Source organism: Nomascus leucogenys, unplaced genomic scaffold (genome assembly GCF_006542625.1).
Source record: "Nomascus leucogenys isolate Asia unplaced genomic scaffold, Asia_NLE_v1 Super-Scaffold_258, whole genome shotgun sequence".
NCBI classification, from domain to species: domain Eukaryota; kingdom Metazoa; phylum Chordata; class Mammalia; order Primates; family Hylobatidae; genus Nomascus; species Nomascus leucogenys.
Window position 1 is genome coordinate 1,336,523 of NW_022095769.1, and position 144,179 is coordinate 1,480,701.

General features: G+C 44.9%; 1 protein-coding gene across 1 annotated transcript; it reads right to left on the reverse strand.

Annotated features, from left to right (window-relative positions):
- Nucleotides 1-33,120: 33,120 nt before the first annotated feature.
- Nucleotides 33,121-93,925, reverse strand: LOC115833557 (protein unc-45 homolog B-like). Its single transcript, XM_030807953.1, has 5 exons — nucleotides 93,655-93,925; nucleotides 91,751-91,825; nucleotides 39,510-39,627; nucleotides 36,598-36,753; nucleotides 33,121-33,381 (listed from the first exon to the last, which is right to left on the reverse strand). The coding sequence occupies exons 3-5, from the start codon at nucleotides 39,579-39,581 to the stop codon at nucleotides 33,121-33,123; spliced, it is 489 nt and encodes a 162-aa protein (XP_030663813.1). The 5' UTR covers nucleotides 39,582-39,627; nucleotides 91,751-91,825; nucleotides 93,655-93,925.
- Between the last annotated feature and the right edge of the window lie 50,254 nt (nucleotides 93,926-144,179).

Here is a 144,179-nt window from a genome sequence, read left to right on the forward strand (position 1 = left end):
TCAGTAAAAGAAAAGTGTTCCATGATGGAAAGAATGTGGCCTTTGGCACTAGATGAATCGAGATTTGCATCCTGACTTCTGCATTCAGTAACTTCAGTAAGTCACCGAATGTCGCTGAGTCTCCATTTTCTCATCTGCAGAATGGGAGCCCCCCTCTCAGTGATGAGGACTGGAGTCCAGCACAGAGCCTGGTTAGAGTGGGAGTATTTTCATGTGGTTACCCATTGATTGTGGAGGAACCGCTAAGGTCCAGCTCTCCCCACTCCAGTGAAGCTGCTGTGAGACAATCATTGGTTGTTAGAAGTGCTCTCGAAATAGTGAAGGATGAGCAAGAAGTTCAGTGGCCCCTCAATGAAAAAAACTAATTACTCAGGATGTTCCTTCAGCTGCTACCTTTGCCATTTCCTTCCACTCCTTCCAACTGATGCCAACAGACTTTGCCCAATTCATCCACCAGTGGGATGTCTCTATCCTTTGATGAGACTATCCATTCCCCAATCTCCTAAGATGTTTATCTTCATCCTCATTGTGCCTAGTCATTGATTTTCTTGTTTTATCCCCCTTTCCAAGCTCACCAGATGCTCTGTGCCTCAACTGTTCCACACTGCTCTTTGCATCTCCTGTAGTTGGCACACAGAAAATTCTAGTAGGGTGCATGACACAAGGGCAGTGACCACATCCCCAGGCCCAAGCACCATGCCTACCATATAGGAGGTGTTCAATAAATGTGTGATATGTGGGTGAATGAAGGAAGGAATGAATCATTAACAAGTAGTATGTATGGCCTGAGTGGAGCGTGAGTTATCCAACAGTAGGTTCTTGCAGAGGGCCTGTTGCTGGCTGTGAGCAGAGACTCACAAGACAGGTCGGCCAGGCTCCCTGGGAGGCAGGGCGGATTACGTGCAGTCTTTCTGTTACATGTTTCATATATATCAAGCCTGTCCAACCCGTGGCCCATGGACCACATGTGGCCTGGGACAGCTTTGAATGTGGCCCAACACAAATTTGTAAATTTTCTTAAAACATTATGGGATTTGCAATTTTTTTTAGCTCATCAGCTATTGTTAGTGTTAGTGTATTTTATATGTGGCCCAAAACAATTTTTATTTCTATGTGGCCCAGGCAAGCCAAAAGATTGGACATCCCAATATATATCATCTCATTTAGTTCTCAAAAGAACCCTAGCCATGCAAGTGGAAACCCCATCTTACAAAGAAGACTCACTCACCTGGTTACCCAGCAAGGTGGGGAGTCTAACCCAGGTCTCTCTGACTCCAAAGCCAGTGTCGCTTCCTCACTCTGGGGGTTAAGTGCATGGGCTCTGATGCCAGACAATTTGGGTTCATATCCTGATTTGCCTCTTACTAGCAGAGGGAACTATGACAATTCAAAGAACTCCCAAGTCCTGATTATCTTTTTTTTTTTTTTTTTTTTTGAGATGGTGTCTCGCTCTGTCACCCAGGCTGGAGTGCAGTGGCATGATCTCGGCTCACTACAAGCTCCGCCTCCCAGGTTCACGCCATTCTCCTGCCTCAGCCTCCTGAGTTAGCTGGGACTACAGGCGCGCACCACCATGCCCAGCTAATTTTTTTGTATTTTTAGTAGAGATGGGGTTTCACTGTGCTAGCCAGGATGGTCTCGATCTCCTGACCTCGTGATCCACCCACCTCAGCCTCCCAAAGTGCTGGGATTACAGGCGTGAGCCACCGTGCCCAGCCCCCAAGTCCTGACTATCTTATCTGTAAAATGAGGATAATTATATTTCCTACTTCAAGAGTGCTGTGAGAATTACATGAGATAATATAAGAAAAAGATCACGAGCCAAGCGCGCAGCAAGTCTTCAGTAGCAGCGGTAACAGCAGCAACAATAGCAATAGTGGTAGTGGTGGTAGCGGTACTAGGAATGGTGTGAACGGTGGTAGCAGTGGCAGTGGTAGGGGTGGTATTCATAATGGTAGGAGTGTAATTAATAGTAATCATAGTGGCCAAGTGCTGTGGTTCACACCTGTAATCCCAGCACTTTGCAAGGCCAAGGCAGGAGGATTGCTTGAGGGCAGGAGATCAAGACCCCATTTCTGGAAAAAATTTTTAAAAATTGGTGAGGTATACTGGCATGCACCTGTAGTCCAAGCTATTTGGGGGCTGAGACAGGAGGATTACTTGAGCCCAGGAGTTCAAGGCTGCAGTGAGCTATGATTGCACCACTGCATTCCAGCCTGGGCGACAGAGTGAGACACCAACTAAAAAAAAAAAAAAAAAAAGGCCAGGCGCGGTGGTTCATGCCTGTAATCCCAGCACTTTGGGAGGCCAAGGCAGGCGGATCACGAGGTCAGGAGATCGAGACCATCCTGGCTAACACGGTGAAACTCCGTCTCTACTAAAAATACAAAAAAAAAATTAGCCGGGCGAGGTGGCAGGCGCCTGTAGTCCCAGCTACGCGGGAGGCTGAGGCAGGAGAATGGTGTGAACCCCACGAGGCGGGGCCTGCAGTGAGCCGAGATCGCGCCACTGCACTCCAGCCTGGGTGAAAGAGCGAGACTCCTTCTTAAAAAAAAAAAAAAAAGTGGTATATTGGTGGTGGTGGTAGTGGTAGTAGTAGTAGCAGTATTAATAGTGGTAAGAATGGTAATAGTAGTGGCATTAATGGTGGTTGTAGTGATAGTAACACTAGTGGTGGTGGTGGTAGTGGCAGTAGTAGTGGTATTAATGGTGGTAGTCGTGACCGTAGCACTGGTCATGTAGTGGTAGTAATTGTGGTATTAATAGAGGTTGTAATGGTCGTGGCAGTAGTGATATTAACAGTGATAGAAGTGGTGGTAGTAGTAGTAATGGTAGTGGTTGCAGAGTAGGGTATTAGTTGTGGTGGCAGGAATTGAGTGGTGGTAGTAAGTAGTGGTAGTACTGGGGTGATTTTAATGTGGACGTATCCTGAAGGCGTGGTGGCATTTGAGGATGTCAAGTGGGCTTGTTAACTTAAGGTGCTTCCACTCTGGGAGACGGGGTGAGTATAGCAGTGGGAGAGGGATGCAATGGAAACCTATATTCTGGGGGCCCAGTTGTCCTTAGGAGCAGGAGAGCTGTAATTCCCAGGCACAGCCACAAGGCGGGGGCAATGATTTGGCACTCATGACATCGGAACAGGCCTAGGAAAAAATAACTAGCTCAGGAGCTGGGAGCACCCAGAGGACCCCAGGAGACTCCCAGGGAATGAAGGAGAGTTGGCTGGCTGAGCTTCAGAAACAATTTGATCCTTGGGGTTTAAGAAAGACATCAGCAGAGCAGGGTCAGCCACAGGAAAGCAGGAAGGGAAAGTGCAAAATGGGATGAGAGCAACAGGGGTGACCCCAAAACTGTGGTTCTCAACTTGTTTCCACCTGAGCGACAGCATTGGGACAGGGTGTGTGTGTGGCCCTCACTTCCAGGGGTGGGTGGATGCAAATGGGCCACAGATGACAAGCGGTTCCCCTTTCTCTCTCACTCATCAGGACCCTCTATTATGCGGTGGGTGTCCGAGAGTTTGAGGACCACTGATCTGGACCAGGACATGGTGGCCAGAGGACGCAGAGAGAAAGTTTAAAAGGTACAGTCATCTTTCAAGGAGCCACCTACACACAGAGGACTAGAGTGGCTGAGGGTGGGCTGTGGGTGTCAGTGCTAAAAACATGGCTTTAGGGTTAGGGTTTATAAAAGGGGCCCAGATTCCAATTCTGGCTCTACACTTTTAGCTACGTGACCTTGGACAAAGAGATACTATTAGTACTGGTAGGTTTGTTGTCCAGAGTAAATGAGATGATATCTTTAAAGTGCTTAGCATGTGCCTGGTTGTAACTACAGTTCACTGCTCAAAAAAGGGCAGCTATGATTATTACTATCATTATTGTTACATGGGTGTGATGATGGAGAGCGATTGCTTTTAAATCCTGTCTCTACAATCCCACCAATGTTACAGGGTCTTATACAGGAACTGTCTTGTATTTTGCTCAAGGTGTGTTATGTGTGATAGAACTGGCTTCCCAATGAGATTTCAAGGCCCCCCAGGGTAAAGCTATATGTCTCTTGACTTTTGGACAATTCTGATTATAACTCTGGACATAGAGTAGTTGGGTGATCAATCCACTTGTCCACTGGTCTGTTGTAAAATTGGTAGCCTGTAAGTTTTCTGGCATGGCACCTAACAAAGCCATGCAATCATTATTTGCTAAGCACTTGCTGTATGCTGAGAACACTGGGATAGTCTAATTTGGGGAGATTATCCTATGCATCTCTGTCTTCTCATTGCTAAGCTATGACTCTGGGGAAGTCCACTGAATCTCTCCTCTTCCCTCCACTCTGACCAAACTGACCCCATTTCTGGGCAGAAACACTGGCATGAAACGGAAGAGACAGTACTAGAAACTAACTTGGTTCAGTGAATTTAGGCATTTGTTGTTCAAGTTCACAAGACCATTTCCTGGGGGACTAGACAAAATTGATATAAAGTTGCTGTGACACTGAAGGAAAGGAAGAGAGAAAGAACTGAAAGTCCTGCTTAAATAAACTCAAAGGAAGCCAACGGGGTAAAGGTCCACATGAAATATCTTCTCTGGCCTCCTTGGCCTCGTTGCTCTTCTGCCTTACGGGTCTGTTTCCTCATCTGGAACATAAGGGTACAAAAGCAGTGGGTTGCCAAAGTCATTTAAGGACCCTGGACATAGCTCTATGTGGAGACTCATGGTGACAGAATTATGGCTGCTTTTTAGTCACTACCTCCCTGTGTGGTCAGGGCCCCAGAGTCACTCATCCTCTCCGCACCTCAGCTTCCCCAAGTACAGGTGACCTCCAAGTTTGCCCTGGCTGACCTTTAAAGGCCATCCCAGCCAGGACACCAATGCTAACATTCTGCCCAGTTCTGCCTGCCCTGCTCTCACCCCTGACCCAACACTGTTTGGAGTTTGAGTAGTGGGTGAGTTTCACTTCTTTTTCTTTGTCTTGTTGGCAGGTAACTTTCGTGATGACATACTCCTGCAAAGACGGTGTGGGACACAATTCTCATGGATGGAGGTGAACATGACTGTCCCTTGATACAAGGGCTAGAATTGATTGGGTTGCTGTTGTCCTTTGAGAATCACCACCGGACTCTATATGGCTGTTTCTTCAATTGCAAAATGAGAGAACATGTTTCCTTTTTAATCAGCAATATTACCCTTAAGAAACCTTGAAGGGCAGTGCTATTATTAAATATCTCAAGCACAAACTTTGATAAATGGCTTCTTTTTTTTTTTTTTTTGCAAATTACAAATTGAATAGCCTTCTCTCCTCCAGTGCTCCTGCACTCTCTTCAACCCAGAACCGCAGGGGCTCTTTCAAGGGCAGTTACCCTTTGAGATGGGGAAAGAGGCGCCATTCATATGAACTTTCTCCCTCATCCTGATTCACCCTCCATTTCATTGCTGGCTGAAGGCCTCCTGTACAACCAGACACATTTGAATAATTAATACTCAGTAAGTTGAATGGTTGACCTTCAACAGCTGTATGGCTCCTGAAACTCAGAGTGTTGTCTGTGAAAGCAGGGTCATATGAAAAAGTCCAGGATGGCGCCTGAGGGAGGATTCCTCATTAAACTCAAAGAATGTGGGATGACAGCAGAAGCTGGCATGACTGCAGCCTCACCCAAGCCTCTGTGGAGAGCATCTTAGGTAGGAAGTGGGCTTGAGTGAGAATCAGTGATAAATGAGTGGCCATACCACATTTCAGAAGAGTGAACATGTGACTGAGATAAAAATGATCTGGTCTGCAGATCAGGAAGAGATGAGGCCCTAAGACCTGTCAGGGGACAAGGAATGAATGTCCTTCATTCATCCACCCAAAAAACATGTATTGGGGCCAGGCACGGTGGCTCACGCCTATAATCCCAGCACTTTGGGAGGCCGAGGTGGGTGAATCACCTGAGGTCAGGAGTTCAAGACCAGCCTGGCCAACATGGCGAAACTCTGTCTTTACTAAAATATCAAAAAATTAGCCAGGCATGGTGGCTCATGCCTGTAGCTACCTGGGAGGCTGAGGAAGGAGAATAACTTGAACCTAGGAGGCAGGGGTTCCAGTGAGGCGAGATGGCGCCACTGCACTTCAGCCTGGGTGACAGAGCGAGACTGTGTCTCAAAAACAAAAACAAAAAAACCAAAAACAAAACAAAAAACACCACGTATTGAGAGCTACAAAGCGCCAGGCATTGTTGTAGACACCAGGGTTATATTAGTGAACGAACCAGAACCTCCCCTCCCAAAAGAGAAACCCTGCCTTTGTGGGGCTTACATTCTAGTTGGGGAGATAGATGACAAATAAAATGAACTGGTTCAATGCATCGTTTGCCAGATGGTGATAAGTGCTTAGAAGGAGAGAGGAGGCAGAGCGTGGGGCTGGAGAACATTGGGTAGGAGATGAGCTGCAGTTTTAATAAAGGTGGGCAAGGGAAGCCTCCCCGAGGAGATGGCAAATTAGCACACATTTGTGGAAGCTGAGGAGTGGGCTCTGCAGCCATCTGGGGAAGAGGGTCCCAGGGCAGGAAAACTGCAAGTGCAAAGGCCCTGGGGCAGAAATGTGTCCTGATGTGTTCCAGGAAGAGCAAGAAGACCCCCATGGGGGGAGTCAAGTCCGTCTCATAGGGCTTTTGCTCCCAGTGAGACCGGAAGCCATTCCAGTGTTTATCAGCAGAGAAAGGCATGATGTGGCTTCTGACTTAACAGGATTCCTCTGGCTACTGTGTGGAGAAGAGATTGTAGGGAGCAAGGGAAGATGCAGAGGGACCAAATGAGATGACAGGAAAGATGCCTGGTGTGACTGAAAGGAGACTGAGGGAGGAGCCAAGAAGTGGTCAGATCCTCGGTTTATGTTGAAGGAAGATTGGCAGATTTGCTGAAGGAGTAGATACAGGTGTAAGAGAAAAGGACAAGTCATTGCTTCTTGTTTTGGGGCCTGAGCAGCTAGAAAGATGAAATTCCCATGTGTGGAACCAAGAGAGATTGCAAGAGAGTTGAGCAAGAAAATAGGAAGCAGCGTATGAACAATGCGGGGAGGGGACGTGGGGCATGCCTGCCCCACCTAGGGGAGTTCAAGGAATTTTACAAAACCGTTTCAGCTGGGGCACGCTGCACAAGCGGTGCTGCAGGGTAAGAGAACATTTTCTTGAGTCAGAGCACCTGGCTTCATTCAGGTCCCTCGTCTGCCACTCTCTAGTGAAGGGATTTGGGACACATCATTTAAGCAACCTGTGTGTGCTTCAGTCTACTCATCTTCAAAATCCCGGAGTGTGTGTGTGCGTGCGTGCGTGTGTGTGTGTGTGTGTGTGTGACTATATATATAGCTTCGTAAAATGCAAAACATGGCCGAGTGCGGTGGCTCATGCCTGTAATCCCAGCACTTTGGGAGGCCGAGGAGGGTGGATCATGAGGTCAGGAGATCGAGACCATCCTGGCTAACACGGTGAAACCCCGTCTCTACTAAAAATACAAAAAACTAGCCAGGCGTGGTGGCAGGTGCCTGTAGTCCCAGCTACTCGGGAGGCTGAGGCAGGAGAATGGCTTGAACCTGGGAGGCGGAGCTTGCAGTGAGCCGAGATTGCGCCACTGCACTCCAGCCTAGGGGACAGAGTGAGACTCCATCTCAAAATAAAAAACAAAACAAAAAAAATGCAAAACATTAAACCCAGAGGCAGAAGTACAGTGAAGGGAGATTTGACTTTGGAATCGAAAGAGCTGCAGCCCCTTTCTAGCTACATGATGTTGGGCAAGTTTCTTGTTTTTGGAGACGAAGTCTCACTCTGTCACCCCGGCTAGAGTGCAGTGGCGTGATCTCAGAGCACTGCAACCTCCACCTCCTGGGTTCAAGCGATTCTCCTGCCTCAGCTTCTTGAGTAGCTGGGATTACAGGCGTATGCCATCGTGCCCATCTAATTTTTGTTGTTGGTTCTTTTTTTTAGTAGAGATGGGGTTTTGCCATGTTGCCCAGGCTGGTCTCGAACTTCTGACCTAGGGTGATCCTCCTGCTTTGGCCTCCCAAAGTGCTGGGATTACAAGCATGAACCACCATGCCTGGCCAATGTTGGGCAAGTTTTTTAATCCTTTAAAGTCTTGGTTTCCTCATGTGTAAAACAGAAATAGCACTGCCTACCTTATAAGATTGTCATGAGGGTTTCAGAGATAAGGCTCTTAAAGCATCTAGCAGAGAGCTAGGTACATAGTAGGATCCCGATATAGCTGTTATTACACATAAAATAACAGTTATTATAGGTGTATTTATTTGTGTGTTGGCCACCTGGGTGGCCCCAAAGCCCGGCAACATAGATGATATTATTTTATCTTGTGATGTAACATTGATAAATGATTTATTATGTATTTACCTGTGGCCACATATACTCTATGAGATTACAAGCTTCCAAGAAACTCCTAGGAGCTGAGAAATAATAAAAGAGGCTTAAATATCCAATCAAACTTTTTTGAGACAAGGGATCTCATTTTATATTTTTTTCTTTGTATCTTTTACTGCAGACCTGGTTCAATGACTACACTTGAAAGTTATTTAATAGATAGATAGGATCAAAGAAAGGGAGCTTAGACATTCTTTTACTTAACCACTTTCATTTAAACCTAAGAAAACCAGAGCCCCGAGAGGGCCAGTGACTTGCCAGATTGAACCAGCAAGTGAGCAGCTGATCTAGGGCTGGTATGAAGCTCGCCTGCCTCTTAGATCGATGGCTTTCCACTCTACTTCTCATCGCTGTGGAATGAATGAAACCAGGCATGGTGAAATCAAGATCCTTTATTGACTTGGATCCTCTTTGATGGGCTCATCCAGTCTGACAAAGATTCAGAAGATTTCCTTGTAATTCCTTGTAATGACAATAGGATAAAGCAAGGGTTCTTGAATGGTTCCTTGAGCTTCTTGGATTTCTCTGGGGCCGGCAGTGTTTGCACTGGTCTAGACATTTTCCACCGAACCTCCCAGCAAATATTTGAAGGTCTTGATACAATGCCATACAAATAAACATATCTAAAGCTCTCCCGCATAAACAGCCTGAGGTCCTCAGTCAGTCAGCCGTGATCGCAGAAAAAAAAAAAAAAAAAAAAAAAAAAAAAAAAAAAAAAAAAAAAAACTTGGCTCCTAGAAACAGTTCTTAAAAGGAAAACCTCAAAGACAACCTAAGAAGTAAAACATTTTTGTTGTGGTTAAAGTCACAATTGTTATTTATACCATTCATTGACAGCTGGGAGAGAGATGTGTGTGTGTGTGTGTGTGTGTTTATTTTAACAGCTTTTCAAAGATACAGAAGAAATTCCCTTAGCAAATGTTATTTTTTAAAAGTAACCTTTAAACTTTAAAAGATCCTGTGCCTCTTGTTCTGTTCCAAGTGTTGCATGTGTAACATTTAAATTTTAATAAGGGGTAGGGAAAAGACTTTGGAGTTAGATCAAATGGAGAAAAAAAAATTGCTGTGGAATTTTGACATGGTTCATATAATAAGTTTCTTGTCATTGTCAGAGGAAAAAAGCAAGCACCATCTCCTCACATATTAGCAATCTGGCAGTAGCACTAAAGATTTGTATAGGGAAATGCACATGAAATCTCAAGAACAGTAGTTAAGAGTTTATGACCAAACAAGCCACAGCCAGACACCACAGATCAGAAAGTCCCAGGCCATCATCTAGCCGGACGACCTACTTGTCCCCACCCACTGCTTCCAACCTCCACAGGCTTCATGATTACTTCTGCACTACCTCCCTACCTCCCAACCTTGTAAATTAACAACCTTATTTCCTAAAACCTTCTACTTTATTTATCCCCAGTAATCACAGGTTAATCAGATAAACTACCCTGTGGTCATCAATAAGCAAGTCCTTTAGCAAAAGCAAGTAACAAAATAACCTAAATGTACTATTATTGATAATCATAGCAACTAACATTTCTGATGCTTTATGAAAATACTGTGCATTATCTAATTTAATCTTCATTCAAACTATGAATTTGAACTTATATTATCTCCATTTTTACCAATGTAGAACCTAAATTCTAACTAGTACTCTATTCTAGTTTAAATACATAAAGGATCTTTAGCAATAATTGATAGAATTTGAGAATTATAAAAGTCTCTAAGAGATCATATAATCTTAATGTAGTATATTGCATGTTTATTCTTGTCACTAATATTTGATTGACAGTAATTCCTAAGCCATAAATAGGACCATAGTACAAAAATGTTTGAAACTTTTTTCAGTTAATATATTGAGATATCATTAAATAAATAAGAATTAGAAAGTGTCAGTAACAGTTGAGATTAAAGAAACTTGCACTTTCTCATTTTGCATTAATTTTTTACAATGATTGTATATTACCAAGAACTAAAAAAAAAAGTTATTTCCATTTTTAAAAGTTAAAAGGGATTACAGTACTTTATAGCAGAACATTGACGTGAACCCATTGATATAAAAGTTCAGTCATTCGCAGGGAGGGGAACATCACACACCAGGGCCTGTCGGTGGGTAGGGGGCAAGGGGAGGGAGAGAATTCGGACAAATACCTAATGCACGCAGAGCTTAAAACCTAGAGGGCAAGTTGATAGGTACAGCAAACCACCATGGCACATATATACCTATGTAACAAACCTGCACGTTCTGCACGTTGTATCCCAGAACTTAAAGTAAATTTTTTTAAAAAGTTCAGTTATTTACACCAACCTAGAGCTTTACGGTTTGCAAAGCACTTCTGCATGCACATTCCATTTTAATCTTCACAATAACCCTATAAGATATATAATTTTCTGGGGAAGGAAACTGAGGCTGGACATGGTGGCTGATGACTGTAATCCCAACACTTTTGGAGGCTGAAGCAAGTGGATTGCTTGACCTCAAGAGTTTGAGACCAGGGTGGGCAACATGGTGAAACCCTGCCTATACAAAAAATACAAAAATTAGCCGGGCATGGTGGCTCACGCCTGTAGTCCCAGCTACTTGGGGCTGAGGTGAGAGGATTGCTTGAGCCCAGGAGGTGGAGGTTGCAGTGAGCCGAGATTGTACTACTGCACTCCAGCCTGGGTGAGAGAGTAAGACGCTGTCTCAAAAAAAAAAAAAAAAAAAAGAGGGTATAGTGTGTGTGACTCAAGGTTATATATATCCATAAGGTAGAATTTGAACTCAGACCTCTGGACCCCATGTGCTGCACATATTCCATGACCCCAAGACCTTCCCATAATCACTTATCCATGTGTCCCGGGTCCTAAATGCTTTCTGGATTCTGCTCTGTCACCTGTACCCAGAAGTTTATGAGTTTTCATTTCCAGGATCTACTAATTTGAAAAGGATATCCACCATGTACCAGCTGCTTCTCATCAGTGGAAAGAACAGAATAATGCTGCTGCTGCTGCTGCTGCTTTTTTCAAAGAGTCTCACTCTGTTGCCCAGGCTGGAGTGAAGTGGTACGATCTCAGCTCACTGCAGCCTCAACCTCCCAGGCTCAAGCGATCCCCCTGCTATAGCCTCCTGAGTAGCTGGGACTATAGGTGTGCACCACCACACCAGGCTAATTTTTTTTATTTTTTGTAGAGAAGGCGTTCTCACTTGTTGCCCAGGCTGGTCTTGAACTCCTTGGCTCAAGTGATCCACCTGCCTTGGCCTCCCAAAGTGCTGGGATTATAGGCGTGAGCCACCTCACGTGGCCAATAACTCTTCTTAACTAGACCCTTTGGGTAAGATGATACATGCATCCTAGGCACGAGCATAGCACCTGCTAAGAGGTTCTCCCTTTCCCTCTCCTCTTCTTGCTACAGACTTCCTTGAGCCCTGACTGCACACAGAGCCCATGTTATGGAAGAAACTTCCAGAAGCGCATAACCAGTCAGCCCTGACTACATGTTTCCTATGTGCCAACGTCTTCCACTGTTTTCTTCATTAAGTCTCAGCAATAATATTATCCCATCTTTCAGATGAGGAAACTGAGCTTTAGAGAAATTAAATCACTAGTGAATGGTCACAGTGAGTAAGGGGAGGAATGGAAATTCCAGTCAGCCTTCTGTTCCCACCACCCACATTCTTAAGTTCTCCTTTTGGCTCCCTTTGAGGAGTGTACAAGGGAGAAGAAGGAATCAATGATCTGTTTTGGCTTTTTTTTTTTTTTTTTTTTTGAGATGGAGTCTCCCTCTGTCGCCCAGGCTGGGGTGCAGTGGCGCAATCTCGGCTCACTGCAAGCTCTGCCTCCCGGGTTCACACCATTCTCCCGCCTCAGCCTCCCGAATAGCTGGGACTACAGGCGCTCACCACCAGCCCATCTAATTTTTTTGTATTTTTTTAGAAGAGACGGGGTTTCACCGTGTTAGCCAGGATGGTCTCGAACTCCTGACTTCACGATCCGCCCTCCTCGGCCTCCCAAAGTGCTGGGATCACAGGAGTGAGCCACCGTGCCTGGCCCTGTTTTGGCTTTTAATAGCATATATGCATGCGTGCATGCACGTGTGTGTGTATATCTGTGCAAGCAGGAAAAACAGTACAGAGGAAACAAATAAACTGAATAGCAATTGCCTAGATAAAAAGAGGAGATTGGGAATAAATCTCAAGGAGGAGAGGTGACAAACAGGTGAGAAAGCAGACTTTCTCTTTTTGCTTTAGTAAGTTTTGATTATTGGAATTTATCATAATGTCTATTTGATCTTTTTAAATTATGATAAATGCACATAGCGTAATATCTACTGTCTTGACCATTTTAAGTGTACAGTTCAATAGTATTTTAAGCACATTGTTATTATTGGGCAGCCATCAGCACCATCCAGCTCCATAACCCTCATCTTGCAAAACTGAAACTGTACCCGTTAAACAATAACTCCCCATCCCTCACCTCCCAGCCCCTGAAAACCACCATTCTACTTTCAGTCTCTATTAATTTGGCTACTCTAGATATCTCATATAAGTGGAATCATACAGTTTTCGTCTTGGCGTGTCTGGCTTATTTCAGTAGCATAAGGTTCTCAAGGTTCATCCCTGTTGAGATACGTGTCAGAATTTCCTTCCTTCTCTTTTTTTTTTCTGAGATGGAGGCGTGAGCCACCATGCCTGGCCAGAATTTCCTTCCTACTTAAGGCTTAATAATTTTCCATTGTATGTATACGCATATACATGTATATATAAAATGTATATATGTATGTATATATGTTGTATATATACTATACATGTATGTATATATGTTGTATATATACATACATCTATGTATATATGTTGTATATATACTATATATGTATACATACAAAGGAAAATTATTGTCTATTGAGAGATGAACAAATAAACAAATATATATATATATATATATATATATATATATATATAATCTCTTAATAGACACTTGAAGCTGGGTGCAGTGGCTCACGCTTGTAATCCTAGCACTTTGGGAGGCGGAGACAGGTGGATCACTTGAGGTCAGGAGCTCAAGACCAGCCTGCACAACATGGTGAAACCTTGTCTCTACTAAAAATACAAGAATTCGCCAGGTGTGGTGGTGGGCACCTGTAATCCCAGCTACTCAGGAGGCTGAGGCAGGAGAATCACTTGAACCTGGGAGGCGGAGGCTGCAGTGAGCCAAGATTGCGCCATTGCACCCCAGCCTGGGTGACAAGAGCGAAACTCCGTCTCAAAAAAAAAAAAAATAGACATTTGAGTTGCTTCCACCTTTTGGCTAGTGTGAATAATTCTGCCATGAACATAGGTGTATAAATATCTCTTCAAGACCCTGCTTTCAATTCTTTGGGGCATATACCCAGAAATAGAATTGCTAGATTATATGGTGATATTTATTAGTTTTGTAATGCAAAAACTAAAAGCCTTTTTAAAAAGTGAATGCTCACATAGATTACAATAATATTCAATAACAAGACAAGGAAGACAGTAGTGAAAATGACAGGCTTAAGGGTCACTGCAGTTGTCATGGGCTGTGAGCTTCCTGGGGGCAGGGGCCAGCTTTGCAGCTTTATACCCTACCCCACCACCCCATGCCCGACACATGCCTGTCTTCTTTAGGTGCTCAATATGTTTAAACTCAATCCCATTGCCCTAAAGCAATGACTTCACCAGAGTAGCTAGGCAAGTGACAAATCTTCCCAAAGGAAACAAAAGGCCTGCATGGAGGCAGTGCCCTGGTGACAATGGAGGACAGGTCTTGATCACCTGCTCACTCACTGTATGACCTTGAGCCCTTAAGTTCTGGGGCCTCAGTCTCCTTGGTTCCATGAAGATCCTGTCCACCTTGCATTGTCACAGAATTATCGTGAAAATTCACCATTTATTCCTTCGACAAATTGCATGCCTCCTGGTGCAGGGCTAGATCAAATTTGAAAGTAAAAAATTTCATTCAAAAAGCATTGCTTGTGTTTTTATGTTTGTATTATTTGCATAGCATTTTTTCATTATTTTATTTTGTATTCCTTGATTCATTCTACACTGAATTGCCTTGTCTCATTCCTTTGTTTTTAATGCAAGAGTCTAAAAAGAAAAAGTGCTCAGGGTTCTTGAAGAGCTTGGAATATGACTTTCTTCTGATGGCCCCATAAACCAGATTATCTCCCATGCCCTACAGGCGAGAACTCCCGGGTCAGGAACTTCTGGGAAACTATGCATTCCTCTGCTCTCTGAAAAACCTGTCAGCCCTTCTACTCCATAATGGTCATCTCCAGCTGCAAGGAGAAGTTAATGAGGTGTGTGGGACAGTGATGGGAAAAGGTCAGCCTCCACATCACCCCTGACACCCCTGCCAAGTGAGGGCCACGAAGGGGAACTGGCCATCGGGTAAGAGAGCTGGACCAGAAAGCAATCTCCATTGCATTAGCTGGTGGTTCTGAACGTGTGGAAAGAGGCCAAGGTCCAGCCTATGGACTGTGATGGAACATTCTTACAACACTGAGAGGTCTGAGCAAAGGCTGGGCAGATAGCACAGGCACTGCCTCTGTCCAGTGGCATCTTGGGGGTATTTTTTCCTTACTTTTTGCCTTTCTCTCTCCCTCTCTCCCTCTCTCCTTCTCTCTCTCTCTCCCTCCCTTTCTTCCTTTCCCTCTCCCTTTCTCTCCCTTTCCCTCTCCCTTTCTCTCCCTCTCCCTTTCTTACCTTCCTTCTTTTCTTTTCTTTCATTTCTTTCTTTTTCTTTCCTTCTCTCCTTCCCTTTTATCTTGCTTTCTTTTTTTAAAAAAAAAAAGCTTATTTCTTTTATTTCTTTTCTTCATTATCCTCCTTTTCTTTTCTTCCTCTCTGCCTTTCTCTCTCCTCCTATACCTCCAATCAATCTCCCTTATTATTTTCCAAATCGTAAAAAAGTCCTGAGAGGTGTCTGTCTGGTGACCTCTAGGCAAGTTTCTTCTTATCCAAAAATAAAATAGTATTTAGTACTTTTCTACCTTAGAACAGGGTTCCCCAAGTGGGGGAAGCACAAACTGATATATTGAGGGTACAGGATGAAAATCTTGGGTCTTTTTTTTATTTTTGAGTCAGAGTTTCATTCTTGTTGCCCAGGCTGGAGTGCAATGATGTGGTCTCGGCTTACTGCAACCTCTGCCTCCTGGGTTCAAGCGATTCTCCTGCCTCAGCCACCCAAGTAGCTGGGATTACAGGCGCCCGCCACCACACCCAGCTATTATTTATTTATTTTTTTGTATTGTTAGCAGAGATGTGGTTTCACCATTTTGGCCAGGCTGATCTCAAACTCCTGACCTCAGGTGATCTGCCCACCTCAGCCTCCCAAGTACTGGGATTACAGGCATGAACCACCACGCCCGGCCTTATTTTTATATTTATGTTAACTCCATACTTTGTATTCTTGTGTTAGTCTTATAATGAGCATAAAATATTAGTATGGTAGCACATGTAGCAAGTTAATTAATTAATTCATACAAATAGTGGAAATGAGGTGTTCAAACTTTTTTTTAATTGAGAGGAGTAACTTGGGAAAAATATTTTCACACAAATGCTTTAAAGAAAAGCCCTTTAAAAACTTAGCAATACTTCATTCAACTCATTCCTACTTATAGTCAGTGTCTTTGCAACTCAGAAGGGATTTCTGGGCATGCATAGGGCCTGTATGCTAGCAGGGTGGGTGGAGCATACCAACATCCCAAGAAGTCCAAGTTGATTTCCAGCCACACGTCACTTTTGAACCTCCTTCCCCAGGAAGATCCCTCACTTTCAACAGTGTCCCTCACACTTCCTTTTCACTGTCCCCTGCCCTTTCATTTTTCTCGATTATACATCCTCTTTTGTGATACACCATGGATTGACTTGCTGTCTGTCCCTGGCTCTTGCTGGCAGGTGAGCTCTGGGAGGACAGGGGCTTTGTCTGTTTCATTCACGGCTGCATCACCAGTACCCAGAATAGGGCCTGACACAGATACATACTTGTTGAACAAACAAACCAACTGCTGCAAAGGTCTGAGTTACAAACCCAAACGAAGCTTGAGAACTCTCTGTTACAAACAGAATTTTCTAATTCTGATGGAATTAAAATTCTACTGTATTTTCTCTCTTGTTGATCATTAGTTTTCTGAAGTCTAATTTCACAGCAATTATGATGCTTAATTACATGGAGTTACAACACTTTCTGGCCAGGCGCAGTGGCTCATGCCTGTAATCCCAACACTTTGGGAGGCCAAGGCGGGCGGATCATGAGATCAGGAGTTCGAGACCAGCCTGGCCAATATGATGAAACCCTGTCTCTACTAAAAATACAAATATTAGCTAGGCGTGGTGGTGCTCACATGTAGTCCCAGCTACTTGGGAGGCTGAGGCAGAAGAATCACTTAAACCCGGGAGGCAGAGGTTTCAGTGAGCCGAGATCGTGCCACTGCACTCCAGCCTGGGCAACAGAGGGAGACTCCATCTCAAAAAAACAAAACAAAACAAAACAAATCAACAAACATCTTTCTAACTCCCTGGCCAGACTGAACTCCTTGAGAATAGAAATTGTATCTTTAGGCCAGGCACAGTGGCTCATACCTGTAATACCAACACTTTGGGAGGCCAAGGCGGGTGGATCACCTGAGGTCAGGAGTTTGAGACCAGCCTGACTAACATGGAGAAACCCCATCTCTACTAAAAATACAAAATTAGCCAGGCATGATGGCACATGCCTGTAATCCCAGCTACTCGGGAGGCTGAGGCAGAAGAATCGCTTGAACCCAGGATGCAGAGGTTGCAGTGAGCCGAGACCATGCCATTGCACTCCAGTCTGGGCAACAAGAGCAAAACTCCGTTTCAAAAAAAAAAAAAAGAAAGAAACAAAAGAAAAGAAATTGTACCTTTAACATCTTTAAATCTCCAGTATTTTGCATATAGTAAGTTCTGACTGGCTGTTTGTTGAATGAATAATGAATGCAATCTGGGCCTTGGACATGCACAAAGGTAGACACAGAACACAGCAAAAGACGTTATTGCTTACAGAGCACCTGCTGCATACAGTGCACTGTTCTAAGCACAACTGAGCAACACAGACTACTTAGAAAGTTTATTTCCTGGCCAGGCATGGTGGCTGACGCCTGTAATTCCAGCACTTTGGGAGGCTGAGGCAGTTGGATCACTTGAGGTCAGGAGTGCAAGACCAGCCTGGCCAATATGGTGAAACCCTGTCTCTACTAAAAACACAAAAATTAGCCAGGTGTGGTGGCACGCGCCTGTAATTCCAGCTACTCAGGAGGCTGAAGCAGAAGAATCACTTGAACCTGGGAGGCGGAGGTTGCTGTGAGCCAAGATCGTGCCACTGCACTCCTGCCTGGGCAACAAGAGTGAGACCCCGTCTCAAAAAAAAAAAAAAAAAAAAAAAAAGAAAGAAAAAGAAAAAAAGTGTATTTCCCGTGCTTTAGGGATTTACAATCCACTTAGGAAAGATACAACAATCATGTAATATCTCTATAACAACTGTAAATGGTTTTAGACTTCCAACAAACACAAAACAATAGGTTAAAATATGACAGGCCGGGCGCGGTGGCTCACGCCTGTAATCCCAGCACTTTGGGAGGCCGAGGTGGGTGGATCACGAGGTCAGGAGATCGAGACCACGGTGAAACTCCGTCTCTACTAAAAATACAAAAAATTAGCCAGGCGCGGTGGCAGGCGCCTGTAGTCCCAGCTACTCCGGAGGCTGAGGCAGGAGAATGGCGTGAACCCGGGAGGCGGAGCTTGCAGTGAGCCGAGATTGCGCCACTGCACTCCAGCCTGGGCGACAGAGCGAGACTCCGTCTCAAAAAAAAAAAAAATATATATGATAAAGTAAGTTCATCAACTTGTCGTCCAGTACGGTCAGTGAATTACTATGCCCCATCACCACCTTAGGTCCTGGTGCTAAGGATCTGAGATTGATAAAAATTCAACCCTGTCTTTGAAGAAACTTCTGGTCTAGACACATGATGAGGTCATTTCCACAACCTGAGCAAAGAGCCAGGACAGAAATCAGGACAGAGGGCATGGGAACAGAAGGGAAGAATACAAAATCCCGTGTTTCTCAACCTCAGCCCCGTGGACATTTTTTTTTTTAATTTTTAAAAATAGAGATGGGGTCTCACTATGTTGCTCAGGTTGGTCTCGAACTCCTGGGCTCAAGAGATCCTCCTGCCTCAGCCTCCCAAGGTGCTAGGATTATAGGCATGAGCCACCTCGCCCAGCCCCATGGACATTTTAGACCAGATAATTCTTTGTTGTGGGAGGCTGCCCCGTGCACTGTGGTATGTTTAGTGACATCCCTGGCCTCTACCCACTAGATGCCAGTAGCACCACCCTCAGCCATGACAACTAAAAACATTTCTAGACATTAGGACCAACTACATAATTTGTGAGGCCCAGTGCAAAAAGAAAGTGTGGGACCCTTCGTTCATAAGGCAGAGGCAAAGTGCCATTGAAGATACTCAGATATAAAGTGTTTTCATTCCCTAGGGATAGGCACACTAGCAGGGTGAGTGCAAACCCTTGTAGGTGTCTGGTGACCCCACTCCATGACCCAGCACACACACACATGCAATCCACCAGCTGCCATGTCCCCGCTCTGACCAGCCACTGGGCCATGCATTTGCCCTTCCGAGGGCATGGAAGTCAAACCAGGTCTCCCTTCCCACAACTCGCTGCTCCAACCCATGGCAGATGGACAACCCCCAAGGGCATTACAACCATGGCACAAGGACACCCTTGGTCCAGAGGTGGGTAAAAAGCATGCCCCCATGTAGCCTATTGCCTAATGCTCCCTGGCACTGCCAGCCTGGGTCAGGGATGGCCACTGCCATGCTCCACCCTGAGATGCCATGCCACAGAAGCACCCTATCTCAACAACTCCATGCCCACATGAAGACCCCCTAAGGATAGAGAGGGCAGCGGTGGTTGCTGAGTGGGAGTAGGAAGAGAGAGGCCTGGCCAGGCCAGGGGCATCAGTGGATGGAGAGCTGGGACCTGAAACCCATGCCAGAAAGGCAAGGAGGCAGCAGGAGCGGGGACCACATGAACTGAGACTCTAAGCCCCTGGCATACGCTCTATTGTCCCATCAGCTTCACCTACAAAACAGAAGTCAAAGATAAAACTATTAAGAATTTCAAGATGGCAACTACAGTGCATTAAACCCCAAGCACACTCATGAAGCTGGCCGTACCAGACATTACCAAGGCCCCCTAGGAGTTAAAACCATGCCCGAGTGAGAACCACTGAGTAATAAGTCAACCTAGGGTCAGGTGGGGCTTCTCAAGGACTCGAGCTCTCAGCTGATCCCAGAAGGTTATGGGGTGGGGTAGGGGGGATGACTAGAAGGAACAGAGCTAGCAGGGAAAGCTTCCAGTTGCTCATGAATTTTAAACCACATTCTCAGGGAAGTTGCAAAGTCTGGTTTGGCTGGAAGGAGTTCTTCCAGGTGGAGGAAGTGGCAGGTGAACAGGTATAGGAATGGAAATTAGCAAGGAGCTATAGGGGCTAATAGGGAGAATGGTTTGGCAGGGGAAGTGTGGGGAGAGGGTGAATAAGAGAGGGGTCTTTTAACCTTACATAGATTATATCTGAACTTTCCTGTTGCCCCACTGTGGCTTCTGGTGAGTTGCTGAATTTCTAGGCCTCCTCCCGCATGTGGTGTGGGCTGTGACTCACTCTTCCTAAGGCCCTGGTGCGTGAAAGCTGAGGGACACCCATCAGCAACCTTGAAGAGGCTCCTTCCACGGAGACCCTCATCTCCGCCCTGCTTTCTTCCCCTCTGTGCTGCCCCACAACACCTTCACTCACCTCCTGTGGACAAAGGCTCACTGGAGGGTCTGCATCAGTGAACCCACTGGGACCGCTTCTCTCTAAGTGTGTCACCTTGGGCAATCATCATCTTTAAATAAGAGCTATTGAGAGCTTATTGACAGCCTCTCTTCTAATTGCTTTATATATGCATTGACCATTTACTCTTTACAACCTCCTTGTTAGGTAAATGCTATCTCCATCCCCATTTTAAAGGTGGGAATGGTGAGCCCCACAGAGGTTTAGTAAATTGCCCATATACAGTTAGTGAGCTGTGAGTCCAAAATCTGAATCCTGGCAATTTGGCTACACAGTCTTCATATTGAACCATTTCACTCAGTTTTGTAAAATTGTGATAATAAGAGTAACCTCAGGCCAGGCACAGTGGCTCACGTCTGTAATCCCAGGAGTTTGGGAGGTGGAGGCAGAAAGATCACTGAGGTCAGGAGTTCAAGACCAGCTTGGCCAACATGGTGAAACCTTGTCTCTACTAAAAATACAAAAATTAGCCAGGTATGGTGGCACATTCCTGTAATCCCAGCTACTCGGGAGGCTGAGCCACAAGAATCACTTGAACTCGGAAGGTGGAGTTTGCAGTGCACTGAGATAATGCCACTACACTCCAGCCTGGGTGACAGAATGAGATTCCATCTCAAAAACAAAACAAATCAAAACAAACAAACAAACAAAAAACCAGTAACCTCAGATAATTTTAAGGATCAGATGAGATTACAGTGCAAATCTTCGCACAGTGATGTAGGTACACAATAAGTAGTCACTACTATTGTTATTGTTGTTACAAGCATGCTTAAAAAAAAAACAAATTAAATAATGGCTCATATGCCATTGAAAACTTTGAGATGCCTCATTGCCTAAGGAGAGAGGATAAGACCCCCAGGCCTGGCATTCAGTGTTTGCTCATGACCAGCCCTGTCCTTACTTTCCAGTGTCATCGCTAGCAAGATTCCTCCGTGGTCCAGGCAGCCCAGCTTGCCCTCCTCCCCCGTCACCTCATTACCTGCTTTCATGCTTGGCTCGGCTCTTGTTTCTGCCTGAAATGTTCTCTGGCTTCTTCTTGATGTCAAAATTCTATGTAATCTTCAAGGGCCCTGAGCCCTGATAGAATTTTGTTGGTTCCCCTATTATTATTGACATTTGCTTCTATTTATTAATCGTGCCAGGGTGGTTTACATATACCATCTGGCCTGCCGATTTCTACACTGTCCTCCTTTTTACAGATAAAGAAACTGAAGTTCAGAGTGTCAGCTTACCCAAGGTCCCATCTGAAAAGCAGAAGAGACAGGTTTCAACCCAGATTGGGCTGACTCCAAGCCCCATGCTGATTCCCTGTGGCACCTGCCTCTTGGCTGGTACAGAAAACCAGGGAGAGCTGCATTTGAATCTCAAACCAATCTGAGCAAGAACAAGCTCTGTGCAACTCCAACAGTTTAAGCATCAGTTAGGAACACTAAAAATAATAATAATAATAATACTGTCTCATGGGCAGTTATGAGGAGCAAATAAGATGCTTTGTGTAAAGCAATCAGCACAGTGCTAAGATGAAGCCTGCTCCACTCTGACTAGCAATAGAGGTGTGTGTCCGTGTCTGTCCCTCCCTCTGGATAACCAACTCCTTTAGAGCAGGAAGTGAATCTGGTTGCTCCAGCAGTGCCAGATTGGTATTGGCCACCCATCCCTGCCCTGTGCTCCTAGGGAACCCAGGACCCTTTGACCAGGGCGCACTGGAAGAGGCCTCCCTCCAAGAAGCAGACCGAACTGTACTTTTCATATTTCCTGATGATGTCCTCTTGCTCCTGTGCCCGCCAACTATCCGCGTCCTCCACCACGTTCATCCTGTGAGACAAAATTGGCTAAAGGTTACACTGTACCCAACAGCTTCGGAGAACACTTGAACCACTCCCACCGGGCTCCCAGATGCTGGTTGGTTGTGTAACCTTCATTCCACCACTGCGCTCTGGTAAAAAGGGGCCAAACCCCGTGGCCCACACCTCCATGGGTCTCTGCAGTCTGAAGCCGCAAGCGGGGGTGAGCATCTTCCCAAGGACTCGAGAAGAGTGGGACCTGGACAGAGAATCCCGTTTTCCCCTTATGCCATGAAACGGGCACATACCTTCCCCAGCAGGTTGAATGGTGTCCACTTGCCAAGGGTGAAGGGCCTGTGATGGGCTATTCCGGGGTTGTGGATGCGAACTGGGGTCAGGCACCAGAGGTCTCTGTATGATCAGCCTCCTGGGATACTCAGGGCCACAGAGATGCCCAGTTTCCTATGGGGAACAAGATCTCTCCTGACGGCCCCGTTCTACCTCGCTCATCACTTGGGCTACCGTGGCCCTTCGGTCTAACCAGTGAAGCTGCTTTAGGAATAACGCCATTTGAGCAGGAGTGTGTTTGGTTTTGGGCATGAGGGATGAAAATGATTTACTGTCTCCAAAGCAGCCACTGCGCTCATGGAAACCACTTCTCTCGGGGCGGGACTGTGGACTCCACCATTCTGAGCTGTCCCTATAGGAGGGGGCTTCATTTTCCTGGGTCACTGATGAAGAACAGTGGGTCCTTGCTCCTGGAGAACATCTAGATGGACCGTCCCTCCTGAGAATACTCAGGGCATAAGGAAAGCGAGGCCAGACAGAATAAGAAATACTTGGGGAGAACCCCAGTGCCTGGACCCCTTCGAACACAAGGGAAGATAGTCTCCCCTCAGCCAGCCCTCCAGGGCTCCTTCATTTTCCACAACTGCCCAAGGGCAGAAGGCTCCCCATGCCACTCCCAGACAAGGGACTGCGTGTGTCCAGTGGGTCCCACAGTGACCATCAGGACCCAGCTTAGGCCCCAGGTGTGTTCTGAGGACCCTTCCCTCCTCCCCACCCACAGTGGATCCATCCCAGTGTCTCTGCCAGGGCCAGGCTCTGCCCCATTGGGATCGTAAATCTGGGCAGATTTGGGATCTCGAGCAGGGAGGTCACAGGGTGGAGGCCTGAAGTCTAGCACGGCACACAGCAGGGCTGAGAGCAAACCCCAGGGTCATGTCTGGATTTTCGGGCCTATTATCGCCTCTCTGACCCCAGACGTCTCACCTGTCGAATGGGTACATTCAGGAACAGCACCCACTCTACAAAGCCACCATGAGGACGAAAGAGAAAATCATCTACACAGGCAGTGTAGAACGGGCTCCCTGTGAGTGCTCAGGGATGATCCTCCTCCTCAGTAGCTTCCCAGAGGCCAACACCCCCCGTACCATAGCCACTGTCCCCAAGTCAGCCTGGAGGGAAGAGAGCAGGTCACACTTACCTGATTCTGATCAATCACCTGGCCTGGGTTATGTATGCCTCTCAGGGAGAAAACCTTCTCAGGGAGAAAACACAGCTGCTCACAAACACCACTGCCTGTGTGTAACTGCCGTAGAACACAGAGGCAGGCTGGAGAGGCTGAGGCGTCAACATGCCTGCCTGCAATGTGTTTGTGCACGTGCGTGCACATGTGTACGTGGGTAAACATGTCTGTGCACTTGTGTGTTGCTTCTCTGGCCAGGCCCGGCTGCCCCACTCATGTGTGCACCCAGTTCCTCATCACTGTCACCCCCGAGGCCCAGGGCCGGCATCAGAGCATCCATGGGTGCTCCCTAAGCTCAGCCCTCCCCGCCCAGGGTGGTCCTGGGATACACATAGGGGTGGAGGGAAGTGACTGCTGCTGTTGGATCTCAGAATACAAATGCTAATACTATTACGTAATGGTCTTTTGAGCGTCTCTAATGGTATCACTTTTTCATTTCTGACATCTTAACTAGGTATTTCTCTCCATGACCCTTGGCTATTCTAGCTAGAGGATCCTGTGGGGAAAGTGCCGGGCACACAGTAGGGGCTCACTCTTCTAGACATGTTATCTAAAACCTGGCTCATCTGTCCTTCCACCCAAGGCCTAGGGGATGCCAAATTCCAGGGGCCAGAAAGAGCTCGGGATAAAATGAAACCTCAAGGGGAGGGCTTTGACCTGGGCTGAGTCTGCCTGTGCCATCCAACTGGAGTCTCAAGTCCTGAGGCAGGACGTCCAGATGCCCCAGCGCAGGGCCCTCCTGATCAACACCTGCTCCCCTGTACTCATTAGCAACCTCACCCACCCTACTCTCAAAGCACACTTGGCTCTCATATCCAGGAGCTCTGCATCTGTAGATTCAGCAACAGCAGATGGAAAAGATTCAGAAAATAAATTGGATGGTTATGTTTCTATTGAACATGTGTAGACTTTGTTCTTGTCGTCATTCCCTAAAGAATACAGTATCACAACCATTTCTGTAGCATCTGCATTGTATTACATATCATAAATAATCCAGTAATGGTCTAATGTATACGAGAGGATGTGCATAGCTTATACGTAAGTACTACGCCATGTTATATCAGAGACTTGAGCATCCATGGATTTTGGCATTCCCGGGGACCCTAGAACTAATCCTCCATGGATACCAAGGGATGACTGTATATACTCACTCAGGAAGGCTTCTCATTGGAGGAAGGGCCCGGTTCAGGACAGACAGGGACATCATCCCTGGACTACTGTCCATCCATCCACTCATCCATTTGCACCACCCTCTAGGACTGTCCCAATGACAGCCCTAGCAAGTGGAGACAAGAAAAAAGACTGGCTCAAATGGTACAGCTTTTTGAGGTCTTGGAAGATGTTGCACCAGTATGAGAATAGTGGGTCAGTTTTCTCCAGGATCCAGAAAGCATATCAGGCAGGCTCGGGGAGAGGAAAGGGGCACGGCCTCTCCAGCAGCCACACAGGCCTGCGGTAGCATGGGGATGGGGCTGGGGCTGGGGCTGGGGCTGGCCCTGTTTATCACTTGGGCCTCATGAGGGGAAAAGAAAGAACAGGGGGCAGAAGAGGAGCATGGGGGCAGCTGGTTGCCTAAGGAGAAGGCGTCTCAGGGAAGGGGTATTTGTTCGTTTTCACACTGCTATAAAGAAATACTCGAGACTACGTAATTGATAAAGGAAAGAGGTTTAATTGACTCCCAGTTCAGGGAACTTACAATCATGGCAGAAGGTGAAGGGGAAGCAGGCACCTTCTCCACAAGGCGGCAGGAGGGAGTGAGTGGAGAACCAGGAAGTGCCCCACTTTCAAACCATCAGCTCTCCTGAGAACTCCCTCACTATCCGGGGAGCAGCAGGGGGGAAACTGTCCCCAGATCCCATCCCCTCCCACCAGGTTCCTCCCTTGACACAGGAGGATTACAATTCCAGATGAGATTTGGGTGGGGACACAGAGCCAAACCTGAGGGTCTCAGTGTATCTTGCAGTTCCCCTGGGGCTGAGGCTGAGTACAGATCTGCTGGCCCTGCTCTACAGCACTCGGGGACTCTGCCTGTGTGCCCCCATCTGCTCTTCCTGGGGGTGGTGGCTGCTTCCTCAAGAGGAGGGTGGATCTGCTCTCCTGCCCACCCCTCTCCAGGGCCTTTTGGAGCCCTGGCCACGTCCTCTCAGGGTGAGGCCAGGACACCGGACTCCTTGCCCTTCTTGCTGCTTGGGTGACAATCCTGGGGTCATCCATAGGCCCCATCACTGTTCCTGCTTCTAAATGGAGAGTATTTTGGCACATCTTCCTGGCGGAGTCCGGGGCCTCATCCCTGTTATTTATTCTATCTCGGTAAAGCCAGGTGAAGACATCTGGGAAAGGAGATAGTAGAGTGGCCCCCAGGAAGGGTGGGTGGAGGGTGCTGGCCTTCAGGCTTGCCTGGACCAGGGTGGGAAGGGGCAAGGTTACCAGGAAGCAGGGCTGTCAGGGCTAAAATCAGGAGGTGGTAATAATGCTGGTGGGGGGACAGGGCTGTGTGGTTGGCTTGGGGTGGGGCGTGAGAGCCAAGGTTTGTCAGCACGCAGAGGGGTGGCTGACTCACGGACTAGGGGCTGTGGAACCCAGTGGTTGCCCTTAGCTCCTGGATCCTGGGAGACTTCTGGAGCCTGGGTGTGGGGCAGCCTAGGGGTGGAGGTGGGGCAGACAGGGGTAGGGGAGGAAGAGGAGGCCCTGCATGGCAGGGTGCAGGGTAGGAAACCAGCCAGGGGCCAGTTTGCATCGGCGGCTCCCATCCCCATCCCCACCCCCAAGCCTACCCCTACCCCCACCCTGCTGCAGAGACGGGCCTGGGCTGCTGTCCTCTGCTTTGGCCTCAGCAGATCACACGATGGAAGCTGGCAGCCCACTTCCTGTGGGCGCACCACTCGAGCCAGCTGAGACCTGCAGTTTCTGCTTCCTGGAGTGTGGGGCGCCCACTCAGGAGAGCACGGCACACCCCACACCCCTCATTTCGAGGATGCTGGGAGGTGGGGACCAAGGTCCTGCAGCCCTGTGCTTGCGCTATGAAAGGTAGCCTAGGAGTCCTGTGTCTGCCCATCCACGTGGGGCCCCAGGAGCCTGAACAGTAGCAGGCAGAGAGATGAGGAGGGAGAGAGAAGAGGAAAAGAAGGAGAGAGAAAGAGAGATGGGGAGAAGGGAGTGAGACAGAGAGAGAGAGGAAGAGAGATAAGGAGAGAGACAGAGGAGGCTGAGAGGAAAAGGAGCGAGAGAGATAGGGAGAGAGACGCAAAAGGCAGAGAGACAGGGAGAGACGAGCATGAGTAGGAGGTCGGGTCACTCTCGATCCCAGTTCCCAGTGAAAACCGTAGGTCACCATCACCTAACTACACATGCAATAAAGTCTTCTGCCTCCTGCTTACAGCCCGAGAACCCCACCTCCGAGAGAATAAAATCTTTGACCATTGCCCTTTCTCACCGGAGTTTGCTTGTGTCTTCTGATGAACTGTGATGTCTCACCTATTGCCTTCCTGGGCTCAAGGATCCATGAAAAGCCGACGCCTCTTTTGGGGAAGCTCTGCAGTTCCTTCATCTTACTAGGCTCCCCAGGAAGCTTGCGAACTTGGCTTGGGCCCTAAGCAGCCGAGTATGTGCCGGGCCTCTGCTTCTCTCTTTCAGTAAGAGGGAGAACCAAGAAAGAGACTGAAGCATGGTCTGCAGAGAAGGCACTTGTGCAAACACCAGGAGAATGAGGGGCCTGAGTTGTCTTCATTTCTCCCAAAAACATGCATTTCCGCCCAGGCCACCCTAGTGAGGGCATGAAGCACAGCGTGTGTGTGTGTGTGTGTGTAGGTATATGCATGTGTATGTATGTATGTGCATTTGTGTGTGCAGGTATATACATGTGAATGTATTTATGTGCATCTGTGTGCATGTGTGCATGTGTGTTTGCAAGTATATGCATGTGTATGTATGTGCATGTGTGTGTGCATGTGTGTGTGTGTGTTGCAGGGCTTTACAGTGGACAGGATGTGGGAGGGCAGCTGCAGCTCCAAGCCACAAGTCTTTCTGATAGAATGGTTAAGAATCCCTGGACCACAGAAAGAGTGTTTTCATTTGCATCTATTTTTATTAGCATTTAAACCTGTATTCTTCATAACATGTAAAGCTTAAGTTGCTTAACTATTCTTAGAAACATTTACACCAGCAGTCCCCAAACTTTTTGGCACCAGAGAGCAGTTTTCTTGAAGACAACTCTTCCATGGACCTGGGAGAAGGGGAAGGGATGATGCAGAGATGATTCAAGCCCATTACATTTATTGTGTGCTTTATTTCTATTATTATTTCACTGTAATATATAATGAAATAATTATACAACTCACCATAATATAGAATCAGTGGGAGCCCTGAGCTTGTTTTCCTGCAACTACATGGTCCCATCAGGAAGTGATGGGAGACAGTCACAGATCATCAGGCATTAGGTTCTCATAAGGAGCACGCAATCTAGATCCCTGGCATGCGCAGTTCACAGTTGGGTTCTATGAGAATGTAACCGCACCACTCATTTGACAGGTGGCAGAGCTCATGCGGTAATGCAAGGGATGGGAAGCAGCTGTTTCTACAGATGAAGCTTTGCTCGCTGGCTGGCTGCTCACCTCCTGCTGTGCAGCCTGGTTCCTAACAGGTGGGGACCCCTGATTTACCCAGTAAGATAAACACATTTTTATGTCAATTGAAATTATTCACCCTGCACCACCCAAAATTATCTTGCATACCCACACCCATCCAAGGGTCCCATAGCACACTTTGGGAGCTGTAGACAGTAAGCCTGGAGCTCCACTGAGCATTCCATCCCTCCACCATCTGTGAGCTAACAGGCTGCGTTAGCTTCCTAGGGCTGTTTTACAGTACCACAGACTGGGCACCTTCAACAACAGAATGTTACTGTCTTGCAGTACTGGAGGCCATGAGTCCGAGATCAAGGTGTCAGCAGGGTGGGTATTTGTTTTCCACTGGACTGTTGATACATTCTTAGAAGGTTTTTGGTTGCTGTTTAGGTTAATTTCTCTTCCTTTCTGCAATTGTTCTCTTTCAGTACTCCCTGATATTTTTCTTCTTGAAGAAGTAGCTACTTAATTTTGTATTTTAAAATTCTTCCCCTCACCCCAAGAACTTCTGCCTTTATAATTGTTTCTCTCTTCATATTTATTTTATACAAGATATGTGGCTGATTATTTTGTTTCTGTCTGTAGAGATGGAGAGTTAAGGAATAAAGGGGACAGACAGACTAGGTTTCCCTGTGTTAGCCAGGATGATCTCGATCTCTTGACCTCGTGATCCACCCACCTCAGCCTCCCAAAGTGCTGGGATTACAGGCACGAGCCACCGTGCCTAGCCTGTTGTTTTTAAATATATGGTGCGGCCTGGTGCAGTGGCTCATGCTCAGCACTTTGGGAGGCTGATGTGGGAGGATCATGAGGTCAAGAGATAAGACCATCCTGGTCAACATGCTGAAACCCCACCTCTAGTAAAAATATAAAAAATTAGCTAGGTGTATTTGTGCACCCCCGTAGCAACCCAGCTACTCTGGAGGCTGAGGCAGGAGAATCGCTTCCACCCGGGAGGCAGAGGGTACAGTGAGCCGAGATCGCACCACTGCACTCCAGCCTGGCGACAGAGCGAGACTCCATCTCAAAAAACATTAATAAATGAATATACATATATATACACACATATATATGTATATACGTATATATACACATATATACGTATATACGTATATACACATATATACGTATATACAGATATATACACACATATACGTATATATGTATATACACACATATATACATATATACACACATATATATGTATATACATATATACACACATATATATGTATATACATATATATGCGGCATATATTGCATAATACAGATAAACCATAAATTATGTAACCACTTCCCTAATGTTGGCCTTTTATATTATTTTCTGTTTTTATTATTATACATAGTAAAGCCTTTGCGTATATCCATCATTATTATGATAAATTCCTAAATTTGAATTGCAGGATTAAAAAATACACTCATTTGCAGTTTTTCCTATAATATTGCCAAATTCCCAAGTTTGATGTTTTGCGGTAGGATCAGACTTTTTATGGCTAGAACTATGTTTAAGCTTATGCTTCGTCATAAATCTTCTTTCATGATAATGTAAATTTTTACTTGTTCCAAAAGTATATATTTTTGCCTGGAAAAAGAGTAAACCAATTTTTGTAAATGAATGCCAGACTTACACACACACACACACACACACACACACACACACACACACACACAGAGAGACAGACAATTAACTTTGTAATGAATTGTTTTTATCAGCTCTCCTTAATACTCTTTTTATCTAAAAATCGATGTTTTTAGGTTGTAGCAGTTTGCGTTATGGAAGACAGAAATTTCTTTTCCTATAGGGTGGATAAGGTAACTTTCATTTTTGGCCTGCTTTCCCTGAGTCAGTCAGAAGAAAATACTGACTTTGAATTAGTGTCAACCTTGTAGCTATTTGTTTTCCACTGGACTGTTGATACATTCTTAGAAGGTTTTTGGTTGCTGTTTAGGTTAATTTCTCTTCCTTTCTGCAATTGTTCCCTTTCAGTACTCCTTGATATTTTTCTTCTTGAAGAAGCAGCTAGTTTTGTATTTTAAAATTCTTCTCCTCACCCCAAGAACTTCTGCCTTTATAATTGTTTTTCTCTTCATATTTATTTTATACAAGATATGTGGCTGATTACATTGTTTCTGTCTGTACAGATGGAGAGTTAAGGAATAAAGAGGACAGACAGACTAGATTACCTCAAACACTGAAATGATGTGATTTGTCCGAAGTTATACATGCATTATCTGACCAGACAGATGTGCTTTTTCTCTAGAAGTATTTTGTCATTTTGAATAAAATAGGTCTTCTGAATCTACCTTAATGAAGTTGACAACTTTCAGAGGTTTTCAGTGGTGAAGAGAAACTTGGACAAGGAAATAGCTTACACAAACAGAAAAAGCCTTGTCTATTCTGGATCCCTTTAATGCCAGTGGTCATCACCAGAGGCAGATTAGCCTCCTTTTACCCGGGCTGGGACCTCCACCTTCTCCTCTACAGGTGTACCACCTTAGAAATCTTCTGCATCTCACTGTCACCCAACACATTTTCTCCTTCCAAGCCTCTGCAGCCTCACGAGTTTGTCTGTATTTTTCTTCTTATAACCTACCTTGCCACCCTAGCCAGCCTGGATCTCATAGATTAACAGAAATACTCCCAACATTGGGCCTTTCCTGTGCCCCTGTCTTCCTGCTGTACCCTGGCAAAATGCCAGCCCAATCCACAGTCTGTTGTTCTACTTCTGTATCTGAGGGCTAAAGAAAAAGCACCTAGTCATACAGATTAACCCTGTTTTAAAGTAACTATTATATTTTCAGCCTTATCTGAGTACTCAGCCTTGCCTGATGCCTTTTGCTTGCCCAGCCTTGTTTAGTTCTCTCATTCTCTTCAACATCTTTAGCAAATCTTCTCCTTCCCTGTCTTGACCTTCCTGTCTCTTCACCTGATACAGAGGTTCTTAGCTCCTACTTCACTGAGAATCTTAAGGTTTTGCTCTCTTCTATAAATTGACCTATAGGAGTATCCTTCTTTACCCCTTTGCTATGGTTTTCAGGGGATGGAATATTTGTCCTGAGAAAGCCAATACATCCATCGGACACGTTTCTCTATCCCCATTTGCTACATAAGTATTTGACTTCAGCCATCCGGTACTCTGGCTCTGTCTCTGGTTTACACCTGCTGTCTCTGTGTCAGCACTCATTTCCGCTTTAGCCTATTTATTTTATTTTGAGACAAGGTCTCACTCTGTCACCAAGGAAGGAGTGCAGTAGCACGATCACAGTCCAATGCAGCCTTGACCTCCCCAGGCTCAGGTGATTCTCCCACCTCAGCTTCCCGAATAGCTGTGACTACAGACACGTGTCACCATGCCTGGCTAATTTTTTTGTATTTTTTGTAGAAACAGGGTTTTGCCATGACGCCCAGGCTGGTCTCGAACTCCTGGGCTCAAGTGATCCACCCACCTCAGCCTCTCAAAGTGCCGGGATTACAGGTGTGAGCTTCTGCACCCAGCCAAGCATCTTTTATTTTTGTACTATATTTTAAAAAACTAAAGCCAGTGGCAATTGACTGTATTAGCTATTTTTAAGTCAGTTACCTAAGACAATTAAATATTTCAGGTAGTTGGGACTTTTCTTTTTTGGTTTGTTTTATTTTGCTTAATTTAACCATTTTAAATATGATTCTCTGGGAATTTTTTCTTCAAAATATAGAATATATGTGCATTAGTTTGCTAGGCTTGCTGCAACAAAGTACGACAAACCAGGTGGCTTAGACAACAGAAATTTATTATCTCATAGATCTGGAGGCTAGAAGTTCTAGATCACGTTGTTAGAGCTGCTTTCTTCGACAGCTGTGAGAAACTGTATGTTCCATGCCTCTCCTCTGGCTTCTGGTGGTTTCCTGGTAATCTTTGTCATTCTTTGGCTTGTAGGTGCATCACCTGGATCTCTGCATTCATGTTCACATGGTGTTCTACCTGAGTGCACATCTGTGGCCAAATTTCCCCTTTTTATAAGGATACCAGGCATATTGGATTAGGGTTCCTCTCTACTCCAGTAGGACCTCATCTTCACTAATTACATCTGCAATAACCCTTTCCAAATAAGGTCACGTTCTGAGGAACCAGAGGTTAGAGTTTCAACATACAAAATTTTCTGGGGGGTGGGTAAGGCACACGATTCAATCCATAACAATATGTTTACGAAACTCTGGATCTAACAATGTCAGACCTTCCCTGGATGGCCAAGATACATGAGCCAATGAATTATTTATTTTTTTGTTTGAAGTACTTTGAGTTGATCTTATTTGTATTCATCATGTCCATCTTGCTTGGAAGACTTTCCCAAGAAAATTGCAGAGGTCATGTCCCACTGTTGAACATAAACTCTATTTCCATCACAGTGAATTTGATGGGAATGGGCATGGGACTGGGACAGAGCACTGTAGGTGAAACACACAGTTCTGAACAGACTGATTCAAATAGTGTGGGAGAGAGGACATGAAAACAGCACAGATCAGCATCCAAATACAACAGCATTAACCTTTATATGCACACACCCGTTAGTTCCTACCTTACCACAAAATCCATTTTCCAAAATATAAAGAACTTCAACCTATTATCCTGGCCTTCAGAATGGGTACAGAAAGAATGATCCAACCTATTTCTAATCATGGGTGAAAATTATTCTGGGAATTTCTGAAACACGACGAATGTAAGGAGACAGGAAGCAAGAGAGAGAGTGAAACATCCAAACTCTGTCAGGACAAAGGAGAAGATTCACAACTCAGAGAACAGTCAAGTTTTTCCTTTATATTGAGACTTCATTGTCACTGCTATGATCCCTAGGTGACCTGACACTCCAGGAGAACCCAAGCCAGGACTCTGCACAGTGCAGGACCTCTCCCAGCAACCCTGAGGGTCCCCGTCTAAGACACTGGTTTAATGAAGCCGTAATCCATGCACTTGATGAGACATTCTCGGGCTGTCTGAACCACTTCTGCCTTCTTCTCATCTGGCTCCTGTTTGCCCACCACAGTCAGGATCTCCAGCAGCTCACTCTCCACCAGCTTCTTGGCCAGCTCAGCATCGGCTGCCAGTAGGTTGTAGGCGATGACCAGGCCCCGGTGTTGGACAGACAGCTGGTCATGCAGGCAAAGCCGCTGGAGGATCTCCAACCACTGGGTTGTCTGGAGGCAGGGAAAAAGGTAAGGAAGGTCCTAGGTTTGAGTGTGTCCCCAGAGTTCATGTGCTGGAAATGTGGTCCCTGGTGTGGCAATGTTGGGAAGTGGGGCCTTTAAGAGGTAATTAGGTCATTGGTCATTAAGAGGAATTAATGCTGCTGGCCAGGAATGTGTTAATTCTTGCAGCAGTGAGTTCTTGCTCTCAAGGGACTAGACTAGTAACCATGAGAGACACTCATGGCCCCAATTACCACCTCTTGTGTTTTATCCTTTTCACATACACACACTTTCCCTTCTGCATCTAAATCATGCTATGACACAGCACAAGACCTTCACCAAAAGCAAATCAGATGATGCTGTCTGATCTTGGACTTCCTAGCCTCCTGAGCTGTCAGCCAAAATGAACCTCTTTTCTTTTACCTAGTCTCAGGTATTCTGTTATAGCAACAGAAAATGAACTAAAACAAAAGGACTAAAGGAATCAGCATAACTTAGCTATGGTCACGCATCTGGAAATAGTAGAGGATTCATTTTCCCACATCCATTTATTTCTTAAGCAGCTTAAGAAGCAAAGGGCCAGACCCACTACAAGCCTAAGAAGAACAGAGATGCAGAGTGTTCAAAAGGAGGATTCTCACCCTGGGCACATGGGCAATGCCTGCTTCTGCCAAACCGGGTGCCCTTTGAGACATCAGCTCCAGGCATGCAGACATGCTCTCCCCCAGCCCTGACTTTAACTGGAATCAATACAAGAGTCTTAAATGTATCCTGACTTCCATTCTTCCTCCATTCCCAGCTGTGAAGCAACCCAACTTCTATTCTTGGGAAGGTAGGACTCTAGACTCCTCTGATCATCCCAGGAGACAGAGATAATGCTGATAATAGAACCAGGAGGCTTGACTCCTGTATCATTCAACAGACACACTTGGCGCAGCAGAGTAAAATGGTCATCAGCATGGGGATTTGGAGTCAGAGAGGCCAGTGTTCAGGTCCCAGCTCAGCCACTTACCAACTACATGGCCTCAGCTAAGTTATTTAACCTCTGTAAGCCTCAGGGTCATCTTCTACACCTACCTCTAACATTGTGGTGATTTAATGAGATGATACATGGAAAGAGCTTAGCATGGGGGCTGGAGCACAGAGTAAGTGCTCAACAAGTAGAAGTGGATGCAGGGCAAGTACGTGATGATTTAAGACACCAACCCAGGCCGGGTGCAGTGGCTCATGCCTGTAATCCCAGCACTTTGGGAGGCCAAGGCAGGCGGAGCATGAGGTCAGAAGTTTGAGACCAGCCTGGCCAACATGGGGAAACCCCCCTCTACTAAAAATACAAAAATTAGCCAGGCGTGGTGCACGCCTGTAATCCCAACTACTAGGAAGGCTGAGGCAGGAGAATCGCTTGAATCCAGGAGGTGGAAGTTGCAGTGAGCCAAGATTGTACCACTGCACTCCAGCCTGGGCAAAAGATCAAGACTCTGTCTCAAAAAATAAATAAATAAAAATAAATTTAAAAAAACACCAATGCAAAGGTTTTCCCTTGGGCTTCTTTGTACCTGTTACCCTCACCTGGCATTTGTCAGCAGGGCTCACTTTCCACAAGCACATGGGGAGACAGACACAGGGGGAAGAAAAGGCAAATTCTTGGCTTTTGAGCATCAAACCCAACTTTTGTAAACTCTGCACTGAATGTCCTATCCCAAGGAAAGAACATGAAAGCTCAGCTAGCTGTGGCATGGTTCTATGCTGGAAAGTTTCTATGCTGAAGTGTAACTGATAATGGGTCCAGGGCCCATCGCTCCCTGGGATGAGTCACCAAGGGTCAAAGGAAGCAGTGATAGAAACTCAACAAGGATGGGATTCCAGGGCAGGAAGCATAGCCCAGGGCATAACCCAGATAACATGAGACTGTAGAGATGTCCAGCATCCAACATGGCCATGCGGTGGCAAAAAAGATGAGTCTGAGCAGCTTCACAGAGTCCCCAGGAAGCCCCGTGTCAGAAAAAAAATGCAGCCAAGATGTCCGAGCCCCGCAAGGAAGAATGACGAAGTGGCCAGGAGTAGGTTGGCAATCCTGAAGGGTTCCAATCCCTTCCCAACTAACAGGCTGTGTGGCCTTGGGCTAGTTGCTTTTCTGCACCTCAGTTTCCTCATTTGTAAAATAGGGATGATGATAATAATAATATCCACCTCACAGGGTGTTTGGGAGAATTAAATGACTTAATAAATGTAAACACTTAGGGCAACACCTGGCAGTAAGTGCAAGGAGTCACAGAGGGTCCTGTGAGGACCTGCAACAAGAGTTATGTGACCAGTGACACCAGCAGAGGCTGCTCTGGGGCAGTGGTTTCAAAGTGTGGTCCCCAAGCTGTTAGCATCCCACCCCCAATCTACTAAATCAGAACATGTGGGGAAACTGTTTTAACAAGTCGCCCAGGTGATTCTTACACACATTACAGTTTTGAGAAACTTGCCTTAGGGAAAGAAGCTGAAGTCCAAAGACCATGCAGGATGAGCTACATTCAGCAGATACACCCTTGCCATATGCCAGGACAACACAACCCCTCTTGGAACTTAGAGAACACATCTGCTGACACACACACACCTTACACTGACTATCTAAAAGAGCCTGCCTTTAAACCAGACATGAACACCTTTGAATTGAGATGTCCACATTTTTCACCATGGGGAGAGATGAGTGCCCACAAACTCCTCAGTTTGGTGAAATAAGGAAAGTTTCATTGTGCACTCCCTCATTTGTGACTATACAGATATCATTTCCATTACACCTGCTGCAATGGCCACAGTCTCCTAGGAGCTGGTCATTGTGTCCACCTAAGAGAATCTGCAGCTTTTTTGCCAAACCGTAAGCTCCTTATGGCATCCCAGCCACATCCGTGCTTCTCTCGGGAAGCTCTGGAGCTTCATGGCAGTGGTTAGCATTGCTGTTGTTCTTAAGCAATGAGGTATATGCACCACTAAAGGCAATGGGTGAAACTCCAATGGGAGGGTTTGAGCTAGCACACTTGGGAAGACCAAATAATGAACGTAAGGCACTGAAGGGAATAGACCTTCCTCTCCTTAGGCAGTAGGAACAGATGCCTGGGGGCTGTGAGGGGTTTCTTTAGGAGCTGGCCTCCCCAGAGGATCATCCAGTGTGGTCTGTGGGTGGAGAGATTCCCTGGAGCCCACCCAGCCCTTCCTATCCCCAGGGCCAGCTCTTACCACTTGAGTCATCTTGAGGCACAGTTTCTCGTGTGCTGCTGTCAGCATGGCCAGAGCCCCTGCAGCCACATTCTGCACCTTATCATCATCCTCCCCAGAGAGCAGCACCGCCAGCTTCAGCCAGTCATTCCCATCAGCCAAGAACCTTTCCTGTACCTGTGGGAGGCAGGAACATGGCTCAGAGAAAACTGTCCCCAATCTGCCCAGCCTGAAGAGGGTAAGATACATCTGAAGTTCTCTGACCCAAGATCTCTTAGAGTTTCCCTTTGAGCAGCTCACTCATGCTACCTTCCCCAAGAAGCCTTCCCTGACTGGTTGAATGAAGGGGCTACAAATTCTTCCAAGTAAAGAAAATAAGGAATTCCCCACCTAGTGTGCTTCACCACCTCTGTTTGCATTCAGCCTCCACACGAGGGGAAGGAGGCATGCACAGACTCCTGCAGGGTAGATGGCGCCTGAGGAATTGTATTTCCCATCCCTTTGGGGAACTTTGGAAGGTTTCTCCCATAATGGATGGGCCTTCAGGGTCTTCCATAAAATGATTTTGCAGGGACGGGGGCAGAAGCAGGAAACAATTAGGTGGTTTGCTTGGTATTAGAAAGCTACAGTGTCGTCTACACCAGGTGAGATGAGGCTTCCCAAGGATCTGAAAACCAGGAGAAGAGCATCCAGGGGACCAGTGCCCTGACATGTCTCAGAGAGGTATTAACCCCTCACAGCATCTCATCCTCACCCCTCTGCACTACTGTAAAATCTAGGTGGTCAAGTCTCAGAGCATTCTAATGGGCCAGGTTTCCTAGAAGTGGAACTCCAAAAGGGGAACAAGATCACAGCTTCCCAGGTGTGACCCTCTACCTGCACCTCCCTGAAGCTGGAGCAGTGGTCATGGGAGGTGTGAGCATGGCAGAGATCACCATATATCAGAGGGGTCAGCATGGCCCCCTCTCATGGGACACAACTGCCCTTACATGGACTACATTCCCCCATTTCTCACATCCCAATGTGGTGATGGCCTAGTTCTCAAAGATGGAACATGAGCAGAAATGATGTGTGTCACTTTCAGGCACCTCTCCCTCAGTCTGTCTTCCCATTCACCATCAGAATGGAATCCACTTCCAGTGTGGCAGAGGAGAAGACAGTTCTTGATGATCAAAGAAGACTGGATCCCTGAATCAGCTTGAAAGTGAGCCACCCGGCCAGGCGCAGTGGCTCACACCTGTAATCCCAGCACTTTGGGAGGCCAAGGCGAGCAGACCACGAGGTCAGGAGATCAAGACCATCCTGGCTAACATGGTGAAACCCCATCTCTACTAAAAATACAAAAAATTAGCCGGGGATGGTGGCACGCACCTGTAGTCCCAGTTACTCTGGAGGCTGAGGCAGGACAATCGCTTGAACCCAGGAGGCGGAGGTTGCATGAGCTGAGATCACACCACCGCACTCCAGCCTGGGTGACAGAGCCAGACTCTGTCTCAGACAAAAAAAAAAAAAAAAAAAAAAAATAGTGAGCCACCGAATCCAAATAGGACTTTGACATGGTGAGCAAGAAATGAACTTCTATCCTATTGGGACCACTGAACATTTTGACTTGGGTTGTTGCAGCAGCCAGTGCTCCCATAGGAAAGGTTGCCTCCCTCCTTCCATTACCTCTCTCAACCACTCAACCTCCCCGCCCATCTCCTTGGACACACTCTCTGCCTCCCCCATGGCTGCCAGGCCCCCAGCCCAGCCTTAGGCCAGCTCCCTGGTAGACCCTGGTAGCTTCATTCCCCCTGACTTTAATATGTTTTTTTTTTTTTTTTTTTTTGAGATGCAGTCTTGCTTTGTCACCCAGGCTGGAGTGCAGTGGCACGATCTCGGCTCACTGTAACCTCTGCCTCCCAAGTTCAAGCGATTCTCATGTCTCAGGCTCCCAAGTGGCTGGGACTACAAGCACCCACCACCATGCCTGGCTAATGTTTGTACTTTTGGTAGAGACGGGGTTTCGCCATATTGGCCAGGCTGGTCTCGAATTCCTGACTTCAAGTGACCCACCCACCTCAGCCTCCCAAAGTGTTGGGATTGCAGGCATAAGCCACCACACCCGGCCTTTAATAGGCTTTAATGGGTTAGGTTTTCCCCTATAACAGTGAGAAGATCTAAGGTTCAGGCGTTGAGGGTAAACAGACTGGGTCTCACGCAGCCCCTATGTGGGGGCCCAGGAGGGCCATTCGGCTTGGCCCTCATGTTAATGAAGGGCCTGAAATTTAGACCCTGCTGTTATCTCTGATAAGATTATACCTACAGGCACAGCAGTACTCTGACAGGATGGGAAGAAGAAGACATTCACCAGATGGGTATCACTTGTCCCATGACTGGACCATGAGGCCTATAGCATGTTCTGAATTCATTTTATTTTTATAAACCCTATAATTATTCTGTGATGAGTACAGTTACATTGCATTACAATTTCTAAGGGAACAGTGGTAGTTCATTAAATGCTGACATGTAAGACATCCTAAAATGGTTGATATTTGGCGTTTCTTCATTTTTTTATACATGTGGAGCTTCAATAAATGCAAGTGGTCTAGCCTTCCTTGACCTCGGAGAGGCCCTGGTCTCATATCCTGCTTTGTTTTGAGGTTATTTAAGCCTAAGTAACTTAGGGAAATGGTGTCTTCCACCTCATCTAGCCCAGGCTTTGGATTCAAAGCCCCAGCTTTGTATTTTTTCCTTTATGCGTATCTTTCTCTCAGGGCCCCTACAGGGAGGGGGGCTGTAATCTAGGAAAGATTTAGGGATTCCTGGATTTTCTGTCCAAAATGCTACCTTAATGCCATCATAACAGCTCCCGATCTCACCCCAGGCCCTGACCCTGGCCTGCCTCTCGTGCCTTGATTAAGCCTGGGTCTCCATCCTGACCCCTGCCTCACCTCCTTGTGGAGCACCATGTTGCAAATGCACTCGGTGCCCGCCTGCTGCAGTTGATCATGAGTCTCAAACATGTAGTTCTCGATGTCTGGCAAGGCCCTCTCCTTAAAGATCTTCTGCCTAGGGTAGGAGGGTGGAGGAAGAAAGACCCTTGAGTCTTCTGCAGTGACCATGGAGGTTTTCTGGCCACCCAGGGACCATTCTTCCATTCTGGTGCTCTCCTTCCCACATCCTCAGTCAGCATGGTTTATGTGGCATCAAACTGCCCCCAGCTCTAGGAGCGGCACCATGGGCCTAAACTAAATGACATAGCATGGCATCCTGGCCACAGCAGTGGGTTCTGGATATCACCCAACTGGAGAGCCTCTGTATTATTGCAGTAAAGAAATTCTCTCTCTCTCTCTCTCATCCTGGATGTAGATCCAAGAAGATGTGAAGGCCAGAGCTGCCCTTATAACCATGAGAGAGCAGAAAAGCCCATTGAGAATTAAAGCAATACAGAAAGGAGAGGAGAAACAGAGAGAACAGGAACCTAAGGCAGCTTTGTAAGCCCTGCATCAAGCCACACCTGAATCTTGTTGCCCTAGACTTTTTACCTACATGAGCCAATAAATTTCCTTTATGCTTAGGCCTATTATAGTTAAGTTTTCTGCTACTGGCAACCAAAAGAAGCCCAACCCAGTACATGCTGACATATTCCTGCTTCCACAGAGGAATACATTTTATCCCACTATCCGCCTGGATATCTTTTTTTTTTTTTTTTAACACTTTAAGTTCTAGGGTACATGTGCACAACGTGCAGGTGTGTTACATAGGTATACATGTGCGTGCCATGTTGGCTTGCTGCACCCATCAACTCCTCATTTACATTAGGGTATTTCTCCTAATGTTATCCCTCCCCCAGCTCCCCACCACTGACATGCCCTGGTGTGTGATGTTCCCCGCCCTGTGTCCATGTGTTCTCATTGTTCAACTCCCACATATGAGTGAGAACATGCAGTGTTTGGTTTTCTGTCCTTGTGATAGTTTGCTCAGAATGATGGTTTCCAGCTTCATCTATGTCCCTGCAAAGGACATGAACTCATCCTTTTTTATGGCTGCATAGTATTCCACGGTGCATATGTGTCACATTTTTTTTTTTTTTTTTTTTTTTTTGAGATGGAGTCTCGCTGTGTCGCCCAGGCTGGAGTGCAGTGGCGCAATCTCGGCTCACTGCAAGCTCCGCCTCCCAGGTTCACGCCATTCTCCTGCCTCAGCCTCTCCTAGTAGCTAGGACTACAGGCGCCCGCCACCACGCTTGGCTAATTTTTTGTATTTTTAGTAGAGACGGGGTTTCACCGTGGTCTCGATCTCCTGACCTCGTGATCCACCCGCCTCGGCCTCCCAAAGTGCTGGGATTACAAGCGTGAGCCACCGCGCCCGGCCAATTTTTCTTATTTTTTGTACAGATGCAGGGTGGTGGTGGGCGGGGTGGGGGGGTCTTGCTATGTCGCCCAGGCTGATCTTGAACTTCTGGCCTCCAGTGATTCTCCTTCCTCAGAGTCCCAAAATGCTGGGAATATAGACATGAACCACCATGCCTAGCCCAGAAGAGAGATTTTTTAAAGGAGCACTGACTGCTCTGTTAATTATGAATTCTAGCAGACCAAGGACAGAAGCAGTGATGATGGTGGTAGTGGGGATGACAGGATATTATAAATTCTAGAATTTTTTTTTTTTTTTTTAGACAGAGTTTTAGACAGAGTCTCACTCAGCCACGCAGGCTGGAGTGCAGTGGTGAGATCTTGGTTCACTGCAACCTCCACCTCCTGGGTTCAAGCGATTCTCCTGCCTTAGCCTCTGGAGTAGCTGAGATTACAGGCACGTGCCACCACATCCAGCTAACTTTTGTATTTTTAGTAGAGATAGGGTTTCACCAGTTGGCCAGGCTGTCTCAAACTCCTGACCTCATCCACCTACCTCGGCCTCCCAAAGTGCTGGGATTATAGGTGTGAGCCACCGCAACCAGCCCTAGAAATCTTTTGAAGGTTGAGCCAACAAGCTTTGCTCAGGTGGAGTATGAGAAAGAGTGGAGTGGTGGGTTTTATAACGAATGTGGTAATAAATCAAATTGTACAGATGATCTTGCTATGAAAAACCAGTGTCCCACCCCTCCACTCTCCACACACAGTCCCACTCCCCACAACCAACTTCTTTTTTAAAGGTTTCTGGTATTGATTACCTCCACAGCTCAAGATAAAATGTTTGTGGTTAACTTAGCAGCCATTCTCAACTCTCTTCTCACTTGCCACATCTTACTGTAAAGTTAAGAAGACTAGACCTCATCCTCCCAGCCTCCCTTGCAACAATGGTGGTCATGTACTCTGTTCTGGACAGTGACATATAAAAATAAATCTGCAAACCTCATTCCTTTAAGAAAAAAAAAAATAGCAGAATACAAAACCCTAAGCAAAAAATTCTTGTAAAAAAACGAGGCCAGGCGTGGTGGCTCACACCTGTAATCCCAGCACTTTGGGAGGCCGAGGCGGGTGGATCACGAGGTTAGGAGATCGAGACCATCCTGGCTAACACAGTGAAACCCCATCTCTACTAAAAATACAAAAAATTAGCCAGGCATGGTGGCTGGTGCCTGGTGCCTGCAGTCCCAGCTACTCAGGAGGCTGAGGCAGGAGAATGGTGTGAACCTGGGAGGCGGAGCTTGCAGTGAGCCGAGATTGCACCACTGCACTCCAGCCTGGGCAACAGAGCCAGATTCTGTCTCAAAAAAAAAAAAAAATCGAGATGGCCCGGCACGATGGCTCACGCCTGTAATCACAGCACTTTGGGAGGCCGAGGCAGGTGGATCATGAGGTCAGGAGATCGAGACCATCCTGGCTAACAAGGTGAAACCCCATTTCTACTAAAAATACAAAAACAAAATAGCCAGGCGTGGTGGCGGGCACCTGTAGTCCCAGCTACTCGGGAGGCTGAGGCAGGAGAATGGCGTGAACCCGGGAGGCGGAGCTTGCAGTGAGCCGAGATTGTGCCACTGCACTCCAGCCTGGGGGACAAGCGAGACGCTGTCTCAAAAACAAACAAAAAAAACTATCGAGATGTTTTTGGTTTCTTCTTATTTTTTTTGAGGCAGATTTGACTCTGTTGTCCAAGCTGGAATGCAATGACACGATCTCGGCTCACTGCAAGCTCCGCCTCCTCGGTTCAAGCAATTCTCCTGCCTCAGCCTCCCAAGCAGCTGGGATTACAGGCATGTGCCACCATGCTTGGCTAATTTTTTGTATTTTTAGTAGAGACAGGGTTTCACTATGTTGGCCAGGCTGGTCTTGAACTCCTGACCTCGTGATCTGCCCGCTTTGGGCTCCTAAAGTGCTGAGATTACAGGCATGAGCCACCATTCCCGGGCCCCTCTCTTTCCAGAAACTGAAGAAATCCCTCTTCATGCTGAAAGAGCTTGCCAGCAAATTCAGGTAAAGCTTTTTCTCTCCTCCTACACCTCCTAGCCCTTCCCTGTGTACCCAAAGTCTGGGTTCAGGGGATGGAACTGGGTGTGCATATGGGGTCTTCTCAGAGATGGCCAGGCACAGAGGGACCCTGGGTCGGAGGTTTGCCCTCACAGTGTGTCACAGGTCAAGCCACTGAAAGCAAGTCTCTCTTACAGGTCTGCAGGCCAAGCGTGGGGTGGTCATGGGAGTTGGTGACAAGGCTGGGGGGTCAGAGGGGACCAGAAGGGGGTCCAGCTCCATGCTCCAGCTGGAGAGGGAGAGTCTGGGCCTGGCCTCCATGCTGTTGTTGCTGGGTGCTGGGTGCCAGGTGCTGCTTGCATGGGACATGTGTCTCTGTGTATGTCCTCGGGCACGTATGCCACGTCTGGCCTCGGCTCCAGTGAGTACCCTTAGTTTTGAGCCTTTGCTCATGACCTCACCCAGTTGTCCCACCTGGTGTCTTCTCAGCTCACCCTGACGTGGGAAGAGGATGAGCTCAGTGGGCAGGAGGACGCCTTCTGCAGCTGGGCCGTGCAAATTTTCAAGGTCGGTTCCCAGCCAGATCTGCCCCACAGCAGGGACATAACAGGGGATGGGCGGGCAAATGTTGTACAGGCCTGAGGGAATGGAAGGTGCCCCTGGGCCGTACGTGAGTCTGCACTTCTCTTCCTTCTTCTGCTCTGTCTAGATGCACTACAATTTGCAGACGAATTCCTTCGAGATACTCCCATAGACTGAGGCCATGTGTGTTGTCTGCACTCTCCAGCTCCATTACGTTCCTGGATCAAGTAGAATTTGACCAATTTAAGGAGTAGACAGTACAGGGGGAACAGAAAGGAGAGAAAGAAAGGGAAATTCTTTGCAATCTTCTCAGACACCATGGACACCAGGAACAATTTCATCATGCCACATCATTTGTAGGCAATCGCCAATTGATTGGGATATGGAACAACTGGAACTCTCATTCATAGCACACTGGAGTGTAAAATAACCCAATTTAGAAAAACAGGCAGGGTGTGGTGGCTCACACCTGTAATCCCAGCACTTTGGGAGGCTGAGGTGGGAGGATCAGTTGAGTCCAGGAGCCTTGAGACCAGCCTGGGCAAGATAGGAAGACCTTGTCTCTAAATATAATTTAAAAAACAAATGAGCTGGTTGTGATGGTGCACACCTGTGGTCCCACCTCCGTGGAAGGCTGAGGTGGGAGGCTCACTTGACCCCAGGAGGCCAAGGCTGGAGTGAAGTGTCATCATGTCACTGCACTCCAGCCTGGGCAATAGAGCAAGACTCTGTCTCAAAAAATTAAAAAATAAAAAGAAAGAAAAACTGCTTGGTGAGTTGTAATACAGTCAAATATCTATGTCTATGTTCTGGCTTCTCTACTAAAAAATTACCCACTAGAAAGGAAAATATATTTGTCTGTTTTTAACAGCTTTACTCATTGTAGCCCCAGGCTGGAAACAATGCAAATGGTCACCAACAGGAGAAAGGAGAAATGAATTGTGGTTTTCATACAAAAGAGAGGCCCTCAGCAATAATAAGGAGCTAGGCCACAGGAAACATCAATGGGCCTCGCAATTGAGCAGAAGCCAGATCCAAAGAGACACATGCTGTGAGAATTCCATTCAAGTTGAACAACAAGCCAGAATGGCATCGCCCTTGGGGATCACTGGCTGGCAGGGGCACAAAGGAGTCTTCAAGAGGCTGGAAATGTTCTGGATCTGTTTCTGGGTGGTGATCACCCAGGTGTTTACCTCCATTAAAAACAGGCTGAGGCTGGGCGCAGCGGCTGACACCTGTAATTCAGCACTTTGGTAGGCTGAGGCAGGATGACTGCTTGAGCCCAGGAGTTTGAGACCAGCCTGGGCAGCATAGCAAGACCTCATCTCTACTAAAAAATCAAAAAAATTAGTGGGGCATGGTAGTGCATGCCTGTAGTCCAAGCTACAGGGAGGCTGAGGCAGGAAGACTGCTTCAGCCTTGGAGGTTGAGGCCACAGTGAGCTATGATCGCACCACTGCACTCCAGGTTCGGTGACAGAGCAAGACCCCATCTCCAAACAAAACAAAACAAAACAAAACTCAAACGGAAAACCAGGATCTACATTTTACTCTACCTAGACAACATCTCCATAAAATACTGCTAAAAGAAAAAATCTCCCAGAGCCCAAGGAGACACAGGCACAGTTCAAGAGTTCCAGCAAATCAGCACCTTAGCATCACCTTGAGCCTTGGAGGTTAGTCAGGTAAGCAGCCGCACTAGTGAGTCCAGCCCATAAAGGAGGGCCCTCTGCTCCAAGCCTTGCCTGGAGGGGCCCCGGTCATTCCAACTATCCATCAAAAGTTCAATGGCTAAACAATGTGTGCCAAATACATAAAATATGCCGAGCACGGTGGCTCACACCTGTAATCCCAGCACTTTGGGAGGCCGAGATGGGCGGATCACAAGGTCAGATCAAGACCATCCTGGCTAACACCGTGAAACCCCGCCTCTACTAAAAATACAAAAAAAATTAGCCCGGCGTGGTGGCGGGCGCCCGTGGTCCCAGCTACTGGGGAGGCTGAGGCAGGAGAATGGTGTGAACCTGGGAGGCAGAGCTTGTAGTGAACCGAGGTCCTGCCACTGCACTCCAGCCTGGGCGACAGAGTGAAAAGGAAGCGAACTGGGTATGTGCCTTTAGAGGTGTTGTACGTTTTCAGCATTACAAATGAATACGGATGACTAGCAATAGTTACTTTGGTCGACAGATTTTTGGTATATTAACTAGTTTTGGATCTCTTCCACTAAAGGGATTGCTTGTTGAACGTTGTTAAAAATGTAAGTACTGAAGGCAAACTGCCTGGGTTTAATTTTGTTCTGTCCCTTGCACCCTGCCTGGCTTCAAATCCTAGCTCTGCTTATTAAGTTCTTTTAAGGGGATGATCTTTGAGCAAATGTCTTAGCTTCTGTTTTCCCAAGTAAATGGACACAATAGTTGCTACCTTATGAAAGATTCATGTAATTGACCAGCATTTACCAAGTAGCATCAGTGTTCAGTTTCAGTCATTGGTGATCTGCAGTTGGACTGTGAGGGAGTGTTGGGGTGGGGGGTGGTGTGTGTGTGTAGCACTTAATTGCATGCAAGAAGGAAAAGATACTTTTGATAACGGAGAGGCAGCTTTTCTCTGCTTTTGTGTCAAAAGGGAAGAAGGGAGTTTGGAGAGGGAAACGAATTCTGTTCAATATTAAGCTTTCTTCCTCAAAATCAGAGGTACATAGAATGTGTAATAATTTACAGAATTTCTAGACTGAAACGATCTGATTTTTTAAAATTATTTTTATTTTTTCAGGTTAAGACTGAGCTAAAGTTAATCTGTGATGACGTTCTGGATGTACTGGACAAACACCTCATTCCAGCAGCTACCACTGGCAAGTCCAAGGTTTTCTACTATGAAATGTAGGTTCTATACTAACAATTAACAAGTGTACTTCAATAATTTTAAACACTCTCAGGAATAAATGGCTTTGTTTCTTTTTTTTTTAGACATTTCATATTATTTTCCTTATTAAATATAACCAAAACTCCCACAGAAATTGAGGAGCCTCTAAATATCAACAAAATTGTCACTTGATAGACTAGAATTAAACACGCAAATGGTTCCAAGAAATGGCACAAGTGTATTAATCATAAAATAAAATTTCTACATGAAACATTCAGCCAGCACTGTAAAATGTGTGGCCGTTTGGGGGAGGGGAATGAGATAGGTCCCATGAAAGCAAAAGAATATAAATAAGTAAAGCAAAAGCTAATGCATTTTTATAATAGCCTGACCATCTTTTTATTCCAACATTAACTATCCTTCTAACATTAAACAATTATTTTTAAATAAAAGTTGGAAACCTACATAGAAGAAAGTCATGATTCTAAAAAGGCCAACTTTTAATCTTACATTTTCCTTTCTAGTATAGAACCTACATTTCATAATAGAAAACCTTGGACTTGCCAGTGGTAGCTGCTGGAATGAGATGTTTGTCCAATGCATCCAGAACGTCACCACAGATTAACTTTAGCTCAGTCTCAACCTGAAAAAATAAAAATACATTTTAAAAAATCAGATTGTTTCAGTCTAGAAATTCTGTAAGTTATTACACATTCTATCTACATCTGGTTTTGTGGAAGAGAGCTTAGTATTACAGGGAATTCGTTTCCCTCTCCAAACTCCCTTCTTCCCTTTTGACACAAAAGCAGAGAAAAGCTGCCTCTCAACTATCAAAAGTATCTTTTCCTTCCTGCATGCAATTAAGTGCTAGACACACACCATCCCCCACCCCAGCATCGCCTCACAATCCAACTGCAGAATCACCAATGACTAAAACTAAACACTGATGCTACTTGGTAAATGCTGGTCAATTACACGAATCTTTCACAAGGTAGCAACTATTGTGTCCATTTACTTGGGAAAACAGAAGCTAAGACATTTGCTCAAAGATCATCCCCTTAAAAGAACTTAATAAGCAGAGCTAGGATTTGAAGCCAGGCAGGGTGCAAGGGACAACAAAATTCAAACCCAGGCAGTTTGCCTTCGGTACTTAACATTCCTAACAACTTTCAACAGACAATCCGTTTAGTGGAAGAGATCAAAAACTAGTTAAGATACCAAAAATCTATGGACCAAAAAAACTATTGCCACTCATCTCTATTCATTTATAATGCTGAAAATGTACAGCACCTCTAAACGCACATACCCAGCTTGCTTCCTATTTTTTTTCTTTTTCTTTTTTTGAGACGGAGTTTTGCTTTGTCCCTCAGGCTGGAGTGCAATGGTGCAATCTCAGCTCACTGCAACCTCCGCCTCCTGGGTTGAAGCGATTCTCCTGCCTCAGCCTCCCGAGTAGCTGGGATTACAGGCACCTGCCACCATGCCTTTTTAATTTTTTATATTTTTAGTAGAGACAGGGTTTCACTATGTTGACCAAGCTGGTCTCGAACTCTTGACCTTGTGATCTGCCTCCTCAGCCTCCCAAACTGCTGGGATTACAGGTGTGAGTCACTGTGCCTCGCCTTTTTTTTTTTTTTTTTTTTTTGAGACATGATCTTGCTCTGTCACCCAGGCTGGATTGCAGTGGCACAATCATGGTTTACTGCAGCCTGGACCTCCAGGGCTCAAACAATTCCCCCACCTCAGCCTCCCAAGTAACTGGGACCACACATGTGCACAATCACACCTGGCTAATTTTTTAATTATTTGTAGGGACGAGGTCTTGTTATGTTGCCCAGCCTGGTCTTGAAATCCTGGGCTCAAGAGACCCTCCTATCATGGCCTCCCAAAGTGCTGGCATTACATTACAGGCGTGAGCCACCATGCTTGGCTGTAGCTTATGTTTTTAAAATCCAGTTTGTCAATCTTTGTCCTTTTTTTCTTTTTTTTTTTTTGAGATGGAGTATTGCTCTGTCACCCAGGGTGGAGTGCAGTGGTATGATCTCGGCTCACTGTAACCTCCGCCTAGTGGGTTCAAACGATTCTCCTGCCTCAGCTCCCAGAGTAGCTGTTACAGGCACCCACCACCGTGCCTGGCTAAATTTGTGTGTGTGTGTGTTTTTCGTAGACGGCTTTTCACCATGTAGGCCAGAGGGGTCTCGAACACTGAACCTCAAGTGATCTGCTGTCCTCTGGGATTACGGTCATGAACCACTGCACCTGACCAATTTCTGTATTTTATTTGCTGTTTTTAGGTATTTGGGTCATTTAATTAGTTACAGATGTTGTCAAGAGTCTCTTTTTTTTTTTTTTTTTGAGACGAAGTCTTATTCTTGCCCAGGCTGGAGTGCAGTGGCTCAATCTTGGCCTACTGCAACCTCTGCCTCCTGGGTTCAAGCAGTTCTTGTGCCTCAGTCTCCCAAGTAGCTGGGATTACAGGCATGTGCCACCATGCCCAGCTAATTTTTATATTTTTAGTAGAGATGGGGTTTCACCATGTTGGCCAGGCTGGTCTTGAACTCCCGGCCTTAGGTGATTCACCCACCTTGGCCTCCCAAAGTGCTAGAATTAAGGCCTGAGCCACCGTGCCTCGTCTTAGTTTTAGTTTTTTGATTGTTCTTTTTCCTGCTTTCTTTTGGGTTACTTGAACATTTTTGGAATTCTATTTTTCTTGTATTTTTTTTTCTACCCCAATTCACTATGCCAAAACCATTTTTCTTTATTGTATTTTATATGTGTTTATTTTAGTTCGTTGATATGGTTTGGATATTTGTTCTGCTGAATTTTGTTTTTTCTTCTTCTTTGAGACGAAGTTTTGCGCTTGTTGCCCAGGCTGAAGTGCAATGGCGTGATCTTGGCTCACCGCAACCTCCACCTCCCAGGTTCAAGCGATTCTCCTGCCTCAGCCTCCTAAGTAGCTGGGATTACAGGCAGGCGCCACCACGCCCGGCTAATTTTTTATTTTTAGTAGGGACAGAGTTTGTCCGTGTTGGTCGAGCTGTTCTTGAGCTCCAGACCTGAGGTGATCCACGCACCTCGGCCTCCCAAAGTGATGGGATTACAGGCGTGAGTCACCGTTCCCGGCCTAAAAATTTTTGGGTGGAGGCCAAGGTGGGTTAGTCACCTGGGGTCAGTGGTTCGAAACCAGCCTGGCCAACATGGCGAAACCCCCATCTCTACTAAAAATACAAAAAGCCAGGCGGCCGGGCACAGTGGCTCACGCCTGTAATCCTAGCACTTTGGGAGGCCGAAGCGGGTGGATCGCGAGGTCAGGAGATCGAGACCAGCCTGGCTAACACAGCGAAACCCCGTCTCTACTAAAAATAAAAAAAATTAAAAAAATAAAAAATTAGCCGGGCGTAGTGGCGGGCGCCTGTAGTTCCAGCTACTCGGGAGGCTGAGGCAGGAGAATGGCGTGAACTTGGGAGGCGGAGCTTGCAGTGAGCCGAGATTGCGCCACTGCACTCCAGCCTGGGCGACAGAGCGAGACTCCATCTCAAAAAAAAAAAAAAAAAAAAAAAAAATTAGCCAGGCATGATGGCGGCACCTGTAATCTCAGCTACTCAGGAGGCTGAGGCAAGAGAATCACTTGAACTTGGGAGGCGGAGCTTGCGGTGAGCTGAGATCATGCCAGTGCACTCCAGCTTGGGCAACAGAGCGAGACTCCCTCTCAAAAAACAAACAAAAAAATTTTTTTTCAGTTAATTCTGATGTATCTGTGAGATACTAGAATTAAGATATCTCGATGTTTGCATTTGTTTATTGCCTTTTTCCATTCAATTTGAAATTTTCCCAATTCTTGGTATCTTTTTGGTATCACAAATAACTTTTGATTGAAACCTGGGTATTTTTGTATTGTCATGAGACTATGCAGCTTACTTAAACAACTGTTTTTCTTTGTTTTTGGTTTTTTTTTTTTTTTTGAGACGGATTCTCCCTCTGTCGCCCAGGCTGGGGTGCAATGGCACTATCTCGGCTCACTGCAAGCTCCGCCTCCTGGGTTCATGCCATTCTCCTGCCTCAGCCTCCCGAGTAGCTGGGACTACAGGCGCCCGCCACCATGCCCAGCTAGTTTTTTCATTTTTAGTAGAGACGGGGTTTCACTGTGTTAGCCAGGATGGTCTCAGTCTCCTGACCTTGTGATCCGCCCATCTCAGTCTCACAAAGTGCTGGGATTACAGGTGTGAGCCACCGCACCCGGCCTGGTAAACAGCTCTTTTAACTAGTGTTCTCTTACACTTATCTAACAGGGGTAGAGTGTCGGTGCCACCTTATGAAGCCAGGTGTAGGGGATGAAGTTCAGGTTCTCTACCTTGTCTATGTTGACATTTGGGGCAAACTCCCTTTTAGTTCTTTGCAGAGTTGGGAGTTGTGGCTCCCCACCTGATCTCCGTGGTGGATGTGGCCTAATTTGTTACTGTGTGTAGGTGAAAATTCTCTCTACTGGGTCTTCTCTGCTACCACTCCAGTAGGGACAGGGAGGGATGCCTTATTACTGGCAGATGGTGGTGGAAGTCCAGGCTTCCCCACTTTTCTCCACTGACACAGTGGGGAGTGGACGCTCATTAACTAGCCAGTTGGAATGAAAGTTCCACTCCCCTGCTTAATTTGCTGTGACACGACCTGGTGGGAATCTTGGATTGTTTTCATTACAGTCTCATGAGGGTGGATATCTAGGTTCCCCATGTGATCATTGCGGGTATGGGTGGGACTAGTTTTTCTGCAGTGTTATGCTGGATTAGAGCAGTTCCTTTTGAAAAGTTTTCTTACTGGTTAACATACCACTTTACTGGTAATTTGGTCTGGAGAGAGAAGGCTTTTGTTGGGGCTTCTTTTGTTTTTTTTTGGAGACAGTCTTTATCACTCAGTCTGGAGTGCAGTGGCGCGATCTCTGCTCACTGCAATCTCCGCCTCCCGAGTTCAAGCGATTCTCGTGCCTCAGCCTCTGGAGTAGCTGGGATTATAGGCGCCGGCCAACATGCCCAGCTAATTTTTATTTTTAGTAGAGATGGGGTTTTGCCATGATGACCAGGCTGGTCTCCAACTCCTGACCTCTGGTGATCCACCTGCCTCGGCCTCCCAACGTGCTGGGATTATAGGCGTGAGCCACCGGGCCTGGCCCTGTTGGGGATTCTTTTTTTTGGTCTGTGCCCATCGGTGTTCTGATGTACTCACTTCTTCCATTCCAGGAGTAGGATACTTTAGCCAAAAAGAAGAATATCCAGGGAATTTGCTGCTATATTGTGCCTTGTGTCCTGTGATCCTGAGCTAATTTGCCTTCTCTCCACCTTTCAGAGAATATTCGTTTTATTCATAATGTTCACATTTTAAATTTGTACTTAGTGGTAGGAACACGGAAAAGTATGTCCATTCCACCCTCCTAGAAGTGTAAGTCTAACCTTTGATTTCATTGAGTGTGCCCTATTTTTCTGTTTTCTATTTCATTGACTTCTGCTCAATCTTGCTTTTGCTCTTCTAGTTTCTTAAGGAACAAGGTGAAGTCACTGATTTGTTTCTTTTCTAATATAGTCATGTAATTGTATAAATTTCTCTTTCAATTACTGCTTTAACTGTCTTAAAATATTTGATATATATGTCCTTTTTTTTACCCCTTGGTTATTATTTTATTTTTTATTTTATTATTTTATATTTTGAGACAGAGTCTCGCTCTGTCGCCCAGGCTGGAGTGCAGCGGCCTGATCTTGGCTCACTGCAACTTCCGCCTCCCAGGTTCAAGCAATTCTCTGCCTCAGCCTCCTGAGTAGCTGTGGTTACAGGCACCTGCTACCATGCACGGCCAATTTTTATATTTTTAGTAGAGACGGTGTTTCACCATCTTGGCCAGACTGGTCTTGAACTCCTGACCTTGTGATCCACCTGCCTCGACCTCCCAAAGTGCTGGAATTACAGGTGTGAGCCACCGCTCCTGGCCCCCATTGGTTATTTTAAAAGTATGTTTTGATTTCAAATATTGGGATTGCCTATTGATTTTTTCTGTCACTGATTTCTAATTAATATCACAGTGGTAAGAAAAAATTCATGGTAAGACTTGAAACCTTTTAAATTTACCAAGAGTTGTTTTTTTGGCCCAAATATGGTATATCTTGGTGAATGTTCCAAATGCACTTGAACAGAATGTGTATTCTGGTAGTTTGTGTAGAGCGTTCTATAGTTAGTTAGGTCAGTTTGGTTAATGGTGTTAAAGTTTCTGTATCCTTACTGATTTTCTGTTTGCTGGTCCTGTTATTATTATCATTCGTTTCTTTTGAACATGATGTCGCTCTGTCACCTAGGCTGGAGTGCAGTGGCATGCCCAATCATAGCTCATTGAACCTCCACCTCCTGGGCTCAAGTGATCCTCCCACCTCAGCCTCCCCAGTAGCTGGGTCTACAGGCATATGCTACCACACCCAGGTATTTTATTTATTTTTTTGAGATGGAATCTCTCTCTTGTCGCCCAGGCTGGAGTGCCGTGGGGTGATCTCGGCTCACTGCAACCTCCATCTCCTGGGTTCAAGCGATTCTCCTACCTAAGCCTCCCGAGTAGCTAGGATTACTGTTATGTGCCACCACGCCTGGCTAATTTTTGTATTTTTAGTAGAGACAGGGTTTCACCATGTTGGCTGGGCTGGACTTCAATTGCTGACCTCAGGTGATCTGCCTGCCTCTGGCTCCCAAAGTGCTGGGATTACAGGTGTGAGCCACCACGCCCGGCCCACCCAGTTAATTTTTAAAAATCTTTTTGTAGAGACAGGGTCTCCCTGTGTTGCTCAGGTTGGTCTTGAACTCCTGTGCTCAAGCAGTCCTGTCTCAGCCTCCCAAAGTACAGGGATAACAAGTGTCATTCACCACGCCTGGCCTGGTTCTATTACATAGAGAGGTTTACTGAAATTTTAAAATATAATTGTGGATTCTTTCATTTCTTCTTACAGTTCTCTCATTTTTGCTTTATTTATTTTGAAGCCCTGTTATTAATAGGTAAATAAATGTTTAGGATTTTTGTGTGTTCTTGATGAATTAAACCCTTAATGTATATAAAATGATGCTTTTTCCTGATAAAATTTTTATTTTCATCTACTTTACATGATAGTATTGTAACGATTTCAACTTTCTTTTGATTTTGTAGTGTGTAATAAGACCTTTTACTTTGGCTGCACTGGAATTTTAATTTCTGATTGTAATTATTTTGGTTATGGTTTACCCTGTATTTTGGAGATGGGCTTTTACTCTGTCGCCTGGGCTGGAGTGCAGTGGCACAATCATGGCTCACTATGGCCTCAACCTCCTCCTGCCTCAGCCTTCCCGAGTAGCTGGAAGGACCACACGTGTGTGCCACTACCCATGGCTAATTTGGGGTTTTTTTGTTTTTGTTTTTGTTTTTTGAGATGGAATTTTGCTCTTGTTGCCCAGGCTGGAGTCAATGGCACGATCTCGGCTCACCGCAATGTCTGCCTCCTGGGTTCAAGCAATTCTCCTGCCTCAGTCTCCCAAGTAGCTGTGATTACAGGCATGAGTCACCATGCCCGGCTAATTTTGTATTGTTAGTAGAGATGGGGTTTTTCCATGTTGGTCAGGCTGGTCTCGAACTCCCGACCTCAGGTGACCTGCCCACCTCGGCCTCCCAAAGTGCTGGGATTACAGGCGTGAGCCACCGTGCCAGGCCATTTTTCTTGTGTGTGTGTGTGTGTGTGTGTGTGTGTGTATTTAGAGATGGGTTCTGCAATGTTGCCCACACTGGTCTCGAACTCCTGGCCTCAAGTGATTTTCCCACTTTGGCCGCCCAATGTGCTGGGATTACAGGCATGAGCCACTGCACTCAGCCACTTTTCTTCATGTTTCTAACGACTTCATTAAAAGAGTGCCTTGTTATATTTCCATCAAATATGTGAAAGTTGTTGGCTATGATTTCTAAAGATTTTTTTCTATATTATCTCCTGTTTTGTGGCTCTGGTTACAAATATGTTTGGCCTCTTGAAGTTATTTCAATTATCACGTATTACATTTTTCAGTGTTTTTTTTTCTGTGTTTCATTTAGGTTAGTAATTTTGGTTTCATGTGTTGCAAATTTCAAAGTGTGTTTTTCATCTTAGACTTTGTAATTTTCATCTTTAGAAGTTCAAATTTTAAAAATAATTCATATTTTTATTTAATATGTTTGTTTCTTCTAGCCTTCTGATCATATGAAATATCATCATAATTGTTTTAAAGGACTTGTCAACTAATTCTATTTTGTTTCATTTCAAAATTGTTTTTTGTTTCATTATGGGGTATAATTTCCTGCTTCTATGTAAGTCTTATAAATTTGGATTGACTTTTGAGCCTGTGAATTTTATCTTGTTGTCTAGTTTCTCTAGTTTTGTTTGCCTTTTAAAAATATTTGTGGACTTTGTTCTGTGGCATTATTAAGTTGCTTGAAGACAGTTTCTTTCTGTTGCATCTTTTATGTTTTCTTTGACTGGACCAGGGCTGTGTTTAGGGTTAATTTTTTCCTACTTCTAAAGCCTTTTCTTAGTATTCCAGTGTCATATCTCCAATGTGAATATAAATTATATCACTTCATTTCCTTTTGGACTTTTGGGGATGGGTACTATACACATCCTTAAGTCAGTTCTGGATGCTATTACATCTAATTGTTTTGGTGATTTCTCACCTTGCCCTTGGATAGCTCCTTTACATTGCAAGTGCTGATTGGTCATTCAACCAAAAGTTCTACGGTGAGCCTTTGTAGATCTCTTCATTTCTCTCTCTCTCCAGCTCTCTACTCAGTGCTGGTCTCGCTTGTGAGCTCTAGGCACCTTGGCCTCCTTGGACTTCCAGCTCCATTTCCTTAACTTGGGGAGATGACAGGCTCTGCCTGGGTCCCTCCTCCCTGTTCCACGACGTGTGGCTCTTTTGTTTTCTGTCTTCCAGGGATCACTGTCTTTTGTTACTTATCCAATATCTTCAGTGCTGTTGTTTCATTCATTTTATTAGGTTTTTATTATTTCACGCAAGGAGGCTAAATCTGGTCCCCTTTATTCACTCCATCTTGACCAGAAGTGGTATCATTGTGGTTTGAATTTACATTTTCATGATAACTGGTGATATTGAGCACTTTTTAGCTTGTGTGTTGACCATTTGTGTGTTCTCTTTTATGATGATGAGTTTTTTCATTTCGCCTTTACTGTTGTTTTCTTTTTTCATCTATTTGAGTTGCAGAAGGTGTTTATATGTCCTAAATACTCATCCTTTGTTAGATAAATGTAAATACTTTCCCCAAGTCTATGTGGTTTACCTATTTATTTTAACTGTACCTTTTGATGAGCAGAAATATTTATGTTAGGTTTAATTTATCAGTGTTTTCTTTTGTAGTTATTGCTTACTGTAAGCTAAGACACTTTTGCCTAACCTCGAAGTCATGAAGATAATTTCCTTTATTTCATCTAAAAGGTTTTGCTTTTGCTAATTTATATTTAGGTCTGTGATGCGTCTGAAGTTATTTTTGTAGGTGTGAGTTTTTTGCAGGTGGCTATCTAGTTGTTTTTCACCATTTGTTGAAAAGAGTCTCCTTTTCTCACTGGGTTGCTTTGGGAACATCACGTGGCTGCCTAAGTGGGATCTCTCAGAAATCTTTATTCTGCTCCAAAAATCTGTTTGTCTAGCCCTGTTAGAGTATTCTGATTATTTTGGAATGTTACATTGTCTTGAAGTCAGAATTGCAAGTCCTAAAACCTTTTTCTTCTTTTTCAAAGTTCTGCATATTCTGCGTCCTTCACATTTCCATATAAATTTTAATAATCTCTTTTCTGTCTTCTCCAAAAAAGGCTGATGGGATCATGATTGTAATTGTCTTGAATCTATTGATCAGTTTGAGGAGAACTGACATCTTAACAACCACTGAGTCTTAATCATTAGTATAGTATATCTCTCCGTTTATTTAGGTCTTTTTTCTTTTGTCTGAGCAGTCGTTTGTTGCTTTTAGCCTTTGGTCTCGCATGTCTTCTGTTTTTAAAATTACTTACTTTTTTTTTCCTTTTTTTTGAGACAGAGTCTCTCTCTGTCGCCTAGCTGGAGTGCAGTGGCGCAATCTTGGCTCACTCCCTCTCCTGGATTCAAACAATTCTCCTGCCTCAGCCTCCCAAGCAGCTGGGATCACAGGCATGTACCCTAAGCCTAGCTAATTTTTATATTTTTAGTAGAGATCGGGTTTCACCGTGTTGGCCAGGCTGGTCAACTCCTGATCTCAAATGATCTGCCTGCTTCAGCCTCTCAAACTGCTGGGATTACAGGCATGAGCCACCATGCCTGGCCTAAAATTATTTTTATTTTTAAGTATTTTGTCTTTTTTTGATGCTATTTGTATTTTAAAATATTAAATACATTTTTCAGCAATTATAAAGTATTATAAAAATTTCTAATTTTTTTGTTGGAAATAGAATTTTTGTATATTGACCTGTTTCTTACAACCTTACTTAAGTCATATTAATTCTACTAGTTCTTTAGGTAGATTTCTTAGATTTTTCTAATAGATGATTGTCATAAAACACAGTTTTACCTCTTTTTTCCCCAGTTGTAATTTCTTTTATTCTCCTCCCTTATAGAACAGACAATCTTTTTTTCATTCTTTGAGGAGAGCATTCAGTGTTATAACATTAATTATAAGTTGGCTATAGGGGTTTTGTTGAACTTTTTCAGATTGTTTTCAAATATAGGTTTTATTGCTATTTCGATATGACAAGACCAACAGAACCCAGCATGACTGCCATTGAAAAGATAGTTATAGTCACAGATCCCAAGAGGAATAGTCATGCCATGCCATGGAGAATACACAGTTGAGTAAGGTCTAGCCCTAGTGTCCTGAGGGTTTATGTCATGAATGGATATTGAGTTTTCTCAGAAGCATTTTCTGTATCTATTGAGATAATGCTATATATTTAAAGGTATTAATGTAAATTTCATTGTTTTATTTTCAAATGTTATACTAAATGCCATTTGGTGTCATGGTGTATCATTCTTTTTTTTTTGGAGATGGGTGGAGTGGCGCGATCTCTGCTCACTATAACCTCTGCCTCCTGGATTCAAGTGATTCTCCTGCCTCAGCCTCCGGAGTAGCTGGGATTACAGGCATGTGTCACCATGCCCGGCTAATTTTTTTTGTGGAGAAAGGGTTTCACCATGTTGGCCAGGCAGGTCTCCTGACCTCAAGTGATCCTCCCACCTTGGTCTCCAAAAGTGCTGGGATTACTTTCGTAATCTGTGTGAGCCACCTCAACTGGCCTATTCTTCTTATATATTGTTGGATTTAAATTGCTAATAGTAAATATTTTTGCATATTTGATGTGAGGAATTTTGGTGTAACCTTGCTTTTTGTCAGGTGCTGGTATTTTTGGTATATTCATTGGTATTCTTCGTGCTAAACTTAGAAAATGATTTGGGAAGCATATGTCTTCTCTGTTTTCTGGAAATGTTTGTGTGAGATTGATGCTATTTTTTCTTTAGAGTTTGAAGGAAGTTATCACTGAAAAAATCTGAGTCTAGAGTTTTCTTTTTGGGAAGGATTTTGATAATGAATTCAACTTAAAATGCTTCTCAGATTTTCTGTTTTGTCAGTTTTGATAAGTTTTGTTTTCAAATAATTTTTTCTTTTCATCTCAGCTGTTGAATTGGTTAGCATAAAGTCTTTAATAATAATCTTTGGCCCTCAATATCTTTGGGATCATAGAGGTAATTCCCCTTTTATTCTTGATATTGGTAATTTGTATTCTTCCTATTTAAAAAAAATTAATTTAGCTTGCAGATTGTCAACTTTTTAGGTATTTCCAAAGTGTTACCATAAAGGGGGTCCCAATCCAGACCCCAAGAGAGGGGCTCTTGGATCTTGTGCAAGAAAGAATTTGAGGCGGATTCATCAAGTGAAAGCAAGTTTATGAAGAAAGTAAAGGAATAAAAGAATGGCTACTCCATAGGCAGAGCAGTGCCACCGGCCGGCCGCTGGTTTCCCATTTTTATGAGTATTTCTTGATTGTATGCTAAACAAGGGGTGGATTCTTTATGAGTTTTCTGGGAAAGGGGTGGGCAATTCCCAGAACTAGTGATTCCTCCCCTTTTTAGACTATAATAGGGTAACTTCCTGGCATTGCTATGGGATTTGTAAACTGTCATGGTGCTTGTGGGAGTGTCTCTTAGCATGTTAATATATTATAACTAGTGTATAATGAGCAGTGAGGATGGCCAGAGGTCAGTTTTGTCACCATCTTGGCTTTGGTGGGTTTTGGCCCCCTTCTTTATTACAACCTGTTTTATCAGCAAGGTTTTTATGTCTTGTATCTTGTGCCAGCCTCCTATTTCATTCTGTGACTTAGAATGCATGACTTACTGGGAATGCAGCCCAGCAGGACTCAGCCTTATTTTCCCCAGCCCCTGTTCAAGATAGAGGCACTCTGGTTCAGAGGTCTCTGACAAAAGGACCAACTTTGACTTCAAATTCTCTGTTACTTTTCTGTATCATTTCTTCTGCTCTTATTTTTAACTATTTTTTTCTACTTACTTTGGGTTTACTTTACCCTTTTATATATAGGTTCTTTAGGTAGAACCTTCCTATTTTATTTTATTTATTTTATTTTATTTTGAGACAGAATTTTGCGCTGCCACCCAGGCTAGAGTGCAATGGTGCGATCTTGGCTTACTGCAGCCTCCGCATCCCAGGTTCAAGCGATTCTCCTGCCTCAGCTCAGCCTCCTGAGTAGCTTGGATTACAGCCACCCGCTACCTCGCCCAGGTAATTTTTGTATTTTTAATAGAGATGGGGTTTTACCATGTTAGCCAGGCTGGTCTTGAACTTGCGACCTCTGGTGATCTGCCTGCCTTGGCCTTCCAAAGTGCTGGGATTACAGGCATAAGCCACTGCACCAGGCTGCTAGGTTATTAATTTTATATCTTTTTTTTCTAATGTAGTTAGGGAACATAATCTGTATGATTCCCATTATTTTCATTTTATTGTATCCTGCTTTGTGGCTCAGTATGTGGTCTTTCATGGGGAATGCACCAAGTTTACCTGAGAAGAATGTTTATAGTGGTTTTAATATTGCTCAGATTATTATTAACTATTTTTGGTCTGGTTTTGTCAATCGCAAAGAGGGATGCTAAAATATCTTACTATGTTTGGGGCAGAGTATTCTGTTTATGCCTTATGCTAATTTTTGCTTCATGTATTTTGAAGCTTTGTTTTTAGGTGCATACATTTATAATTATTATGACTTCTTCATTGTCTGACTTAACTGTGAAATGTCCCTCCCTCTCTTTACTATGTAGCCACTCACCATCTTTTTGTCGTTGTTGTTTGTTTGGAGATGGAGTTTTAATCTATCACCCAGGCTGGAGTGCAGTGGCGTGATCTCGGCTCACTGCAGCATTTGCCTCCCAGGTTCAAGCGGTTCGCCTGTTTCAGCCACCCTAGTAGCTGGACTATAGGTGTGTGCCACCATGCCTGGCTAATTTTTGTATTTTTAGTAGAGACAGGGCTTTGCCATGTTGGCCAGGCTGGTCTCAAACCCCTGGCCTCAAGTGATCAAGTGCCCACCTCGGCCTCCCAAAGTGCTGGGATTACAGGTGTGAGCCACCACGCACCCAGCCTATCCATTTACTTTTGACCTGTTTGTGTCTTTCCTTAAAGTGTGTTTCTTACAGACACCTTGGGATTGAGTTTTACTTTTCTATCTGTGCTAATACGCTATTTTTTTTTGAGACAGTCTCTACATCAATACAATCAGTTTTAGAACACTTGGATCCCCTCAAAAAGAAGCCCTTTGGCCCATTAACTGTCATTGTCCATTACCCTACTTCCCCAGTTCCTGGCAATCACTAATCTTCATTCTGTCTCTATCCCTATTTGGGACATGTCATATAAATAGAATCATATGATATATGGTGTATTGTGAGTGGCTTCTTTCTCCTAGCATCATGTACAAGCATTTGTTTTGTAGCATTTATTAGAATTTCCTTCCTTTTCGTTGTCAAATAATATTCTATTGCATGGCTATACTATATTTTCTTTACTCATTCATTAATTGATAAACATTTAGGTTGTATGTACTTTTGCAATATTATGAATAATGTTATTATTATGAACATTTGTCTGCAAGTCCAGACATTTGTTTTCAATTCTCTTGGACGTAGGATTTTTGTTTCATTATGTAACTGTTTGACCTTTTGAAAAACTGACAAAGAAGCTATAACATTTTAAATTACCAGCAACAATATATGAAGGTTTTAATTTCTCCATCTCTTTGCCAACATTTTTTATTGTTTGGCTTTTGATTTTAGCTATCCTACAGGGCATGAGGTAGTATCTCATTGTGGTGTTTTTATTTATTTATTTTCATTATATTATTTTTTCGACGGAGTCTCACTCTGTTGTTTAGGCTGGAGTGTAGTGGTGTGACATCTTGGCTCACTGCAACCTCTGCCTCCCAGGTTCAAGCAATGCTCCTGCCTCAGCCTCCTGAGTACTGGGATTACAGGTGCCTGCCACCATGCCCAGCTAATTTTTGTATTTTTAGTAGAGACGGAGTGCCACCATGATGGCCAGGCTAGTCTCAAACTCCTGACCTAAATGATACACCCGCCTAGGGCTCCCAAAGTGCTGGGATTACAGGCGTTAGCCACTGCACCCAGCCTGGTGTTGATTTTTCATTCTTAATGATTAATGACATTAAACATCTTTTCATGTGCTTATTGGTCATTTATATATTTTCTCTACAGAAGTGTCTATTTAGATCCTTTGTTCAATTTTTAAGTGGGCTGTATAGCTTTTTATTCTTCAATGGAAGAGCTCTGTATCTAGATACAAACTACTTATGAGACATGCGACTTGTAAATATTTCTTCCATCCTTTTACTTTCCTGATGGTTTTGTTTGAGCAAAAAAGTCTGTAGGTTTGCTAAATTCTAGTTATTTTTTCTTTTGTTGACTCTGCTTTTAGTGTTATGCCTAAAAACTGTTGTTCAACCAAGTCCTAATGACTTACCTCCTATGTTTTTTTCTAAAGTTTTATAGTTTTAGCCCTTACATTTAGATCTGCGATTCACTTTTGAATTAATTTTTTAATATAATATCAGGAAGGGTTTCAACTTAATTATTTGGCACATTTCTCTAGCAATTTTAATATATTCCTTCACTCTTTTCAGTCTGTTTTTATAGTATTATCACTTATGGCTAATATTGTACAAGTCGTAAAGTATACAGAGCTTGTAAGTTGTTCTTTTATATCACCTCTGCTTGTTGTCAGTTATGCTATTGTCATGTGTGTTGGAAATATCATAAGCCCCAGAAAACAACAATATAATTTTGGCTTTCAATAATCATGTAAATGTTAAGAACTTAAGAGCTAAAAGTCATCTAAGTTTACCCAGATATTTACCATTTATGGTAGTCTTCTTTGTCTTCTGAAGATTTGCATTTTCTAGCTCATTTCTCTCAATTCTGAAGAATTTCTTTAGCCTTTCTCACAGGGCGTATCTTTTGGTGAGAAATTGTGTTTGCTTTCTTTTATCTGAAAGTATCTATTTCACCTTTATTTTTGAAGGACATGTGATTGGATATAGAATTGTGTTGACAGTGCTTTATCTTTTAGCAATTTAAGTATTTTAGTTTATTTTCTTTTGGCTTCCATATTTTTTGATGAGAAATCTGCCATTTATCCGGTCACTATTCCGTCTGTGTAATGTGACATTTTCTTTTGGTGCTTCAAGAATTTTCCCTCTGTGTTTGCTTTTTAGCAAGGCATTTAACTGTTTGAGGTTTGCTGAGATTCTTGAATCTGTGAATTTGTCTTTTTTCAAATTGAAATTTTCAGCCATCATTTCTTCAAAATTTTCTTTCCTGTCTCATATTCTTTCTGTCTTCTTCTTTTTTAGGCCTTTGGTTATGCCTGTAAGATCTTATGGTACTGTCCTGTAGGTCCCTGAAGCCCTGTTTTTTGTTTGTTTGCTTGTTTAACCTCTATTTTCTCTTTCAGAGTAGATTCTTTTTTTTTTTTTTTTGAGAGAAAGTTTCACTCTTGTTGCCCAGGCCGGAGTGCAATGGTGTGATCTCGGCTCACCGCAAGCTCCACCTCCTGGGTTCAAGTGATTCTCCTGCCTCAGCCTCCTGAGTAGCTGGGACTACAGGTGTGTGCCACCACACCCGGCTAATTTTGTATTTTTTAGTAGAGATGGGGTTTCTCCATGTTGGTCAGGCTGGTCTCGAACTCCTGACCTCAGGTGATCCACCCATCTCGGCCTCCCAAAGTGCTGGGATTACAGGTGTGAGCCACTGGGCCTGGCCTCAGATTCATGTGGAACCATGAGTCAATTAAGCCTCTTGTCTTTATAAGTTGCCCAGTCTCGGGTAGTTTTATAGCAGTGAGAGAATGGACTGCTACAACTACCATAGACTTTATAAACATTGTGCACTTGATGTACACTAAATTTATTTTAGAAATTGCTCTGTCATGTTACTATGACTATTATATCATTACATCACTAAGCAATAGGAATTTTTCAGTTCCATTTAATCTTATGGGACCACCATTGTATATGTGGTTATTGTTATGCAGACTGTATTTTGAGAGAGACCACATTCACATAACTTTTTTATAGTAGATTGTTATAATTGTTTTTTTTTTTAATTTTTAAAATTTTTTTGAGTTGGAGTCTCTGTCACCCAGGCTGGAGTGCAGTGGCACGATCTTGGCTCACTGCAACCTCCCAGGTTCAATTGATTTTTGTGCCTTAGCCTCCTGCTTAGCTGGGACTGCAGGTGTGCACCACCACATTCAGCTAATTTTTTTTGTATTTTTAGTAGAGATGGGGTTTCACCATATTGGCCAGGCTGGTCTCAAACTCCTGACCTCAGGTGATCAGCCCACCTCGGCCTCCTAAAGTCCTGGGATTATAGGCGTGAGCCACTACATCTGGCCTGTTGTATTTTATTATTGTTGTTAATCTGTTACTGTGTCTAATTTATAAATTAAACTTTTTTATAGGTATGTATGTATAGCAAAAAACAGAATCAAGTGCTTAGTACCATTTGTCATTTCAGACCTTCAGTGGGGTTCTTAGAATGTTTCTCCCATGGATAACTGGGGTCTACTGCATTTAGGAGGTGACTGAAGTGGTCCTGATGAAAGGCGATGCTGGCTTTAAGTGGGGTGATGGTGGAGATGGAGAGAGGCAGCTCTCACTAGTATTTAGGAAGAGGAAGGGCACAATACAGTTATGGATTAAAAGTGAGGTTAGGGAGTAAGGTATGAAGTGGTCAAAGATTATGTATACTAGGTATCTTGGATGAGCAATGTGTCATTGAAAATATCATTACCAATATATGGAAAGAGCAGGTTTTGTCATAAATTGTGGAGCGTTTCAAGTGTCTATGTAGGCTGGATGCGGTGGCTCATGCCTGTAATCCTAACACTTTAGGAGGCTGAGGTGGGTGGATCACTTGAGGCCAAGAGTTTGAGACCAACCTGGGCAACATGACGAAACCTTATCTCTACTAAAAATAGAAAAAGTTAGATGGAAGTGGTGGCACACACGTGTAATCCCAGCTCCTTGAGAGGCTGAGGCAGGAGAATTGCTTGAATCCCAGGGTTGGAGGTTGCAGTGAGCCGAGATCAAGCCACTGCACTCCAGCCTGGGCAACAGAGCGAGATTCCATCTCAAAATAAAATAAAGTGTTTATGTAGCATATAGAGTTTTATACCTGAACCTGAGGACAAATACAAATAGATAAAATTTGGGAGTCACTGTTATATTTTTATAATTTAGTTGGTAATGGAAATTTGGACAATGAATAAGACTGCCTAGTGTTTCACGTGAAATAAGATGACATCTTGGCCAGGTGCGGTGGCTCACGCCTGTAATCCCAGCACTTTGGGAGCCCGAGGCGGGCGGATCACAAGGTCAGGAGATCGAGACCATCCTGGCTAACACATTGAAACCCGTCTCTACTAAAAACAACAAATTAGCCGGGCATGGTGGCGGGCGCCTGTAGTCCCAGCTACTCGGGAGGCTGAGGCAGGAGAATGGCCTGAACCCAGGAGGCGGAGCTTGCAGTGAGCCGAGATCGTGCCACTTCACTCCAGCCTGGGCGATAGAGTGAGACTCCATCTCAAAAAAAAAAAAGATGACATCTTAGGCCAGAGCCCTGAGGAACTTCACCATTTAAAGGTTTGATAGAGTGATCAGAAAGGTGCTGCCAAAGAGTTAATAGGAAAATCAGGAGAGTGAAATACTGAAAGGCAAGAAATATAGCAGTATTAGTCTGTTTTGTGTTGCTATAAAGGAATACCTGAAATTGGGTAGATTATTAATATAAAGAAAAGAGGTTTATTTGGTTCACAGTTCTGTAGGCAGTACAAGCATACCACCACCATCTTTGGGCTGAGGAAGCTTTTACTCATGGGGGAGTGGGCATGGGACCAGGAGTGTCACATGGTGAGAGAAGGGAGCTAGATGGCAGGCTCTTTTTACCAATCAGATCTCACGTGAATTAACAACAGCAAGAAACTCACTCATTACCACAAGGAAAACAGCAAGACATTCATGAGGGTTCTGCCCCCATTACCCAAACACCTTTTGCTAGGCTCCACCTTCAACATTGGGATTATATATACATATATTTTTTTTTTGAGACAGAGTCTTGCTTTTTCACCCAGGCTGGAGTGCAGTGGCTCAATCTCGGCTCACTGCAAGCTCCACCTCCCAGGTTCACGCCATTCTCCTGCCTCAGCCTCTCCGAGTAGCTGGGACTACAGGCACCTGCCACCACGCCCGGCTAATTTTTTGAATTTTTAGTAGAGACGGGATTTCACCGTGGTCTCGATCTCCTGATCTTGTGATCCGCCCGCCTCAGCCTCCCAAAGTGCTGGGATTACAAGTGTGAGCCACCGCGCCCGGCCGGGATTATATTTTTACACGAGATTTGGAGGCACAAATATCCAAACTTTATCAATAGGCTCTGTATTTTTTTTTTTTTTTTTGAGACAGAGTTTTGCTCTTGTTGCTCAGGCTGGAGTGCAGTGGCATGATCTTGAATCATTGCAACCTCTGCCTTCCAGTTTCAAGCGATTCTCCTGCCTCAGCCTCCCAAGTAGCTGGGACTACAGGCCCGCGCCACCACGCCCAGCTGATTTTTTGTATTTTTAATAGAGATGGGGTTTCACCATGTTGGCCAGGATGGTCTCGATCTCTTGACCTCATGATCTGCCTGCCTCAGCTTCCCAAAGTGCTAGGATTACAGGCGTGAGCCACTGTACCCGGCCAATAGGCTCTATTTTTTAAAAAAATTATTTTGCGTAGAGATGAGGTCTCACTTTGTTGGTTAGGCTGGTCTCAAACTCCTGACCTCAAGTGGTCCTTCCATTTTGGCATCCCAAAGTGCTGCGATTATATGTGTGAGGCACTGCACCCAGCCTCAGTAGGCTTTTATGGCTTATGCCTTGTGTACTTTTAAAACTATTTCAACTTAATTTTCTACTCTAATTTTTTGTTGTAATTTATATATGTATGTAGGTGTATATATATTTATATGTAGGGTGTGTATGTCACATACACAGATATACACACACACACACACACACTTTTTTGTTTGCTTGTTTTTGTTTTTTCGAGATAGGGTCCACTCTGTCACCCAGGCTGGAGTGCAGTGGTGCAATCATGGCTCACTGCAGCCTTGACCTTGTGGGCTCAATTGATCTGCCCGCCTCAGCCTGCTGAGTAGCTGGGACTACAGGTGTGCCACCACCACACCCAACTAATTTTTTTTTTTTTTTGGTAGAGGTGGGATTTTTGCCATGTTTCCAAGGCTGGTCTCGAACCCCTGGGCTCAAGCAATCTGCCTACCTCAGCCTCCCAAAGTGCTGGGATTACAGGTGTGATCCACTGTGCCTGGCCTATATTACTATATTGTATGCTGCAAAACCTCTTTTGGAAACAAAGTGGGATATAAATAATACTCAAGTGCGACTTTCAGGAACATATTCTTCATAGTAAGACAATGCCATTGAAACTTACTGTGTTTCATAAGAAATGGTGGTACTGGCTCTACATTTAATTTTGCTTTTAAATTCTGAGGATGGGAGGGAGAGGAATCCACAATAAATTTTGAGTACCATTGTGTTTGAATAATAATAGCTGATTAGCCTAATTCCTTTCAGAAGGGAAATCAGCATGCATGAGATCATTTCTTGCCACTTAAATTCAAATTCTAAATTCTTGAGTTTGGCTCTTTAAGAGAAACCAGACCTACTTGACTGCAGTCACCCTAGCTGACCGTAAGTCAGGAAGTAGGCCGGGCGCGGTGGCTCACGCTTGTAATCCCAGCACTTTGGGAGGCCGAGGCGGGCGGATCACGAGGTCAGGAGACCAAGACCACAGTGAAACCCCGTCACTACTAAAAATACAAAAAAAAAAATTAGCCGGGCGTGGTGGCAGGCGCCTGTAGTCCCAGCTACTCGGAGAGGCTGAGGCAGGAGAATGGCGTGAACCCGGGAGGCGGAGCTTGCAGTGAGCAGAGATTGCACCACTGCACTCCAGCCTGGGCGACAGAGCGAGATTCCGACTCAAAAAAAACAAAAAACAAAAAAAAAGACAGGAAGTAAACAGGTAACAAGCAGATGTTAAAAGCCTTGCCCCATTCCTGTGTTGAGAGGATTTTTTTGTTTTTTCTCCCCCTCCCCAGGTAAATAATCCCAGCATCTTTGTGTTTTTATTAATGTAAGATTTAAAAAATTGTGGCAGGATTTTTTTTGTTTTGTTTTGTGTCTTTTAGATGGAGTTTCGCTCTTGTTGCCCAGACTGGAGTGCAATGGCACGATCTTGGCTCACCGCAACCTCCGCCTCCCAGGTTCAAGCAATTCTCCTGCCTCAGCCTCCCCAATAGCTGGGATTATAGGCTATATATAGAATACTATATAGAACATGCCAAAATTTGGTCATGGTTTTCAGGATTCAATGACATTTGTTGTTGGAAACCAGCTTTTATGTTTTAAATAAGCTTTTGCATTGACATTCATTAATTTCATAGCATAAACTTTTTGCTTTTAAGCTTCTTGTTCCTTTAATGTTGTCCTGTTGTAGGAATTCAAGCCACATTTTAAAAATTCAAAAACGTTACATTGAGGAAACAGTCCATATGTCCGTTGCTGAGTGAATGAACAAAATGTAGTATATATGTATAATGGAATATTAGCCTTAAGAAAGAGGAAAATGCTGATGTATGCTACTCTGAAGACATTATGCAAAAAAGCTAGTCACAAAAAGACAAATACAGTACAATCCCATTTGTATGAGGTACCTAGAATAGTCAAGTTCGTAGAGACAGAAAACAGAACAGTGGTTATCAAGGGATGGAAGGAGGAGGGAAAGGATATTTATTTTTATTGGGCATGAAGTTTCAGTTTGGAATGATGAAAAAGTTCTGGAGATAGATGACGGTCATGGTTCTACAACAATACGAATGCACCTAATGCACCTGAACCGTATACTTAAGATGGTAAATTTTATATTATGAATATTTTACAATTTAAAAAATCCCCCAATCTACAGCATACATTGGGAAAAGTGCATTTTACCTGTATATTCAGTTTAACAAATAATTACCAAGCAAATGTATGTATAATCACCACCTAGCCCCCAAAATGAAATATTATCAGAGTAACCTGTGTCCCTCCCCATCACAACCCTCTTCCTTCCTAACCACTATCATGGCTCTAACATTTGCTTTTGAAAATCATACTGTGATGCGGTAATGCAGGATAAGTTAAATCTACACTACAAAACGCTACAGAATATTTCTTTTAATTTCAATTTTTCCGTAAGTGCCAAAAAAAACCCCACTTAATAACTTTTAAGTGCTCTTTCTCCCCTTCCTTTGCTCTTGAAACTTCTCATTCTAAAACCTATTTTGGTTCCACCGTTGACCTCACCTGCAGAGTTTAATTAAAAAAAAACAAAAAACAAAAAAAACCCTTCAGTGTAAATTTTCATTCCTCCCGCTCTCCCTTGCCTCCAACTACAAAGAAACAATGATTTAAACCCTTTGTGCCCTTTTAGAAAATTACACAGATACCCCATTGTGGAACCCTATAATCCCTTTGTGGAAAGGAAGAGATTAGCATATGAATACAAAGCAAAATGATTCCAGAATACAAAATGATCTACTGGATTGTGAAGCTCTTGTATGCTTAAAAATGTATTTATTTCCTCTTTTTGTATTGCCCCTTTAGTGGTCTCGGGGTAAAGGGAATTGAGCTTCCCTTTCTGGTTACCCGGAAAAGGATAAAAACAAAACAAAACAAAAAACAAAAAAACACCAGATTCTAAGAGGTGCAAAGCCAGCAGATGGCTCACAGCGCCAGTGGAATCGCCAGTGGAATCTGCTACCCTCGACACGAGCTTCCTTGCCAGCGAGGAGTGTAGAAAGTGCTGTTCACAAACTGTGTGGTGAAGGAGAGAAAGCGACAGGAAAGAGAGCCATAGTGCTGACGTTGAAGGCCCAGCCCTGTGAGATTGCACAGGGTAAGTGGCGTTGGCTAGGCGGCAGCGGCGAAGGGGAAGGAAAGACGGTTTGAGCTGGGGGCGGGGCTTGCGGCACAGCGTGGTTCCTGATTGTTGGATCGTGGCTGCCAATCTCGCAGAATCGCTCGGTTAACCAGTGCGCTGGCGAGACGCGCTCAGATATACTGAGTGAGCCCTGAAAAGCGGTCTCAGAGCGTGACGGTGCAACAGCCCGCAGCCTCAGCCAGGGAGTCCCAGCCGCTTTCAATGGAGGAGAAGCTCAGCCAGCCACAGCCTCAGCACCATCACAGCCACCACCATCTGCACCATCACCCTCAGCAGCAGCAGCAGCAGCAGCCGCACCACCACCACCATTAGTATTTCTACAACCACAGCCACAACCACCACCACCATCATCACCAGCAGCCTCACCAATACCTGCAGCATGGAGCCGAGGGCAGCCCCAAGGCCCAGCCAAAGCCGCTGAAACATGAGCAGAAACACACCCTCCAGCAGCACCAGGAAACGCCGAAGAAGAAAACAGGTCTGGGAGGGAGGACGGGTGGGGGAAGGGGGTTGGGGGTGGAGGACGAGGGAGATGGGGGTGGGGCTGGATCCGCAAAGCGCGGACTGCGTCGGGGTGTGTGTGTGTGTGTGTGTGTGTGTGTCCCCTCCAGCTCTGGGGATGCCCCTTTCATTCTAGAGCTAGGGCTGAACAATGGGGTTTGCAGCTCCCTCTCCTTCCCTCCAGCATGGGAGAGGCCCAGCCAGGCCAGCGTGACCTTCCTGGCCCCGGCTGAAGGGAGATCCGCTGGGTCGGCCTTGCAAGTCCAAACCTCATTATTCTTTTCCCATTCACCTCCCTGCGTCCCTGGAGTTATCTCAATTTGGGGGCCCTGAGATGGGGTATACCTAGCCCCCAAAAAAATCCCTTGAGGTGTAACTCAGGAAGGCCTAGCGAATCCCGATTCGGATGGTGTCGCGAGACCCTTTTGCAGGCAGCGAGGAGTGGGTAGGTAGGCCAAGTTGAGGAAGTGCCCCTCACCTGCCACCCCAAGCCCACCTGTGGCCTTGGGGCTCCCCGTCTCGGGGTGGGGGCTCTTGGGACCCCTCATCTCACGGGTCATTTCCACCACTAAACGCCGTTTTTGGGCACCGGACCCCGCAGTCTTGTGAAAGTATTTCACGAGAAGTGAGTTTAAAAGTTTATAATCCACGCAGATTTTAAAAAATAAGGGCTCTTTATAAGCCGAAGAGAAATGAAGCGTAAGAAAGCGTATCTTTTTTTTTTTTTTTTTTTTTGAGACAGAGTCTCGCTCTCGGCTCACTGCAAGCTCCACCTCCTGGGTTCACGCCATTCTCCTGCCTCAGCCTCTCCGAGTAGCTGGGACTACAGGCGCCCGCCACCATGCCCGGCGAATTTTTTTTTGTATTTTTAGTAGAGACGGGTTTTCACCATGGTCTCGATCTCCTGACCTTGTGATCTGCCCGCCTCGGCCTCCCAAAGTGCTGGGATTACAAGCGTGAGCCACCGCGCCCGGCCTAAGAAAGCGTATCTTAAACCCAGCGTATCAAATTTGATAGAAGGAATTGTTGAGAGCTGGAGAAAAACTAAGTGCTTTTTAATTGCAGATTGTAACTTGAAGACTGAAATTAGAATGTTAGATTTTCCATTTTGGGACTTCGTAGGGACCCGATAGTATGCAATAGAAGTGAACACATACACACGACTTAGGTGTTTAATCCTAAAGATTTGGAACAGTTTAAAAACTGTTAGGGACTATATAACTAGATTTTTTAGCATTACATCTTGTTCAAAAGATGAGAAAATACTACCATATTATGGCTGCATAAGGCAATATTAGTGTTGAGATTGAAAAATTGTATCGCATCGGTCAGGTTAATATACTCTTGCCGGACTTCTCTCTACATAAAGAAGCAACCCCTGAACCATTCAAGGTGGTATTCCTCCAAATATTTCTTATCTTGGAAGGGGTGGATAAAGAGGAGGAAACTGGAATTAGCAGTTTTGACAGAATGTAAACAATTTGGGGCGAGTGTATGGTTTGGTCACAGTACTGTTGCTTTGACATGCATAATGGTAATAACCAAGAAAACATTACAATATTTTTGAAATTTGTCTGTAACATGTTGAGGTAGGCTTTGGTAATACATTACTCACAAACCTAAAGAGGAACAGTTTTTATCCAGAAGAGGGCGCAAGAGAAGGCCAAATGTGTTGAGTAATTTGTTTGTCATTGAAAAGCTGGATTTATCAGGACTCAAGTTTTGCTGAGTCTTTTGGAAGTAGGGTTAGTATAAGCAACCCTAAATAATAAAAGCGCTAGGAGTCCTTTAATAAATTTCTTCTATAATGTTTACATTTTCTTAAATATCTACTATTAAAAAAAAAATTTCTTCCCGGCATACTTCATACATATCAACAAGGTTGACATGAGAAAAACTTTATGTAATTAAACGAGATTTTCTTTTCTTTTGTTATTAAAACTTGCAGGTGGGAGCACAGTGGCTTCTAAGCCGTTTTTTCATTGTTTGGTGATTTCCAATATCTGAGTCACTACATACTAGTAATCTTAGAAAGAATTATTCTAGTTAGCTTTGGTTCAGCTCAGTTTGGAGATTGGATTTTTTGCTATTTCAGATTGCTCATCTTTAACTGAAATCTGAAAAGTTGTGACTGATGGGCCCAAGGATATAAACCTTTGTTTAACCTGTTAGCATGTTAAATGATATAGGTAGGTCTTGTATTCCCTCCAGAGTCAGGTAAGCAGATAAAGTCATATCTGTTAAAAATGATGAGAGCCTTTATTTAGGAACTTCATGCTTTTTTTTTTTTTTTTTAATTTGAGACAGAGTCTCACTCTGTGGCCCAGGCTGGAGTGCAGTGGCATGATCTCGGTGGTGGGAGGTGTTTGAATCATGGGGATGGACTTCCCCCTTGCTGTTCTCCTGATAGTGAGTTCTCATGAGATCTGGTTGTTTAAAAGTGTGCAGCACTTCCCCGATTGTAAGTTTCCTGAGGCCTCCCCAGCCATGCTTCCTGTACAGCTGTGAGTCAATTAAATCTCTTTTCTTTAAAAATTACCCAGTCTCAGGTAGTTCTTTACAGCAATACAAGAATGGACTAAGCCAGGCACAGTGGCTCATTCCTGTAATCCCAGCACTTTGGGAGGCCAAGGCAGGCAGATCACTTGAGGTCAGGAATTTGAGACCAGCCTGGCCAACATGGCAAAACCCCATCTCTACAAAAATTAGCTGGGCATTGTGGCAGGAGCTTGTAATCCCAGCTATTTGGGAGGCTGAGGCATAAGAACGGCTTGAGCCTGGGAGACAGAAGTTGCAGTGAGCTGAGACTGAGCCACTGCTCTCCCGCCTGGGTGACAGAGTGAGACTCTACTCCAGGAAAAAAAAAAAAAAAAAAAAAGAATGGACTAATACAAGATGACAGTAAAATTGCATTTGAGAAGGAAAAACTGATGATCCAGTAAAGAAAGAGAAGATTACTGTAGCCATGTCCGTGAGTGGGAAAGAAGGAATGAGACCTAACATACAAGTGAAAGGACTGCCTTTGATAAAAGCACAGGTTCATCAACAGTAACCAACAGGAAGTCAAAATATGTGGGTACAGAGACTAGTAAATGGATAGATGTGGGTTACTCTATGGAATTTCTCTTCTGATTGCTCCAATTTTAGTAAGGTATGAACTGAGAGTAAGGATAGATGAAAAGGTGATGGAGGATTAAGGAGAAAGAAAAAAGACACGAAATGGTTGTCTAATTCAATAATCATTTCTTCAGCTGGATATGATCAGCTATTTAATCCATCCATTGAGTTTTAAATTTCAGTTCTAGAACTTCTAATTCATTATTATTAAAATCTTTTTGGCCACTCTTTAAAATTTTTCCCTTTTATACTTCAAGTTTCTTTTTATTTGAACACATTAAACATAGTGATATTAAATTATCTGATAATTTCAGAACCTAAGGTCATTATGTGTTTGTTTCTGTTGTCTCTGTCTAGTATCTGATTCGTGGTGCCCTGTTTCCTTGTGTGTTTTGTGATATTTTACTGCTAGCTGTTTATTCTCCTTGGCACTTTATCTTCAATAATTTTTCAAGGTTTGAATTGAAAATAAATTCTTCCAGAGGTGATGGATATTTGCTTTTATTGGTAACCCAGGGCATACAAATCTGGGACTGCTATGAATTTTCCCAGAATAAATATTTGGCTTGCAAACCTGTGTGAGGACTGCCTCATGGTTACAAATTCTCAAAGTTTCTTCCCTGCTTCTCCCAGCAAGTTTCTTTTATTCCCCTTACTTAGAATGGGTTTCATTTCTCATTTACCCTTATACTGAGGATGTAATTGTTTGAAGTCCAGGCTCCAAACAGCTACATCCTCAAAATAAGGGTAAATGAGAAATGAATTATGGTGGAGCCTCCTATTCGTTTCCTCTCACTGGGCAGACATGGGCTTATTTCTTGCCCACTCCACTCCATGCAACTGTTAAAGTAGCTCAAGATCTTTAGGGTTCAGGAGAAGCCCTCAGAGTAACGGACTGGTATAGCACTATTTGAGTTCTAAGTTTCTGGCTTTTCATATATTGAGGGGCTCTGTGCATTCCTCAATTTTATGCCACCTCAGAAATGCATTTAGAAAAACTTATATATATCTAATTGAAATTACTTTTTAAAGGAAGATTGTTATATCACTTGTACGCACTATGCCTTTAGTTTCCAGTGCTTTACCAAAGCATATTTACATTTCATTTATACGATAATGGGGCATGATATATACAAACGTGTATCATTTTGTGCGCTCGAAAATATTTTTCTGCTTTTATTTTGGAAGGAGATAACATTTAAAATATGTATCTCCTTAAATGACTTTGATTTCTTGTGAACAGAGATAGTTTTCAAAAATCCTAATTCTTCCCTTTATCAGTTTTCTACCAATTTATTATATGGATGAAGTCAAAGAACTGGCTGAATTCCACTTTTTGATTTTCCTATTTTCCTTCTCCTTTTCTATACTAGAGAGAACTGAAAATACCAACATACTGTATAGACCAGAAGGGGTTCCACATTAGGGCTCCACTGTAAAGTCACTCAATTAAGACATTTAAGTTCTTTGAACTTCAATTACCTCAATGGTCCCACTTCGGAGAGATGTATCAAATAAAATGAGATAATGTACGTGTAACCATGTTACAGATTAAAGTACTATCTAAAAGGTGATCAGGCCAGGCATGGTGGCTCACGCCTGTAATCCCAGCACTTTGGGAGGCCAAGATGGGTGGATTACCTGAGGTCAGGAGTTCGAGACCAGTCTGGCCATCATGGTAAAACCCCATCTCTACTAAAAAATACAAAATTCGCCAGGTGTGGTGGCACACACCTGTAGTCCCAGTTACTCGGGAGGCTGAGACAGAAGAATCACTTGAACCCAGGAGGTGGAGGCTGCAGTGAGCCAAGTGGCGCCACTGCACTCCAGTCTGGGCGACACAGAGCGAGACTCCGTCTCAAAAAAACAGCACAGTAGAAAGTACTGCTGGCGTCCTGGGCGCGGTGGCTCATGCCTGTAATCCCAGCACTTTGGGAGGCCGAGGCAGGCGGATCACCTTAGATCAGGAGTTCAAGACCAGCCCGGCCAACATGGCAAAACCCTGTCTCTACTAAAAAACAAAACACACACACACACACACAAAAATTAGCCAGGCACGGTGGCAAGCACCTGTTATCCCAGCTACTTGGGAAGCTGAGGCAGACAGAATTGCTTGAACCTGTGAGGCAGAGGTTGCAGTGAGCCAACACATGCCATTGCACTCCAGCCTGGCCAACTGAGTGAGACACTATCTCAAAAAAAGAAAAAAAGAAAAAGTACTGCTGGCAACAAAAACCAAATATATTCACTTGGAAGACTGTTTGGCACAATGCTACTTCAAATATTCACAAATCTTTAACTGTCGAACTATATTTATATTCATTTGGATATAATGAAATTAAAAGTACAGGGGCAGGCCAGGCACAGTGGCTCACACCTGTAATCCCAGCACCTGGGAAGCCAAAGAGGATCGCTGGAGGCCAGGAGTTGAAGATCAGCCTAACAACATAGTAAGTCCCCATCTCTACACAAGGATTTTAAAAATACAGGTGAAATTATAAAACATTAATTACACATAATTAGTGGTAAATGAAAAAATCTAAAATGAAGTTTCTAGACAGATAAGCATAAATTAATATGTGCTATATAAAAAGAGAAAATGGGAAATCTCACTTCAGAAAAATATCTCATTGTAAATGTCACTCAGAAACACTCAACTAGTGACTAGAAAATAATTTTGCCAAAGACAATTTGGAAAATTTACTTTCATAAGTCTGCCCAGATTACCACTATCTATTCTATCTCAGTGTTTTCCAGGTGAGGTCCAAGAAGTAATCAAAAGATAACTTTGCTACAGTTACTGTACTTGCAATGTTTGTTTAAAATGCTGATATCTGGGCCACATTCCAGATCCAATCAATACATCTGGAGGTAGGGCCAGAGAATCTGCATTTTAACTTGTTCCCCAATACCAAAAGTTTGCCCCTTTTATTTTTATGGTTCAAACACAGACACAAACGGACTATTCAGGCACTCTGGGATTTAGTGCAGGGCACCATAAAACCATGAAATAAAGTGACTCAATTCAGAAAAACATGTTTTCACGGTTACACTCACAGTCACCTTCAGTTTTTCTTAGATGAGCACTAATTGCTTCAAATGACATCTCCCCTAATTATCAGGCCACCTGAGACCTTCGTTTTATTTTTTTTGGCCCTTAGCAGTGCTGCCACCTTGCAGCACGTGCAGACAACAGGCAGCACCACCTGGCAATCAATTCAAATTCTACTGAATAGAAGCAAGCACCTCTCTGAAGGCGAAAGGATCTGGTCAGCTAAGCCTCAGATTTCTAGCACACTGAGAACACTTGTAATCATCGCTTCACATCAACAACCAGCCAGCACCTCACGACTGCCAGAGCCTCCATCCACGAGCCACAACACCAGACTCATACCCCCCCAGTCTCGTATTGGGACCTACCTGGAGATGCCACTTGGCAGACACAGCTCAGTTGAGTAAAAATAAAGCAATCTTGAGCAAGGGAAGGTGCTCGAGGAAGGGTAAAAGCCCAGAAAGCTCTAGTCCGATAGTTCGAGTTAAGTCTTGTCCCCTCCCAATCCCCTGCGCCTGGTGGGGCCTCGGGAGTGCCCCCTACTCTCAGCCTCCCTCCCTCGCTAACTCCTGAAGGAAAGGACGTCACCGTTTCTCTTGGCGCTCGCTCCCTTCTCAAGACAGTCGAGGTGGTTCATGCCCGTCCCATCTCCCGCCACACTCCCAGCCGCTTAAAACATCCGAGGGGAAAAAAACGAAAACAGCTCAGGGGGACCGTCACCATCCTCCTGACTGCCATTACCCGGAGTGTCGCCGTCCCCCCACCCTGAGGGCGGTTCGCAGATGTTTCCCGCACTGGACGGTCAGGTCTGTGCTCCCTGGGTTTTCTGCTCGCCAGAAATCACCTCTTTTCTGGCCCGGCCAGGCCCGGCCCTCCCCGCGTCACAGCCACGGCCCGTGTGTAGCGGCCGCGGGTGTTCGGCCGGGGGTTCCCGGCCCGCCATCACTCGGGCTTACCTGAGCCTCGACGACGCTCCGGAGGAAGCTCAGGGTGACCAGCAGCTCACCGCGGCCGCTGCCCCCTGCCCAGCGCCTGCCCGGCGGACCCCTTGACTCATGCTGACCTCTCCTCACGCCGCGGCCAGCCGGGCCCCTCGGGGCCGGGTAACGGCGGGAGGCCCAGGCAACGACCCAACGGGACGGTTCCCAGCGGCCAAGCGACTCCAGGGTCAGAGGTCTGCACTCCGGTCCGGAGGCAGACGACTCTTTCCCTGACACCCGGCAGCTGCGAGTGAGGCAGGAAAGGCGAGCGCCCCCACTTCATCCCCCAGGCGGCCCCGCCCCCGGCTCGCTTGGCTCCTCGGCCACGCCCCCCGAGCGCGGGGCCTTGTGGGAGTTGTGGTCCTGGGCGGTCGCCTAGGCGCCGCGGCAGGAAGACGGAGCCGCTGAACAGGAGGACTCGGAAACTACAACTGCGAAGGAGAAATGAGCCAGAGGTAGTTGCACAAACGACTGCTTTTTTTTTCTTTTCTTTTTTGAGACGGAGTCTCTCTGTCGCCCAGGCTGGAGTGCAGTGGCGCCATCTCACTGCAACTTCCACCTCCCAGATTCAAGCGATTCTCATGCCTCGGCCTCCAGGGTAGCTGGGATCACAGGAGTGTGTCACCACACCTGGCTAATTTTTGTATTTTTAGAAGAGATGGGGTTTCACCATGTTGGCCAGGCTGGCCTCAAACAACTTTCTATTTTTAATAGAGGGGAAAGGGATGCTGGTCAAAGGCAACAGATGCCTCCTTCAGGATGCTGAGTTTTTATTGAGTACTCCATTCGAATTCACTTCCTTTACCTCAGCTTGTGTTCACACATTCATTAAATTATCACAGATGTCTTTCCACGCCCCCCGCAACTGGATATATTTTTATTCAGCCATTTAGTTTACAACATGAGGTAAAAGGAAAAAGTTCTTCTTGACCAGTATTTTACACAGTTGTAGCGCAAAACATTTCGGACTTCAGGGATTTATAAGGGATTACATTTCTGAAAAGCTGGGATCAGGGTAAAGAAGTTTTGTTGTTTTTTTTTTCTCGAGACGGAGTCTTGCCCTGTCACCCAGGCTGGAGTGCAATGGCGCGATGTTGGCTAACTACAACCTCCGCCTCCTGGGTTCAAGCGATTCTCCTGACTCAGCCTCCCGAGTAGCTGGGATTATAAGCACGAGCCACCATGCCCAGCTAATTTGTTGTATTTTTAGTAGAGATGGGGTTTCACCATGCTGGCGAGGCTGGCGTCAAACTCCTGACCTCGGAGATGGAGTTTCGCTCTTGTTGCCCAGGCTGGAGTGCAGTGGCGCGATCTCGGCTCACCACAACCTCCACCTCCCGAGTGCAAGTGATTCTCCTGCCTCAGCCTCCCAAGTAGCTGGGATTACAGGCACGTGCTACCTTGCTCGGTAAATTTTGTATTTTTAGTAGCGACGGGGTTTCTCTATGTTGGTCAGGCTGGTCTTGAACTCCTGACCTCAGGTGATCCGCCTGCCTCAGCCTCCCAAAGAGCTGGGATTACAGGCATAAGCAAATGCACCCGGCCTTATCTCGGGTTTTTAGAACTGATTTTGCATATTTTGGTGGACCCTCAGCCAGAGTCTCTCCAGACTTTGGGTTTATTTGGGTGTATCTTCATTAAGCTTCACATTTTTCACTTGCAAACACAGTATTGATACCCTTGAAACACGCAGTTTCAAGAAGATGGTTACAGGCTGTAACCAAATGGTCCTTGTTAGCTCTCTGGCCCGCATTTTTAATGTTTCCTAATAATTTATGTTCTGCAAGAAATGAATCTGAATTGTGGTCCTGCAGAAACTTGATAAAGTCCCTCTTGGGCAGGTGCTTACTGCGCAGCTGCTCCAGGGTTCATGCCTGCAGTGGAACGGCCACTACCATCTTGCCCCGCTGCCTGTGCCTCACTGAGCCAGCCAGCCGCAGTTCCCACAGATGTCTTGATTGTGGTACACCAAAAAGCACACGTCAGGACACTGGCTGACCAGAAATGGCAACAGTATGCCTATTGTAGCTTATGTAATTTATGATTTACTATCACCACCGAGGTTAGATGAACCTAGTTACCTGGAAGTGACTTACACGAAAACTGACCACATTTTTTGAATGGAAGAATTTATGAGCCTCTTATATTTCCTAATCTGAGATGGATCAGGGCTAGCTATGTCAATCAGCGCAATTCCTTCATTGTAAGCAATGATAATATATAATTGACTTGGCCAAGATCAATTATGACAGTGGGTGGCAGGGGTGTCCGAGAGAGAGAATACAGTCATGGGTTCTTAGTTTTTGTTTCTGGTTAAGCCACTAAAGCCTATTAAGTTTAGCCTCAAGCGGCTTCCTTACATATTTAATTTCAGCCCAAAGGTATTTCTATACATCATGAACTATAACAACTGGAGGTATAAACCAACGGTGGCCCACACCTGTGCCAGTCACTAAGTTTTGGCCAAAGAAATGTAGCCAACTGTTTGAACCGTGTTAAAATAAGGCAAACGCCAAACTGTAACCAATCCAGTTGTTTCTGTACCTCACTTCCATTTCCTGTAGGTCACTTTCCTTTTGCTGTCTGTAAATCTTCCACCACGTGGCAGCACGGGAGTCTCTCTGAATCTGCTGTGATTCTGGGGGCTGCCCGATTCACAAATCGTTCATTGCTCAAACTCTTTTAAAGTTAGTTCAGCTGAAGTTTTTCTTTTAACGAGCGCCTTCCTCATCCCTTTTTTCTGCTTATCACTAGAGACAGAAACTAAAAACCGTGATTTCAAGCCGCCGAAAGCCTAAAACTAAACAAAACAACGACAGAAGGCGGCGGGTTGGACAAGCTTGACCAGCCATGACTGTATTTCCTGTGATTCTAAATGAAGCCAAACAGACTCAACCATGGATGACCTCAGTGTGCTTCACCTTTTCAAATGGATAGTGTCAAAATGACAGAGGAGTTAAGAAGAAACTACTTAGGCAGACAGTGAGGGTATGGGAGTCCTCAGTAAGGTTTTTCTTTTTAATGAAAAGCAGCCCCCAAATCATTTTCTAACAAAGAGCAGCCTGCAAAATCGAGCTGCAGACATAGATAATCAAGCCGGAAGCTTGCAGGGGTGGATACCAGTAGGAAAAAAGCCACCTGGGACTAGTCATCTTCAAATTAGCGGCCCCATCTTCCCTTTTCTTTGTCAGAAAAGGGATGTTATAATTAACTGTGGCAATTTGGTTAACCTTCATGAACTTCATCCTCTTTTGTAAAATGGAGATCTTTTACAGGTTGTTAAACCTACTTTGTGAGGTTGTTATGCAAATGAGAGAAAGGCAATATCTAGCATGTAGAAAACACTCAATAAGTGTAATACTACTGTATTTTGATTGGTGGAAAGAATGGGGAGTGGATTATGCAAAGGTGGGAAGGAAAGTCGGGTTGAAGTTGGTGAGCAGATAAAGGGCTGTATTGGGGAAGAACAGGACCTGAGGCTAAAGAAAATCAGGGAGCATGTGTTGAAGGCCCCAGAAAGCAGGACCTGGATGCAGGCAATTTCAGAGGGAGCTCTTGCGAAGTGACATGATTTAATGATAGAGGTGGGAAAAGGTTTTTTTTTTTTTTTTTTGAAATGGAGTCTCGCTCTGTCGCCCAGGCTGTAGTGCAGTGGCATGATCTTCTCAGCTCACTACAACCTCTACCTCCCGGGTTCAAGTGATTGTCCTGCCTCAGCCTCCCATGTAGTTGGGATTACAGGCACCTGCCATCATGCCTGGCTAATTTTTGTATTTTTAGTACAGACAGGGTTTCACCATGTTGGCCAGGCTGGTCTCGGATTCCTGACTTCAGGTGATCTACCTGCCTCAGCCTTCCAAAGTGCTGGGATTACAGGTGTGAGCCACCACACCCAGCCGAAAAGGTTATTCTGACCTCCATGGTTTATCTCAGTAACTATCTGTAGTATTTATTTTATAAAGCCCCTATAAGATGTGCCTAAAAATGTTAAACTTTTTTGGTATTACCTAAGAAATCCATGTTTATTGTGCAAAATACTAGAAAGCACATAGCATTAAATAAAGCAAATTAAAATGCTCCATAACCCCATCACCCAGAAATAACCACTCTTTGATATTTTTGCTGTACTATGTATTATTCCAGATTGTTTTCAAGGCATATTTTTTGAGGGCCTAATTTTGTTTTTAAAAATTTGCTGGGAATTAAATAGAAAATTATAGATGAATAGAAAAACTTGAATATAATAGTTGATAGACTGCATAGGGGACTTCCATTTATTCAGTTTTAAATGGTTCATCAATAGGCTTTTTCTTCTGGGATGGATCTTTCCATGGCTTCTCCAAAGCTGGTGACTTCTGACACAGCTGCAGGGAAAATCAGAGATATTCTCCATGACCTAGAAGAAATTCGGATAAATTCCAAGAAAACGTCACCCAGAAAGAGGCTTCTGAAGCACAAATGCAGGGTAAGCTGATCTTATTTATTGGAGGAGGATTAAATATGGAAGTTGGGGGGAGCAGCAAAGTGCTCCATGGCTTTGTTCTCTGGGGATAGGATCCCAGAGTCCAGCTATATTACCACTGTGGTGTTGTGAATCAGGTGGGGGTGGGGTGAAGTGATTTTGTGGCATGTTTTTGGCAATGACTGAAGGTGTGATGTATCACAAGTCCTTAATAGATAGAAACTCATTTTTGAAGATCCATGCACGCAGGTCCTTACTGATCAAGTGTGTTATCTTACTGCAGAGATTCTGAAATAGGCCACTTTTATTTTTTATTTTTATTTTTTGTGATGGAGTCTCGCTCTGTTGCCCAGGCTGGAGTGCAGTGGCACCATCTGGGCTCACTGCAATCTCTGCCTCCTAGGTTCACGCCATTCTCCTGCCTCAGCCTCCCCAGTAGCTGGGACTACAGGTGCCCGCCACCATGCTGGCTAATTTTTTGTGTTTTTGGTAGAGACGGGGTTCCACCATGTTAGCGAGGATGGTCTCCATCTCCTGACCTTGTGATCTGCCCGCCTTGGCCTCCCAAAGTGCTGGGATTACAGGTGTGAGCCACCGTGCCTGGCCTTACATTTTTGACTAGTAAATGTCTTCTTTAAAAAAAAAAAAAAAAAAAAAAATTTTGTTTTGTTTTTATTTTGAGACAGTCTCACTCTGTTACCCAGCCTGGAGTGCAGTGGTGCGATCTTGGCCAGAATTATAGGCGTGCACCACCACGCCTGGCTAATTTTTGCGTTTTTTTTTTTGTTTTTTTTTTTAAGTAGAGACAGAGTTTCACCATGTTGGACAGACTGTTCTCAAACTCCTGACTGCAAGGTTCGCCTCTGCCTCCCAAAGTGTTGGGATTACAGGCGTGAGCCACTGCACCTGGCTGTGAATGTCTTTCTTAACAAAGCATATAGGCCAAGTGCAGTGGCTCATGCCTGTAATCCCAGTGCTTTGGGAGGCTGAGGTGAGACGATCTCTTGAGGCCAGGAGTTCATGACCAGCCTGGGCTATGGAGAGAGATCCTGTCTCTACAAAAAATAAAAAGTAACCAGATGTGGTGGTGCACACCTGTAGTCCCAGCTACTCTGTAGGCTGAGGCTGGAAGATCACTTGAGCCACAGGTTCAAGGCTGAGTGATCATGCCACTGCATTCCATGCTGGGCAACAGAGGGAGGTCTTGTCTACAAACAAATGAAACCAGCATGCCACTTTGTAACTAGTTCCTGATACAGTCTATTAAAATATAATCTCTGGGGAGTGTGTTAATGTTAATATTAAACAGTACCATATACAAAAGAACCGTTCTGTCCTGATCCTGTAGTTTCTCTGTTGTTCTTCCAGAGTTATTGAAAAATAACACCTTCCTGTCAGACATTAGACGTTAGCTCTGTCTGGTCTCCCAGGGTTCTTCCTCCTGCTCTGGCCACTGCTATCTATCTTCACATGCTTTAGAGGCATTTCTTCTATAGCTTTTCCTCTTCTGATAGCTTTTATATCCTTTATATTTTCATATTTAAACAATCTTATGCTACTTAAAAAATCATTTCTGGCTGGTGCAGGGGCTTATGCCTGTAATCCCAGCACTTCAGGAGGCTGAGGCGTGTGGATCACCTGAGGTCAAGAGTTCAAGACCAGCCTGGTCAATCTGGTGAAACCCTGTCTCTATTAAAAACACAAAAATTAACTGAGCATGGTGGTGGGTGCCTATAATCCCAGCTACTCAGGAGGCAGAGGCACAAGAATCACTTCAACCTGGGAGGCAGAGGTTGTACCATTGCACTCCAGCCTGGGCAACAAGAGTGAAACTCTGTCTCAAAAAATAATCATTTCTTATGTAAGTGGAGAAGCATGATTCCTTGGAAAAAGTTTCTTAAGGAAAACAATTAGAGAGCAGTTTATTGTTCCAAAAACTATCTGAGAAAGAAGCACCTTCATATCCTGTGTGCTTCTAAACTTAGGTTGGGTTCCTTAGTGATTTCATTTATACAAATTTAAGATCAATTTTTAAATTTTGGGGGGTTAAATTTAAAATTTCTTATTCAAAAATCAAAACAGGGCTGGGCGCGGTGGCTCATCCCTGTAATCCCAGCACTTTGTGAGGCCAAGGAGGGTGGATCACCTGAGGTCAGGAGTTCGAGACCAGCCTGGCCAACATGGTGAAACCCCGTCTCTACTAAAAATACAAAAAATGAGCCGGGCGTGGTGGCACACTCCAGTAGTGCCAGCTACTCCAGAGGCTTAGGCAGGAAAATTGCCTGAACCCGGGAGGCAGAGGTTGCAGTGAGCCACTGCACTCTAGTGTGGGTGACAAGCGAAACACCATCTCAAAACGAACAAACAAAAACAGTATAAAAAGGGCATACTGCCCAATCTCTCTTCCATCCTTGCCAATTGCCCCATTCTCTCTTCTCAGTGCACCACTTTTATTACCGTTTTTTTGAGTGTCTGTTCAGAATTTATTTATGCAAATGTCAGTGAATATGAATTTATATTTTTATTTCTCCCAATCTTTTTTAATACACAAAAGATAGCACATTATATACATTGTCCTGCATTTTGCTTTTGTCTTTTACTTAAAATACATTGATGTGAGAGTATACTGCACGTTTTCTCTTTTTTTTTTTTTTGAGACTGAGTCTCGCTCTTGTCATCCAGGTTGGAATGCAGTGGCCTGATCTTGGCACACTGCAACCTCCATCTCTCAGGTTCAAGTGATTTTCCTGCCTCAGCCTCCTGAGTGGGAGGGATTACAGGTACTGCCACCAGGCCTCACTAATTTTTGTACTTTTAGAAGAGATGGGGTTTCACCATGTTGGTCAGGCTGGTCTCAAACTCCTGACCTCAGGTGATCTGCTTGCCTCAGTCTCCCAAAGCGCTGGGATTACAGGGGTGAGCCACTGTGCCCGGCCTATACTACACTTTTAATTTGTGTTTCTCCATGAACTGTCTTTCATATCTTGTATTATTGGTCTTTCAAAAATTGACATTTAGGAGCTCTTTGTAATTTAAAGAGATTAACCTTTTGTCTGTTATATGAATTGCAAATTTTGTTCTTTAATATGCCATTTGTCTTTTTCTTTATCTTTTATGGGTTTTAATAATGCCATATAGACATTTTTTAATTTACGTAATGTTTTTTTTTTTTTTTTGAGAAGGAGTTTCGTTCTTGTTGCCCAGGCTGGAGTACAAAGATGCGATCTGGCCCACTGTAATATCTGTCTCCTGGGTTCAAGTGATTCTCCTGCCTCAGCCTCCCAAGTAGCTGGGATTACAGGCCTGTGCCACCATACCTGGCTAATTTTTGTATTTTTAGTAGAGGCAGGGCTTCCCCATGTTGGTCAGGCTGGTCTCAAACTCCTGACCTCGTGATCTGCCTGCCTCTGTCTCCCAAAGTGCTGGGATTACAGGCGTGAGCCACCGCGCACCGCCAGCTTTTACGTTTCTTTCCGTCTGCTGAGGAAGCACCTTATGGATACTTGATTACTTAATTATAATTTCCATCATCACCTCAAAGGGCAACAAGATTATAGTTGAGGATATTAGCTAAAATTTTTTTAGCTATTTCCAATCCTTCAGTTTTCCTATTTAACAGCATTAAGAAACTTACCTTTCTTCCTACAATCAACTTTAAGATAAACTAGGCAAACATTTATATGCAAATATGTAACACACTGTAACCTCTTTACTGATTTAATACATTTTTGCTTCAATCTCTCATCATTCTGCTTATTCCACAATTTTCAAGAACTTGATTTTAATATTTCGTTCACTATTATAGAGTACTAAGAAACACCTAAGGCTAATTTTTGTTTTATTTTAGTAACAAGACAAAACATCAGCAATGTTTTCAATGGCCATTATCTCTCATAATTTTTTGTCAAATGAATGTGAAAAAACAGTATTTTAAAATAAAGCAAGAAAACTATCTTATGCTAAACAGATACTATCATTCATGGTATTTAATGGGTAAATTTACACTACTACTTTGACTGTACTGAGTGAGGTCTACTAGACTTCCGTAGTAATGCTAGTGTTAAGGAAAAGAAGTGTCACATGTCATACAAGGTAAGGATATTAAATAAGACCTTTACCATAGGTCATTAGGTTTCGGAATACAGCTAATGTGCCACTATTTTTAAATCCACAAAACAACAGGGTTCTACTGTTTTTTTCTACTAACTTACCTTACTGCCTAAATCTAACATGCATACTACTCTAAGAAACACAGAAGACGGCCCGGGCAACATAGCAAGACCTTGTCTCTAACAAAAAAAAAAAAGAGATGCAGAAGAGAAATGATCTTAAATTCTGTTTATATTATAGAATTAAACATATGGAATGGACTAAAACCATTACATTGTGTGAGATATCATAATATGGACTGTTTCTCAAATTTTTACTTATGTCCTTATTTGGGGCATATTTTAGCCTCTACCATTTAAAAAATATTTTTCAAGACCCAGTCCACAAGGCTAAATCCTACCAAAAGTAAACAGAAAGCAAAGAGTTGAAAACACACAATGCACTTGGATCCAAGTTTCATAAAATCAGACTTTATAAGATAATATCCTAAAATAATTTCCTGTGAAAGTTTAAGACTATCAAATATGGAGATGAGGTTATTAAATATTTAATAACATCTGATATTTTAAGATTACTAAACAATGAAAATCTACATTAAAACAATTAAAATAACTATCTTGAATGGTTAAGTTGTTCCTTTTTTTTTTTTTTTGAAACAGAGTCTTACTCTACTGTCCAGGCTGGAGACCAGTGGCACAATCACAGCCTAACTGTAGCAGACCTCTCAGGCTCAAGTCTCAGCCTCCTGAGTAGCTGGGACTACAGCTGCACACCACCATGCCCTGCTAATATTTTTAATCTTTGTAGAGACAAGGTCTCACTATGTTGTCCAGGCTGGTCTCAAACTCCTGGATCAAGAGATCCTCTCTCCTGGCCTCCCAAAGTGCTGGGATTACAGGCGTGAGTCACTGCACCTGGCCTGTTCCATTATTCTGACCAAATATTACACACTTCAGATTATCCACATGTATCTGAATTTTTAATAATTTATTTCCACAAGTAAAATTTAAACACATTATCAAAATCATTAGAAAAAATTTCTTACTGTTTGACTTTAAGAAATGAACTTGGCTTTCTATTTTGTTAAATTCAGATTTTAAAAACAAGTATTACATTATTAAATAACAAAAGGATGGGAAAGGGTCAAGTGATAGAACCATAAATGGAGCAACATTGGCCGTTGACAATGCCCGGGGACAGGAATTCATTATACTATTCCACATACTTTCTGTAACGTTCCAGATTGATTACATTTTTTAAAAAACCAAATAGTCATATTAACAAACAAGCAATTACTGTATTACCTTCAGGATGAAATAAACACTGCAGAGCACTACTGGTTCAGCAGAGAACGTGTGCATGGTCGTAACAACTTAAGCACTGACGTCCAATTTAATCATAGTGTGTGATGTAACATCGGGGCACAATGGGGAGAGAAATGGGGGTGATAATGTGAATAGCTTAGTTATCATCTACTAGAGGAGCAAGTCAGCTGGAAATACTAAAATTGACAAATATAGAAATACCATTTTATTCCCAAAAAGGAAATGATGCACCAAGGAATCCAGCGGAAGAGTTGACAACTGCTCTTAGGAGATGGACTAGGGATTAAGGAGTGGGGAGGTAGGGGATTGCCATTTTTCATCCTAAACCCTTTAGTACAGTATTAGATTTCTAAAAACTTCTTATTGTAAAATGTAACAGATAAAACCAAAAATTGAAACAAAAATGTCCAGGTTAGTCTTTACAAACATCTGTACAACCACCATCCAGTCAAGATAGCCCCCAAGGGCCTCCCCAGCCCTTCCCAATCACAACTCCCTTCCAACAGCTTAAAGGTAGCCACTATACTGACTTTTATAGTACTTTTTACGGTATGTCTTTTTCCTTTTACTTCATAGCTTTTCTTCATAGTTTTACCAGCTTCATATGTGTCTCTAAACCTATAGCTTAATTTTGAATGTATTTTGTAATTTATTAGTGGAATCAAAGAGTATGTATAAAACACAACATACATACCATTTCCTTCACCTTGAGAAATTTTTAGTAGGCTTTAAAGACAAATCCTCAATTTACTCATACTCCAAAGACTCTTCCTTCAAAGTAACAATAATATGAAGGTTCAAGTAATAATATCTAAATCCTAAGGCTCTTTTCTGCTGGGTACTGTTCTATGTGTATAAACTCATTTAATCATCAAAACAACACTAAGACAGGTTTTATTGTTATCCTCATTTTAGAGAGGGGAGCTAGGCACAAAGAGATGACCATACAACTGATAGATGACTGAGCAAGATTCAAACCATGCAGCCTAGCACCTGAGTCTGTGCTCTTACCTACTGTCTCATGACAGAAAGTTTTCAATAAAAGAAAAATTAAAAATGTAAAATATATTACTAGTAATAATTTATTTTTTATTTAAGGCCTCTAGAGAGTACGGTATCTCAAACAATTTAGCTTACCAGTAGTATTAATTACCAGTAGTAATAATTTTGTGGCCGGTGGCTCACATCTATAATCTCAGCACTTTGGGAGGCCAAGGCAGGTGGATCACTTGAGGTCAGGAGTTCAAAACAAGCCTGGCCAACATGGCAAAACCATCTCTAATAAAACTACAAAAATGAGCTGGACATGGCGGCGTGCACCTGTAGTCCCAGCTTCTCAAGAGGCTGAGGCAGGAGAATCACTTGAACCCGGGAGGCTGAGGATGCAGTGAGTCGAGATCGCGCCACTGCACTCCAGCCTAACAGACTGAGACTCCGTCTCACAAAAAAAAAAAAAAAAAAAAAAAAAAAAAAAAAAAGAATTTGGGCTGTTTTTAGATGCCTTTGGAAATTAACAAGATTAAAGTACAAGGAAGAGCAGAAATCACCTAATCCACTCTTGTTATTCCACTGCTAAACACACAGGAACGCAGGGGAGTACTTATCCCCAGTGACATACACTAGTTTGTGCTAGAACTAGGGTAAAAACCCAAGGTCTCCTGATTTCTTTGCATTATATGGTTGTATATCATCAATCTGGTTATAAAAAGCCTACAAAGATTCTGCAGAAAGCGTTTTAAGTTTTTATTTTAAAAAGCCTACCAAGTAAATAAATCCATGACTGCTAGAAGTACATCTCAATCATCCTGCCTTTTACCATTTCTCTTCCCCTTTCAAAACCTAAGAACAATAACATTTATGTTCCTTCATTCAAACAAATATTCAACTACTGTGTGCCAGGCACTGTTCTAGACAGAGCAGCTTCATGCCTGCATAAGATACAAAGATAAATCAGTCCTGCACTAAACTCTGTAGTATGTAACAGTAGAGATGTGGGGTACTATATGATATCTACGTAACAAAGTGCTATAAAGAAAAATTTAAAAATAGGTATTTCCAAAAAAGGAAATTAGCAAAAAGGTTAAAGGCATGACTTGAGGGATGAGCAGGATCCTGGTAAGAGAACTGTGAGACGACTGTCAGGCATTCCAGGGTGGAAGCAGCAAAAACAAAGACCCTAAAGTGAGAGAGCATAGAACGCCTTTTAAGAACAGTATCTGTTTAGCTGGGTCATTAGCCATAGCAGCAAATAAACTGAGAGAAGGAGAGGGTATATTGGGCAAAGGCCATACATTCTAGACTGAGATGTTTGAACTTAATTCCTAATCCAGTGGATACAGTGATCCACTGTAGACTTATGAGGAAAACGACAAAACTGGGACTGCATTTAAGATTAACTTTGAAGCAAAACATAGGACGAAGCAGCAGGGAATAATTTAGGAACTTACTGCAATCCGGATGACGGAGAGTGCAAACTTGAATAGAGGTGAAAGCAGGTATGCGAAGATGATTAAGGCATTACAGAGTAAAAATGGTATGCCCTGGCAGCTGACTGCATGTAGATGGGAGAAAGGCAGGCAATATGGAGACAATCAAAATGTATCATTAACAGAAAACAGGCAAGTAAAAGTTGAGCTACATGTAACCTGTTTAAGAGATCAGTCTAAAGGTAGGGGGGTGGGGGAATGTGTTAATAATCTTATTTTACTTCAGAAAAGCAAATCTCCCTTTAGTCAAATAAACAAGACTATAATATGCAAACTCTAGTATGCAGAAATACCCAAATTAAAGCAGTGTCATTTGAAAATTGGATTATTTTTATACTTAATACATCTGTATAGCAATACCTATTAGAACAAGTCATATTTTTACTAAGATATATGTTATTTTACTAAAATGTATATACCAAGTATCAGCATTTTAGGATGCTAAGAATATGCTTAAGTTAAAATATTTAACAACCTCTAAAGAAAATTATTTAATGAATCAGTAGAAAAATGCAGCTACTAAGTATCAGCAAAGGGGAACTATAACTGATTTATCTCCTAACTTCATGTCAATAGGTTCTTGAAAACTTTGACTTTTGTTTTCTGCTCAGCATCTTTTATTATGGTATTGATAAAAAATGGTTTTGTTGTAAGTTGCTTTCTTTGCTTAAAGTCACAGAACCTATTGACATTACATTACTGACAGAACCTATATATTAAGGGAGGACTTAATGTATATCACAAGTTATTTGGTTCAGGTAGGTAAATGATGTTCAGTTTGAACTAACAATTTCTTCTGATTAAATAAAAGCCATGTGATCTTTCTGCATAATGTTTAACAAGCAAACTATGAGCTCCTTGTGGGCAGAGTTTATGTTCCAGAAACCAAGTACCCTCAGTGCTCAGCATTTAGGGGAACTTTCCTAAGGGAATAAATGGAATTCAACCAAAGAATATTTTCCAAGTATACAGCACTTTCATAACTTGGTATTACACAATTGCAAAGAACTAATGATCCAATACTGGAGTGTCTACTATTCAACACGTAATGTAGTTACAACATGAGTAATACACAACTCCTTCCTTGAAGTTAACACTTACCTTTCTGAACAAGTCAAACACCACTGACTTCATCAGAAAACCTTGATTTACACTATGTGCATGACCATCAGTCAGTCTCTTTTGTTTCTGGTTTCTCATCTAAGAAACAGATGACGATCCAACAGAAAAGGAACGTGAGAGAGCTCTGCAAAATATGACAAGTATAACCTATGCCAGTTGGCTTCCCATAGGATTCACCGCACTCTAAAACAGACAATTAAGAATGACACTGACACAAGCAAATAAAAGCATTCGACTACCACCCACCACCTCAAAAAAAATCTCCAAAACAAACAGTACCCTACAGACAGGTCAGAAATATGAGGACAACACAATCTAGGGAAAAAAGGTTTATGAATTTTCACCAAATTTTTTAAACTCACAAGTACATGTTTAAATTTATCTGAGTTTTGTTTGGAAAATTCCTACTGTAATTCAAGACACACAATATCATTAAAACTCAAACTTTAACATTTCTGAGGAATGAAACAATGCAACAACTTTGTGGGAAATGCCTCCGCTGCCTAAGACCATCTCAAATGAATGCAAAACCTTGAAGTTTCGGCTGGGCGCAATGGCTCACGCCTGTAATCCCAGCACTTTGGGACGCCGAGGCGGGTGGATCACGAGGTCAGGCGATCAAGACCATCTTGGCTAACATGGTGAAACCTCGTCTCTACTAAAAAAGTACAAAAAATTAGCTGGGCGCGGTGGCAGGCGCCTGTAGTCCCAGCTACTTGGGAGGCTGAGGCAGGAGAATGGCGTCAACCCGGGAGGCGGAGCTTGTAGTGAGCTGAGATCGTGCCACTGCAGTCCAGCCTGGGTGAAAGAGCAGAGCGAGACTCCGTCTCAAAAAAAAGAAAAAAAGACCACCTTGAAGTTTCAAACCTTAAACTTCTGAAACGCGTTCGAAAACAAATTTGGGGAGAAAATTAGACCTAAGTACTTCAATTGATCAAACAGAGTTTCTACCTGCACAAGAATATACGATTCCTAAAAGACAAGCGACATATGCATAGCATTGTTACTGTCTTACCCACCTAAATGACCAGAAAGACAACAAAATGAATAATCTGAGCTATCATCTCTTCACAGAATATGCCAAGCAGCATCACACTCCCAAAGTGGACAAATTCAAAAGTAGTTAAAAAATCTTCCCATAAAAATCAAAGATGCTGTTAAGAATGTTTCTGAGCCAAATGTTGATGGCACCTATTTCAATTTACTTATCTAAAAACAATGTACAAATATAAAAATGCATCACCATTTATTTGTATGTGGAATTTACCAACAAAGAAACCCTTATACGGAGCTCAGAGCTTTCATGTGAGGATTTTGTATGTCTCATCATCTACCGCTCCTTCCATGTAAATTCAGAGGAAAAAATAATAAAAACAAAGCGTAAATAACAAATGAAATTTAAGGCTGTTTTTCAGAAAGGTATCTTTTAAAACTGTTCTTACATTTCTTGGACAATAAACACAAAATCATCTTCAATTTATAGCAGTGTCGGCTTCAAGGAAATCCCTCAGTAGGAAACATTTCTGAAAAAATTATATATCCAAATTTTGCATTATTAAATGCATTCTTACCTTCTGCTACATCATCATCTACTGCTCCTTTCACCTGAGAAAAACACCACTGAATATCATTCCCTCCTCCAGCTCCTGGAAAAAGAAAACATAATTAAAACAGAGTTCTGCTTATGTTGACTCTCGTAAACACAGAGATGGTACCCATGGTTGGCATGATACTAACAGCCTAGTTCTGCCCACACATACAACTACCACCAAGAGCACCAGTTTGGAAAGAGGTTAGTCCCCAATACTTGGTACTGTATTAAAAAGAAAAAAAACAAAGATTCCAGGTACGAAATATTTAAACGCACATGTTCTGTGGTCATTAAACATCTGTTCACAAACTTCCTCTCAAATACAGTAAAAAAGCCTTACATTCAGGCAAGACCTACCAGAAAAAAGTAAATACCAAGAGTTAAAGAGTTTTCTTTTTAAGTGTACAAAAAGCCTGCAGAAGAGTTAATAAGGTTAAACTACCATGAAACATACAACGAAGAGAAAACTTCGGGAACATTACTGCCTGGGTAAAGAGTAATGATTCATATGAACCCTATCACAGTAGTGTTTACTGTGCACACACAGTAAACACTACACCCATTTCTTTGCATTCATTACCAGCAAATCACTGGCTCCAGACAGGAAAAGAAACCGAAATGAATGCTGCTAAAGAGACTGTCAAAGGAAGCTTGTTCTGCCTCCCTTCACCTCATCCCTCGACTCCAAAGGACCTGGCAAAGAACTCATTTTGCTAATACGTCATCTCGTGCAAAACAATTTTAATCTCATTTCATTTTTCAACAAGGCCAACAAGCAACTTGTTTATAGCACACCGTAAGTCAATCCGACATGTTAACTTTTTCAAAAGGTTTAATTATCTAAATAATGAATACAACACGGAAAACTGGTCTCATCTCGGAATGTTTCTATTTCACGTTCAAGTACTGAGGTCGAAATGGTAAAAATGTCCTAGGGCTCTAGGGAGAAACTGAATCTAAATCTGGAACTGATTCTACTACATGAAGGAAAAGATTTAGCAATACCAACACGTACAGAAAGAATTCTCAAAGCAATTACATTACTTCTCTCTCCCCATCACCCCTATTCCTTGCTAAATTTATTTCCAAACTGGTTTTCTCTCTACATACTTTCCCCTCCCCTTCAAAGTTTCTACCTAAATCTCTCTCCTCTTTGCTATTTATATCTCTGAACTCCGCAACTATTTTAACTAACTCTACCAAACCCTTTTGAGAAAAGGACATCTGCAAAAAAGCTAACATGCTAAACGGAAAGTTTAAATTATTTTCATGCAACTTGCTGTACATGAAAGGCCTTGCACTCTTCGGCGGTAAGAGGGAAGAAACGGAAACGAAATGGTTCGAAACAAAAAATTTAGGCTTCCAGTCTCAAAAATATTGGCATCCACAGTGGGGAAAAAATACATATATGCCTCCACTGTATTTTAACTTGTAAAGCACTCTTCCTTCTCGGTGCAAAATAAATGTGTATATAAACCCAAGAAGGCTTGCAGCAGGGGGAAAAATAGAAATTAAATGAAAACCTGCAGGAAAAAAAAATAAAGGCGGGGGGCAAGATGGGGAGGTGGGAGAGGATCCACCGGGCTCCCGAGCCGGAGGGACAAATCTGCACGCGCCCCCACCCCGCCCCACCCAAGCTCGCCAGCACACCCCACCCCCACCCCCGCAACGGCGCCAGCCCCGTTCTCCAAGCCCAGCGACTCTCACCGTGACCGCTTGCCTCCCGGGAGCCCTCCCCGCCCCCAGCCCACCCCTCCGGACCCTACTCCCTCAAACCCCAGGGGCGCCCTGTGGCTCCCCGCGAGGCGCGGGCGGTCGCTAGGGTCTGATGGAGGAAGAAGGAAGCGGTGCCTTGTCAGGGGGCGAGGGGGATTTCTTCTTTACCTGCCATGTTGCGCTGCAAATGGTGACCCTGCTGGGTTCCTCGGGGTCTCCGCTTCCTGAACTCACCCCCCTCACCTGGGGATGGGGGGGTAGAAAGGGCGGATGGCGGCGGATGGCACCTACTGGGGGAGGCGACGGGGGCCGGGGGAAAAGGAAGGCGGGGGCAGGCAGACCAGCCGGCAGGATGCTAGATTTCACTCGGGCTCTCCCGCTCGTGCTCTTCCTGCGGCTTCGGCTGCGGCAGCAGGAGCAAGCGACTCCTCTTTCAAAATGGCGCCGGCTGGCCTAGCCAGTGACGTCACCAACGGGGCGGAGATCGGAGGGGGAGGGGCGGGGGGCGGGCGGCCGGGCTCCTGGCCACGCCCCCTTCCTGCTGCGCCTGTGACCCGCCCTCGCGTCCCGGCCGACAGGGCCTGCGCCGCGCCAGCGTCCCGCCATGGCATCCACTCTGCCCGCACCGCCTGCGCCAGGCCGCGGCTGTGTGCACCTAGCAGTGTCCCAGCCTTGCGCACTAGCGCCGGGGCTCTGGGGCGGGTTCAGCAGTCCAGTTTACGTGCTTGCCTGCAGGGATTCGTGGGGTCCTATGTATTTTAGGAATACCCGGGCGGGGCACCGTGGCTCACGCCCGTAATCCCAGCACTTTGGGAGGCTGAGGTGGGCGGATCACAAGGTCAGGAGTTCGAGACCAGCCTGGCCAACATGGTGAAACCCCGTCTCTGCTTAAAAAAATAAAAAAATTAGCCAGGCGTGGTGGTGTGCGCCTGTAATCCCAGCTACTTGGGAGGCTGAGGTGTGAGAATTGCTTGAACCCGGGAGGCGGAGGTTGCAGTGAGCCGAGATCGCGCCACTGCACTCCAGCCTGGGTGACAGAGCAAGACTGCGTCTCAAAAAAAAAAAAAAAAAAATACCCGTACTGCTCTCAGGAAATTGTCACTTTGGGTTAGCCCTGAGACCACAAAGAAAGGGACAGCGGTGCAGACTTACTGCTCAGCCGGGGTGAAAGTTCACGGGGTTCAGAGGGACACGATTGGGCTGGTTCTATCTGGGCGAATTAAATTACCTTCTCGTGGGCCCCAGGATCCAAGGCGGGAGTCTTGGGCACTGCGGACACTAAGAGTGGTTTCTAAGAGAAACCTGACTTTGTGATGAGAAGGGTATGGCCCAAGAAGTGGCCTGGCGTCTCTCCAGCTAAACGTGTTGGACTGCGTGCTTAAGAGCTGGGCTCAGGGCCAGGCGCGGTGGCTCACGCCTATAGTCCCAGCACTTTGGGAAGCCGAGGTGGGAGGATCGCTTGAGGCCAAGAGTTCCGAGTTCAGCCTGGAGAACATAAGGAGACCCATCTCTACAAAAAAAAAAAAATTTTTTTAATTAGCCAGGTATGATGGCGTACCTATAGTCCGAGCTACTAGAAGGCTGCAGTAGGAGGACTGCTTGAGCCCAGTAGGTCAAGGCTGCAGTGAGCTGTGTGGTCGCATCACTGCACTCCAGCCTGGGAGACAGAATGTGATCCTGTCAAAACAAAAACAAAAACACAAAAAGTGCTGGGCTCTGAAGCCAGGCTGCCTAATGTGATTCCAAGGCTCAGGAGATGAAGATGACAGTCCTACCTGATAGGATTGTTGGGGAGATGAAATGACTTAATTTGAGCACATGATAAATGTTAGCTGCCATTATTATTAGATTTGTATTGAAAGCATCATCAGTAAGGTTAAGAGGTAGAAGGAAAAAAATGAACAGGAAATGCCAGTTACCAGCTATGAGGGGATGTGCACTTCTGTTGAAAGATGCTCTAATGATGCAGTTGCTATATAATGATGCAGTTGTATATAGCACATATCTCATTCCATCTCCACGACACTCCTAGGAGATAGATATGCACGTTTTACATATGAAAAACACCTGTAAAAGCATCCAGAATTTGGCGTAAGGCTGAATGGAGTGATAAAGGCGTTTGGAGACCAAGAAGGGGGAGTTAAAGATATTTACACGTCCTCCCCACCATCTCCACTTCCTACAATATTTTTTATTTCCAGGACAGTTGAACTGTAATGCAACGTTCAAAATTCCTCCAAAGGAACAACTGCACCACTGCATGATCATTCCTCCATTTCTGCATGAATATTTCCCACGTTACCAATGAATTAATCAAAACTAAAAATCCACCCTCTGTCTGTCATCTTTTGGCTACCTGTACAACAGGTACAAAACTTCAATGCACTGCATGCTGTATTTTCTTCAATGTTGGTGTTTTTCATAAATGTATTTCTCTGGATATACCTTCATTTATTTTCTTTTCGCTTGCTCTGCCCTTCTTTGGTGGTTCAATCCCAGACTCTCCAGGGAGAGCTCTCCATCTTAACCAGAACCCAGAAGGAAGGAGAGAGAGAGAGAAAGGAAGACAGAAAAAGAGAATATAGACTTTACATACCCTGCAAATGATTTGGTTTACATAAATGATTTGTTCTTAGAAGCCAATAAAGCTTGCCTAGAAACTGGGATAATTATAACAAAAATTTATATAGCACTGACTATGTGCCAGGTGCTATTTTAAGAGCATTATTTGGAGCCTCCAGGGTACTGCATGCCTGTGGAATGGGCTGACATGGGTCTGATAATCAAGGGCCAGTGCACCCTGGCACCCTGGTGTAAGCGACCTGGCTCTTTTTGGGCCCTGGTGAGCCCTTTCAGAGGACCATAAGCCGCCTCCCTTTCATCAGAATGGTCCTTAGGAGGAGAGGCCAGAACACCCGCTAGCCCAAGTCAAGGGTTGCTCTTGTCTATCTCACTTCCTTATCCATCTTCCACTTAAAAAAACATTTTTGCCAGGCGTGGTGGCTCACGCCTGTAATCCCAATACTTTGGGGGGCCAAGGCAGGTGGATCACCTGAGGTTGGGAGTTCAAGACCAGCCTGACCAACATGGAGAAACCCTGTCTCTACTAAAAATACAAAAAAATTAGCCTTGTATGGTGGTGCATGCCTGTAATCCCAGCTACTCGGGAGGCTGAGGCAGGAGAATCACTTGAACCAGGGAGGCAGAGATTGTGGTGAGCCAATATCAAGCCATTGCACTCCAGCCTGGGCAACAAAAAGCAAAACTCTCTCTCAAAAATAAAAAAATAAAAAAACTTTTTTTTCTTTTAAAGACAGAGTCTAGCTCTGTCACCCAGGCTGGAGTGCAGTGGCATGATCATATCTCACTGCAGCCTCAAACTCCTGGGCTCAAGTGATCCTCCTGCCTCTGTCTCCCTAGTAGCTGGAACTATAGGCATGTGCCACCACACATGGCTCTACCTTCCACTCTGCCCTCTGCCCTTACCACTGCACTTAAATAGCCTCTGTCAAGGTCATTAATAATCTCTATGTTACTACAATAGTCATTTCTCTGTTTTAATTTTTCTCTATTTCCCAGCAGCATTTGAAACCATCCATCAATCCCTTCTTGAGACTCTCTTTTTCCCCTTGACACTTTGTCACCCCGCTAACCTATCCACCTGTCTAGCCATTCCTTGTGTTTCTTTTGCTGGCTCCTATTCCTAGACTACCCTCTAAATATTAGAGTGGTGGCCGGGAGTAGTAGCTCACACCTGTAATCCCAACACTTTGGGAATCTGAGTTGGGAGGATCACTTGAGCCTAGGATTTTGAGACTAGCCAGGGCAACAAAAGGAGACTTTGTATCTACAAAAAAATGCAAAAAACTTAGTCAGGTGTGGTGGCACGTGACTGTAGTCCCAGCTACCTGGATTACCTGAGACCAGGAGGTCAGGGCTGCAGCGAGTCATCATTGCACCACTGCACTCCAGCCTGGACGGCAGAACAGGCATTAACTAACCCAGTTCTCATAATGGATACTTAAATTCCTTATATAACATGTCCTTCAGTGCTCATTCAGCCTTGGCTTAAAATTTGGAAGTAGCTGAGAACTAAGATGCATTCTGTTTTTAGAGAGCTATGATCACGAAGTAATTCGGCCTTACATTGTACATTGTACAGAAATGAATACCTTGAATATCATGGTATGAATGTTCATTGCAACTTTAAACAGCAGACCCTGGCTGTCCAATCTGAGCCCTCTTCAACGTAAACATGAAGGTCATTTAGATCTTGGAATATAACTACATCTCCCAAGTTTTCTCTTCTCTACAATAATCAACGAGCTTCTTCCAAGCTTCTTTATCTGCCCATCTTTAATCTCTGCATCTCACCTTGGGCGTACCCTCTACATATAGTGTACTTGTTCCAAATGCCTCAAATAGTGATGCCCAGAACTAAATATAATAATTCAGGCCTGATGATTATACACCTGAGTGAAACTGTTACCTGTTCTTTTCTACAAACCAGACTTCCTTGGATTTGACAATCACACAGACTGCACCTCCTTACATTGTGATCGAGCCTTTTCCCATGCACAGCTGTTAACACACATCTCTCTAATCTTTTTCCCAATAGGTCATTTTCTTTATTGATACGTAGTCCCTAGAACATAGTAGGAACTTGGTAAATATTTGAACAAACACATATAAAGTTTTATGTTATTCTGTATTATTTCCTTCATCGAGATTTTATTATTATTCAATATAAACAATTTGTACAGAATATCTAAAAAGCCATGTAGTTGTAATTCTTTCTAGCGAATTAATGACTGCAGTTTAAAATTTAGTGCCAAAATGTTTTTTGAGACAGGATTTCTGGCTGGACATGGTGGCTCATGCCTGCAGTTGTAGCACTTTGGGAGACCAAGGCAGGAGGACCACTTGAGCCCAGGAGTTCAAGACCAGTTTGGACAATATAGTAAGACCCCTGTCTTTATGATAAAATTTTAAAAATTATTATTTAAGGCTGGGTGCGGTGGCTCACGGCTGTAATCCCAGCACTTTGGGAGGCCAAGGAGGGTGGATCACGAGGTGAGGAGATCGAGACCGTCCTGGCCAACATGGTGAAACCTCATCTCTACTAAAAATACAAAAAAATTAGCCAGGCATGGTGGCGGGTGCCTGTAGTCCCAGCTACTGGAGAGGCTGAGGCAGGAGAATGACATGAACTCGGGAGGTGGAGTTCGCAGTGAGCCAAGATCGCCCCACTGCACTCCAGCCTGGGCGACAGAGCAAGACTCCATCTCAAAAAAAAAAAAAGTTATTATTATTTTTAAAAAGAGGATTTCAAATATATAATCTTAAAATATTGATAAGTTGTTATATTTAAAGTCTCCTGAATTCACAATTTGATATCAGTCACACTACATGCTCAAAACTTTACACTCAGTCAGGTGCAGTGGCATATGCCTGTAATCTCAGCAACCTGGGAAGCAGATGCAGGAGGATCTCTTGAGCCCAGGAATTCAAGACCAACCAGGACAATATAAGGAGACCTCATCTCTACAAAAATTTTTAAAAATGAGAATGGTGGCATGTGCCTGTAGTCCCAGCTACTTGGGAGGCTGGGATGGAAGGATAGTTCGAGCCAGGGAGGTAAGGCTGTAGTAAGCTATGATTGCATTACTGCACTCCAGCCTGGACTACAGAGTAAAACTCTATCTCAATCGATCAATCAATCAATTTGCACTATTTCAGAGCACACTGACAAATTACTGAAGTATTGCCAAAAATGTTATGGGTAGTAGTATCCTTGTCTGATGGGAAGAATTTTTAAAAAATATTTTATTTTACATTCACAGCTGAATAATGGGAAGAACTTTTTAAAGAGAGATCTTCTTGGGCCCCAACTCCGAAGATTCTGATTCATTAGGTCTTTTAAGAAGCCTCCAGAGGAATCTGATGTGTGGTCAAATTTGAGAATCACTGACTTAGCCTATTTCCTATGGTACGAAAGATTTGATCAACACAATATAACTTGTCTGAAGTCATTGATCACGAAGGTTGAAGGACAGGATACTTACAACCAACCTACTGAGCAGTTTCTTGACTGATCTGCCATGAGATATTAAGTATTCCGTGGGGAATAAAAGGTTTTACAATCAAAGTTGGGCAACACTAGGCATAAAAGATTCTTCATTATATGATTTTTTAATGTATATGGTAAATCTGCAGCAGATAAGCTATAATATGAAGCATTTCCCATGCCTGTGGGACAAAAGACGTTGATCATTCATGAGCATTATTTAAGTAAAATAATTCTACAGTTATGCGTTAACTTATATGAAGAATAATCTAAACCCACCTTTCTCTATTTTTTACTCGTAAGTAACAAAATAGTTCACGGCTATTCCTTTCTCGCTCTTTTTTTTTCTTTTTGAGACAGAATCTCACTCTGTCGCCCAGGCTGGAGTGCAGTGCTGTGATATCAGCTCACTGCCACCTCTGCCTCCCAGGCTCAACCTCTCCTCCCACCTCAGCCTCCCGAGTAGCTGGGACCACAGGCCAGCACTACCATGCCTGGCTAATTTTTTTTTTGTATTTTTGGTAGAGCTAGGTTTTCACCATGTTGCCCAGGATGGTCTTGAACTCCTGAACTCAAGCAATCCACCTGCCTTGGCCTCCTAAAGTGTTGGGATTACAGGCGTGAGCCACCACGCCTGGTCCCTTTCTCTTTTCATCTTTCCCTAAAGATGCTCCGATGTCCTTTCACTCACAGGCAGTGGTGTGCTGGAGCTAGTTCATACTAGCTTGAAAGAGATGATTGTGAAATTTTTAGGAATTTTGTGAGCTTGTTAAAAACAGACATTAATAAAAATTAAATTATGTAAACTTATAATTAAATTATATTATAAACAAAGGTAATACATATTCAAAACTCATCACTTCCTAATTATTTTACTATATTTTACTATTACCTATGCTCTTGGGGTTATTCACATCTATTATCTCTGTATGGTAGAAATTGGTTACAGAGGTAATATTTATACCTCAGAAATCAACAAATGCTAGAAATTGGGGCTCCCCCACACTCCGAGAAAGCTGGTCATCAAACATTTACCAGCACACTACCGCCTGTGGATTCATTGACTTCCACATACATAAATCTCTGCCCACAGTTATATCAGCCTTCCTCTCTAATCAGTGTATTTTTACCCTAAAGCATTTCCTCTCATTGACATGTTCCACATATGATGACCTTCCTTTCCATGATAACTCTGACCATTTTATTTTAAAATTTGAATTTTAGGATGTTCCCTGAAATATGCCTGTACATCGGTTGTGAATCTTTTTCCTATTGAGATGGTGAAATAGTGATGTTAGAATATGTGTAGTCATGAATGAAGACCAACCAACCGACATCAAAACAAATCTATGATTTCAAATAAAGGTTGCTTTTGAGTTGCAATAAAGATCTATTTGGACATGCTACAAGCTTTTCCTTGCATTTCTAACTGTACTGCCATCTAGTATTTGCTCCCGTATTTCCCCCAGAAGTCGGCCCACAGCTCTGCCCCAATGCTTGATAATGCACTTTGGGACTTACTTCAACTATTGTTTCTGTGCTTTGACCTCATTTTGGACATCCATTACATTAGGTTTATTGTATCTTGCCATTATTCACTTATGTGTAGCTCAGGGCATTCTGTGGCAAGTCATGGGCGATTCTTCAGTGCTGATAGCTCTTCCAGTGCCCCATGACTGGAGATTCTGCACTGTCCTTCATTATTCCACTGGACTCATTGACAACACTGATGAAACAGTACTTCCATGAGCCCTAGTACCTTATGTACACACAGTCTTAGCTATGGGGCATTCAATCCTAAATACTAGATTCTATGATGTGCCTCTGCTGACCTTCTAAATCAGTTTTGCACTAGCTATTGAGTCTGATAAACTCAAGAACCTATGAGTTCTTTAATATGGATTACTGCATCCTGTTCCATCATATCCAAGTTCAGCCCATGTTGCTTCTAGACCCCTCAGAGCAACAAAAATTCAGTGGCCACTTAACCGTCTGGGAATTAGCCTTTGATATTGGCGTACACTTCACAAAGGCCTATCTCAACCATAGCACTTGTGAATACCAAGCCTGGTCCAACATTGACTTAGGCTGCCTTGAGCACTGGAAGCCCCTGGACATATGGGGAAAAGGGATGTCAATGCAGGTCTTCCTCAGTTCGCCTTCCAAGTTTTGGAGTGAGCCAAAGCCCTGCCCACTTCCATTTTTACCATAATTCAGGTTTCAAATATTATATTATTATAGCAAAATCAACAATAATACTCTGCATTCGGCCAGTATATTAACTTTTTTTGTCATGTGCATGATCTCAAAGACCTTCATAAGAGAAACAAGGAAATGGGGGTTTTAAGAGATTGAGGCATTTGTTATTAAAGGCTGGTAGCTTGCATGCAGTTCATTCAGCTAGATGGAGGAGAGGCTGGGAGCTGGAAGCCATTCTTTGGCTCTCAATCCACTCAATCTAATGCTTCTTACATTATCCCACCAAGCTGCTTATTCCATACCGTTCATCTTTGTACTGTACTCTGATCCAGAATATGTGTCCTCAAACACATTTTAAAAATAAACCATAACTGGCAAAGTAAAAATTCCTTGGGGGTGAAATATGTAAACTCACCCATTAGGACACCAAATGTCTTAGTATGACTTTACTGTACCCTCGTCTTTAGAACAGACTCCCCCACCCTCCCCAAAAAAAGGTTATGAACGCTTCCACAAACACTTGAACACGGCCTTAGAGAAAATTGAAAGCTTAATGAATCAAATCCAGCTCACACCTAACAGATCTGCAAAAACCTCTCTGACGTGGTATGTTGGTAGATTTGCAATAAAAATTTAAATGTAATAACCTCAATTTGGAAGACAATAAAGCTATAACAAAAGTTAGACTTCAAGTTGCTTTCAGCAATGGAAATTAGATGAGACAACACCTTGCAAATGCTATTTGAAGCACCCACCTCCACAATCTAACCTCCTCCACCACAGCAAAGTTCTCAGTCCGTACCAAGTTGCGGAAGGAAAAATGTACGATTTCTTTCTGAAGGTCACATGAGGATTCTATAGAGTGTCCCACCTGTGTTCCTGCCAGAGTTCTTTCCAAAGCTAAAATTTCCCTCTGACACGGGTACCCACTTCCATAATGTAACCTCTTTTATCACAAGTTTCATGGCCTCAAGCAAGTTATCCAGGGGAAAATACTGCCTTGTGTAAGGGACGGGAGGCTAATAAACATCAAGACCACATGATAAGGCAGTAACATTTCCACTGAAGTCGGGAGACAGTGCTGTAGCTCAGGTACCGACAGGTCCAAGAATAAGTGGGCATAAGGTACTTCCATATCACAAGAGCCTACAGTGACAACAGATCGAGGAGTGCCAATGGTGGGTAAGCCACAAAGAACTCAGATGATTTAGTCAGCTGCCATGTTAGGAGAGCTGAAGATGAAGCAACAATCGCTTGAGTGAATAGGAAAGTATTGATAACTGAAATATATATATATATATATATATGTCATAGGGATTGTGTAACCTTAATTGAATCCTGTTCCTGATTGGTCCCTATTTTGATTTGGAAATGGAGTCGCCAAAGCCACAATCTCAAGAGTTTTATAGCAGGAATTCACTTGATATCAGAAGACTCATAAAAAGGCTTACCAAGTATCTTGGAGTCTGTAACTACCTTGCACTCCTTGGGGAAAAAAACAGGTGCCACAGGAGCGATGTTTAACTAGCCCATTTGGAAACAGCATTCCTTTCATTTAAGAAAATGCTACTCAGGCCAGGTGCGGTGGCTTATAGCCATAATGCCAGCACTTTGGGAGGCAGAGGCGAGCAGATCACTTGAGCCTTGGAGTTTGAGACCAACCTGGGTAACAAAGTGAGACCCCCATCTATACAAAAAATGCAAAAATTAGCTGGGTGTGGTGGTGTGCATCTGTATTCCCAGCTACTTGAGAGGCTGAGGTGGGACAATCGCTTAAGCCCAGGAGGTCAAGTCTGCAGTGAGCCATGATTGCACCACTGCACTTCAGTCTGGGTGACAGAGCAAGACCCTGGCTCAAAAAAGAAAAAAGAAAAGAAAAAAATAAATAAATAATACTCTGTTCTTAGAAGTTTCCAGAATAGTACATTGTTAACACAGGAACTTAAGAACAGCACCTACAGAAAACTGACTAGAGGTGCCATTGTTGCTGGTGATCAACGTTGGTGGATACTAAATCCAGTCTGAGCTAAACTGGGCTCTGTATGGAAAGAGGACAGGCCTGTCTTTTAATAAGCAAAAAAGTCACAGAGATCAAAACATTGCCTTTTCAACAAGGAAAAATCTGTTGAGGAAAGGAGAAATATTATGCTCACCTGGGAAGGAACACTGCTTGTCTGGGAGAGAGGGAAGTCAGCTCAGAGAGACCCCAGACACAGTGGAGGGTTCACAGGCAGAAAGTCTCCACAAGGAAGAAAGAGGAGAGGGGGCAGAACACACGTATCTGAGACCTTACTACCACTGCAAATATGTCTGTGAAGCCCTTCTCCCAAGAGTCCATGTTGCTATCCTATAGGAATGCTTGGATCCAGATGGAAGCAAGGAAAACGAGAGGGAAGTAACGGGAGTCAGAACCAGGAAACTTTTCTTTTGATTGACAGCTCAGAATTCTCCCCTGGAAGAACTGACAGGTGAGTTCAAGGTCACTGTACAGCTACTAAGAGCCACTCTTTCATAGAAGTAGTATTGATGGTAGAAATATCAGTAAGGTGACAGATTATGTAAAAATGAAGAAAGATAGCAAATGGATTTTAGAGAGAAATAAGGCCAGGTTTACCTGTTGTCTCCTGCTATGGTCCAAATGTTTGTGTCCCTTCCCTGCACCCCAACCCAGAACCAACTTCATTATGCTGAAATCCTAACCTTCAAAATGATGGTATTATGAGGTGAGACCTTTGGGAAATGATTAGGTCAAGAGGGTGGAGCTCTCATGTATGGGATTAATGCCCTTATGAAAGAAACCCCTGAGAGCTAGCTAGCCCCTTCCCACGTATGAGGACACAGAAGGAGCCATCTATAAGCCTGAAAGTAGGCCCTCACCAGATGGCACATCGGCCAGTGCTTGATCTTGGACTTCCCAGCATCTAGAACTGTGAGAAATAAATTTCTGTTGCATATAAGCTGGCCAGCTTATGGTATTTTGTTATAGCATCCCAATGAACTAACACATCTCCTTTACCCTTAAAAGTGTCTAGGTTTAGACAAAAAAAAAATATGGTCACCTTATTAATATGTTATATTAGCTTTCTCTGCTCACCTACGGTCTCTTAGCCATAGGAGCCTCTGTCAGCCAAGCATTGTGGAAGGTGGGAGAACACTAAATTCAGGAGACCTAGCTATGCCTGCCCCTATCCCTGCCCCAATCAGCTGAGACCTCAGAGACATCACCAACCTGGGTTGCTTTCTCAGGTTGGTGATGTCTCTGTCTGAGGACTCAGCTGGTTGGGGCAGGGATAAAGAGGACTGAAAGAAAGAGGACTAGTGTATCTCAGTAGTCTCTTCTAGCTCTAAAATTATGACTCTACCGGAAAAAAGAATTGATTTGGGGCCTACTCAAATCCCACCTTTTCGATCTTCACCTCCTACGATGAAAGGAACATCACTCCTTAGATGTTTCTGCCTTGTGTCTCTGGACTTCTCCACTGGTGCAGGTTTCATTGAGTCATCTACCTCTTCAAAATCATCTTTAGTTATTTATTTATTTTTGCCACCACCTCCTCTCTGTCTTCGGCTCTTTCAGTAAAGCATACTCATGAGATTGGATGGGGTTTAACAATCCTGAGCAGCATGTGCTTTTCCTTCTGCTTCTTTTTCTCCCCATCATAAGCTCAGAGTTAAACGAAGTCTTAAGTGGTAGTTGAACAATACACATCTTTGTGACATGCTAAATAACAGGAGATGAAAGCCAGTTATTAGCTTAAAGAGAAATATGGCATACCCCACACAGAAAAGATTTGGAGAGGAAAATGGGGATTTGTAGGGGGCTGGAAGGCCCAGATCCACTGAATTGTTCTCTTAATTAAGGAGAGGCAGTAGAGCTGTGTTTCTCAACCTTGGTTGAACACTCAAATCATCTGGGGAGCTTTAAACATTACTGATGCCTTGGTCCCATCCTCCAGATATTCTGACTTAATTGATCTAGAATGTGGCTTGGGTACTGGAGTTTTTAAAAAATCTCCATGTGTGATTCTAACAGTAGAACTAGGGCTGAGAACCACTGCAAGAGAAGTTAAAAATAATGGAAAAAATAATTGAATCCCAAGGTTCATCTTATGAAAGAAAGTGGGGCCCTAGAACTTGACATTTGAAACAATCACCATGGAGCTGTGCCTCAAATAATTTTGGAAAGAAGCTCCATTCCAGAACTTTCTTTTTCTACTTCTCCCATGTCCATAGCAGTGAAATCTTAACTTGAGGTCAGTGAACTTCATGCTATTGCATGCAAAATAGTCTGTGCATATGTGAATATGCACTGTTCTGAGCAGAGGGTACATAGTTCATAGTTTTCATCAACTTTTTTTTTGTGTGTGTGATGGATGAGAGTTTCACTTCTCACTGTGTTGCCCAGGCTGGTCTTGAACTCCTGGGCACAAGCAATCCTCCCACCTTAGCCTTCCAAGTAGCTAGGACTAGAGGTACAAGCCACCATGCCTGGCTTCATCAGATTTTTTTAAAGGAGTCCATGACCTAAAATATTAGGAACCACTGATTTACTGGAAAGAGAAAAATCACATAAGATAATGTATTTGGGATAGCAAATACCCTTGTACTGGTAGAATACTGGTCCTTTAAGGTTAGTCCCTGTGAATCAGTCCTCCTGGTTAAAAGTTCACTTGTGGCCTGGAGTGGTGGCTCACGCTTGTAATCCCAGCACTTTGGGAGGCTGAGGCGGGCAGATCACGAGGTCAGAAGATCGAGACCACGGTGAAACCCCGTCTCTACTAAAAGTACAAAAAAATTAGCTGGGCGTGGTGGTGGGTGCCTGTAGTCCCAGCTACTCTGAGAGGCTGAGGCAGGAGAATGATGTGAACCCGGGAGGCGGAGCTTGCAGCGAGCTGAGATCACGCCACTGCACTCCAGAGACTCCGTCTCAAAAAAAAAAAAAAAAGTTCACTTGCAATAAAATGTTGCATTTTTCTTAGACTTTGTTCCCTAATTAAATAGGATTAATATGTCCATCCTGTCCCACAGGTGGGCTATGTAAAGCATCAGCATGGCCAGTTTTTTCTTGTCTTTTATTTTCTTTTGAGACAGAGTCTTGCTCGGTTGTTCAGGCTGGAGGGCAGTGGTGCAGTCTCGGCTCGCTGCAAACTCTGCCTCCCAGGTTCAAGTGATTCTTTTTCTCAGACTCCCAAATGGCTGGGATTACAGGCATGCACCACCACGCCTGGCTAATTTTTGTATTTTTAGTAGAGACGGGGTTTCACCATGTTGGCCAGGCTGGTCTCGAACTCCTGGCCTCAAGGGACCCACCCGCCTCGGCTTCCCAAAGTGTTGGGATTACAGGTGTGAGCCACCGTGCCTGGCCCGGCATGGCCAGTTTTTGCTCCTGGTGCTCACTAGGTGAATTGGGAATCACAACAGCAACACAAGCAGCAAAAACCTCCCTTGCATTTTCTAACAGTGCCAGCACATTCTCACTTGTGTCTCCAAACAACCCTATGAGGTAGGTACTATTACCCTCATTTTCCTGGGAAGAAAATGAAAGCAGCACAGAGAGTTTAAATAACTCTACAAGGTCCCTCAGCTGATAGACATCAAATACAAACCAAGATACAGCAGATACAAACCCAGATAGTCTGACTCCAGGGTCCATCCTTAACTAAACACCTCAAAAGTGAGATGACAGGCTGGCCAAAGGGTAATGAATATTTTGAAAAAATGTCACTGCTGCAGAAGAAGTGCCGCCTTTCATCCTCCTTACCATTATTACTGGGCTAGAAATTTAGGATGACAATACAATTGGATAAATTAAGGTGACAACACTCCAGCTGAGGGAACTGAAATAAGATGCAGTGAAATGTGTTCTATTTATTTACAAAGAGCTTCTTTCCCCTCACTTAAAAGTTACTGCCAGGCCAGACGTGGTGGCCCATGCCTGTCATCCCAATACTTTGGGAGGCTGAGGTAGGAGAAATCGCTGAGTCCAGGAGTTCAAGACCAGCCTTGGCAACATAGCAAGACCTCATTACTATAAAAAAAAAAAAATAGCTTGACATGATGGGGTGCACCTGTAGTCCTAGCTGCTCAGAAGGCTGGGCCAGGAGGCTCATTTATGCCCAGGAGTTTGAGGCTGCAGTGAACCATGATCACACCACTGCAAAGTTGCTGCTGAGAACATGAACAATTTCCTAAGTGGCCAACGATGACATGATTTTGAAGAAAAGTGATACTGTTACTCCAAACCTTTGTTGATGAAGAGTCAAACTGTAAAATACTTGAAGAGATTTATTCTGAGCCAAATATGAGTGACCATGGCCTGTGACACAGCCCCAGGAGATCCTGAGAACGTGCTCAAGGTGGTCAGGCTACAGCTTTTGGTTTTATACATTTTGGGGAGACATAAGTTCTCAACCAATACATGTAAGATATACATTGGTTCGCGGTTCAGTCCAGAGAGGCAGGACAACTTGAAGTAGGAAGAAGAGGTGGCAGGAGGAGGGGGGCTTCCAGATCATAGGTGGATTCAAAGATTTTCTGATTGACAGTTAGTTGAAAGGGTTAAGTTATTACCTAAAGACCTTGGAACCAACAGAAGGGAGTGCCTGGGTTAAGATAAGGGGTTGTAAGGCCAGGCGCAGTGGCTCCCAGCCCTTTAGGAGGCCGAGGTGGGCCGACTAACTGAGGTCAGGAGTTCAAAACCTGCCTGACCAATGTGAAGAAACCCCATCTCTACTAAAAATACAAAATTAGCCAAACCTGGTGGTGCATGCCTATAATCCCGGTTACTTGGGAGGCTGAGGCAGAAGAATCGCTTGAACTCAGGAGCGGGAGGTTGCAGTGAGCCGAGATTGTGCCATTGCCCTCTAGTCTGGGCAACAAGAGTGAAACACCATCTCAAAAAAAAAGATAAGGGGTTGTAGAAACCAAGGTTCTTATTATGCAGATGAAGCCTCCGGGTAGCAGGCTTCAGAGGGATAGTAAATGTCTCTAATCAGACTTTAAAGGGTGCCAGACTCAGTTAATTTTCTCCTGGACCAGGAAAAAGACCCAGAAAGGGAAAGGAATTCTCTATAGAATGCAGATTTTCCCTATGAGACAGCTTGGCAGGGCCATTTCTAAATATATTAAATAAATATATTTTGAGGTAAAATGCTTCGATTTATTTCAGGGCTTGCTCTCTTTCATGTTGTTATTTTAATGCTATGAAGAGTGTGTTTAGTCAGCCTTAAGGTCTCTGTGTTAATGTTAATGCTGGTCAGCTGTGCCTGAATTCCAAAAGGGAACAGGGTATGAGGCAAGTTCGACACCCCAGCCTATCCCATTATGGCCTGAAGCAGTGTTTCAGGTTAACTTTTGAATGCCGTTGGCAGAGAGGAGTCTGTTCAGTTAGTTGAGGGGCTTAGGATTTTATTTTTGGTTTACACATTGATGATGACTTTGCAGTCATCTTTGGTTTTACCTGGAAAATTAACTCACCCCCAATCTTCTTTTTTTTTTTTTTTTTTGAGACAGCGTCTCATTCTGTCACCCAGGCTGGAGTGCAGTGGTGTGATCTTGGCTCACTGCAGCCTCCACCTCCTGGGTTCAAGAGATTCTCCTGTCTCAGCCTCCTGAGAAACTGGGACTACACGTGCAAAACACCACACCCAGCTAATTTTTGTATTTTTAGTAGAGATGGTGTTTCACCATGTTGGTCAGGCTGGTCTTGAACTCTTGACCTCAAGTGATCCACCTGCCTTGGCCTCCTAAAGTGCTGGGAATACAGATGTGCGCCACCATGACTGGCCTCAACCCTGATCTTCTTGTGATTGGACTGCATCCCTCTGAAGAAAGTCTGCAAGTACCATCATGAAATCTGTGCCCTTTTATACCATCCCCATCCTCGGACCCTGCAGGTTCCATCTAAATTTGAGTCCTCCTTGTTACAGAAGGAGCCATCTCCTCTAGGCCACGTGTGGAAATGTGCTTTGCAGCTTTGCATCTCAAAGTGGAAGGCACTTGGATGTCCTTCAGGGCAAACTTCTGGCCCTTCCAGAGAAATAAACTCTGTGGCCACATTCAAAATATCTGTGATCTCCATCCTACCACTCCAGCATCTAAAAAGGGACAGTAAGCATGGTATCTGTGCATGTCTCATTGTTTCACTCAGCCAAAGCTTTGTAACTTAGTGCACTGTTAAATCCTGAGCCTTCTCCTGCAACTCGATGATAGGCAATTGCTCTGCCAGTGACTTGCTAGGAAGCCGCTCTCGGGAAGCCCTGTGGGCAGCAGTATTGAAGTCTATGCCCTCCACTGCCATCAAAGAGACCATCCTTGGGGATCTTGCAGCCATGTAACTGACTTTATTTGGCCATGTTGGCACCAGAAGCCACACAGTGACATACACAAAGCATGGGGACATGGAAAGGCAGACACGCAACACCCTGCTGCCCCACAAGACCAAAACATGTTTCTGTAAGTGTCAGAAACACCCTAGAATGGTCACAAGTTTACTAAATCGCCTGTGTGTTGTAAAATGTCACAAGTTTGTTATTGTTCAGTGACAAGGTAAAAAACTGCAACATTTTTCATCAAAATAGAAAAGAAAAACAAAGAATAGCTATGAACATGCTGGGATAATTCAACCGATGAGCACGCCTCCTTTGTCCCATTCCGACTTGGCCGGTGTTGTGCCTGGCTGTCATCCACATCTTTGGCGGTGTGTCTGCCTGCAGCCTTTGTGGTCCTTTGTGCACATATTTCGGACGCTCCCTTGGCCCCCCAGCTAAGAGAAGCAGCCTCTCTAGAGCTTCTCCATTGGGCTCCACCCTCAGTCACTTGGGAGGGAATTTGATGCAGTTCAAAATAGACCCACTTCCCTCCTCCATCCCTGACCTCTTCTTCCCCAGCCTGCACAGCTGTGTAATAAAGTCTAAAACACTGACCTGGGAGAGTGAGAAAACATATTTATGAGGGTGCAGAAGTGACCTTTTGTTATCTAGTTAGCACTTGAGGTGCAAAGAGGCAGGCCAGTGGCCACCTGGGACATCAATCTAAAAGGTGTGTTAAACCATCGCTGGGGCTGAGTGCGGTGGCTCACACCTGTAATCCCAGCACTTGGAGGTTGAGGCAGGTGGATTGCTTGAGCCCAGGAGTTTCAGACCAGCCTGGCCAACATAGTGAAATACTACAAAAAATGTAAGTTAGCTGGGTGTGGTGGAGCATGTCTGTAGTCCCAGCTACTCGGGAGGCTGAGGTGGGAGACTCTATTGAGCCTAGGAGGTCGAGGTTGTAGTGAGCTGTGATCATGCCACTGCACTCCAGCCTGGGCGACAGAGTGAGAGCCTGTCTTCAAACAAACAAAACCATCACTCGAATAAACTCAAACAAACCCCAGCGAGTTAATTCAGGTTTCTTACCTAATTTGTGAATCTAAATTGGTCCTGTTATCACCAAAGTACAGATTACCCTTGAATGAAAACAAAACCCAGCATCCTATCCCACCCGGCCCACCGCTCACCCCCCCACCGCCCACCCTTTAGCATTTTGTGACACATGCATGTAGGATCCAGGTGCAGCTTCATTCAGGTCCTGCCTTGAAGGCAGCTAGCTGACAGTTACCTGAATAATGGATGACACCGTGTTCTTTATTTGGAACAATTTACTTTCATTTAAATTTGAAATTACAAAGGAGTCTCTCTAAACCGATTCTGGTTTGAGAGGCTGCCCAATTACAAAAAATTTTTTAAAAATTATGTTGTCTTCTAAGAAGTCTGGTTCAGCAATTCAGAAAAAAAATATGTAATAAATTTCTTATTTTGGGCCAGGTGTGGTGGCTCACGCCTGTAATCCCAGCACTTTGGGAGGCCATGGCAGGTGGATCACTCAAGGTCAAGAGTTTGAGATTAGCCTGGCCAACATGGTTGAAACCCTCTCTCTACTTAGAAATACAAAAATTAGCTGGGCATGGTGGCAGGTGCCTGTAATCCCAGCTACTCGGGAAGCTGAGGCAGGAGAATTGCTTGAACCTGGGAGGCAGAGTTTGCAGTGAGCTGAGGTGGCACCACTGCACTCCAGCCTGGGCAACAGAGTGAGACTCTGTCTCAAAAAAAAAAAATGTAAATAAAAAATACATTTCTTATTTTGAACATAAAGAGGTATATAATATGTATTAATATTTATTTCTTTAAAAAATCAGTTCTTGGGCTGGGAGCGGTGGCTCACCCCTGTATAATTCCAGCACTTTGGGAGGTAGAGGTGGGCAGATCCCTTGAGCTCAGGAGTTTGAGCCCAGCCTGGGCAACATGGAGAGACCCCGTCTCTACAAAAAATACAATAATTAGCCAGGCATGGTGGTACACGCCTGTAATTCCAGCTACTCAGGAGGCTGAAACAGGATGATTGCTTGAGCCTGGGAAGTAGAGGTTGCAGTGAGCCAAGATAGTGCCATTGCACTCCAACGTGGGCGGTACAGGGGGACTCTGTCTCAAAAAAATAAATAAAAATTAAAAAAATCAGTTCTCCTGAACTTCTCTGATTAAAAAAAAATCAGTTTTTCTGTAACCCTGCTAAATACAGGATTTAAAAAGTACATCGGTTTAAAAGGTGAGTGATCACTAATCCTCCTGAGGCACGATTTGTTTAAATTAAGCTCTATATACTCACATATCAGCCTAGAAAAACACTCTGATGGCCTGGAGTCTTTTGAAATCAGTCAAAATGACATATATAATCATACTACTTGCAAAATTATTGGAAACAGCTCATACAATGAGGTCTAAGTTTCATCCTGTTCCAGAATCATCTGGAAAGCTTTTCTTTTTTTCTTTCTTTCTTTTTTTTTCCTTAAGTACAAACATCTAGGCCCTACCCCGGCCTATTGTTTACATTTTTAAGATGAGGAAACCAAAACTCAGTGAGATTTACTACTTTGCTAATAATCACATAACTAGCAAGTAGCCAAACTGCTAATAAATGAAATTATATTTACTTTGTGGGTCATATTCAGAATATAACGGCATTTATTTTAAGAGCAATGGGAAGCCATTAAAGGGTTTTAAAGCAAAATTGCATTTGGGAAAGATCATTCTTGCTGCAGAGTATAAAATGGATTGTAATGAGCAAAAGGAGATGTAGGGAGACCACTTGGGACCCCACTGCAGACCAGGTGAGAGATGGTATTAACTTGGACTAGGAGGACAACAGTGCTATGGATGTAATCATTCATGTATTATTTTGATCAATAAATATTTAATAAGCTCCCATGAAGAGTGCTAGGCACTAAAGATACAAATTTGATGCTGGGCTCGGTGGCTCACACCTGTAATCCCAGCACTTTGGGAGGCCAAGGCGCGCGGATCACGAGGTCAGGAGATCGAGACCCCAATAAATTTCTGGGGTTTTAAGCCACTACATGTGTACAGTTTGTTCCAGCAGCAATAGGAAACTGACACACTGCTTCTTTCTCAGGACTAGATGCAAACCTCCAGGAGGCCTTCTGCAACACTCCTTGGGTAGTTGCCTCTCCCCCAGCCTCACTCACACAGCACTGGCCGCACTGCAGGCCACTGTCAGTCTCAGGGTTGGTGTTTTCTCCTAGACAGCGAGCTCATTGAGAGCAGACACCATGTCTCATTCATAACATGCTTATCAGCAAGTAGTTACTCAATGAATGAATGCTGAACCAATGAATAAAAAAAGAAAGTTAAATTAGATTTGGTTTAACAGTGGGTCTTTATCCAAGACTTCACAGTTGACTTTAGTTCTTGACTTTGACCCAAGAAAAGTAAAATATTACACCATCCAAATAAAGATTTTTGTCCTATCCTCTTACAAAAGCAAAGCTTTCACAGTTTTTTGGCAGTTGCTGGGATTATGGCTTAGTTTTTCAATTTGGGGATGTAAGCAAGAAAATACTGATCATTTAAAAACACATCTGCCTGCGCCTGCAGCAATTGTTAGTCACGATCAAGATAATTTTACCCAGCTGGGTGTGGTGGCTCCTGCTTGTGAATCCCAGCTCTTTGGGAGGCTGAAGCAGGAGGATCACTTGAGCCCAGGAGTCCAAAATCAGCCTGGGCAACACATTGAGATCCTCATCTCTACAAAAAAAGAAAAATTAGCCCAATGTGGTGGCATGCGCCTGTAATCCTAGCTACTCAGGAGGCTGAGGTGGGAGGATCACTTGACCCCAAGAGTTCAAGGCTGCAGTGAGCTATGATTGCCCTACTGCACCACTCCAGCTCCAGCCCAGGTGAGAGTGAGACAGTCTCTTTAAAAAATAATAATAATAATAACTAAAAGATAACTTGACTCTACACAGTAGTTCAAAGCAAGTTCCTTATTTTCACTTTCAGTTTGAGAGTTTGAGAATGAGAAACATCCATGTTTAGAATAATTTTTGTTTTTTTTGTTTGTTTGTTTGTTTTGAGACGGAGTCTTGCTCTGTCGCCCAGGCTGGAGTGCAGTGGCGCAATCTCGGCTCACTGCAAGCTCCGCCTCCCGGGTTCACGCCATTCTCCTGCCTCAGCCTCTCCGAGTAGCTGGGACTACAGGCGCCCGCCACCACGCCCGGCTAATTTTTTTTGTATTTTTAGTAGAGACGGGGTTTCACTGTGGTCTCGATCTCCTGACCTCGTGATCCGCCCGCCTCGGCCTCCCAAAGTGCTGGGATTACAAGCATAAGCCACCGCGCCCGGCTAGAACAATTTTTATTAGCCTTTTTTTTTTGATATCGGCTACTGGATCTAATTGGCTTGATTAGCAGAACATACGCATTCTGTTCCAAGTCATTTCAATATCTTTGAAAATTGAAACTTCCTTTCTCAACTTCCTCTCCCCTTTTCTTTCTGTGGCTGCCAGTGTCTCTCTTTTTTTTCCACCTCTCCTTCATGATCACTGCATTTCTTATTAGACAGCTCAGTTCTCGAACACACAGTGAAGGAAATTCTTTAAAAGGGCCATTTTTTACTTACTACTTGGAGACAGTCAATTACAACAGAGAGCTATGAAAAATTAGACCAGAGAAAAGGGATTTACTCAAGGTCGTTGACAGAAAAAGCACTAGGGCTGGATTCTTTCCAGATCTGACACTGAAGTTGATTCCAAGCCTAAGTAACCTCTTTGCACTCATTTTTTTTTACAGTGAAAACCTCATCAAACACATTAGTTCCTGTAACTGATTGAAGCCTCCCTCAGGCATGTTAATAAAAAATTTTATTAAGAGGAATCATATACACCATCTTAGAAAATAATATAAAAAAACAGCTTTTTTTTTTTTTTTTTTTTTTGAGACTGAGTCTTGCTCTGTCGCCCAGGCTGGAGTGCAATGATGCCATCTTGGCTCACTGCAAGCTCCGCCTCCCGGGTTCACGCCATTCCCCTGCCTCAGCCTTCTGAGTAGCTGGGACTACAGGTGCCCACCACCAAGCTCGGCTAATTTTTTATATTTTTAAGAGAGACAGGGTTTCACTGTGTTAGCCAGGATGGTCTCGATCTCCTGACCTCATGATCTGCCCGCCTCAGCCTCCCAAAGTGCTGGGATTACAGGTGTGAGCCACCGCACCAGGCCAAAAACAGCTTTTTTTAACAAAAGCCTGTTCTCTGCCCTCACTCTTCCTCCCACTGCTATGCCCCAAAGAAAAGCTTTTTTAAAAGTTGTGGAAAAATAGACATAAATAAAATATATCATTTTAGCCATTTTTAGGGTTACAGTTCAGTGGCATTAAGTATATTCACATTGTTATACAACCATTACCACCATCCATCTCCAAAACCCTTTCATCTTCCTAAACTGAAACTCTATACCCATTAAACGAATAATAACTCCCCATTCCCCCACCACACCTCCCACCCCTGGCAACCACCATTCCACTTTGTCTCTAAGAATTTGACTACTCTAGGTGTCGCATATGAATGGAATCATACAGTATTTATTCTTTTGTGTTTGGCTTTTTCACTTAGCACAATGTGTTCAAAGTTCATGTGGATTGTAGCATGTGTCAGAATTTCCTTCCTTTTTTGAAAGCTGAATACTATTCCATTGTATGGATATACCGCATTTGTTTATCCATTCAATCATTGATGAATATTTGGGTTGTGTCTGTCTTTTGGCTATTGGGAACAATTCTGTTGTGAACACTGGGACACAAATGTTTGTTGGAGTCCCTACTTTCAATTATTTTGGGTGTATACCCAGAAGTAGAATTGCTGGATCATATAACTCATTTTTAATTTTTTTGAGGAAGCACCATACCATCCACTGTGGTGGCCCCATTTTACATTCCCACCACCAATGCGCACGTGTCCAATCTCTCCACATCCCCACCAATACTTGTTATTTTCTGGGCTTTTTGTGGGTGTTCGTTTATTTATTTATTTTGTGAGAAAAGGTCTTGCTCTGTCACCTAGGCAGGAGTGCAGTGGTGTGATCTCAGCTCACCGCAGCCTCAAACTCTTGGGGTCAAGTGATCCTTCTGCCTCAGCCACGCACCACCACACTCAGATAATTTTTGTACTTTTTGTACAGGCAGTTTCTCACTTCATTGCCCAGGCCTGTCTCAAATTTCTGGACTCAAGTGATCCACCCATCTTGGCCTCCAAAAGTGCTGCGATTACAAGCGTGAGCACCCGCACCTGGCCTGTTGTTGTTTTCAGATAATAGCCATCCTGATGGGTGTGAGGATGGTTCTGATCTGAATTTCCCTAATTTCTGGTGATGTTGAGTACCTTCTCATGTGCTTATTGCCCATCTGTATATCTTCTTTGGAGATACATTTCTTTTTTTTTTTTTTTGAGATGGAGTTTCACTCTGTCACCCAGACTGGAGTGCAGTGGCACCATCTCGGCTCACTGCAAGCTCTGCCTCCCAGGGTCAGGCCATTCTCCTGCCTCAGCCTCCTGAGAAGCTGAGACTACAGGTGCCCGCCACCAAGTCTGGCTAATTTTTTTGTATTTTTTTTTTTTAGTAGAGACGGCGTTTCACCGTGTTAGCCAGGATGGTCTCAATCTCCTGACTTCGTGATCCGCCCACCTTGGCCTCCCAAAGTGCTGGGATTACAGGTGTGAGCCACCGTGCCCAGCCTGGAGATATATTTCTTTGGGGAATACATATATATATATATATATATATCTTTGGTGAAATATCTATTTAAGTCCAAAGAGAATCATTTGAACTATTGTAACTATTTTTGTTTTATCTTCTGCTACTTGTCTCTAAATGACATACTTATTTTGCCAGTTTTAGATTTTCTGTTTGATAAGTGGGTACTTGCACCCCATCTCTCCTCCCTAAGTCCTGGTACTATAGTTTTATTATTATTTTTGTACATAATGACATACCTTTTTATTTTTATTTTATGCTCTCTCCTGCCCCTTCCCTCTCAGCTACTATCAGATGTAACTTCCAAGGTTAGTGATACTTACATTTACATTCTGTTCTGTAACTGTGACTAGGTCTTCTGCAGGTTGATGTTACGAAAGAAAAAAAATCAATAAATGGTGTTTACATTTTGAGCCTGCTTTTGAAGCACAGAAGCAGGACATGGGCAAAGGGGCGGGAATAAGGGCTTTCTCATGGTAGCCAATGGCATGAGCCAAATTACAGGGACCATAAATCATGCAAGTCATGTGCAGCATGAAGGAGATGTGATGGCTCAGGCAGAAGGCCCCTTGGGGAACGGGGAATTTAATTGGTTAAAGGGAAGGGAAGGGAAGCTGGAGAGCCTGGATGGCCCACTGCCCTGCTCCCCACTTCCCTATACTAGCCAAAGAATGCTGGGTCAACATGATTCCCCCACCATGACTCACGGACTTCCCCACCATCCGTCTTGACTTTCTCCCAGCCCTCCTCCCCATCCACAGAACCAGTGCCTACCAGGGCTTTGCAGAAGTAAAACAATTCCCCCTCCTAAAAAAGGTTTGCAATTCCTACACAGAGGAAGGTCTTAGAGTGAAGACACGAGAGGAAGGAGGGGATGGAAAAAGAAACGATCACTGAAAACTGGCCAACTACCAGTTCTGTGCCACCTACTCAATTCTTACCCAGCCCTCTGCGTGAAGTTGGTATTATTATCCCCATTTGACAGATAATGAGGCTGGAGAGGCCCTGTGACTTGCCCAAAGCCACAAAGAGACTACGGGCAGAGCTTTGGCCTATGTTTAAGAAGCTGAACCTCTTTGGGATTCAGTTTCTTCATCCATAAAAACAAAGACACATTCCAAAGCATGCCTGTTCCTTGCAGGGTGTGAGGGTCAGAGAAAATGTCTTGAAGAGCCTGGCATGTACAAGATACCCTGAAACTGGTGGCTATGATGCCACGGTCTGTGCACCTAGGAAGAGTCAGGAAAGCCCAGTGTCTTGAAAAGCCGAGGCTGGAGCAAAGTTCAAGGAGGAACTCACTTCTCTCCCACTCTAGGACTGACCCTCAAACTAGCCAGGAGAGTGGAAGGACCTACAAGATCAGTACCTACCCCACACTTCATAGGCCAAGAGAGGGACAACAGTTTACCCAGGGTCACCCAGCAAGCTAGAGGCTGAGCCTGCCAGCCAGGGCTGGGACCCCAGACTTGTGAATGCCCCAGCCCTCCACGTTCCCTGGTCCGCTATCAAAGACAGTCTAATTAGGAAAGCACACCCTTGCAGGCCCAGCCTTGTGTGATCTCTTTGTTCCTCTGTCTCTTCCTGCCCCAACCCCACAGAAACTGAAGTGTGGGGACCCTCCCTAGGAACCGGGGTTCCAGGGAAGGTTTGAGGTCACGCTCAAGATCATAAAGAGGCCCAGCATGGACTCCTTCTCATGACCGAAGTGGAGCCAGAGTTCCCAGATAAGGGCAAAGGTCACCTCAGGCCCGGCTCCACTCTCAGCCACCCCTTTTGCCCAGCAGGGTTTACTTCATCTCCTCCAGTCAGGAGAGGAGAGGTCACACTGCCAGGGCTTTGCCCCATTCTTCTCCAGCTCCTTCTCTAGAGGAAGAGTCATGGCTAGGCCGAGGCAGTGTGGACCTGGAACAGGTATAAACTGTGCTACTCTTTGGTGCCCAGTGCCACTTTTCCTAGCCAGGACCAGAGCGGGATTATCACCTTCTCTGTCCCGCAGCTCTGCCCAGGTCTTAGTACCCCACTCACCCCGGGCCTTGGGAACCCTAAGGAGGGGCATAGGGTTGCTTTCCATTCACACCTGGGGCAGCACAGGGAACTGTGCCACAGGCCCCAAGACAGGCAGATGGAGGATGAAATACACAGGTCCCAGTCCCTGAGGCCACCTTACAGTGTCCGGCCCCCAGCCCTGTGCAGAAGGTCAAGGCAGAGGCGCCGAGGAGGGATGGGAGGATGCCTCCTGTGAGATGGGGTACAACTAGTGTCCCTTCTGAAGCTGACATCTGGCCTCAGCTGGGACTCTGGCGCCAGCGGGCCCGCAGGGGCTCACCCGCGACACCCTTTGTTCTGGCTGCCTCCCCACCTCCGCGGGCCCTCTGCTCCAGCTGGCATGCCTCAAGGACGCTTCGCGCCTGCTCCTTTGGCCCCCGGCTCGCAAGCAGCGGGGCCAGCACGTGACCCGAGCGCTAAAGGGGGCAGGGGATGGATGGATCTTGACCTTGCCATCTGGCCCCTCACAGATGTGCGGCTAGCTCTCCCTCTAGGAAATCAACAAATTTTTGCGCCTCTAACATCCAGGCCCCTGAGGATGGTCGCGAGGAAGATCTGTCTCGGACTGCAGCTGGGGCCTTCGGATCCAGGGGAAACCAGGGCTATTCTTCGAGGGTGGGAGGGCGAGGGCCGCGGGGTCCGAGGGGAAGGTGGTCCTGCGCGAAGTAGCCGCCGCCGCGCCTCGCCCCGCCCCTCCGGCGGAGACCGAATCCGCCGCACCCCATAGGCAGAGGCCACACTCCCCGCCTCCCCGCCTGCTCCGCGCCCGCCCCACCCCGGCTCACTTTAAAAGTTTACTCGGGCCGGGACGCAGGGCAAAGCGAGCCATGGCTGTCTGCGTCGGGATGCTGAGCCTGGGGAGGCTGTGCGCCGGGAGCCCGGGGGTGCTGGGGGCCCGGGCCGCCCTCTCTCGGAGTTGGCAGGAAACCAGGTTGCAGGGTGTCCGCTTCCTCAGGTACTGGCCCCCCGCGGGAAGAGAGGGGGCGGGGCAGTTTCCCGGCAGAGGAACTTGGAGGTCCCGCCGAGCTTCGGAAGCCCCACCTCTGGACGAGTGCACTGGGGGGAAGATACCCGCCCCTCCCCCGCCCCCCCTCCTGCCCCCCACCAACACCTAGGCAATAGGAAAAGCTGGCTTGGCCTGGTGGACTTGGGTAGGGGGGGGCTTTGGTTGGTGGCTGCAGTGACTTCGAGTTCTGGTCCAAGACTCTCGATTCTTTCTCCTTTATGGGCACAGAGGGCAAGGAGTGTGGGCTTTAAGGAGAATATACCGATGGGGAGGGGCAAGTGCCAAGGCCTGGGCTGTACCCCCAGGACACTGCCTCTGAGTTGGAACCCCTTCATGGGCAAACTTGGGGATCAGCCCCAGTCTCCCCGACCCAGGCCACTAAACTTAGCAGTCTCCTGTCTCTTCATCAGCTGCTCACTAACATGGCTTTCATTCTTTGCTGCCTACTCCTGGGCCTATTTTCTTCTGTCCTCAGTGCAAGGGGTGGGATGGAAGCTGGCAAACAGAGGATTTCAGTTCCCAGTAGCTTCACTGCCTCTGCAGCAGCACAGTAAGTAAAGCTTCCTTCCCGGTGTGACCAGTCCCTGGGAGGACCCCGAGAGATGGCAAATGTGAAAGTGCTTGAGACACAGAGAGCAGGCTGCCACCCATGTTATCAGCGCTGGTTAGCTTCAGCAGCACCGCTGGGGAGCCCTGTACACCACTGATCCTGTCCTACCACTCAACTCGGCCAGATACTAAGTCTATGGTCAGGACAGCACTTTCAACAACATCAGATGGGGTGTGGGCCTGGACATGGAAAAGGGAGAAGTCAGAACAAAGCTGTGTCTCGGAGAACTAGATTTGTTTTTGTTTTTAAAAAGGCTAAGTAGGAAGAGTTGGAGGGACATGCAGACTCCTTTTTGGCTAGAACTCCAAGATCACACTTCCTGAATTTGCTGATTCCTGAATGCTAGAAAGCATGCAATGCCTTAACATCACTCTGCCTAATTTGCTGAGAAAACTAAGTGGATCAAGGCTGGTCAGTAGATGGGATTGAGATGAGGACAGTGGGGTTCTGGACTCATGGGTGCCCCCTCAGGCTGGGAGGACTCTAAGGAAAGTTACTCCCCAAAGTGTACATATTTTATCACACGAAATCAGGCCACAGGGGAGTCTCTCAGCCTACTCTGGCTCAGGAGGCTGCCCAATACAAAACAAACCAACCAACCAATAAATAAATAATAAATCAGGCCACATGGCAACATTTCTGACCTTTGACTTTTTTTAATCTATAAACAAAACAGGTCACTTACCTGCTACAGCCCCGGGACCTCTGAGAGCACCAAGCTTCAGAGAAATTCTTACTGCTGTGTCAGGAGGAGACTCATTTATCCAGACAGATGATTTTTCTGAGTGTTTGGCCTATTTCCTTTCTTCCCCTTCCACTCCCTTGTGCTTGCACCCTTATTGTCTGACTGCGGTGGTTTTACCTGATTTCTCTCCTACGTTTCCCCTTCAGAAGCTTCAGGGCTCAGGCCCGGCATGGTGGTTTATGCCTGTAATCTCAGCACTTTGGAAAGCAGAGGCGGTAGGATCACTTGAGCCCTGGAGTTCAAGGCTGCATTGAGCCATGATCATGCCACTGCACTCTAGCCTGAGCAGCAGAGCAAAACCTAGACTCAAAAAATAAAAATAAAGGCTGGGTGGGTGTAATCCCAGCACTTTGGGAGGCCCAGGCAGGCAGATCACTTGAAGTCAGGAGACTGGTTTGGCCAACATGGTGAAACCCCGTTTCTACTAAACATACAAAAATCAGCCGGGCATGGTGGCATGTGCCTGTAATACCAGCTACTAGGGTGTCTGAGACAGGAGAATTGCTCCAACCTGGGAGGCAGTGGTTGCAGTTAGCCAAGACTGTGCCACTGCACTCCAGCCTGGGTGACAGAGCGAGACTCCATGTCAAAAATAAATAAATAAAAATAAAAATAAAGGCCAAGCATGGTGGCTTATGCCTGTAATCCCAGCACTTTGGGAGGCTGAGGTGGGCGGATCACTTGAGGTCAGGAGTTAGACCAGCCTGGCCAACATGGAGAAACCCCATCTCTACTAAAAATACAAAATTAGTCTGGCGTGGTGACGCATGCCTGTAATCCCAGCTACTTGGGAGGCTGAGGCAGGATAATTGCTCAAACCTGGGAAGCGGAGGTTGCACTGAGCCGAGACTGCACCACTGCACTCCAGTCTGAGGGACAGAGAAAGACTTAGTCTCAAAAAAATAAAAATAAAAATGAAAAAAGAAGCCTCAGGGCTGCAACCATCAGCAAACATTCCTGAGAACAGATTCTGTGTCATGCTAGCGCATGCTGTGGATATAGAGGCCACAGAACTCAGTCCTCACCCTGCTAGGAACTTGCGGCCTCATAGGAGAAGAAATAAATCAAGGTGAGCACTATTCGGCGTTGCAAGTGCCATGGTGAGGAATGCGCTTGGACTTTTGTCCTCTGTTTTCTCCGATCTGCTCACACACAGCCTGCTTTCCTGTTGCCCAACACCCAGGCCTATTACTTACCAGATCCTTGTTTTGCCTGAGAGAAAAGAGCAAGAACTTTGAAGTTAGACTATCCTGGATGACAGCCCTGGCTCCTCTCCCTGTTGGTCGTATGACCTCTGGCATGTTACGTAACCTCTGAGCTGGTTAATTCGTCACTTACTACCTTCTTGCTGTGTTGTTGGGCTGATGAATAAAAAAAGCTTGCTCTTGTTCTCAGCCTTTCCTTTGAGGCAGGGCTGGTCCCTGGAAACCCTTGACTGGTTTCTGGGTGGGAATTCTGACTGATTTGAAAGTAGGAGAAGATCCCCTCCTTGGTGGCCTCTTTATGAAACCCAATTATTTCTCCTAGCTGATTGCCAAGATGGTGACTTCCACCCAGCTACATGTCCAGTCCTTGGGTCTGCTGGACATCCTCCTCTCCATTTGACTCAGGGCTGTCCAGAGTCTTTTTCTTTTTCTTTTTCTCTTTTTTGAGGTGGAATTTCACTCTTGTTGCCCCAGGCTGGAGTGCAATGGCATGATCTCGGGTCACTGTAACCTCCGCCTCCTCGGTCCAAGCAATTCTTCTGCCTCAGCCTCCCAAGTAGCTGGGATTACCGGTGTGCACCACCTGCCCAGCTAATTTTGTATTTTTAGTAGAGATGGGGTTTCACCATGCTGGTCAGACTGGTCTCAAACTCCTGACCTCAAGTAATCCACCTGCCTCAGCCTCCCAAACTGCTGGGATTACAGGCGTGAGCCACCACGCCCGGCCCAGAGTCTTTCTCCCCAGAAGGAAAGAAAAATCTGTCCTTTGCTCTCCAGAGCTCCTCACGACCAACTCCTTCCCCCTGTCCACGTGCCTCCTTCCCCAAGGAAGGTGGATGGGTTAGTCTGGGGCTTCAGCGAACCTCCAAGGAAGGAATTCAAGGAGAAACCTGGGCTGAGCAGGCTTCCCCAGACCTCCCCTAAAGCTGGCCTGGGGCTGCCTATGAGGCAGCTGCATCCAGGGTGTTGGGAACACTCAGAGCTGGGAAGGCAGAGAGATCAGTGGCTAAAGCCTCTCAGAATTAGGTGTGGTGCTCAGAGCTTGGGATCCAGTGACTTGGTGCTGATGGTAGGGATAGAGGGGTAAGTGGGCTTTGTGGACCACCCTCCATGGGGATGGCTATGATCACATAAGACTGTGGACCTAAGGGAAAAATCTGAGGCAAAAGTAATATAAGTAGAGAGTTTATTTGGGCCATGTTTGCAGAATGCAACCAGGAGCATAGACTCAAGTTGCCCTGAATATATGATCTGATGAGCAGCAGTTACAAGTGAGTTTTTAAAAGAAAAGAAGGCCGGGTGCAGTGGCTCACACCTGTAATCTCGGCACTTTGGGAGGCCGAGGTGGGAGGATCACAAGGTCAGGAGTTCGAGACCAGCCTGGCCAATATGGTGAAACCCTGTCTCTACTAAAAATACAAAATTAGCTGGGCATGGTGGCGGGCGCCTGTAGTTTCAGCTACTTGGGAGGCTGAGGCAGGAAAATCGCTTAAACCCAGGAGGCGAAGGTTGCAGTGAGCCGAGATCGTGCTACTGCACTCCAACCTGGGCAACAGAGCGAGACTCTGTCTCTAAATAAATAAATAAATGAAAAGAAGAGACAGTTCGTAAGTGATTTACCAAGAATGTACATTAAAATGATATAAGCTATTGATTCATTATACTTTGTTCTTTGTATCACAAATTTTGTTAACATGAAAGTAATGGGTCAAACAGCTAGTTAGGAGCAAAATGCCTTTAAACAATTATCCCTGGGAAGGAAGGAGCATGACTGAAGTCCCACACTCATGTCTCTCTGGGCTTGATACATTTTGCATACATCACATAGCTCAGACAACTGCTGAGCTATTTTTCTGTTCTTGTGACCAACAATTTACACATACACGGAAAACTACAAAATGCTGTTTCTATAGGAGCGCCTTGTTTTAAGCCTGGAAGTGTTTTGGGTGGTAACAATAAATAGTTACAAGAAATAGGCCGGGCGCGGTGGCTCAAGCCTGTAATCCCAGCACTTTGGGAGGCCGAGGCGGGCGGATCACGAGGTCAGGAGATCGAGACCATCCTGGCTAACACGGTGAAACCTCGTCTCTACTAAAAATACAAAAAATTAACCGGGTGTGTTGGCGGGCGCCTGTAGTCCCAGCTACTTGGGAGGCTGAGGCAGGAGAATGGCGTGAACCCAGGAGGTGGAGGTTGCGGTGAGCCGAGATCGTGCCACTGCACTCCAGCCTAGGGGACAGAGAAAGACTCCGTCTCAAAAAAAAAAAAAAAAAGAAATAGGCTCTTCCCATAATTTCCAAAACATGATTTATGAATGATTTGGTAATGATATCCCTATGCATTCCACTGGGGATCCTCCAGTCTAAATGTAACAGTAGAAAATAACTGTGAACTTGGCTGCTGGAATCAGTGAATGGTACAAATCTACCTTTAATGCTGTACATTGCTGCAGTCTACTGTGAAGCATGTAAAGGTAATAAAAAGATGAATAAGTTTGTTTTCACTGACAGAGCTATTTTTCTAGAAGGAGTCTACGGGGGAAGTCCATAGACACATTGATTCAAGGCAGAAAGTTTGCAGTACCATTAAAGATGTCAATCAAAGCAGGAGGAATCTGGTTTGTGGAAATGGGAGGGGGAGACTTCCCAAAGAGCCTGGGGTTAGAGCCTGATCCCTGAAAGGATAGGTCTGTAGCTTGAAGCCTTTGTACTTCCGTGAAATCTCACTTGTGCTTCAATCATTATGAACCCTGTTGCGATCATAGCTCGCTATAATCTCAAACTTCTGGGCTCAAGCGATCCTCCCATCTCAACCTCCCAAGTAGCTAGGACTACAGGCGAGTGCCACCATATCCAGATCATTTTAAAATTTTTTGTAGAGATGGGGTTATGAAGTATTACCCAGGTTGGTCTCAAACCCCTGCCTCAAGCCATCTTCCTGCCTTGGCCTCAAGTGCTGAGATTATAGGGGTGAGCTGCTGATCCCAGCCTCTATTTTACTTCATTCTACAGATGAAACTTTGGAGCCAGACAGATCTGGATTCAAATGAACCACTTTCTAGCTGAGTAGTTTTTTTACTTAAGTCGAACTTGACTTTTTTTTTCTTTATTTTTTTGGTGGAGACAAGGTCTCGCTCTGTCACCTAGGCTGAGTGCAATGGCACGATCACAGCTCTCTACAGCCTCGAACTCTTGAGTGATCCTCCTATCTCAGCCTCCCCAGTAGCTGGGACTACAGGCCTGCATCACTACACCCAACAAATTTTTGTATTTTTTTGTAGAGATGGTGTTTTGCCATGTTGCCCAGGCTGGTCTTGAACTCCTGAGCTCAAGTTACCTGCCTGCCTCAGCCACCTCCCAAAGTGCTGGGATTACAGGTGTGAGCCGCCACACCTGGCCTTGACTTTTCTTATGTATAAATAGTGTGTTGTGAGGGTTAAATGAGGTCCCGTAAGAAAATGCTTAACACACAGTTTGATGCCAAGAACATGTTCAACCCATCGCATGGGTCAGTGAGCAACCTGTCCTAGTGGTGAGCTATTTTACAGGAATGCTTGTGTAATGATGGCTTGGCCCATTCTTACAGTGACCCTAAAGCCCACAATATAGTAACTATGTCTGGGGAGTAGGAGGGAGGAGGTTCCAGCAGGGTAAACTACCTAAGCAAAAGTGGGGCTGCTGGAGATGGGTGGACAGGCCTGAGCTTATGCTGAAGATGGGAATAAAGCTGGTCATACATTCAACAGGCCAACATGCAGACTGTAATTTCATCTTCTGGGTTGGTCTTGCCATGGGAGTGTCCTAATAATGAAGAGTGGAAACAATTCTGCCAGTGCCTCTCCCTTTAGAACTAAACACGTTGTATTTCTAGCTTACAAATCATGCTTTATAAACCTCAGTGACATGCATGTATTCCTCCATTTGGGAGTTAGTTGACAGGAAAGCAAATCCCAGCCCTACCAGTCCTAACTTAGTGTGGCTTTAGGCAAGTTACTCAACCTCTGCAGACCTTAGTTTGTTTGTAAAATAGGCTGTTTGGACAAGATGTGCTCTACCTTTGGGAGAACATTCTGTGATTCCTAAAGAGGCTGGAGTTTGAGCCTGATCCCTAAACCCAATAAGGTTGTGATTTGAAGTATGCAGCCTTCATACGTGTGTGAAATTTCACTTGGTCTCTTACAAACCCTGAGTATGCAGCTTCCTAACCTGACATTCTGTAATTCTGTAGTCTCCTGGGCAAAGAGAAGCATCAAGTTTTGTTTTATACACACACACGCACACACACACTTAAATATGTTTTTCTTTTTCTTTTTTTTTTTTGAAACAGAGTCTCCCACTATCACCAGGCTGGAGTACAGTGGCACGATCTGGGCTCACTGCAACCTCCGCCTCCCGGGTTCAGCAATTCTCCTGCCTCAGTCTCCCAAGTAGGTGGAATTACAGACACCTGCCACCACGCCCAGCTAATTTTTTGTATTTTTAGTAGAGACGGGGTTTCACTATGTTGGCCAGGCTGGTCTCAAACTCCTGGTCTCGTGATCTGCCCACCTTGGCCTCCCAAAATGCTGGGATTAGTGGACTCAAACAATCCTACTTCCTCGGCCTCCTGAGTAGCTGGGATTACAGGCACAAACCACCATGTGCACCTGGCTACCTCAAAGGTTTTCTTCCTAGAAAACTAATATCTAGCCTTGTATGTATTTTAGTAATCCTATCAAGGGACAAGTGTCTTGACTCAGCCCCCATCCCTGACTCCTAGGACTCTTCTCCTGGGGTCTCTGTCCAGCTATTCCAAAAGAAAACCTGCAGCATGGATGCCTCCTGACTCCAAGTGTTTCAGGCTACTCTGTCGCCTGGGCTGGAGTGCAGTGGCGTGATCATGGCTCACTGTAGCCTTGACCTCCCAGTCTCAGGTGATGTGCCCACCTCTGCCTCCCAAATAGCTGGGATTACAGGTGTGCACCACCATGCCTGGCTAAATGTTTTGTATTTTGTTTTGGTAGAGAGAGATTTCCACTTTGTTGCCCCAGCTGGTCTCAAACTGCTGGGCTCAAGCGATCCTCCCGACTCAGCCTCCCAAAGTGCTGGGATTACAGGTGTGACCCACCACACTGGCCCTTCTATGTCTTCTTGAGAGAGTTTCCTGAACCCAAATGATCACTTCTTATGTAATTTCTGTACATATTTACAAAGAGACACCAGTGGTTCCATTCAAGATGCTGAAAATGGGCCAGGCACAGTGGCTCACACCTATAACTCCGCACTTTGGGAGGCTGAGGTGGGAGGATCGCTTGAGCCCAGAAGTTTGAGACCAGCCTGGGCAACACAGGGAGACCCCATCTCTACAGATAATACTTTTTACAAATTAGTTGGCTGTGGTGGCGTGTGCCTGTGGTTCCAGCTTCCTGGGAGGCTGAGGCAGGAGGATTGCTTGAGCCCAGAAGGTCAAGGCTGCAGTGAGCTGTGATCATGCCACCACACTCTAGCCTTGGTGACAGAGTGAGAGCATGTCTCAAATAATAATAATAATAATAACAAAACAAGATCCTGAGAATGGAAGCTTCCACCAATATAGAGTATCTTGTTAAAATCTTTACTGAGCTGGGCACGGTGGCTCATGCCTGCAATCCCAGCACTTTGGGAGGCCGAGGCAAGTGGATCACCTGAGGTCAGGAGTTCGAGACCAGCCTGGCCAACATGACGAAAACCCATCTCTACTAAAAATACAAAATTAGCTGGGCATGGTGGCGTGCACCTGTAATCCCAGCTACTCGGGAGGCTGAGGCAGGAGACTCTCTTGAACCCAGTGGGTGGAGGTTGCAGTGATCTGAGATAGCACCACTTCACTCCAGCCTGGGTGAAAGAGGAAAACTCCGTCTCAGAAAAAAAAATTTTTTTTTTTTTTACTGTTGTCCTTACTACTCTTTGTAGTCGTTTGTAGTTTGTTCTTTGTAGTTGGTGTTTTTCATAGGTCACATACTCCTCAGGGAGGTTATATCGAGTGGTAGAAAGATCATGGGGCTTTAAGATATAATTACATAGAGTGAACTGCACAGATCTTTTTTTTTTCTTTTTTTTTATTTTGGGACAGAGTTTCACTCTTGTTGCCCAGGCTGGAGTGCAATGGCGCAATCTTGGCTCATCGCAACCTCTGCCTCCCGGGTTCATGCGATTCTCCTGTCTCAGCCTCCCAAGTAGCTGGGATTACCGGCATGTGCCACCACGCCCGACTTATTTTGTATTTTTAGTAGAGATGGGGTTTCTCCACGTTGGTCAGGCTGGTCTCAAACTCCCGACCTCAGGTGATTTGCCCGCCTCGGCCTCCCAAAGTGCTGGGATTACAGGCATGAGCCACCGCACCTGGCCTGTATCTGGCTTTTTTTGCTCAGAAACCAAGGAGTGCTTTTGGGAGGAGCAGCTCATTAACCTTGACAAAAACTCACAAAAGTGAGTTTTACATATTAAACAGCTCAATGTTTCAGAGTTCTGTATGTATTCTAGTATTATTCCTTTGTCAAACATATGGCTTACAAATATTTTTCCCCACTTTGTAGCTTTTTTTCATCCTCTTAAAAGGGTCTTTTGCAGAGCAAAATTTTTTAATCCTTTTTTTTTTTTTTTAATTTTTTGAGAAAGGCCTCACTCTGTCACCCTGGCTGGAGCACAGTGGTGCAACCATGGCTCAGTGCAGCCTCAACCTCCCAGGCTCAAGTGATTCTCCTGCCTCAGCCTTCCAAGTACCTAGGACTATGGGTACACGCCACAAAGCCCAGCTAATTTAAAAAGTTTTTTCATAGAGATGGGATTGCACTGTGTTGCCTAGGCTGGTCTCCAACTTCTGTGCTCAAGTGATTTTCCCACCTCAGCCTCCCAAAGTGCTAAGATTACTTTACAGACGTGAGCCACTATGCCCAGCCCATATAGCAATTTAAAAAAATTTTTTATAAAGTCTAGTTTATTAAGTCTAGTTTATTAAGAAGTCTAGTTTAGTGAGTTTTTTTTTTAGATGGGGTCTCATTATGTTGCCCAGGCTGTTCTCCAACTCCTGGGTTCAAGCAATTCTCCTGCCTCAGCCTCCCAAGTAGCTGGGACTACAGGCAACTGCCACCACGCCCGACTAATTTTTTGTATTCTTAGTAGAGACGGGGTTTCACCGTGTTAGCCAGGATGGTCTGGATCTCCTGACCTTGTGATCTACCCGCCTTGGCCTCCCAAAGTGCTGGGATTACAGGCGTGAGCCACCGAGTCCGGCCTGTTGTTGTTATTATTTTCCTGTGACAGAGTTTCACTCTTGTTGCCCAGGCTGGAGTGCAATGGTGCAATCTCGGATCACTGCAACCTCTGCCTCCCGACTTCAAGTAAATTCTCCTGCCTCAGCCTCCCGAGTAGCTGGGATTACAGGCCCAGCTATTTTTTGTATTTTTAGTAGAGACAGGATTTTGCAATGTTGGTCAGGCTGATCTTGAACTCCTGACCTCAGGTGATCCATCTGCCCCGGCCTCCCAATGTGCTGGGATTACAGGTGTGAGCTACCATGCCCAGCCAGTTCTTTTTTTTTTTTTTTTTCCTGAGGCTCTCTTTGTGCTTTTAATGGCCAGCATGCATTAAAATGGCCATCAATTAAGAAAATGGCCCGCCCTTCCTTCCTTCCTTCCTTCCTTCCTTCCTTCCTTCCTTCCTTCCTTCCTTCCTTCCTTCCTTCTTCCTTCCCTCCCTCCTTCCTTCCTTCCTTCCTTTCTTCTTGCCCTCTGTGGCCCAGGCTGCAATCTACTCGGCTCACTGTCACTGCCGCCCGCGCCGCGGACTGCCTCGGACTGCCGGCGCGCGCCACCGCTGCCTGCTTTTTCTCCTTTGCCTGCAGGCGCGCGTTCGCCATGTTGGCCACGCTGTTCGCCAGCTCCTGACGCCGAGTGCTCTGCCCGCCTCAGCCTCCCGAGGTACTGGCACTGCAGACGGAGTATCGCTCACCTGGTGCTCACTGTTGCCCAGGCTGGAGTGCGGTGGCGTGGTCTGGGCTCGCGGCAGCCTCCGCCTCCCAGCCGCCTGCCTTGGCCTACCAGGGTGCTGGGATTGCAGCCCCTGCCCGGCCACCGCCCCATCTGGGAGGTGGGGAGCTTCTCTGCCCGGCCGCCCCTCTGCCCGGCCTCCCCATCTGGGAAGTGAGGAGCACCTCTGCCCGGCCACACATCGTCTGGGAGGTGAGGAGCGCCTCTGCCCGGCCACCCATCGTCTGGGAGGTGAGGAGCGCTTCTGCCCGGCCACCCATCATCTGGGAAGTGAGGAGCGCCTCTGCCCGGCCACCCCGTCTGGGAAGAAGTGAGGAGCGCCTCTGCCCGGCCGCCCCGTCTGGGAAGTGAAGAGCGCCTCTGCCCGGCCGCCCCTTCCGGGAAGAAGTGAGGAGCGCCTCTGCCCTGCCGCCCTGTCCGGGAAGAAGGGAGGAGCGCCTCTGCCCGGCCGCCCCGTCCGGGAAGAAGGGAGGAGCGCCTCTGCCCGGCCTCCCTGTCTGGGAAGTGAGGAGCGCCTCTGCCCGGCCACCCATCATCTGGGAAGTGAGGAGCTCCTCTGCCCGGCCACCTATCGTCTGGGAGGTGAGGAGCGCCTCTGCCCGGCCACCCATCGCCTGGGAAGTGAGGAGCGCCTCTGCCCGGCCGCCCCGTCTGGGAGGTGAGGAGCGCCTCTGCCCGGCCACCTATCGTCTGGGAGGTGAGGAGCGCCTCTGCCCGGCCACCCATCGTCTGGGAAGTGAGGAGCGCCTCTGCCCGGCCGCCCCGTCTGGGAAGTGAGGAGCGCCTCTGCCCGGCCACCTATCGTCTGGGAGGTGAGGAGCGCCTCTGCCCGGCCGCCCCGTCTGGGAGGTGAGGAGCGCCTCTGCCCGGCCGCCCCGTCTGGGAAGAAGTGAGGAGCGCCTCTGCCCGGCCGCCCCGTCCGGGAAGAAGTGAGGAGAGCCTCTGCCCGGCCGCCCCGTCCGGGAAGAAGTGGGGAGCGCCTCTGCCCGGCCGCCCCATCTGGGAAATGAGGAGCGCCTCTGCCCGGCCACCCATCATCTGGGAAGTGAGGAGCACCTCTGCCCGGCCACCCATCGTCTGGGAAGTGAGGAGCGCCTCGGCCCGGCCACCCTGTCTGGGAAGTGAGGAGCGCCTCTGTCCAGCCGCCCCGTCTGGGAAGTGAGGAGCGCCTCTGCCCGGCCACCCATCGTCTGGGAAGTGAGGAGCGCCTCTGCCCGGCCACCTATCGTCTGGGAAGAAGTGAGGAGCGTCTCTGCCTGGCCGCCCCGTCTGGGAAGTGAGGAGCGCCTCTGCCCGGCCGCCCCGTGTCTGGGAAGAAGTGAGGAGCGCCTCTGCCCGGCCGCTCCGTCTGGGAGGTCTACCACGGAGGCCAGAAGCAATGTGGGGGCTGGACGTGGTGGCTCACACCTGTGGTCCCGGCACTCTGGGGGGCGAGGCGGGTTGATCACTTCGGGCTAGGAGTTCGAGACCAGTCTGGCCAACTTGGCGAAACATGAAAAATTCAACAGACAAACCAACCAACCAACTCAGTGACAACAAAACAGGTCTACCCTGGAGTCATACTCTAATTTTTTCTATTTTCCTCCCTTTCCGATCCTTTATCCCACTTTCTTTTTCTTTCTCTTCCTTCTCCCTCTTCTTTGTCAAATAGAGGATTGAGTTATTATCACTGATCCATAAAAAAAAAAAAAAGAAAGAAAGAAAATGGCCATTTAGTAGTGATCTTTTTGGGATTTTATTTGTCACAACAGCACCTTCGTCTTGAACAATAGTTGCACATTGTAACTAGTATAAATATGTCACCTATTTATTCAGGTACATAAAAATTATAACTTTATTTCAGGATAAAACAGCTATTACAGGTTCAGACTCAGCAGTTCAGCATTGTCCTTCCTGCACAAGCATTGGCCATCTCTACTCCCATATCAACGACCACTGGAAGGTCAACCACTAGCCTAGTGTCTGTGCAAATTAGGCAAAGGAGCCCCCCAAGAGGATGCAGCCCCATGGCACGTGGCTTGGCGAGTGGCACATGGACTAGAAGAATGAGATCACGAAACTTTGGGTGGTGTACAAGGGAGATGGGAAGGGAGAGCCTGCCTTTCGACTCCCATGAGCTAGGAGATACATTGGACCAATGAGCTAGAACACAAGAGTGAATATGTTGAATGAGGACTGAGGACTTTGCTATGAGTACAGCATGTGAATTTCATGGACAGATCAGGGCTGTTGCTTATTGCATAAATGTTGGTCTTGGCTGGGCACAGTGGCTTATGCCTGTAATCCCTGCAATTTAGGAGGCTGGAGTGGGAGGGTTGCTTGAGGCCAGGAGTTTGAGACCAGCCTGGGCAACACAGCAAGACCCTGTCTCTACTAAATAAATAAATAAATAAATCCCAGCTCAGTGTGTGGCTTCTGCCTATAGTCCTAGCTACTGGGAGGTTGAGACAGGAGGATCACTTGAGCCTAGAAGTTTCAGGCTGCAGTGGGCCATGATCATGCCATTGCACTCCAGCCTGGGCAACAGAGCGAGATCCTGTCTCAAAAAAAAAGAAAAAAAAGTTGGTCTTGACCTTGACCCTTTACGTGACAGGTGCTGTGGGTCTCCTGCCCATGCCAGGAAGTTGCTTCATCTTTTGGATGTTATAGACACCCTTCGTAGGAGATCATCAAGCCCCTTGTATTTTCCCTCTTCAAACTTTCATATGAAAAAAAATTTGAAACACAATTACATGGAAAAATAACAAACACCTGTGTGTCTGACAGAGAATAAAAATTTAACCTTTCTTGTTTTCAGAAAATTATAAATGAAAGAAAACACTACAGATCAAGTTGAAGTCCCTTTTCTGTCCCTCCTGCAGCCGACCCCCACCAGAGAGCCACCATCATAAATTTAATATATGTTGTGCTGAAGCACATTTTATACTTTTAGCATGTCTCTGAATCCATAAATAGTACAGTTGTCCCCCAGTATCTATGGGGGGTTGGTTCCAGGACCTCCCTTGTATACCAAAATCCTTGGATGCTCAAGCCTGTGATATAAAATGGTGTCATATAACCTATGTGCATCCTCCCATGTGCTTTAGATAATCTCTAGACTACTTATAATACCTAATACAGTATCTACACATCACTTCATTTGTGTGGATTCAACATAGTACTTAGTGAGCAGCAAGTTCAAGATCTAAGTTATTAGTTTTACCTGCTGTATAGCAGTCCATCCTATGACTATATCTCTAGCAGTGAAATTGCTGTGCTGAAGAGTTGACATTTTCAGCTTTTTTACGTATTGCTCTGGTGAGACTGTGCTACTGTGACCACTAGCAGCAACCAAGTTTTGCTGTTTTCCCACATCCTTGCAAATATTTAGTATTGCTGGAGTTTAAAGTGTCTGCTGCTGGGCTCAGTGGCAGTTTGCTTTTCGGAACTTTGTGGAATTTTTTTTCCCAAATATTTTTCTTCTTTCTTTTCTTTTCTTTTTTTTTTTTGGAGACGGAGTCTCGCTCTGTCACCCAGGCTGGAGTACGACGGCGCGGTCTAGGCTCACTGCAACCTCCGCCTCCCAGGTTCAAGAGATGCTCCTGCCTCAGCCTCCCGAGTAGCTGGGATTACAGGTGTCTACCACCACACCTGGCTAATTTTTGTATTTTTAGTAGACATGGGGTTTCACCATATTGGCCAGGCTGGTCTCAAACTCCTGATCTCAGGTGATCCACCTGTCTCCACCTCCCAAAGTGCTAGGATTACAGGCCTGAGCCACCATGCCCAGCCGCAATATTTTTCAATCTAAGGTTGATTGATTCCACAGATGCAGAAACCATGGATACAGAGGGCTGACTATATCTTGTATCATTTGATTTGTTTTTAAAGTTTATATTTGTTTAAACATGGAAAGTACTTAGAATCATGTTATGTGAGTAATAAGTGCTCTTAGTCTTGGATTTTTTGTGTGTATCAATAAACAATACATATTTTATGCTTTTTTTTTTTTCAAGAGACAGGGTCTTGCTGTCTCCCAGGCTGCTGGAGTGCAATGACGCCATCATGGCTCACTGCAGCCTCAACCTCCTGGGCTCAAGTGATCCTCCCACCTCATCCTCCCGAGCAGCTGAAACTACAGGTGCATGCTACCACACAGCTATTTTTTTTTTTTTTTAAGAAATGGTCTTGCTATGTTGCCCAGGCTGGTCTCAAACTCCTGGGCACAAGCATTCCTCCCACTTTGACCTCCCAAAGTGCTGGGATCACAGGCATGAGCCACCGTGTCCAGCATTAGTATGCTTTTATAATTTCAGCAAAAATAGTATCGTAGTTCTCTTCTTCTTTCGTACAGTAGTATGTGTTTTTCAGATCTATTCGTCTCAGATTGACATAAGTTGAGACCTGTAGATCTAAGTTATTGGTTTTACCTGCTGTATAGCAGTCCATCCTATTACTATATCTCTAGCAGTGAAATTGCTGTGCTGAAGAGTTCTTTTTTAGGTATTGCCCTGGCGAGACTGTGCTACTGTGACCACCAGCAGCAACCAAGTTTTGCTATTTTCCCACATCCTTGCAAATATTTAGCATTGCTGGACTTTAAATTGTTTGCTGCTGGGCTCAGTGGCACGACCCTGTAGTCCTAACTACTTGGGAAGCTGAGGTGGGAGGATCACTTGAGGCCAGGAGTTTGAGGCCAGCCTGGGCAACATAGACACTATTGCTTAAAAAAATGAGTTTGCCACTCTGGTGGGGGTGAAAGAGTATCTCGTTGTGGTTTTAATTTATACTTCCCTGATTACCAGTGAGATTGGGCATCTTTTAAAATGTTTATTGGTAATGTCTTCTGTGTCTGTTCTGTTCCTATTCATTGCCCATTTATTGTGTGACATTATTTGTCCTTATTGATTTGTGTTTTTTAAAACACAGGCTAAATATTAATCCTTTGTCTCTTATATATAAAATGAAATTTATAAATCCAGGCCGTTGCTTGTCTTTTAGCCTTGTTGATGATGTATGTTTCTCTGTGGACCTAGGGACCAGCCTCCTATTGCGGGCAAGGAGCAGAGGTCAGTCCATGGCTTGGAACAAAACAGGATATTGCTTTCAATTTCATTTTGAAAGCCTCACTGGTGGCTAGCTAGTATGACACCCTCCCCAGGAAGCAGGGGGTGGCCTCAGCATGGGGACTGTTCCTGCAGTCTCTGGGCCCCTCACAAATCAAGATTCTGAGTCCTTCATCCTCCCTCCCCGGTGGCTTCTGAAGAGGCCTTCCCAGGGCCTGAGGCATTTCCACCCCCCGACAGGGGCAGGGTCCACCTGTAAACCTCTGGCCCAGGTTCCAAGAACCTCTACCCAGCAGGTAATATGTCACAGGAGGCAAAACAAAAAGCTTCTCCTCTTATGTTCTCCATGGCAGACCTGTTCGCCCAGGCATTTGCAATCCTCCCTGCCAACTGTGGCTCCCTCAGAGCCCAGCTCTGCCTGTGGTCTCTACATGACCGTGTCAGAACCGTGCAATCCTTTGTGCCCAGTGACCTCTAGCCCCCGACTTTAGTTGCCAGCCCTGAGTGTCACAGAATGCCACAGCTATTTCACCTGCATTGCCCTGAACCAACTGGCTCATGTTTTCTGTCCAGTTCCTGCTGGTAGGCAAGGCTGGGCTGGGCAGGGCTAATGCTGGGGCAGAAGGCTTTCCAGGTGGGCCCAACCAGGTGGCTGCACAGGTAGGGTGCAAAGCCACTATGGGTTGGTGCCAGGAGAGGTGAGCTGGCTCACAAGAGCAGAACAGTGAGAGAAGAGGCAGCAAAGAAAAAGAATCAGACACCACAAGGAGATGGAAAAGTCAGTGTGTGCTCAAGGACTGCCAAGTGGGAGGCCTAGTGGGGGCAGCTGCTGAAGGGGCCATCCTGGGAGGGGCTCCCTATGGGCTGGAGGCACTCAGAGGGCTCCCCATCAGCCTGCAGGGCCCCCAGGGCAGGATGTGGATGGGCTGCAGAGTAAAGAGCAGTACTCTTGGAAAAGGGTCCAGATTTGCCAGCCATCAGGGTCAGAACCTTAAGAAAATGAACTCCTCGCTTCTTCATCCTTAAAAAGAAATGATCTGAGAGTAATGTGAGAATCATATGAGACATCCAGGCTGTGCAGTGGTGCACAGTGCTCACTGCAGCCTCGATCTCCCCAGGCTCAGGTGATCCTCCCACCTCAGCCTCCCAAGTAGCTGGGACCACAGGTGCACACCACCACACCTGGCTAATTTTTAAGTTTTTTGTAGAGACGGGGTCTCAATATGTTGCTCAGGCTGGCCTGAGCTCCTGAATTCAAGCGATTTTCCTGCCTTGGCATCCCAAAGTGTTGGGATTATAAGTCGTGAGCCATTTTGCCTGACCATGTCTTCATTTTTTAATGGCATAGTGTTGCACTGTATATGCTCTCTAATTTAGTTATCTAATCTCTTACTCATAGGAATAATTTTTTTCCCAGTTCTTTGCTAAGCAGCAATTAATGTCTGTATTCATACCTTTAGGCATTTTTTAGGTTTTCTTTCTTTTTTTTTTTTTTGAGACAGAGTCTCGCTCTGTTCCCAGATTGGAGTGCAGTGGCGCGATCTTGCCTCCTGGGTTCAACCGAAGTTCGTGCCTCAGCCTCCCGAATAGCTGGGACTATAGGTGCATGCCACCATGCCTGGCTAATTTTTGTATTTTTAGTACAGACAGGGTTTCACCATGTTGGCCAGGATGGTCTGAATCTCCTGACCTCGTGATCCGTCCCCCTCAGCCTCCCAAAGTGCTGGGATTACAGGCGTGAGCCACCGCTCACGGCCAGGTTTTTGTTTGTTTGTTGTTTTTATTTTTTAGAATAGATCCCTAAAAGTAGAATTGCCAGGAAGCAAAACAGCTTCTCCCCTTAGATTCTCCATGGCAGACCTGTTTCAAAAGGTATGCCTATTCAGAATGTTAATAGATATTACCAAATCAGAAGGAATCCAGATTTACAGGTTTTGAAGCTAACACAGTTTGGGATGCCCTCTTTCTAAACAAGAATAAAAAGCTCTTAAGTATCAGATTTTGTGCAAGCTGAAGATTGATTTAGAATAAGAAAAGAATTTGCTACCAATTGCTGCAAGCTTGAAGATTCTCTTTTGAGCTCTCTTTAAGCAATTTGTCAGAAATGCTGACAAATAAATGCATTGATTTTGCATTTATGCTTCGTGATTTGCAGCCAGCCTTCCCTCTCCAATTTCCAGGCACGCCCAGCACTAGGGTGGTAGGGAAGGGCCAGGCTGGGGGGCATGCTAAAGTTTAAGTTTCTTAGGCTTCCTGCCTCTGTACTTACCACCTTCTAAAAATCTTATACCAGTTTACACTCTGGTATATTTCTCCACATCCTTGCCAACATTCCATATAATCAATAACTCTTGTTTTTATGTTGAAATTCATAGCCATTTTATTAATCTTCTCTACTTAGGGAGTTTTTTTTTAGGCCCTATTGAATGCAGCGTGATCATCTAGTGATGTAGCTTATCCTAAAATAACCTTTCCCACTGATTGCATAGAGCCAGCAAGAACATGAACCTACTTGGGCTACAAGGATTAACTCTTATTTAGCTGCAACTGCTTTCTAGTACCGCTTATGAATATTCTTTGACAAAAGTGCCTATCATGGAAATTTGAAATTAAACATAGACTCCTCTAGAAAGACAGCAATCTTTGGTTTGGGTAGAGGATTACTGATTTGTTCTATTTTCTCTTCTTGTAATGTTTCATTTATTACAGTATCAGACAGGTTGAATTATTTTATATCTATATATAATTTTTGGAATAGCAGCTTTTTGGCTCCAGTGGTATAATAATTTAGATAAATGATCAAAAGGAACTGAGTTTGAAATATCAGCCACTGGCTGGGTGCAGTGGCTCACACCTATAATCCCAGCACTTTGGGAGGCCGAGATGGATGGATCACTTGAGGTCAGGAGTTTGAGACTAGCCTGGCCAACATGGCAAAACCCCATCTCTACTAAAAATACAAAAAAATTAGTTGGGCGTGGTGGTGCATGCCTGTAGTCCCAGCTACTCCAGAGGGTGAGGCAGGAGAATCATTTGAACCAGGGAGGTAGAAGTTGCAGTGATCTGAGATCGCACCACTGCACTCCAGCCTGGCAACAGTGCGAGACTCCGGCTCAAAAAAAAAAAAAAAAAAAAAAAAAAAGAAAAGAAAAGAAAAAGAAATATCAGCTGCTAAAGGATCAGAGACTAGATATCTTCCCCAGCCCCCGAGTTTCTCTCTCTGCAAACACACACACACACACACTTTTGCCACCATTTGAAAATAAGTTGCAGGCATCATAATATCCGTATTTTTCATCTTTGCTTATCTCCTGGGGAACAAATGCCTCATGGTTGTTTTTCTTTGATCTGTGACATGGGCACCTCTTCCTATGCTTACTGGCCATTTGTCTTCCATCTTCTGTGGCTTTGTGGCAGATTTGGTCATTATTATCTTCTGTGTGTAAGTGTCACTTGGTCTGTTTTAGTGGAAAAATGTTTGCAATTAGATAATGTGGCTTATTTTTTTTTGAGAGAGAGACTGGGGCTCACTCTGTTGCCCAGGCTGGAGTGCTGTGGCATAATCACAGCTCACTGCAACCTTTAAGTCCTGAGCTCAAGTTATCCTCCTGCCTCAGCCTCCTGAATAGTTGAGACCACAGGTGCATGCCACTACCCCTGGCTAATTTTTAAATTTTGTATAGAGACAGGATCTTACTGCATTGCCCAGGCTGGTCTTGAACTCCTGGACTCAGGGAATCCTCCTGCCTCACCCTCCCAAAGTTTTGGGATTATAGGGAGCTACCATGCCTGAGTTACATGAGGCTGTCAATCAACCTTTTTAGTAGCATCTTGGACCAGTTGCTTAACTTTTTCATCTCGACGTTCTCCATCTTTAAAACAGGAATAAAAGTCCTTATCTCCCACAAATTGCTGGGACAATTTGCCTCGAAAACCTGTATGATTGCATTACTGAGGAGATACTCAGTGTTCCCTTTCTCTTCTTTTCAGATACCCTGCAGATTTACCCATCTCTGCCTTCCCCTCTGAGAGTGCTTATCTTTTTCATAAAGCAGAATCATTACATTCCCGACGTGTCATCAAAAGTGTCTACAGGCTGGGCATGGTGGCTCACATCTGTAATCTCAACCCTTTGGGAGGCCAAGGCAGGAAGAATGCTTGAGCTCAGGAGGTCAAGACTAGTCTGGACAGCATAGGGAGACATTCTGACTCTACAAAAAAAATTTTTTTTATTATCTAGGTCTGCTGGTACATGCCTGTGTTCCCAGCTACTCAGGAGTCTGGGATAGGAGGACCACTTGAAATTGGGAGGTCAAGTCTGCAGTGAGCTGTGATCATGCTGCTGCACTCCAGCCGAGGCTTCAGAGCAAGACCCCATCCTATCTTTAAAGAAAAAAAATTGTAAAGCTGCCCTCTGGATCTTGCTGGAGCCTTGCATTCAGTAAGCCATATTCTAAATGAACAACTATGTGTCATCAGCTGCTCTGTGCTCCTGAACCTGTAGAACATGTACCCATATCTGAAACAGGTTGGCAGGGCTAACAGTCACATTGTACCATGACTGTCCAGAAAACACATCCTCAGGAAGGAAAAGCCCATGACATTCAACATTGGGACTGTTTATTTTCTTGAGTAATTTCTAAGACAGAGATCATGAACAGATGTGTGTTCTTGGCTTGCCCAGCTTTATTTATTAATGTATATATTTTGCACAGACGTGTTATATGCTGCTTTTATTTTTCTGACAGAATGTTAAATAGGTACTACAATGTTGCTAAATTTAGTTTATTAATTATGACTATATTGGCAGTAGCTTAAGCCCTAGAAGGTTTTTTTTTTTTTAAACTTCGTGTTGAAATGTATGACAGATTCAGAAAAGTACGCCTTTTTATTTTTTGGAGACAATCTTGGCTCACTGCAATCTCTGCCTCCTGGGTTCAAGTGATTCTCCTGCCTCAGCCTCCCGAGTAGCTGGGACTACAGGCGCCCGCCATCACAGCCAGCTAATTTTTTGTATTTTTAGTAGAGACGGGGTTTCACCGTGTTAGCCAGGATGGTCTTGATCTCCTGACCTCGTGATCCGCCCACCTCGGCCTCCCAAAGTGCGGGGATTATGGGATTACAGGCGTGAGCCACCGCGCCTGGCCTATTTTTTTATTTTTATTTTTTTGAGGCGGAGTCTCGCTCTGTCGCCCAGGCTAGAGTGCAGTGGCACGATCTCGGCTCACTGCAAACTCCGCCTCCCGGGTTCACGCCATTCTGCTGCCTCAGCCTCCTGAATAGCTGGGACTACAGGCGCCGGCCACCACACTCGGCTAAGTTTTTGTATTTTTTTAGTAGAGATGGGGTTTCACCATGTTAGCTAGGATGGTCTTGATCTCCTGACCTCGTGATCCGCCTGCCTCGGCCTCCCAAAGTGCTGGGATTACAGGCGTGAGCCACTGCGCCCAGCCAAGAGACTATTTTTTAGAACAGTTTAAGGTTCACAGAAAAATTGAACAGCTAGTACAGAGTTTCCATCTACCCTCTTGCCTCACAGGACACAGTATCTCTTATTATTAACATCCTACATTAGTGTGATACATTTGTTACAACTGATGACTCAATATTGATACATAATTATTATTAATTAAGGCTGGACATGGTGGCTCAGGCTGGTAATTCCAGCACTTTGGGAGGCTAAGGCAGGTGGATCGCTTGAGGCTAGGAGTTTGAGACCAGCCTGGCCAATAGGGTGAAACCCCATCTCTACGAAAAATACAAAAATTAGCCGGGCATGGTGGTGCACGACTGCAATCCCAGCTACTTGGGAGGCTGAGGCAGGAGAATCGCTTGAGCTTGGGAGATGGAGGTTGCAGTGAGCCAAGATCCCACTAGTGCACTCCAGCCTGGGCAACACAGTGAGACTCCATCTCAGGGAAAAAAGAAAAAAAAAGCCTTTTTTCCTTTGTCAAAGATCAATTCACTGTATTTGTGTAGGTCTACTTCTGGGCTCTCAATTCTATTCCATTGATCTATTTCACTATTCTTTCACCAGTACCACATTGTCTTTTTTTTTAATTTAATTTAATTTAATTTTATTTTATTTTATTTTATTTTATTTTATTTTGTTAGAGATGGGGTTTCACCATGTTGCCCCGACTGGTCTTGAACTCCTGAGCTCAAGTGATCCTCCCATTTTGGCCTCCCAAAGTGCTAGGATTACAAGCATGAGCCATCGCACCTGGCCCAACATTGTGTCAGGCAGTGTCAGTCCTCAGACTTTGTTTTTCTTCTTCTTCAGTATTGTGTTGGCTGCTTTGGGTCTTTTGCCTTTACCTATACATTTTAGAATCCACCTGTCAATATCCACAAAAGAACTTTCTGGCCGGGCGCAGTGGCTCACGCTTGTAATCCCAGCACTTTGGGAGGCCAAGGCAGGCGGATCACGAGGTCAGGAGATCGAGACCACGATGAAACCCCATCTCTATTAAAAATACAAAAAAATTAGCCGGGCATGGTGGCGGGCGCCTGTAGTCCCAGCTACTCGGAGAGGCTGAGGCAGGAGAATGGCGTGAACCCGGGAGGCGGAGCTTGCAGTGAGCCAAGATTGCGCCACTGCACTCCAGCCTGGGCCACAGAGCGAGACTCCGTCTCAAAAAAAAAAAAAAAAAGAACTTTCTGAGATGTTGAGATTGCATTGAATGGATAGATCAACTTGGAAAGGACTGACATTTTAACAGTCTTCCTCTCCATGAATCCATGAATCTCTCTCCATTTATTTAGATTTTTATTTGTCTCATCAGAGTTTTATGTACTCATATAGATCTTGTACATATTTTGTTAATCCTCCTACCTTACCCTCCTGAGTAGCTAAAACTACAGGTGTATGCCATCACACCTAGCTAATTTTTTTTACTTTTCGTACAGATAGGGTTTCAATGTGTTGACCAGGCTGGTCTCGAACTTCTGGGCTCAAGCAGTTCTCTTGCCTCTGCCTCCCAAAGTGCTGAGATTACAGGCATGAGCCACTGCACCTTGCCAGAATTTTCTAAATAGACATCATGTTATCTGTGAACAAAGGCAGTATATTTCTTCCCTCCCAATCTCTCTCTCTCTCTCTCCGTGTGTGTGTGTGTGTGTGTGTGTGCGCGCGCGCGTGCGCATACACACATTTTATTTTTCTTTTGAGACAGGATCTCACTCTGTCACCCAAGCTGGAGTGCAGTGGTGCGATCATGGCTCACTGTAGCCTCAAACTCCTGGGCTCTAGCCATCCTTCCACCTCAGCCTCCTGAGTAGCTGGGGACTGCCCCTGTCTAATTTTTTTGATTTCCTTTTTTGTAGAGATGGGGTCTCACTGTGTTGCTCAGGCTGGTCTCTAACTCCTGGGCTCAAGCAGTCCTCCCACCTCAGCCTCCCAAAGTGCTGGGATTACAGGTATGAGCCATCACAGCCAGCTAATTTTTGTATATATATATTTTTTTTGTAGAGATGCAGTTCTGCCATGTTCTTGGCCTCCCAAGAGGGAGTACAATTCTTTTTACTCTGAGATGTTTCAAACATATAGAAAAGTACAGAGGGTAGTATAAAAAACACCCACATGGCCAGGGCCTAGCTCCGTCAAATTACCTTCTGACTGCTAAACCTGCAAGCTGAATGCCTGCCCCATAGAGATTAACAGTCAGACTGCCTGGGCTCAAATCCTAAATCCACTTACTTAGCTTCCTGTGCCTCAGTTCCATCCTCTGTCAAAAGACAGACATGAGAGTGCCCATCTCACAGGGTTGGGAGCAGTGAATGAACTCATATATGTAGATGGCTTCGAGGAGTGCCTGGCACACAGTGAGCACTCAATGAAAGCCAGCTCTTGTCAGTTCATCTTCTCTCTCGACTCAACGGAATAGATAATAATCTGCTATAAGGCCAAACCCTTTGGAGGAGTTCCAGATCCTTCCCCTCCCACCTATTCAGGGATGGCACTCGTGATTAACCCTTCTCTACTGGAGGTGATAATTGCATCTAAACAGGCTGCTCCCATTTCAAACACACTCTCACACACCCTCCCAATATGCCAAATACCCTCCAGCTACCGCCCTCTGCCTCCCTCCTCCTTTCACAGCCATCAGGACAGAGTGGCTGGCACGTGTTCTCCTCGTTGCCTCCCATCCCACTGGCCCCTCAGCCAGCTGTGAACCTCTTCCAGCTCCCCACTCCCCTTACTCACTCTTCCTGATATTATCAACCTCCTCGAGACATTGCATAGTAGGCGCATCTCAGTCCTCACCCTGCCCTGACTACAAATCCACAGCAAGATTTGACCTTGCTGACCACTCTCTCCTCCTTGAACCCTCCCCCGGCTCTCCCCACACCCAGCTCAGGGTACACTCTCTCTGCACTGCTTCCCACCTCCCTCTGACCCCTCTCTCACAGGTGCTGCCTGGACCTTTGCCCCGTGTTCTCTCCCTCCTTTCCTGGACCATCTCACCCATGCCAATGGCTCCACTTACCACAAGAAGCCAGATACTCACAATTTACATCTCCAATCCCAGCTTCTTTACTGATTTTTCAGATCCATGTTGCTAACTATGGCTAGGACTGCTCTTCCTAGATATCTCAAAGACACTCAAACTCAGCATGATCACAGTTAAGCTGATGGCACAACCACTTTGGAGAATTGCTTGGCAGCCTCTTCTAAAGCCACACA

Coding starts and splice junctions, on each gene's coding strand:
- LOC115833557 (XM_030807953.1), bottom strand. CDS start 39,581: ATGTTTGAGACTCATGATCAACTGCAGCAGGCGGGCACCGAGTGCATT. Junction 36,754..39,509: donor ACATGGTGCTCCACAAGGAG/GTGAGGCAGGGG, acceptor TGCCTCCCACAG/GTACAGGAAAGGTTCTTGGC. Junction 33,382..36,597: donor GCCTCAAGATGACTCAAGTG/GTAAGAGCTGGC, acceptor CCCTGCCTCCAG/ACAACCCAGTGGTTGGAGAT.